The following is a 144179-nucleotide window of genomic DNA, read 5'->3' as shown; positions in this document are numbered from 1 at the left end:
AAGCAGAAAAATGGATAAAAAGCAAACAATTAAAAAGTAAATGCAGGGCGGGCCACGGTGGCTCAGAAGGCAAGAATGCTCACCTGCCATGCCAGAGGTCCTGAGTTCGATTCCCGGTGCCTGCCCATGAAAAAAAAAAAAAACAGATGCAAAGTGGACTCAAATAATTGTCAACAGAATGGTAAGAATGTAGAATGTTGGAAGAAAATGGAAATAACTGTGGTCTGTGAAGTTTACTTGAAAAATGAGAGCAAATATGAAGCATTCTTTGAAGTGGATAGATCAAATTGAGCATAGCTTGGGAAGAGTGGCATAGCATTCATTTACTCAGCATTCAATAAATATTTATTGACCACATTCTATTAGTTTTAAGCTGTCTTTGGCCCTTAAAATAGATCAGCTATCTAAACAGCAAAGCTTTCTATCCCTGGAGAACTTTGAGAAGGCAGACAGCGAGTAATATAAAACAAACAAACATAATGACTAAGCAAATTACATGACATTTCTAAAAGTTTTAGGTACTACATACAATGTATACTAGGGTAATAGTGATTAGAACCCTGGGCATGTATTGCATTTTTAAATAGTGTGATCAAGGTAGCTCATAGAGAAGATGAAATTCACCAAAAGGTTTCAAAGTGGAGAGGAAATTAGCCATCCCTAGAGCAAAGATCATAAACTGATAGTATCTCAAAGTGGTCGGGATACCTTGAACAAAGAGCAAATAGAAAATAGTAGGTGAGAAATTGCAGAGGCAATTGGAAAAAGGCAGATAATACATGGTGACATAAAATGTGGGAAATACTTTGGTATATTACTAAAAGTGAAACTGGGAAACTTTCCAGAGTTTTATTGCAGAGAAGAGACACAATGTTACTTAACATTTTTAAAGTATCCCGTAGGCTACTAGAGTTGAAAAGTGACTGAAGATTTGTGTTCTAGTTTGGCAGGGTGGTTGTAACAAATACTCCAACTTAAACAACAGGAATAGTATTGTCAGGGTTTCAGATAATAGATGTCCAAAGTCAAGGTACCAACAGATGAAACATTCTCCATAGTCTGTAGCATTCTAGTGGTGCCTAGTTGGCAGTCAAGCTCTGCCTCCATCATGTGATAAACTGTCTTTTAGGTTTCCTACTGTGGCTTCCACTTCCATGTCTCACTCTGATTCAGTTGGGTACTATCTCAATAGAATCTACTAAGATCCTTTATACAAATGTGATCACACCCACAGGGCTGGCGGCTAGAACTTTTATGTCTTATGGGGGCATGATGCAATCCTTAACAGGGTGTAAAGGTAGAAGCAAGGAGACTTTGTTTATTATGCATATATTGGCATAATCAAAGAAAGAGGTAATATTGACTTACATGATAGCAGTAAAGGTAGGAAAAACTGCCCAGATTTTAATATATTTTAAATATGACATTAACAGGATTTACTGACAGATTGGTTGTGGGGGTGTGGGAGAAGGGGCCATGTGATGATCTGGGCAATGAGCTGTGACATCAGTTTAGGCTCAAGCATTTCACTGCTGTCTTTCTAAATTACAACTGCGCCGTCAACCTTGGCTCCCAAGAAAGGAGAATCTAGCTAACCTGAGTTGGCTGTGTAGAATGGTGAGAAACGTGGGCGATTTTTAACTCCCTGAGGCTTAGGGGTTGGTTTTTCCTCTTGCATAAGCCAGCCAATTCTAACTGCTGGTGTTTTCAGAAAGATTAAAACCATAAAATGGCCAATGGGATTAGCAAAATAGAGGTTTTAGAAACGTTAACCAGAGTGGAGTGTTGTAGGCAAAAGTTGTTTTGGAATGAACTTAAGTGGAAATGGGGAGACAGGAGTTGTGAGCAGTGGCAAGTTTTCTGTGGAAACATGTTGCAAAGGGCAGCAAATAAATTGGACTGGAAATGGCAAGGGGAATGGGATCAAGGAAAGGTTTTGTTTTCAGATAGAAAAATAGCATGATGCACTAGATAAGGACATTTCAATAGAGAAGAAAAGAGTATATATAGGAGGGGAGGAAATTGTGGAATGGTGGCTTTGGTTGTCAAAACTGGTAGGACTAGATACACACTGAAAGAACTTTCTTTGGGCAGTGATAGGATCATCACTGACAGTGAGGATAAGCAAAGTGTTAGTAGATTGGGGCAGTAGGAAAATGCATTAAATACTTGTTTAATACTGTAAGAAACCATGAGTGCATCGGTTCAGGTTTATACCCAATCCAGAAACCTCCATTTTCCAGCACTGCTGAATAAGAGACCAAGGCGTTGCTAAAGAGCACCTCAGAATGAAATGAAGTAAACCTTCAGTTTAGATTCGAGCACAAACTATGATTCAATTGTATGTGCTAACAGCTAAGAAAAAATATTTAGAGAGTATTGTGAAAAGGTTTGATCTAGAAACCCAGAGAACATGCAGTTAAGCACAGTCTAAACACCAGCTACGCCTATGCCATGGGCCATTTCTACTATTAGGAAAATGTTCCCTCACCTTTAAAATGTAAAGGTTTCAACTAGATTGGTAGTTTTTATGTACTTTCTATAAACAAAATTTCTGGAATTAGATAAAACTAAATACCCATTACATTTTTAGTAATAACTCTGAAAACACATTAGTAATCAATGTTTTTATTAAGTTATATCTATATTCATGCTAAAGGTAAGAAGATTATATGCAATGATTAACTTTTTTTTCTTAATACCAGGGCATTCTATCTCTGATTTCTCTAATTCAGAGTGATTTGCAGATGATCAGCTATGTACTTTCGGATTTCTAAATAAATGTGATGATGCTAATCGGTTGTGGTAACTTCTTTAAATTTTACCCATTAACTTCCCAGAAGTTGCAGCTGAGCAATAAGTCCACAATTAAAGTTCATAATAGCATAGCAGATCACTGGAAACTTTTCTGGTTGAATGCAGAAAGAGCCATGTTACAATCATGACTTTGCTAGTAATTAATTTTGGAGTTTGGCAACATCTCATATCTTTTGTTTCATATCTTCATTTCCTAAAGAGTAAATAACCCTATTCTATTTGACACTCTCAGGATTTGACTAGATCAAAATGCATTTTTTCTACAATTTCCTCTGAGGAAGTTTGTGTAGCAAAATCAAATCAAAGCAAATCAAAACAAACAAACAAAACAAATAAAAGGCATTTGGTTGTTTATGCAATTGCTCTTAACTAGGGGTCCTTTTTACTTTGAGTTAAGGCATTATTTTAATTGAAATTAAAAGGAAATTTCAAGACACCAGGAAACAGAAATCTACCATAGGGTTTAACATTCACTTTAAGTTCTTATTAAAGAAATATTCATGATATGTTTAGCTATTATATAACTGAAGGATGAAAGTACCAAACCTCCAGTTGATCATTTCTGAACCCGGAAGGCATTGTTCATTCATATAAGTGGCCAACAAACAGACTGCGCTTCACAGACAATCAGTTCATCTACTTCAGCAAGCAGAGGATTCCCTCATTCTGTTAGATAACACTTCTGGGCTGAGGGCCGTACTGAGACACAATGAAGAAATTTACTCTCAGTTTACCCACACTGCCCAAAGCCCATTAAAGTTTCTTGAGCCAAATCCTAAACTGGACAATCCTTTCTGGTCTTAGTGAAGGACAACCTATTTAGGAAGCTTAAAGGAATTAAGGGATAGCCATTTGTTAGAGTTAGAAGATGGGATTTGCGTAGGATTCGCATTCTCGTGGAAAATATGTATGAATATAATAAGCAAAATGAGTCACCAAATCCTTGATCTTGAGTAAAATATTTTTAACAATAGTAACTCCGTAAGAGGGAGGAATTATCATTCTGTGGCAGGAGTTTGGACATTAACCTATCACAGATGAATGCTCTTAAAAGCATCAAATAGTATTGGCATGTTGACTTTCAGCAATTTTATTGATGGAAAAAATATATATGATGATTGAAATGTCTGTCAACAAACAGATGAACTGGGCATGGCCTCAAGAAGGGAGTGATCAAGAAGTTTGATTCAAAAAAAACTTTAGATTAATACAGCACAATTTCAATATTTATGTTTAAATAATATATGGTGATTTTCATAATATGAAATTTTCATATGATGGAATGTAACAATATTGTTAAAATTTACATCCAACTATAAATATAGGACATAGTTTTAGGTCTTTTGTGTATGAAAATGTGTGTGTCTGAATGTGTATATGAGAAAGTGAGAGCAAGAGAGAAGAGAGAAGAGAGAGAGAGAGAGAGAGAGGCAGGGACAGACAGAGACAGAAAGAGAGATTGATTTATCTTTGAAGGCAAAGTTTTTCAACTTTGAAAACAATGGAGAAAATCCTTAACAGATTCCCTTTGTTACATGGCAAATGGTTTTTACATTTCCTTGTTTATCTCAAGTGATAATCACTTAAGAATATCTTTCTTATAAAGACAAAAAGGAAAAGCTTGTCTTTTTGTGAACCACATCAAAAATAATTTGTAAGATACTTAGCACATATAACATTTTTGAAATGAATATAAATTTTGATTTGAAAAAAAATTTCACCAAATCCCTCAATTCTAAAGGCACAGGTTTCCAGAGATTACATAATTTAGGGAATTACCTCAATCAAAGCTAACAATGAGTGCTGATATTTCTTTAATTCAGCATAATTATTTTGAGATTTCCCTGTTTTGTGGTATGTACCGAGTGTTCATTCTTTTAATTGCTGAGTAGTATTCTATCATATGGATATACACAATTTCTTTACCTATTTACCAATTTATAAACAAGTGGGTTATCTTCAGGTTTGGTAAGTCCAAATGGAGCTGCTATAAACTTTCATTTACCATTTTATAATCTCTGTATGATCATATTCTTTAATTTTTCTTCAGTAAATACCTAGGAGTTGAATGACTGGGTGTGCTGATTTGAAAGGATTTATGTACCCTAGAAAGGTCATGTTTTAATCCTAATCAATCTCGTGACAGCAATGGTTTCTTGCAATCCCTACTCGTAGTATAATTTGGAAAGTTGATTAGGTTAACTCCACGGAGGTGTGTCTCAATTAATTTGGGGTATTAAACTTGATTAAATAAAGAGTTGTCTCCACCCATTCTATATGGATCTTGAATAGTTTACTGGAATCCTGTAAAAAAGAGACATTTCAGAGAGAGTTCCTTTTTTTGAGAATGAGGACAGAGTCATAGAACCATGACAGAAGCATGAAAGAACCAGAATCCACCAGCCAGTGGCCTTTGGAGATGAAGAAGGAAAATGCCTCCTGGGGAGCTTCAAGAAGCAAAAGGCTTGGAGAGAAAGTTAACAGATAACACCATGTTTGCTATGTGTCCTTCCAGCAGAGAGAGAAATGCCTTTGTGAATGAAAGTATCTTTCCCTGGATTCCTTAGATTGTACATTTCTATAGACTTGTTTAATTTGGACAATTTCACAGCCTTAAACCTGTAAACTAGCAACTTATTACATACCTGTTTTTAAAAGCCATTCCATTTCTGGTATATTGCATTCTGGCAACTAGCAAACTAGAACACTGGGTCATACAGTGCTCTAGTTGCCTATCTGGTAAAACAAATATGAAACAATGGCATAATGTTAGAAAGTTTAGGGCACATGGTTTCAGAGGCTGGAAGCCTTGCTTCTTTGCAGGGTAGGGAATTCTTCAGCTGTCGGGCCACCTTTGGGGTTCTCTGGCTTTTCTATCACATAGCAATACACATGACGGTCTCTTTCTCCTCTTGGTTGTGTTGACTTCAAGTCTCTGCCTGCTCCCTGAGTTTCCTCCCCTCATTTTTCACTCTGCTTATAAAGGCCCCCAATGATCTAGATTGAAGACCAGTATGAGTCATTTGGGTCATACCTTAACTGAGGGAACATCTTAAAGAGATCCTAATTGCAATGAGTCCACATTTACCAGAAAGCAGATCAAGTCCAAGAACATGTCCAAACTGGGCACAGAATTCTGTCAAATATACACAGTATGTGTACATTTAACATCATAATAAAAAGAACAGACACTTCCAAAATAGCTGTACAGTTTTACATTCCCATTTGCCATATCTGAGAGTTGCCATTACTCCACATTCACACCCATTCTTCAGTTAATTTGAAATTAAGTATAACTTTGTTTACTCTTTCCAAGAATTATAATCTTCTAATACAGGGGAAGTGTGGTTAAAGGTAGAATGTTAGCCCATTGAAAGACAGAAATATGCTACCTCTCTGGCATCATAAATTGCAAAACCCAACCAAGAGACCCGAGAAATGATAGCAGAAAGAAGAGAGAAAGTAAAAAAAAAAGGCAAACTAGTGGAGTGAACAGATTTGTGATTCTTCCATTAAGAATTGCATTACTATGATAAATGATAAGATGAGCTTACCTGGAACGAGAGCATTCATCCAAGGGAAACATGGGAGAAAATGCTGAATAAGTGGATTTTATAGAACCTGTTTTGGGAAAAGAAAGGTGGTGACCGGGAAAGTCAGGCTCTGAAGAGCAGCTGTAAGGAGTGGGAAAATCCTGGCTGGCCAAGGGACAGTCTACAAGCCCCGGTGACTGGGCAGAATGAGTCAAAAGAATCCAAGACACATTTTGCCTCTGAGGAAATGCAATGCTAAATTATTTGATTTCTCAGTAGAAGAAAAGTATCCTTTAAAAAGTCAGATTGCTTCTGAAGGTTAGACTCATGAGCCTAGGAGCTCTAATTTAGAATTTTGGCCTTTACTTGAAGCTGTGTCATTAAAATTGAGTCAGATAAGAAGGAAACTCACTGATTCTATATACAGAATACTCAGGGAAAACACTAGAAAAAAGTGTTACTCTTTCAACTTTTTATAAACTTAAAACATCCAAATCAGCCAAGCAAAAGAAAAAAAAACCTGCTTTGAATACCTAAATGGTGAAAAGAGCACCTAGAAGGTAATCAATGCTGAGCAAAAAATGGGCTCAGTGGGATTTTAACTGCTCTTTATGCTTTTATTCATTCATTTTTCCCACTACCAGACAGAAAGTGGAAACTCAATGACACTGCAACAAGAGGTCATTTTCTGCCTAGAGAACCTCCTCATTAAATTTCAATTATTTTGCCAGTTTTATAAAACAGCACAGTTTTCCTGTGTTTCTTACATTCTTAACACATGTAGGTGGTTAATGTCTCTTCGCATATGTTTCCCAGCAGGATCTGAACTATTAGAACACTTTTGGCTAAAAGTTCTTTAGCAGTAGAGCATGTAAATGTGACCCCTGATGGGTGGTGTTTCTTCAGACATGATAAGAATCACTGACTCAACTACTACACCAAGGAAGGAGAAGAGTAGAGGAAGACACACTTATTAAGTCTGCAGGCAATAGATAATAACAAATAGACCACACATAATGCTCCATGATATGACCTATAGTTACTTGAATAACATGCACATATAAAATTTGACAGTGAAATTTCCTTCTAGATGTTTACTACAGGGAAGCATTTATTGAATTGCCTGTGCCACTTTGAAAGGATTTATGTACCCTCGAAAAGCCATGTTTTCATTCTAAACAATCTTGTGGGAACAACCATTTCTTTTAATCCCTATTCAGTACTATACAGTGGAAACTTGATTAGATTATCTCCATGGAAATTTGACTCACCCAATTGTAGGTATTAACCTTGGATTAGAGGGAGATGTGACTCTACCCATTCCAGATGGGTCTGGACTAGTTTACTGGAATCTTTTAAAAGAGGAAGCATTTTGGAGAAAGATTCAGAATGACAGCATATCAGAGACATGATAGAGCCCACACAGAAAGAAATCCTTGGAGATAAATGCCCCTAAGGGAGAATCTTGAAACATGAAGCCTGGAGAGAAAGCTAGCAGATGTCACCATATTTGCCTTTCCAGTTGAGAGAGAAACTCTGAATTTCATCGGTTTTTCTTGAATGAAGGTAACCTCTGGTCGGTGCCTTTATCTGGATATTTTTATAGACTTGCTTTAATTGAGACATTTTCATGGCCGTAGTACTGTAAACTTGCAACTTATTAAATTTCCTTTTTAAAAAGCCATTCCGGCAGCTAGCAAAGTAGAACAGATTTTGGTACCAGAGAAGTGCTGAGGTTTACAAATCCAAACATGTTGGAATGACTTTTTGAATGGATAAGGGGAAGATTCTATAAGAGTTGTGAGGAGCTTGATAGAGAAGGCCTAGAAAGCTTTGAAGACGCTGTTGGTAGAAATATGGACTCTAAGGATGCCTCAGGCAAGGCACTAGACAGAGCCGAAACGTGTGTTACTGCAAACTGGAAGGAAGGTGATCCTTGTTTTAAAATAGCAAATAATCTGGCGAAATTGACTAGTGGCTTTGGCTGGAAGGCAGGTTGTAAAAGCCATGGATTTGGACATTTAGCAGAAGAGATTTCCAAATTAAATGTGGAAAATGCAGCCGGGTTTCTCCTTGCAGCTTGTAGCAAAATATGACAGGAAAGTGATAAGTTGAGAACTGAACTCTTGGGTACAAAGAAACCAGAAATTGATGTTCTGGAAAATTCTGGGCTTCCAGGAGGGGAGACCTCAGAGCGTGGTGCCCCATGTGAGGATTTTGCCAAAGGTGGAACCAGTTAGCCATTTCGGAGAAAGGCAGGAGTGGAGATGGAGTTATCCAGGAAGGATTTGTGGAAACTCCTGCTGTCTGGTGGGCATGATCTTTGCTTACTACATAGAAAGCCATCAAGAATGCTTTGGGGCTTGTATAAATGGAGCTGCTGCCAGGCTGGACTGGGTGCACTGTCTCAGAAGAGGGACAGTGTGAAGGTAAAATAACTTTAGAGGCAGAACTATGGAAGCTAAAGTCTAAAGTCAAGAAAACTTGGGCTAGGAGAGCAGACCCATCCAAGCATGCGGAAAGGGTGAGTTCCCCCGAAGGCAGAGGATGGACCTTCTACTTCATTGCAATGGAAGAGTTGTGTCGCCTCAGGCTTTGGAAAGGGTGCAGCACATTCCTTGAGGTTCAGGGAGAGCCTGGCTGCCACCACAAGGAGGGGGTGAGCATGTGCCCTGGAGGTGGCAGAGAGCCTGGGTGCAGCCCCAATGCTTGGAGTGGGTGGAGCCAAGAAAAAGGTGGTCTCCCCGATGTCCTCTAAGTTTGCATTCAGAAAGAGGCAGGCCTCTGCATAGCCCTTGAAAGAGTGAGACATTTTCTAAAGCTCCAAAGATAAATGATTTTCAGCCTTTGAAATCTAATGGCATTTTCCCTGCAGGTTTTCAAAACTACTTAGGTCCGATGACCCCCGTGTTCCCTCCAATTGCTCCCTATGGAAATGGGTATATATATCCTATGACAGTTCCTCCTTTGTATGTTGGCAGCAAATAACTTGTTCTGATTTTTACAGGTCCAGAACCAGAGGAGAATTTTGCCTTAGAATAGACTATGTCTGTAACTGACTTTGATAAGATTTTGTACTGATTTTAACCTTGTATTGTATTTACATTGTTAATAAAATGGTTTAAGGATTTCTGACATTGCGATGGAATAAATGTACTTTGTATATGGGGAAATATGTCCTTTTTAGGGTTCAGAGGGTAGAATGTGCTGCTTTGAAAGGATTTATGTGCCCTAGAAATGCCATGTTTTAATCCTGATCCAATCTTGTGGGAGCAACCATTTCTTTTAATCCCTATTCAGCACTATATGTTGGAAACTTGATCAAATTATCTCCATGGAGAAGTGATTCACCCAATTGTGGATATTAACCTTGGATTAGAGGGTGAGGTGACTCCACCCAGTCCAGGTGGCTCTTGATTAGTTTTCTGGAATCCTTTAAAAGAGGAGACATTCTGGAGAAAGCTTCAGAATGTCATGGCATCAGAGCCACGACAGAGCCTTTGCAGTCAGAGACCTCTGAAGATAAAGAAGGAAAACACCTTTAGGGGTGATTCATGAATCAAGAAGCCTGGAGAGAAAACTAGCAGATGTTGCCATGTTTGCCACATGCCTTTCCAGTTGGGCAAAATCCTAAACTTCATCAGACTTTCTTGAATGAATGTAATCTCTTCTTGGTCCCTTAATTTATACATTATAGATTTATTTTAATTGAGTCATTTTCATGGCCATAGAACTGTAAACGTGCTACTTAATAAATTCTTCTTCTTAAAAGCCATACCATTTCTGGTATATTGCATTCCAATAGCTAGCAAACTAGAACATGCCCTAAACAATATCTGGATGACTCCAGTAATATATTTACTCCTGGGAATTACCTGGTTTTGCCAAAATGCATTGTTGCAGAAATTGGATGTTTAGTGAAATTAACCATAGACAATTTTCTAGATTATTGTTTTCCCCTTTAACTGACAGACACTAACACTCATCCTAATTTTAATAGGAACAAAATTCCATATAGATAGACAAATATGATTTTGTAAAATTTATAAATTTCAATCTAATTAAGGCCCAATCATGTAAATTTGGGTATTCTCCAAATATTTGTTTATATTTATCTCATTTAATTCTCTCAAGAATGCTACTGAAGGTAAACAGAGCAGTTAATAAATTCCTATTTTGAAAGTAGGGAAACTGAGGCTTGAGTTAACAAAGAGAATACACTATCAAAGCACAGCTCAGCCTTGCGTGTTATCCACAGCAATACTAGATATAATGTTGTGCCATAAAGTTTGTTTTTGCTGCTGCATTCATAAGGATGCTGATCTGGATACTATCTTTTCTGACTCTTCTCTTTTAAAATGTCCTTCAAATACCCAGGCAAATTTTAATCTACCTAAGAACTCAAACACACATATATACTTCTTGCAAATAATTGTTTGGTAAAAAAGGAATATTTTGGGGACTGGGATTAAAGAGTGCATCAGTGAGTGCCCCTGTGGGAAATAATGACAAACTCAATACAGGATAAGTACAATTCCAAGATGGTTTATTTATAGGAGCTTATGAAGCTGTGAGGTTAGTAAAACAGGAGATGTGCAGGGACAAGTTTTTTGCTATCCTTATATGCAAAGGGTTCAGTGGAGGGAGTTATCAGAAGATAGGATCAGAAAAAGTAGGATAGTGACTTCTGAATTGAAAAGAAAAGTGACCTTTAGCAACCCAAGAAAATCTTGCATGAGGGATGTGAGGGATAAGCACCCTGAGTTCCATACCAGCTCCTTTGTGGTCTCCTTCCAGGACCACCCTATTGACTGAAAACTTGAAAGCACAAGAAATAATAATGTTGTTAAGACAGGATGACCTCTAGGTACAGAGAAAAACATAGACAAGTGTAGAGAGTGGATCTAGAAGGGCAAAGCAGTAACAAAATATTTCTATGTGAGCTTTATTAGGATGAACTAAGAATACTTCTACCTGATAGTACAAAATCTATCCCTTCTTTACCTCCTTCTACTTGGTGGCGTATTAATTCATTGAGTCTAAATTGGACCTGTTCACCTATGTATATCATTCATGTTCCAAGACTGTAAGAAGAAAGTACAAATTCCCAGGCAATACTCTACCTTACCTGCCATGCAAATAAGCATTATTATATGTGACTACATATGATGGACATTCTATTAGAGCTCCCAGGAATATACTAAAAATGTTAATGCCTCTAAAACACAGGCAAATACCAGAAATGAGTGTTGGATACCATGTTTGCTAAAACATTCATTTCTCCAGTGTTCTAAAATGTAAGCTTTTATCCTCTATCATTTGTTCAAATCTGATACTAATGTGACTGTAAGAAATAATTTTCTTCCTCCCTTCATTTTTTTTTTGTAAAAGAAGAAAACAAACAAACAAAACTTCAGAAATCAGCAATCAGGTAGTAAGTTAATTCATGCTCAAGGGAATTTGCAATGTTTCTTGGATTCATGCTTGCTCCTGAGATCACTGAGTCGTTGTTCCCTGGTCACGTGAGAGGAACCTCTCTGTTTGTGGGTCTCAGGAATGCAGCAGCTTTCTACAAGCAGGAAAAGCTGTTTTTTGCTGATCAAGTTACTCTGAGGAAGTGAGTAATGAACATTTTCTTTTGAGGGTGTAAAAAGATTACATCTTTGGCCACAAGTTGTGTACATCAGTTATCTATTGCCACAATAGTATTGCCTGGCATACCACCCAAAACTAAAAGCATGAAACAACAAACATTTGCCTGACAGATCTGACAGCTTTCCTTGAGCCAGACTGACTTTGGCTGTCACTGCTTGTTCCTTGGTGTGGCAGTTTGCTCTTTGATATGTCTACGGATTGGCTCTCCTTATTTTGACACGGCACACTCATGAGGGAGATGTTTGGCTGGTTACTGGCTCATCCAAGATGATCTCAACTCAGTTCTATTTCATACTTCTTATCCTTCAACCTCAATGGGCATGTTCCATGGGGAGGGGAGAAGCAAGAGCAAGGGAAGCTTCTCATGCAAGCACTTTTTTAAGTCTCTACTTGTGACATATTATCTAACATCCTATGCATTAAAGTAAGTCACATGTCTGAGCACAGTCAGATGGGGAATACACCAAAGACAGGGCAAAGGACATGGATAGAGAAAGAGGTGAAGAATTAGAGACATTTTAAAATGTTTAACATGGAATGAAAATCAGATATTTTCTGATTATTCCAAATGCCATGAAATCAAATTCAAATTCAAAGCCACTTTTATCTCACAGTAACAGCAAAATTCTTCATGTGTCTCCATGATCTGAATTCTATTAGTTTAGCTAGCAGTTTAATAACCACAAAGGATTTTCATTTCACTGTATCCTAAACCTAGGAAATCTGGACCTAGGAGGGGTTTTTCTAGAATTATCTACCCCAATACAATCTTCAAACCATTCTTCTGAAAATTTGAATTCTACATAACTTACCTTTAGAGAGAACACAACAGGAAATCATTGTTAATGTCTCATCTTCCAAATATTTTTATTCTCATTGAATAACAAAGTACTTCATTTTTGCTATTTATCCCTGTCTTGTGAGCTTTGTTATCAAAAGTGAGCGCTCCAAGTCGTAATTTTCGTGACAGAGATTCTCTGAACCTGCATGACTGAATGTAAACCTGAACCTCAGTCCATTCACTGTGGACACCCAGAGGGACTGAAATTAGTCTTCTCCGTGCCAGGTCTACCTTCTACCATGTTTCTACTCCACGTTTCTGCAAGACAAAATGTCTACAATGATGATATACCATTCCATATTAGTTTTATAGTTATGTCTTCTGTCTTCTAAGATTGTCCTTACATATAGGTAAGAGAACCATATATTTCATTATCCTAACTATGGAAATTTTGGAATGGAAAGAGAATGATAAAATTTATTAAAATAAGGTATGTTTTGACATATTTATGTATTGAGCAACAGCTATTAAATAGGGCTTATACAATGGATCTATTGAAAAACTATTTTCAAAAAAGAATCTTTGTAAAACGGATTAGCAAAATATATCCCTATACATTTTAAACAAAAACTATTTTATTTGTTCATTTGAATATTAAAACAATCATGAGCAGAATAAATAATTCTGGTACATATTTATCCTCTTTATTTCTTAGTGGAATCTGTCTCTAATACTTTATTCCTGGTATATTCCTTAAGAATTCATTTTAAAATTGTGGCCTTAATATTTATATTTTTTTATTTTCATAAATTTGCCTCCAGTCATTTTCAAAGTTGCATTGTATGGTTAAAAAATTGGAAAAATTTAACATCTTCAATTAATTCTTCTCTGTAAACCAAGATGTTTTCTTAATTAAGAAATCATTCTCTTGATATTTTTTTTTTTAGTTTCCAGCATCTTAGAGCAGTTAGAAATAAAAACCTAAAATTGTGGAATTGCAACCCATATTAAACTCTAAAATCTGTTCTGCAACTAATTGTTGCTATGTGCTTTGATAATAAGTTTTTTTTGTATATATGTTATTTTTCACAAAAAAGAAAAACAAGTCAGTTATGATGATAAATGCACAGCTATTTGATGATATTGTGAAATTGATTACATAGTTTGGATGATTACAGGGTATGTGAATATAAAACATATCAATAAAAATAAATAATTAAAAAAACTTAAACTAAATCACATTTGGCTATCTGCTGCATGAATGCATCTCCTCTACCATGATTTGCTCATGGGTCATGCTTTAGAAAACGATGTGCTAAAGAAAAATACTGAAAATGGTGCCTGGGACATGGTAATTAAACACTAAATGGTGGACTTGGAAAAAAAAAAATAAATTCTCTCTGTGATGGCACAGTACAGGATAAATGTAGGTTTTTTCAATTACAATGTTTTTTAATTCAAAATATTTTTTTTTCAGGTAACTTTTTTCAGTAAATATTTTTGTAAGACAAACCCAACAAATAGATTTTTTATTTATGATTTTAGAAGTTTTTCCAAGTTTAAATTTTACTAAACTTAACCTTCAAAATTTCTTTCCACTGTTGTACATGATATAGATCATTTTCATTAAAAATAGGAGCTCCATAAAAAGATAATTCCCACAAGTCAAAATATTCCATATTGCAATTATATAATACAAAATGAAATTTCATATGATGTAACATTAGAGCTTTCATTTCATAATTTTGAATTTGTGATTAGCTTTGCCACACAAATTTCATGAGTTATTTACTCTGAGTACATGTGAACACTTACAGTATTTGGTAGTTTTGACTACATTTCTATTCTATGTTTCTTACTTTAGTAACAGATAATTGGTTTTATCATGACATTTTCCTCCACAAAAATCTGAATTCTCATTAACACTCCAAACACAATTTTCTTTAACGTTTAATTCTTTCAATCTACAATAGCGAAATAATATCTGTTGTTTCACTTTTACAAAATGAGTTTTCAAATTCTTTACTTTTATTACGTGAATCAGATTTTAAAACATTGAAATTTGTTTAACTGATTTCTGTTTGACATAGCTGATAACCTTGACATTAAGCTGAATTTCTTAGCTCTTTGGAAAACTATTATATTAGCACATATGCTCCACTTTTTTTCTTTTCTTTTTTCTATTATTTAAATTAATGCATAATAAAATTGACTTTTTCTGTGTGTATATCCATAAATTTTAACATATGCATGGAATTATATTACCACCACTAAAATCAGGTCATGAAAACTTCTATCATGTCTTTCCCTGCAAAAATTTCCTCTGTGCTACCCCATTGTACAGTCACACACTCACCCCAGGCTCTTTCACCCTGCCAACAACTGATTTATTCTTGGTCACTAACACATTTATCACTTCAAGAATATAATATATATAAAATCACACAGTATTTAAGTTTTTGAGACTGACTTCTTTCACTCAGAATAATGCCTTTGGGACTCATCCAATCATTTCGTGTAGCAATAGTTCATTCCTCACTTCTTTTTTATTGCTGAACAGCAGTCCACTGTATGGTGATACTACAATTAGCTTATCCTTTCACCCACTGAAGGACATATTCATACAGGAATTTGAATATAAGTTTCATTTACCAACGTAAATACCTGAAAGTGGAATTACTGGCTATAAAATAAGTGCAGATTATAGATTTAACTTTACAATAAACTGCCAAAATGGCTATTTCACTTATCCCTACTAGCAATGAATGAGAGTTGCTGTTGCGCTACATTCTCACCATCACTTGAGCACTTGATGTTGCCAGTAATTTCTATTTTAGTCATTTTAATGTATTTGCAGTTAAGTCTCATGATGGCTTCAAGTTGCATTTCCTCAAAGCCTAATGTGATTGGCCATCTTTTTTGTGTGCTTATTTGCCATCCATTAACTTTGTTGAAGTGTTCAATCAGTCTTTTGGCAATCTTTTAATTGGGTTCTTTCATTACTATTTTATAACCTCTTTATGTTAAGAATTGCAATACTATTTTGTAAGCTCTTTAGAAGGTTACCATGGTGAATTATAGTGATTTATTTGAATATATTGAACTGCATTCACATTCCTGTATGAACTATGGTACATCGAATTAGATAACTGCCCCCCCATATATGTACTTAAACTTAATTCTCATACCTATAGGTATGCACTTATTGTAAATAGGACCTTTTGAAGATGTTACTTTCAGTTTAGTGTGGCCCAATTGAATCACAGTGAAGATTATCCATGTTACTGGAGGCCTTATAAAGAGAAGAAACTGAAAGTCTGGAGACAGAGAAAGTCGCATGGAAAAGCCAGAAGCTGCATGCAAGTCAGCAAAACTGGCAGAGCAGAAAGGAGGCAGATATACAAGCCAAGGAATTTCAAAGATTGTAGGAGCCAGTGCCAGAATGCTATTCTTCAGTGAGAAAGCATGATCTTGCCAATGCCTTGAGTTTGACTTCTTCTAGCCTCAAAACCATGAGCCAATAAATGCTCCTTGAGTAAACCAAATGAGTTTGTGGCATCTGTGATAGCAGCTCTGGCAATTAAGACAATAATGAAGTGTCTGTCATTCTTGTCATTTATTGTCATATTCAGTTTACTGTAATCTGGCTACAGATTTCTGCATCTATGTTCACAAGGAATATTTGCCTGTATGTTTCTTTCTTTGTACTGTATGTGGTTTGGGGGTTGGGGGAATGTGTGTCTTATCAAATGAGTTGGCAAGTGTTCCCTCTCTTCTATTTCTATAAAAGTTTGCATAAAGTTGGTGTTACTTCTTTTTTTAAAGGTTTCGTAGAATTCACAAGTGAAATAATCTGAGCCTGAAGATTTTGGGAGGGTTTTTGACTGTGAATTCAATGTTCTTTAAATATTTATGATTATTCAACTTATCTTATATCTTGGTTAAGGTTTAATACTCTGTGAATTGTGGAGGAATTGTTCTATTTTGTATAAAGTGTAGATTTTTCTCAATAGATTTTCCCATAGTATTCCTTTTGAATGTTTACAGTATTTTTCTCTCTTTCATGCTTGATATTGGTAATTTGTGTTTTCTCACTTTATTTCTTTGTCAGTCTAGCTAGAAATTCATTACTCATATTGATCTTTTCAAGAATGAGCTTTTGGTTTCATTTATTCTCTAGTGTTTTCTGTAGGCAAATTCATTGTTTTTTTGAATACATATATTTTTCCTTCTGCATGCTTTGTGCTTATTTTATCCTCTATTTGCCTAATTTGTTTAAAGTGAATGAGCATTGTTGAATTGAGGCCCTTCTTTTCTAATATAAGTATTTAATGCCAGAATTATCCCACCCAGGCACTGCTTAAGCTGCCATCCACAAATTTTAATGCATTTCATTTTTATTGTCACACATTTACAAAATATTTCTTAATTTCTCTTGAAATTTCTGTTTTTGACCCATGGATTATTTAAATATATATTTTACATTTCCAAATGTGTATAGATTCGGTTACTATCTTTGTTATGTATTTCAAACCTAGTTCCGTTATGGTCAGAAAGCATAGCTTGTATGATTTCAAATTTTCAAACTTTGTAATGTTTGTTTTATAACACAGGAGATGATTTAACTTCCTTCATTTTCCAAGTGCACTGAAAAGATGTTTATTCTACTGTTGTAGGATAGAATGCTATATAAAAGCTATGAAATTGACTTGGCTGATTATATTGTTTACTTCTATACCCTATTTGTTTTTTAGATAACAGTTCTATCGATTATTGAAGGATGTGTTGAAATCTTATACTATTATATATTTGTCTATTTTACTTTTCTCTTGTCAGCTTTTTTTTAACGTGTTTTGAGACTTTTATGTTTTGTGCATGCACTTTTAGCATTTTTACGTCTTTTTGTTCATCTTACAAAATGCAATGTCAGTCTTTAGCTCATTTTTTATGTCCTCTGAAGTCTTCGTATGTTATTAATATACTCACTCCAACCCTCTTTTGATTAGTGTTACATGGTATACACCCTTTTACTTTGAACCTACTCATATCATTATATTTGAATTTCTTATAGACAGCGTATAGGTTTTTTCTTTCTGTTTTGTTTGTTTTTTTTATTTTTTGAATCTTGACAATTTATGCCTTTGATGTGTTTAGATAGCCGTTTTTTAAATTTCACTTTTTAATTTTGTGTACTTTAACATAAATATAGACCCATAAGGAGTTGCAAAAATAGTTGAGGACTCTAACCTTCCTTACCATTCTTTATAAGAGTGCCACATGTCCTCTTACGTGTGTTCTTAATAAATATTTTATCTGCTTACTCTTTGAGCTGTGCCTTTAATTCCTTCTCATGGCATGGCCAAGGACCTAGGAAGCTGAAATCTGATAACATAGTTAGGCAAGCCAGCCAGAAGTGAGTTCTCTTCTCCAGTCATCCAGACTGGTAAGTCATGGCTATAGACCAGGAGGCTTGGCCATGTGCTGTCACTTTCCTTCTCATTTTCCTCTTCTAAGTCTTCATGCAACTCTGTGTCCTCCCCAAACGGTGGAATAATTTTCACTGTTCTCCCTAAGAATCTAGGGGCTCAAATGCAGCTCCCCCAGTACAGAAACTCAGTTTGCCCGTAGCCACTGGTTCCTTCCTCCAGTGGTAGCAGAAGTGGAGTCTCCATGTATTGTAGATCCAATGAGGTTTAGGATGGCAGGTGATACCGGCCTTTGGGAAACTGACTGAGGGCTTCTCTCCATGTCAAGTAGGAGCCCATTGGGAGCCAAATTGAATGACTTTGTCTCCTCTCCATCTCCCTCTCTCTTTCCTCCTCCTCAGCTCTGAGAGACTTCCCTACACTCTCTCTTTTCCTCTCCTCTGAGGATCCAAACCCTGCCTCCTGACAAATCTGTCCTTTTCACCTCCTCCACAGAGATCCTCTCTCCTGTTTCTAGAGAATCTTCTTTCTCTTCTGTCTGCCATTCAGTGCCTTCTGACACCTTCCATCTTTGTAACACAGGATTCAGGGCTAAGGATTTTTATACAAGCCATTGTCTTTGACATTCTAGGTTTAGGTCCATGGGAATTAGGTACTTTCCAATCAAAGTATCTCCCACTGAAAGCCAAAAGTGAGGTTTGCAAGGTAAGTGAAAGCCCTGGCTGTCCTAATTGGATTAAGCTGAGACTGTAATAGCCAATAAGATGCGCCCCCTCCCTGCCTCCACCCCCACCACTGTTCATCTCAAAATCTTGAAATGAACAAGCAGGCTTTCTTTCTCTCTGTCCACTTGTGGTGTCGCTCTGATGACCAGCTTCTCACTTTTCCTCTCTTGGTCTTTCCATCTCCTCATTTACTACTATGTCTTGAGTCCCAGTGTGTTCTGCTGCTGGACCTCTCGGTGGTGTCATCCATTGCAGGAAGAAACCATAAGCTGTGGGAAATAGGCTGTTGAATGTGTGCTTACTTTTTTGAAAAATATCTGCACTGGAAGGGATGGAAGGAGCCCCACTCCAACCCTGTACTACAGTGTGTCCATACCTAGACCCCTCTAATTGCCTGAAAAGCATACTAAACCACTTTCTTCCAAGGAGGCTGATTTCCTTGCTACATGTTCTTTCCCTCCAGCTTGATCTTGGTAATACCTGGATGCTATACAAGAGATTCCCTCACTAAGGTTTCTTTGTTTGGGGAAGATTCTTTCAACTTTCTTAGGCAGTATTCTAGGCAGTAAATTAAAAGTTCAGATACCCAGGAAGATGAGTGAGTTGGCTCAGCAGCTTTGGGATGGTACCAGCCGTCTCTCTCCTGAGTCTTTGAAGACACCGGGTGGGGATGCCTGGGTTAAGGAACCTTATGCAATGGCAGGCCAGCAATATGGGATGCTGGACACTGGTAGGGAAATCTACCCTTTCCTTAAAAATAGGTGGTGCTTTCCTACTGTGACACGGCGTGGTGTCAATATCACATGGAGGATGGCCAACATCAGCCCACAGTTAGGACAATCAGCTATAACCCTAGCTTTTAATTATATCTCTTTCATAACAGGGAGGGAAAGTGGTGAAAACAATTCCTTATGTACAGATTTATAGCCTTATATCAGGACAGACCTGTGAAGAGCTCTTGCAAATTATGTTATGCTCAGGAGAACTTTCAAGAACTTTTAAATCATGACTCTTCTTCCTAGAAGGATGCAAATATTTTAAATAATCCTCTTATTAAGTAGCACCCCCACCCCAAATCCTTCTCTTTTAAATTAATACTCTCTTATTAACCCTCAGGAAACTGAGAGGCCAGAAAAGGCAAAAAAAGAGAAATGCCAACCATCAATATAAGCTGAAAGGTAAGGAAGCATAACCCACCAGTGGTACTCTCATTACAATACCAACCTCCAACCTGTGAAAGGTGGGCGAAGTAGTCAGAAACTCCCTAAACCCAAATATTCATAGCTCTTTATCATGACTAGGACCTGAGAGGGACCTGTAGCTTGAATTATGCCTGTGCGTCAATTTCCTTAAAGGAAAAACACCTGTCTGTTAAAAGGCATAAAAAATGTAATACCAGGCTGGTTAATTGTAATAAACTAAGGGAAATCACTCAGGAGAAAGAAGAAAATCTGTCTCTGTTCCAGATGAGATTACTGGAAGCCTTAAAATTTACTGAGTAAACCCAGATTCCTGGGAAGATCAAATTTTGCTAGACACCCATTTCATCAGCCAGTCTGCCTCTGACATTTGGAGAAAGCTGCAAAAACTCTCCATGGGCCTAGAAACTCCCACCAATGACTTGTTAGAGATTGCCTTTTGATTTGAAGCAAATCTGGAGAAGAAGAGAAAGAGAGGTAAGTGCAAGACCAGATAGCAAGCTCAGTTCATTGCAGTCACTGTTCACCGTGCTCTCTTCTCTCAAGGTCACCCAAATTGTGGCTCCAGGCCTTAAGGGCCTTGCTTCACCTGTGGGTCAGAGGGCCACTGCAAAGTGGGTACCATAAACCTTGAGACAACCCTCAACCTTGGGACCCACCTGGGGCCTTGCCTCTGGTGACACCAACATGGGCATTGGGCACAGCAAATAAAGAAAACAGAGGGTGCCGAGGCTGCATAGGGCTCTGCTGGCTTCACATCTGAACAACTTAGAGGAGCCCCAGGTGACACTCGGCAGCACAGGTAAAATTATTGGTTCCTTAATTAATGCTGGAGCAACACTGTCCTGAACTGCCACTCTAGGCCTACCTCCATTCAGACTTACCTAGTTATGGGAGTTGACAGTAGAGCTAAAATCAGAATCTTCACTACACCTATCCTTTGTAGGCTCTAAGACCATCTAATGCCTCATCAATTTCTCATTGTCCCTGAATGCCCCTCTGGTAATGCCTCTCTTCATACCCTGGGGCCCCCTTAAGACTAGTAAACCTGGCTGATGTTTAGTCCTTGCTTGCCCTGAGGCCCCTACTAAATCCAAGGCCTCTTGCCATCCTAAAGAAAATCCTTAAACAAATAAGTTGTCTGCATTTGCTCACCCTGTGATAAAGGCTCATCCCAGGGTGAGCCTGCTGTGTAGCCCAGTCTACATTTAGTTTTCAGTCCTAGAATTTAAAACCTCATTTTTTATATCCCCTTTCACCCTAATTCTCAATACTAACTTGCTTTTAAATCCCACCCTGCTCACTTAGACAGTGCTGTCCTGAGGTTTACAAATTCCCCGTGTCTTAAGAACGCCTTAGCAGCAGATCTTGCTCACCTCCAGCTGCCTCAGATTACAGTTTAGTAAAGTGTTAATTTTGTCAACTAACATGTTTCTAATATGAAAGTATTTTTTTTTTTATTTTAGAAATTATTAACTACAAGCCCTGAATGAATATGGGAAGTTGTAGAAGGTTTGAGAAAGTAAATTTTGTAGTCAATGGCTGACCACAAGCACTGGATAGATGTGAAAAGTTGTGAAGAATTTAAAGAGCAAGTTTTAGTCAGTACTAACTACAAGAAATTGTAAAAAAATTATAAAAGGGAATCCTGCCTATCATAGTTAATGCTAACCAAATTTGATAAACCCGTTTACCAAAAACCTGTTTATCTTTAAAAAGCTGTTGCATGAAGCCATGTATGCATATAAAACTAGAATTGTTTTCTCTGTAAAATAATGCAAATTGTTAGTCTATTTTTAAGGAAAGGTTATAAAAAGTTTTTCTTAACCATCTGAGTATTCTGTCTAAAAGATAACAATTTTATATCATATCAGAATAATATCCTTGTTAATGTTTAGTTGACTTTATCATCCTTTATTTCAGAAGACAAATCTTCTCACACATAAAGGAAAACTGTTGTAAAGGATTTGTTCTTTCACCTCTCAAAAGTGAGATGCCAAAATAGTTTAACACATTACATAAAAAGGTGTTTAGGAAGTATTACAATAATCAGAAGAGATTTCATATCGTCTGTTAGCTAAACTTGCATGGGTAAAATGTTATTTAGAAATTTAAAATTCATATAAAATTCTGAAAGACTTGACAATGTTCTCACTGTCCATATTATATGTCCCAACACTAATTTGTATAATAATCAAATTTACTTCTCAGTTATACTACTTTACTCTGTTTCCTTTAAAAGTGCATAGTCAGCTATAAGTCAGAACTTCATCTTCAACAAAAAGGACTTTAAAAGAGAAACACAACAAGGATAAAAATTATGTTCTACCTGCTAATAAATAACCCAAAGTGAAACAAACATAATTTCTGCTGTCATTTGTTAAATATTTTAATTTCTAAAGGCCACTTCATTAACCACAAAACAAAGAAAGCACATTATGTGATAGTCAGCCACACTAGAGTGAAGCCAAAGCCTTGCTCCTAGGGGCTTTAGTTCAGAAAGAAAAACTAATTGCCCTCACCTAAGTTCTAGAACTAAAAAACAGGAAAAAGCTATGTCTTCCTAGTCCTACTACTCATGCAGCAGTGTACAAAGAGCACAAGTTTCTCTCTAACACCACCAAGAAATACTCAGTTTCTTCAATGCCATGCTCTTAACAACAGAAAAATAGTGGTAATTCATTGCCCTGACCCTCAAGGAAACAATGCTAACATCTTTTAAAGAAAGAACTGGGCCAACCCCTCTAAGCTTCATTCCTGCACCCCTTAATTTGGCACATGCACCCTCTTATTCCCCAGTTGAGCAAAAACAACTTGCCCAACTAAAATTCACTCTTAAACCTGAAAATGGTCATTTTCTTCCCTCTTTCCCAGCATCACTTGGCTAATGCCTGTCCTAGACCCAATCACTTCTATCCTCCTTTTGCTATTAATAGTCCTTTACGTTTTTGAACTTCTCACCAAGTTTATTTCTTCCAGACTAGAAGATTTTCAAACCAAACTAATGCTGATAGGATAATTTTCAGCTTACTACCCTTCTCAACTTAAATGAGATAGCCAGAAAGTTCTATGCCTGGTCAGGCAGGGCCTACATCTCCTGACAAGCAGGAAGTAGTTACAGAGAACAGATGCTCATCCTTCAGCAAGTCTTAAGATTAAGCAGCAAGAACTCTCTGAGGGGGAACTTGGAGTGGGCTAGAACTCGGAGAGAGGTGAGACTTAAAAAAAACTGTGAAGGAGACTGCTAGTTTGAAACTGTTGTGTACCCCAGAAAAGTCATGTTCTTTAATCCTGATTTAATAATATTGGGTGGGATATTTTTGATTAAGTTTTTTTCATGGAGATGTGACCCATCCAATTGCGAGTGGGACTTCTTGATTAGGTGGTTTCAACGGAGATGTGACTCCATCCATTTAAAGTGGGTCTTTGTTAATTTTTGTTTTTTTCAGTTTTTTATTTTCAAGGTGGGTCTTAATCCACTTGCTGGAGTGTCCTTTAAGAGGGAACCATTTTGGAAAAGCTTCAGAGCCCACACAGTCAGAGACCTTTGGAGATGCAAATGGAAAATGCCCCTGTGGAAGCTGTTTGAATGGAGAAACCAGGAGAGAAAGTTAGCATACATTGCCATGTGTCTTCCCAGCTGACAGAGAAACCCTGAAAATTATCAGCCCTTTCTTGAGTCAAGGTATTTTTCCTTGGTTGACTTAGTTTGGACATTTTTATGGCCTTCAAACTGTAAACTTGTAACTTAATAAATTTGCTTTATATAAGCCAACACATTGATGGTATAGTATATTCTGGCAGCTTAAACAAACCAAAAGAGTAGGATATTAAATAATTATAGTGCTATTGTCAAAAGCAGGAAGTTGCTTGACCTAACATTAATTTTATTACATCTTTCTTGAAAATCACAGGTTTGTGCATGAAATTATTTTTCATTTATCTTCAGAAATGATTCTATGATATGTCACTTATTTAGATTTATATAACCACCACCACAATCAAGTACATTTCTGATCGTCACTACAAAGAAACAGTATGATGATGCATCTTTATAATCACAATCTTCCACCCCTTCTCTAATCTCTGCAAACCACTTATCAGTTCACACTATAAGTTCACATTTATCACACTATAAATTTGTCATCTTGAGAAAGTCATATAAATGGAATTATATATGATGCAACCTTTAGAGGTGGGCTTTTATCATTTAGCAAAATAGTTTTATAAGCCATTCAAGTAATTGGGTGTATAATTAATTTGTTCCTTTTTATTGCTGAGATAGATCTACCACTGTTTACTTAACCACTCACTCTTCGAACAAAATATAGGCTGTTTTCAATTTGGGAACATTACAGATAAAACTGTTATGAACATTCATTGTAGATGTTTTTGTGGAAATAAGTTTTCAATACCTAGGATAAATGCCCAGGCATGTAACTGCTGGTTCATGTGGGAAGTGTATAATTTTTACAAGCCACCAGACTGATTTCCAGAATAGATGTACCATTTTATATTCTCACTAGTATGGTATGACAGATCCAATTTTTCCACATCTTTATTTTATGTGTTTATATTCCATTCATATATCTTCTTTGGTAAAGCAGCTGTTCACTTACTTTGCCTATTTTTAACAGGATTGTTTTTTCCTTTCCAAGTTTACAGTTCTTTATATATCCAGGATAGAACCCTTTTGTTAGATAGATGATTTAGAAATGTTTTCTCCCTCACAATGGCTTGTTTTTTTTTCAGCCTCTTAACAGAGATTTTTAAAGATTAGAAGTTTCTACTTTTAATGAAGTCTAATATATCAATGTTTTCTCTTTTTGTGGCTCAGGTTTTGGTGTAATCTCTAAGCACTCTTCACCTGGCACTGAGTCACAAATATTTTCTCCCATATCCTCTTTTGAAAGTTTAATAACTTTGCATTTTATTTAGATACACTTCATTTTAAGCAGGTACTTTTTTGATAAGGTATAAGCTTTTGGTTGAGGTTCATTTTAGACAATTTATGTCCAAGTGTTCCATTATAATTTATAGAAAAGAATACCCTCTCTCAATTGAATTGCTTTTGCAACTTTGTCAAAATCTGCTTGGGCAGTAAGTTTGTATGGGTTTGCGTGGGTTCTCATTTCTGTTCTATCGACCCCTGTGTCTTTTCTGCCAATGCCACCCTCTGTTGAATCTGTAGCTAAAAAGCAAAGTTAAAATTGGATGTGTGATTCCACCATGTTTATTCTTCTTTCCGAAAATTGTTTTAGCCACCATAATTTCTTTAACATCCATATAAACTTTAAGATTTTTTCTGTATCTATAAAACTTGTTGAGATTTTTATAGGAACAGTAATAGAGCTATAGTAGTTCAATGTAGGAAGAATTGAAATCTTTAGTGTATTGCGCACTGATTTCGTGAACACAGAATATATCTGAATTTATGGTTTTTTTTACAGAACATTTAATCCAAGTTTTTAGATTTCAGAAAATAGAATGTATTCATGCTTTCCTATAAATTTGCCTACATATTTATTTTTTTGGTGTGATTGTGAATATGTTTGTGCTTTAGACTTCAGTTTCTACATGATCATTGCGGTATACTTAAACTGATTGATTTTCGTTTATTGGCATTACATGCTATGGCTTTGCTAAATTTATTTAATAGGTCTGGAATATTTTTTTTTGTTCATTCCCTGGGGTTTTCTGTTTATGCACATGTCATATGTTTATAGGGACAGTTTCATCTCTTCCTTTCCAATCTGTATACTTTACTTTTCTTTTTTTGTCTTATGGTACTAGGTAGGTCTTCCATGTTATATAAAAGTGATGAATGGCCATCCTTGTCTGTGCCCAATTTAAAGGGAAAGGATTTAATGATGTACCATATTTCCTTTAGTTTTCATTGGATGCCTTTACCATTTTGAGGAAATTCCCTTTATCCCTCTTTTGTTCAAGGCTTATTTTTTTTTAATCAGGGATAAATGTTGGATTTAGTCTGATGCTTATTCTCCATAATTGCATCTAATTACATATTTTGCTTTATAAATTTTTAATGAGGTGGGTTGCGTTGATTCATTTTCAGTTTTGAACCAGAAATATAAGTGGTTCATTTTTATATTTTTGGAATAAACCACACTTGGCCATGGTATGTAATTTTTAAAATACATTTTGCTGGATATGATTCGCTAATAAATTGTTGAAGTTTTTGCATGTATGTTTAAGAAGGATGCTGGATCCTAGAATTCTTTTTATTTTTCTTTGTTTTTTCTATCAGCATAATGCTGGCATCATAAGTATTAGCATCTCAAACCTATATATTGAAATTTATGAATATAGTGATTTTTAAAAAATATTTCTTAAAGTACATGGTTTATACCTCTTTTTGTCTAGGGCATCTTTCTACCAGGGAGAGATTTAAAATTCTTACAAAAATAGCAAAGATTAAGAATGTGGCAATGTTCATCTTCTGATAGGACAAATGTATTACATGAACCAGGCAATATTCTTGATTCTTATAAAGGGTCTGAGATTTTGAACAACTTGCAATCTACTAAGTTAGATAGTTTCATTGTGCTGGCAGAAAACCCATGACTACTGTGAGGGACAAAGGACTCTTATTCACACATATAGCAGTTGCCAGAAAAATCAGCATTTTCTTATGCCAGTCCTTTTAAATCCAGATCCCTGGGGAACTTAAAGGTGAGCCAGATGACAACTGCATGTACAAAGCTTTGCATTACTAGAAAGGAAATCTGAGTTCAGAGAACCCGAATCTTTTATAATGGATATTAAGCATGCCTGCACGTTGCTCCAGAGAGATATAATATCTCTATCTTCTAAATCTGTTTATGACAGAAATTTCCTTGAGAACATCATCTAGATGAAAGGCAGTCAATACTTCTGCTTACAAAGCGTACAGAAATCCAAGAAAACAATGGTTAATAGTCTCCCAAATGAGGGTTTTCCAAGTTTCCTTATTCCCTGCCCCTCCTTTCCTTAAATATAAAGGGACAATTTTAGAAGACCTATCTCATAGAGTGCTACTGCACCATGAATATTTTGTACTGATCTATGACATATAGAGAAAGATGGTTAATAGTGGGTGGTAAAAATAGACTGTGAAAGTAGTAACATAAATCTTCCCTTTTCAGTCTTAGAATTTTGTGGAGAAAGGAAAGAAAGAGGTGAAAAATCTGATTGGCTTCAGTTTTGAGCTCTGAGTTCAGTAAGGCACTCAGAAACCCAGCAGCGAACAGATTAGCACTATAAGCAAGAGAACCCAGGTGGTAACTGAAAAGATCCCAAGTCTTTTCCTCTGTGTTTAGGTCTCAGACTATACATATCTTTCTCTGGGGGCACTAGGCTAGAAGCAGAGGCAGGGGAGATAGTTTCAAAGACTGTATGTTTCCTAGACCTGCTAAGCAGTATTTGTTTGTTTAGCTTTTCAATTGGAATGAGTCAAGTTTACTATATGATACTTTTAGTTTCTCTATTTTTCCTCTCAGAATGGCACCTGTGTAGGGAATAGGGGGAGTTACAGCTACAGTGAAACAACTGCCTCTCCTCTGCAGAACAAAGTAGTAAGGTTTAGTACCAGTGAGAATTAGTAACTTGCTAAGCTAGTTCATCAAATTATCATCCAATAATTCTTTCATTAAACATTTACTGAAGACCTAATATGTGCCGGGCAATAAGTTAGATTCTGGAGATTCAAGAACAGGGTGCAGGTGGGAGAGACCAGGAAGAAGAAACAGAGACCGTCAACCTTCTCTTAGGAAATTGGTTTTACAGTATGGTGCAATAGCAGTCAAAGGTATAAGGGGACTCGGGGAATTTTTGAACTTGATCATGAGAACTTAACTTCATTGGCAGACACTAGGACTATTGAATTTGAATTTATTTCTTGTCTATAAAAAAAGATGCCAATGGAATGGGGCATTTGAAAACGCAGGTGAATGAGAGGGCAGTTCCTCATTCTATGCTTGGAGGACAGAGAATTACGAGTAGCATGGGGCAGTTATCTCTAGTGAGCAGTGGAAATGTCCCTTGAAGAGTAGTGGAAAGGAGGTAGAGATGAAGATGGATATAGACCCAGCTTTGTTGTATGTGCGGCAGGAGGGGTAACTTTAAAATAGTAGGAGCAGGGTAACCTTATTATTTTTTTTTTTTTTGCTTTCTGATAAAAGAGTGAATGTTTTCACCTGTGAATAAGGAGAGCAGAGGACTACTCAGTAACTTGAAAGTGACACCACCCACGGAGATGACAAAGGGAATTTGCTAAGGTTATAGATCTTCCACCCTTTAGAATCTTAGCAGGTAGAGCAGGGGTGGCCCAACTAGTTTTGTAGGGACCTGAGAGTAAATATTTTAAGCTTTGCAATCTGTGTGGCCTCTATTGCAGCTACTCACCTTTGCTGCGGTAGGTCAAATACAGCCATATACAATACATGAAACAATGGGTGTGGCTGTGCTCCAGGAAAACCCAATTTACAGAAACAAGCAGCAAGCTGGCTGACAGCAGTTTGCAAATTCCTGATAGAGAGTAGGCTTGTAGAAGATTTCATTATCAAATTTTGAAATATGCTGGCTCTAATATTTTGCTTGGAGGTTCCAACCAGAGATAAACTGAAATATACTCTGTAAGTTAACTTGGATACAATTTTAAAACTTTAAAAGCATTTTGGGGAGGGGAAGTTGAGGGGGAAATGGGGAAAGGGAAAAGGAGATGAAAATATGTGAAAGCGAAGGAAGAATGAAACAAAGTCAGTGAAAGAGTTGGTGTGGAGAAAGAGGGAAAGCGATGTTAGTGACAGAAGCAAAGAAGAGCTTCGCTGCTGTGGTTACTTGATTCTATTCTTTCTGCTGCTCTTCACTCCAGGCTGACTCTTTTTTCATCTATTAAGGAATGTTCGAGAAATCATTTAGATAATTTACTTGAATGAAGAATATATTTATAACGGAAAATTGTAAGGAAAAAAAAAACTTCGTATTCACCTGCCAAAGGAAGAAAAAAAAAATGAGGTATTCAAAACTGCATTTATAAAAAAATTGAATCCCTAAATATGAAAATCATCATGAATGGACGATGCACTATGCAAAGAAAAAACATTTGAATAAGTCAATGCATTCTGATATATACTAACAACCTTATTTTGAAATTTTGTTATAGTTACATATGTTAATACATATATATATGGGAAAGAGGACAACAAAACCTACTATAGCTCTATGAAAAACACTTTTTGCTTTTATTTATTGAAATGTGAAAATAAATTGAAAGAAGTGAATGTATTTACAAAAATCACATAGTTGTTATACCTAAACCAAAATTATTATTATATTTATATCCAGGGATATTAGAATAATATTTGACATTTTTGCATAGTTTATCTGGAAAATAATGCACTTCTCTTATTGTTTGCACATTTCTTGTTTTCAAAACAGAAGGTAAAAATGTGGAGATTTTGATAATAGAAAAAAATGACATGTTAACATAAAATATCTAGTGATATGTTCACTAAAATTACAGTCATATTAATATGTCACTATTGTTATCCTTCTTCAGATTACCAAATATGCCTTCATGTTGATAAAGCACTTTATATGATCTCAGATGCATCAATCATCAAATACAAGCATTCTTCACACTTGTACAGAAGAATGCTGGAAAGTTCTCCCACCATAAAAACAGAGACCATAGCTTCTTTAGTTAATAATGCCTCTCTGGCTTAGGAAAAAAAAAAGTCAACATTTAATATAATCATAAACATCAGGTTTTGTTACTTTCATGCTATTTAGATAAAAGCAAATGCTCATTTGGTATTGTTTCAAGTAAGTCATAAAAGCGCAGGATAATACAATAGTCTGCCTTAATAGCCAGAGAAATTCTATCACATGATATCTCTCCCTCTACGATTACCATGTAAAAGTTTAATACTAATACTCTAGTCATCCATCTGTTGCAATTTCTGGGGTATTCTCTTATTCAGTCATTTTCAAATAGAAAAGAGCAGTATCCAATTATAGACCCTTTTAGTAATCAGTAGCTGGTTCTTTGAAATTCAATAGCTTTATGCTCTTATACAATTCCCTGTGTCCTGAATGAATTTTCCTTTACAGAGAGAGAGCGTGTGTGCGTGCGCATGTGTGTATGTAGGCAGTATTCAAGAGAAGAAGAAAATATGAGAATAATTTATTTGTTTCATCATTTCCACACCACCATGTATATGAATGAGAAGCAGAATTCTCCCCAAAACAATCAGCTTTGTATTGGCCAAAGGGCACTGAGTTTTCCGGTTTTTCTTTGTTTGTTTGTTCCTCAATAAAGCCCTCTAGTTGATGGGGTGTTTTCTGAATTACTTTAGGAAGTAGGGGAAGGGTATAATAGGCATTTGTAAAGCAACTGAAACAGCTCATTCAACTAGCTGTGAAAGGAAGAATATATTTGAGAGAAGAGAAAGGGATTTTTTTTTCCTTCTTGATCAAGAAAAGACTTTTGCATATGGGGTACTTTCCATCCATTTTAGAGGGATGATAAAATACCAGCCCACAAAGCCTTATAGCCGGGCTGAAGCAGCAGTTACACATTCTCAACATTTGTTTTAGAAAGAAACATTGGGCTTGTCAGACTTGATGGTCTGGGATTTATTTGACTGACTTCATGATCTGACTCTGGGGCATGACTGCTCTTCTGAATTCCCTTTGCTTTCCTAAATCCTGCCCCTTCTTTAATACTCAAGTTCATTTCCTACCTTCACTCACTCATGTTGTTTTTCCAGACAGCTCCAGTTTATTTTGATTTCCCATTTCTGAACTCTCAAGGTACGGTTTAAAACTTAAACCAAACAGTTTATTACTTCAACACCTACTATGTTTATTTCTGTATCTTTAGTACCTAGCTCAGTATTGAATTCATAAAAGGGGTTTGGAATATGCTCACTTAAACAAAAGAGGAATATAATAAAGTGTTTGTTTTGTACTTATTATTTTATGTATCAGATTTATTTCCAAAGAGTATTTGAAATATTTTCTAATGACCTAATAAAATAAAAAAAATCATTTAAAATGTTAAACAGGAAGGGAAAAGTTGTGCTAATATTGAAATTGGTTAATATTGACATACAACTGAATCTAGAGCATAGAAGTATACTAGCCAGTACACCTGGCATCAAGTAGTGCAGTCTGAGAAGGTTTTCTATCAAAGAGTATATGTATCATTTTTTGGCAACAATGAATGGAAAACTTCCACTGAATTTCCTTGAAATTGCAGTTTTCCACCTTCCAAACTTAGTCTTATAAGAGGTAAATAACCTTGAGAATAAGCCCATTAATACTCTGTTTAAAATATTTATATATCCTGAGAAATGAGAGATTATGACAGCTTTGACTAGATCATAAAAAATAGAAGGGTTTTTAAAAAAGAAGTGGCATAAACTTTGGGGGTTAAATACAAGGATTTCTTGTATAGAATTATAGCTAATAAGAACCCTTCCTGGGAGGATGGTGGGAGAAATGAAAAGTGGTGAAGTTGCCAGAGGAGACTGCTCTAAGCCTGGTGAATCAGAGCACAGATATAATCCTTTAGAAGATTTTTCTCTACTAAGGTTCTCTTAGGCAGTTAAGAGTCTTAAGGAAGAATTTAGGTGGTGGTGAATGTCAGAAGGATTCTGCAAGTGCATAAAGAATTTCTGATAAAGAAGGTTAAAGAGGAAGTTTCCAGTAACTAGAATAATCATGGAGTGAGGCCCATGGCTATTTGTTCTAGTTTACTAGCTGCCAAAGTGCAATATACCAGAAATGGAATGGCTTTTAAAAGAAAGAATTTAATGAGTTGCTAGTTTACAGTTCTAGGGCCAAGAAAATGTCCCAATTACAACAAGTCTATGGAAATGTCCAGTCACAAGCATCCAGGGAAAGATACCTTGGTTCAAGAAGGCCGATGAAGTTCAGGGTTTCTCTCTCAAGTGAGAAGGCACATGGCGAACACAGTCAGGGCTTCTCTCTTGGCTGGAAAGGCACATGGCAAACACGGCGTGATCTACTGGCTTTCTCTCCTGGCTTCTGGTTTCATGAAGCTCCCTGGGAGGCGTTTTCCTTCTTCATATCCAAACGTCGCTGGTTGGTGGACTCTCGGCTTTGTAGTGTTGCAGCATTCTCTGCTCTCTTTGAATCTCCCTCTCCAAAATGTTTCCTCTTTTATAGGACTTCAGAAACTAATCAAGACCCACCCAAATGGGTGGAGACATGTCATCCCCTAATCCAGTTTAAAAACCACTCTTGACTAAATCACATCAACCAGGGAGATGATCTCATTACAGTTTCAAATATACAGTATTGAATAGGGATTATTCTACCTTTATGAAATGTGATTTATATTAAAACATGGCTTTTCTTAGGGGGCATACTTCCTTTCAAACCAGCACACTATTGTCTTCCATACAGTGTCTCTAATAAAGGGAGAAAGTCAAAGAGATAACCCTGACTGCTTTCTAGCTTGCTTGTCAACTGTATGTGGATTCTTTGTGGATTCTTTGTGGGTGTGCTTGTTTGCACGCTAGTTTGCTTTTCACAATATCTTCTGGTAACAATGATGGAGAAGGACATCCCTTGCCTTTACCTTTAGGACATCATTTCTCAAAGCAGACAGACACATATAAATACATGTACCAGGCAGAGTTTTTCTTGTTTCGCACAGAGGTTAGCTGCCAAGTCTGATGCTAGTTAGAATGGTGATTAATAAATGTGTTTAGCTACTTCATCCCAGAATTCTATACAAATGAGAAGACTTCTTTCCCATGCCTTCAATAGTCCCATAGTGGACCCTCCCTACACTCTTAATGCTGAACTTATACCCTTGCCTTTACAACCCTTATCTGTGCTCTCCTTCCAAGTCTCATCATCCACTCCAAAAAGTCTTCTGATTTTACTTTCTCTATTGTGTCATGTTTATTACGTAGCAATTTTCTTCAGTGAAAGACTGTCTTACATGGTCTATCTCTGCTGCTAGATGGAAGAATGTGGTTGCACATTCAGTACATGAATAGATAAAGAATTATTTCAAAGGGGTCACACTTCTAGGAAACAATAAATAACAACCACAACAAAAAAGGTTTCGCTGAAATTCTTTATGTCTTCTGCACAGAACATTTATTTTGTCTTGATAATATAATGTAGACCTTATTATGATGTAAGTCTATTTAATTCTGTATTGGTTTTCTATTACTGTGTAACAAATTACCCAAACCCCAGGGGCTGAGAACACACATTTATCTCATCGCTTCTGGAATTCTGGCAAAGATTAACAGAGTTCCTTGCTTTAGGGTCTTTCACAAGGCTGCAATCAAGGTGTCAACCCAGTCTGTAGACTCATTAGGTTTGACTAGAAAATTATCCTATTTGGGCCTTCCTTGATTGTTTTATTGAAAATCTCAGTTCCTCGGTTGCTGTTGGCAGGAGGCCACCCACCATGCCTCGCCAGGTGTACCTGTTTTTCAGAGCAAGCACCCAAGAAGCATCAGAGAAAGAATGTCAACAAGAAGAAAGTTGTATGTTTTGTTTTACAGAATGACATGCCATTATTTTCTCCATAGTCTCTTCTGTAGAAGCAAGTCACATACAAGAGGGAGAGACTATATAAGGGCATGAATACCAAGAGACAAGATTTCTGGGAGCCATTTCAGGAAACTATCTACCACACCTTTTTCTGAACCCAGATTATAAAAACAAGCAAGCAAACAAACAAATAAAACTCATTAAGTTAATTAAAATGAAGAAAGAGAAATGCAAACTTTCTTCAAAAATTCCAAGATTTCCACCCAGAATGAAAGATATAAAGATAAACTTTGGTGAAATGGGAAGAGTTAATATTTCACATTTCTCAATTTTATATGGGACCAGTATTATAAGTCAAAATAAAACCAGCTATTTGTTCTTACATCATTTAAAATAAATTTTATTTGAGTGATAATGAGTGCAATGTCAGACTATGTAGAGTGAAATGTCAGATTAAGGACTACTGAAAATTCCTGTCCAGAAAAATAAGAAAACTGATAAAATTCTCCTGAATCAACTTTATCTTTAAGACCTCTTAAATTAACTAAATGCTTGCAACTCTCTGGGAAATGTTAGCACAAGAGAAAAAGACTGAATCACAGTAAAAACAGTGAACTTTGTGGCATTTTAACTTGTCCTTTTCCCAGTTTCACACCTACAGCTTTGTGGTAGCCAGTTCACAATCATAGTACATAGACTGGCATACCTTGGAAGGTAAAATATAGATTTGGGGCTTTTTCAAAGGCTAATTTCCAGAGAATTGTTATTATTTAATTTGTCTAATGGTTCTATGGAAGACTCCACTTGTAAGAATGTCTCTGTTTTACCTGACTATGGCAGTGCAGTGAAAAAAACTTTTATCAGGGGTATTACATGAAAAAAGTTGGAGGCAATTGTTTAATATTATAGCTTCTGATGCAATACATAACAGTAGTGGGAAACGATAGGCAAACCAGAATGATTAAAAGGAAAAACTAGGGGATGAAGTGTCCATAGAGGATTTGAAAAGCTCAGACATAAATCTTGGAACCTAAAACTCCAAGCACATGCATAGGGCTGTGTACATGTACAAGGCTATGTGCAGGTTCAAGAAAAACCTGAGGTGGCTCTAAACTCTCACCTATGTTTGACCTTAACACTCATAAGCAGGAAGTGAAGGCTAAAGTAGAGCTGTCAATTTACAGGGTAAAGGGAGATATATTGTTTCCAGGCTGTGATAGTTAGGTTCAGGTATCAACTTGGCCAGGTGAAGGTGCCTAGTTCTGTTGCTGTGGACATGAGCCAATGATACGTGAACCTCATCTGTTGCTCATTACATCTGCAGTCAGCTAGGAGATGTGCCTGCTGCAATGAATGATGTTTGATTTAATTGGCTGGTGCTTAAATGAGAGAGCTCAATGTAGCACAACCCAAGCAGCTCAGCATACCTCATCTCAGTACTCGCAGCTCAGCCCAGGCCTTTGGAGATGCAGAAAGGAATCACCCTGGGGAAAGTTTTTAGAGCCCAGAGGCCTGGAGAGAAGGCCAGCAGAGATCACCCTGTGCCTCCGCACAAAAGAAAGAACCTCAGTCGAAAGTTAGCTGCCTTTCCTCTGAAGAACTATACATTAATTAAATAAATCACCTTTTATTGAAAGCCAATCCATCTCTGGTGTGTTGCATTCTGGCAGCTAGCAAAGTAGAACACAGGCATATAAGGAAATCTTTGCCAAATCATTAATTGACCATAAAGATGACCAAGCAGTAATTCCCATAGCACACACCACAAAGAACACTACCTGTACGGTATTAGTTCACAGAATTCACTAAACAACCAGTGAAAGCAATAACAAGCAGCAACAAAAACAAACACAAGAAAAGAGAATCTGATGTCCAGAGTTGCTAAATTATATTATTTAAAATGTCCAGTTTTCAGCAAAAAGTATGAGACATGCAAAGAAACAAAAGAAAATGGCCCAAATGCACCAAAATAGCAATCAATAATGGCTTTCCCTGAAGAAACCCAGACATTGGACTTACTAGACAAAACTTTTCAAACAAATATCTTGTATATGTTCAAAGAAGTAATGGAAATGATGTGCAAAGAACTAAAAGAAAATATGAAAACAATGTATTTTCAACTAAAGAATATCAATAATTAGTTAGAAATTATAAAAAGAATCACCTTGAAAAGTATAATAACTGACATGAAAAATACACTACAGTGCTCAGCAGAAGATTTGAGTAAGTATAAGAAAGAATCAACAGACTTGAACATTAAGTCCTTTGAGATTTTCAGGTCTGGGGAAGGGAAGGAAAAAATAATGAAAGGAAAGAACTAAGCCTCAAAGACCTGTTGGATACTATCAAGTTTACCAAATTATGCATAATGGAATTGACAGAAGGAAAGGAAAGCGGCAGAAAGAATATTTGAAGGAATAATGGTCTAAAATTTCCCAAATGAGGAAAACCATTAACTACACATTGAAGAATCTCAACAAAATCCAAGAAATACTCAAAGTGTTGTATACCTGGACACATTGTAATCAGACTCTTCAAAGACAAAGACAAGAGTGAATCTTGAAGGCAGCAAGGACAAAGTAATTTATCATGTATGAGGGATACTCAGTAATATGAACAGTTGATTTCTCATAAAACAAGGCAGTGAAGTGATATTTTCAAAATACTAAAAAAAAAAAAAAAAAAAAAGACTGAACCAAGAGCTTTATATTCAGCAAAATTTCCTGTGGGAAAATGGTCGAAGGTCAGAATGTTTCCATAGCAGATAAAGGGGAGAACACTGTCCTGGCGAGCACATTGTTTGCAGAAGGAAACATTTGACCCTTGTATGGCATGCCTGAGATTAAGGTTGATGTGGCAGTTGGTACAAAAAACAACTTACTAACAACCTTTAAAGATACTTTCTGTTTTGAAGCTTCTCAATAAATATGATGAGGAACTCAGGGTCGAGGCTCCTGTCCTTTGAGACATGAGTCCCCTGCTCTCATCTTAAAAGACTATTCTGTGTGTTTTTTTATTTTTCAGATTTGTGGTGCCTTCCTTGGCCCCTCTTGCTGAGCTGGTCTCAGCAATTACCCTTCAAAAATGAAGAAGGCTGACTATTGGGTTATCAGGGCAGGCTGGGGCCTTTTTTTTTTTTTTTATTTCTGTGTCTTCAGCTTTGGAAATGTTTTGTGGTTTTCAGTGTACAGACCATGCACATCTATTTTTAAACGTATCCCTAATTAGTTGATAGTTTTGATTGTGTAAATAATCTTGATTATTGCTGATTGCCAATATGTAGAGATACAGTTGTTCTTTTTGTGTATTTATATCATGTCTCATGGCCTTACTAACTCAATTATTAGTTCTTGCAGCTTATTTTTTTGGGGAGAGGGGTAGATTCCATAAGATATTCTATGTAGATGATCATGCAACTTATAAGTAAAAGCAATTTCACTTTTTTCCCAATTCATATTCATTTTATTCCTTTTAAATTTATTGAGACATGTTTTTATCTTTTTTGCCCCAGAATTTCTGTACATGTTCCATGTGGTCTTGAAAATAATGTATAGATTTTTAAATAAAAATTATTTTTTTCAAATGACTTTATTTTCATTGTTCATTCATTTATTGAAAAAAAGTGGTATTGGAATCTCTAACTTTAATTGTGGATTTGTCTATTTCTCATTTCAGATTTATTCATTGTTTGTGTCACATATTCTGAAGCTCTCTTACTAAATTTATCAGGGTTTTAATAGTTCTGTTATTAGAATTATTATGGCCTTTTGACAAATCAACTGGTTTTATCATTATAGAATAAACTTCATTATCCTTCTTCATCCCTGGCAATATTTCTTGCTTTAAATTCTGCTTTGTCAGTCTTAATATAGCCACACAAGATATTTTTGTTAGTGTTAGCATGGTCTATATAGTTCCATCTTTTCAATTTTTACCTATATATATTTTAATATTTAAGGTAGATTTCTAACAAATTGTATATAGTTGGTTATAGTGGTTATAAAATATGACCACAAATTATTTGATAACTCTAGGAGTTATCATCCTCTAAAAGTCGGAAGGCTTATTTTCCCCTGTAGTATGGCTGGATTTAGTGACTCACTTTTCACAAATTGAATAAATGGGATGTGATACTGTGAGATTTCAGAAACTGTCATAAAAGGCACTGAAATTTCATCCTTGTTCTCTCTTTGGTAACTCATTGTGGGAGAAATAACCTGTTTTATCATGAGGACACACAGCCAGCTTTGGAAAGAGTCCCATGTAGGGAGGAACTTAGGTATCCTAGTAGCAAGTAGACTTTGTGATCCCAGTAAAGACTTTCCACTGATGGAAGCCTTGGTCAACACATTGACTGTAACCTCAAAGAGTCCATGAGTCAAAACCTCCTTTTAAGACACTCCAAGTATTCTGACCCTCACACACTATTTTAGATAGTATTTTGTTTTTATTATGAGATACTAACTTTTAGAGTAATGAAATAAGTAGCAGTATATAACTAAAACATTAGTTTTTTGTTCTTTTACCCAAACTGGTGGTCTTTACCTTTTCATTGGTGTGTTTAAACGATTACAATAAGGAAGTATATTAAGTTTTTTTTTTAACTAGATACACGCTTTATTCTTTTATGCCAACGATCTATGAAATGTATATAGTTTCTGCTCACTATCTCAATATTTACAGATCTGAAAAACCTTCTGCATTCATTTTCATTCGTCTAGGACATTAAACTGAAAGAACAGAGACTTTGCAAAAAAAGAGGCTCCTATGCATGTGACTGAGATGTCAGAGCTATTATTTTCTAGTCAATGCTTATTTTTCCTGAACACACAATGGGCTTTGATATATTTTCTTATGCATCTTTGGACGTCTTTTTGCATTGAGAACAATATTTTGGTACATATGAGAGTGGGTAGATGTTTGGAGGTAGATTTTTTGTTGTTGCTCTATTCTATATGTGAAATATATCACACATTTTTACATTTTTTGTGTTTAAATTAAATGGATAAAATGGAGTTAAAACAGTCTCAAATAGTTTTCTTTTGTAAAAGATATGCAATTTGTGGTGTTAAGTATTATACATTTTGGAATCATTTGAATAGTTCAGATATTTAACTTCCCACATGTATGAATATCTGATATAAGTAGAGCTCGTATTATCCAGTATTTAAAAAAATGAGGACATCATTCACATTTTGAATACAATCTAAGTAGTATACAAAGAAACTAGTTTCAGAGGAGTCATTTTGGGTGCCTAAATTTAAGGGACTATATTTCCACATTACAGATAGGTATTTTTAGCTGTTTTTAAAAATAATTGTTTATTTCGAAAGTTACAAGCTTATGAAAAATGCTATATTATTTTAAACGTCTTTTCTACCCTCCATTGTGCTTCATATACAGCTAGTTATTGAGAGTATTTAGAAAGCTGTTAGAAATGATTAGATCAAAGGATGGGATTTGGTCATCCAGTTGCACTATTTCTTTTGTTCTTCTTTAACATTTAGAGATGTTTCTTCTTTATTTTCCACAAATAATCAAGGAAAATTCAAAGATATAGGCCAAATATACAGATATGTGAAATAATTAATCTTTGATTCACAAATAAGAGACTTTTGTTTAGTGCCTCCAATGTACCAAGTTGTATGCTAAGTATAAAGCATTTAAAGATGAATTGTCTCTGCCTCAAGGCATCACAATGTTGGCTTGATTTGATAAATCATGCTAATGAGGATTATAGGACATTTTAATCTTCTTAAATTGGCTCCTTTTTTCCCTTTCTGAATTTGTACAAAAAGCTGATTAGGTTCAGAACCCACTATCTTAAGACATAAAGCATGACTCAAACTGGGAAATTATGACTGCTGTTTAAAATCAATATAATGAAAAATACCCCATCTTTTATTTTAAGACTTAAGAGTTGCTTAAAAGTTTAGTGATCATTAAAATTCAAAACCTTGTAGCCATAAAATAAAATTATTGCTTTCTCTCCATGTAAATTGGTGCATATATTATTTAAACTACTGCTAATTTGTGCGCCACATTGAAATAATTGCTCTGGAGTCCATAATATCATTTGTTGAGGAATTAAGATACCATTGCTTGATTAGGTTTAAATTTAATCTTAGAAATGAACACGGAAATTTCTCCATTTGATTACTCATATTTCTAAATGATAACTAGTAAATGCAAATACCATTTCCATGTATTTACAAATAGACTAGAATTCAAAATTATTACATCATTAGCTATCAGCTTTTTAGAGTATATTGCTTTTCACCTACTTCTTATCACCAAATCTATTATAAGCATAAAACAACAAGTTTAAATAAAACATAAGAGTAGAACATAAGAGAAGTAGTGTACTTAAAATATTATTTAAAAGAAAAAACAATAATAAACTCATTAAATTTATAATCAAAAAGTATTATATCCAGGTAAATATCATAGAACAAATTTTTATGAAAAATTCCTGTTTCTTGAATGAATAGCTAAGCATAAGACAGTGAATTTTAAAAAAGATAATGAATTAAAGAAGATGATGAATTCATGATCATGTGTTAATATCACAAATAAAAAATAAATAACTGACAGTCTTATATTAAGATAGTTGGGAACTTCTGCACCACATAATAAAAACAAATGAAAATGTAAATAAAAATGACATGCAATCTCACCAAACTTTGGCTATATATGCCTATGTGATACGATTCATGTGTGCAAAATATGTATTTTTTGATTAGTTAATAGATAAATGGTTTTATAAAAATCATGATTGATACATTCTACTCTTTGCATATGTCACACATAGCTTCATCACGGTAAAACTGTCTGAAAATATATTATTTTTCATGTGCTATAGTGCTTTCTATATTGCTAAGCATAGAGGAAGACTCAGTACTTATTTAGAGGATATTTGGGCACCATTAGCTCAAGAGAGGGAGCCGATGTCCTAACTTAAAAACGGATATTAATAATAGCAGTTTACTATCAACTCATAAATTTTCTAAACTCTTTGCTATGTTAACTTGTTTAATATGAGGTAAATATACATTTTGCAAATGAAAAATAGAGATGAAGTTTGTTTTGACCACATATCTCAGTCACACTTCTCTTGACCTTCTCTCACAATGATTAGCATGAGTTTATTGTATATCCTTCTAGTTGGCATTTACATTTTACCATGCCTATCTCTAAACAATAGAAAATGGTCTGATAAGTGTTTTAAAGGCATTTAAAGATATCAGACTGTGCTGTTCTGCACATTTTTAGTTTATGATTTATACATGTTTATATAAAAGTGTTTTATTCAATTTTTCTAATTAATAAATTTGAGCCCAACTGTTCTAGTTTGCTAGCTGGTGGAATGCAATATGCCAGAAATGGAATGGCTTTTAAAAAAGGGGAATTTAATAAGTGGCTAGTTTATAATTCTAAGGCCATGAAAATGTCCCAGTTAAAACAAGTCTATAGAAATGTCCAATCTAAGGCAGGGAAAGACACCTTGATTCAAGAAGGCCAATGAATCAAGCATTCTCTCTCAAGTAGAAAGGCACATGGCGAACATGGTCAGGGTTCTCTCTCATATGGAAAGGCACATGGTGAACACAGCAGCATCTGCTGACTTTCTCTCCAGGCCTCTTGTTTCATGAAACTCCCTGGGAAGCATTTTCCTTCTTCATCTCCAAAGGTCGCTGACTGGTCAGCTCTCTACTTCGTGGTTCTGAAGCATTCTCTACTCTCTCAGAATCTCATGGCTTTCTCCCTTGTTGTTTTTTAGCTTTTTCCAAACTGCTACTTCTTTTAAAGGATTCCAGTAAAAACAGTCAAGACCCACCTGGATTGGGTGGAGAAGCATCTCCACCTAATCACGTTTAATACCAACACTTGATTGAGTCACATTTCCATGGAGATAACCTAATGAAAGTTTCCAACATACAATACTGAAAAGGGATTAGAAGAAACCATTGCTCCCACAAGGTTGATTAGGATTGAAACATGGCTTTTCTAGAGTACATAAGCTTTTTTAAATCAGCACACCCACCATCTCACTTTACAACTACAGAAATGAAAGCTGAGATAATGTATTATCATTTAATAAAACTGATTTAGTAAATTAATATCCAGTTCCCATTCCTGTCTGTAAAAGGCTTAGAGCTATGTACTCCAGAAAAAAACAGGTCCTTAAATTGAATCTAACTCTGCAGGTGTGGACCCATTCTAAATAAGATCTCGTCTAAATGTTACTTCAGTTAAAATGTGGCCCAAATGAGGTTGGGCTTTAATCTGGATTACTGGACCTTTATCAGGAGTATGAGTCAGACAAAGAAAATAAAACCAAGGGGAGCAGCCATAAACTGAAAGTCAACAGAAGCTAGAAGAGAATGGAGGTGCTAGGAGAGGCCATCATGTTTATTTCAGGAGTACAAGTCAGACAGAGAAAATAAAGTCAAAGGGAGCAGCCATAAACTGAAAGTCAACAGAAGCTAGAAGAGAATGGAGGTGCTAGGAAAGGCCATCATGTTTATTGGTATCTGAAAGAAGAGCCAAAGACCAAGGATAACAGGCAGCCAGTCCCAGAACTGCTGCCTTGCTTTGGATTTATCCTATCTTAAAAACCTTGAAACAAAAATTTCAATTATTTAAGCCAGCCCATTGCAAGGTATTTGCTTTAGCACTGTCAAAACATTTCCTCTTCCATAACATGGCAGCTACTACCACTTGGATCCTGTGTAGATCTTATACAATTCACTGTACTGGATTTCAGCATGCTTATTAGCAGACTCGAGGAGAAGAGGACATAGCTGAAATTAGATGGTCTAATTTTCAAAAGTCTAAGGGTGACAATTTTATTATCTTTCTTTTTCGTGGGGCTATTTTTCATTTTCATATGAATTTATTAGCTTCCTGAAATTACTTTTTGTATGTCCTTCTGAAACCTCCCATGGTTCTGGGCACATAAATACTTATGAAATAGTCAAGGCTTGTGAAACTGATCTGGCAGAGTTTCTTCCATATAGTAATCTGCCTAATTTGTCCTCTGAGTAGCCTTCCCAAGAGAGTGCCTCTTTTGTGTATTTCGCTTATTCTTTTTATTTCCTCTTAGGGTAAAACCTAGCTATATCAAAAGAAATAGTATGGCTTGAATCCTTTAAATCATCTTTACTTTCTTCATAGCTATTAAAATTGTTCTTTGCACTTAAACTTTTTTTTGTTTGTGCAATTTCTTGAGCTTTAAAACACATTCAAAAAGAAACCCATTAAATGATGGCTTTCTGTAATCTGTTTATTATAAATGAACAAAGACTCTCACCTCTATTTTGACTCCAAATACATACTTTCAAATCATTTTGTGTAATGTGAAAAAGTCCTTGAGTTTAACAACTACTAGAATGTTTCTTTATTCTCTGAGTATAATATTTCTAGTACCCAATGTACTTATAGCCTCTAGACCCTGGTAAATATACAGAGGATTAATGTTTTAGAGAAAGCTAGCTTGTTGCCTTCAAAAGGAAACCTCTTCAAATCAAAGTCTCTTAAGTGCCCTGACCATAAAGTGAATTTTAAATAAGTACTGTGCAGAGAAACAGAAATTGGTTTCCCCTCAATCATTTGTCTGTTTGCATTCACGGTATGTGTGGCATTTAAAAAACATACATATATATATATCCATATGTGTTGCTTGCAGAGATTTTTATGCATGTAGGCATTCTTATACAGAAATCCTCTTTTAAATAAAAACAATACCAAATGGATTAAGTTTGTTGAATTGTGTACCTCGGGTAAGAAAACAAAAACATTTTCTTAAACTTAATTTATTCCTTTGTGTGTGAACCTCACATCATTTGAAGGTGTCGTTTTTAGTTAAGGTGTGACTAACTGGACAAGCTTGGTCCTTAATCTTATTACTGGAGGCTTTATAAAGAGACAGTCATTGGGAGAAGTCAGAAGCTGGAAGTTAATGGGAACTGGGAAGAGAAAGGAGAGGACATCCCATGTGATGGGACAGACAAGGGACCCTAGGATTGCTGGGTAGCCAGAATGCTACTAGAGAGAAGAAAGCCTTCTAGTCTCTGAAGCCATAAAATTCCTGTCATCAAGCCAAGCCATCGTATGGTATTTGTCATAGTAGCTTGGAAGCTAAGACACCAACAAAAGTAAGGAATGTGTAATGCTTTCTTTATGTAATTTAAGAATCTCTTTACTTACTCATTTAGGTTTTTCCTATACCTTCAGGTTATGGCAGTCCAAAAGCATACTGTGAAAATAATGTCAAGAAACTGCTCCCTGATTCTAGAAAAAGTTGACAAGTTTTACTGTCATTGTTTAATTATTCTGGTACAGTAAATTAGTATACCCCAAAACAGTTTTAAAACTCACATACCCTGTAAACTTAAGTAATCTAAATAACAAACAAGCATGGCAAAATGGTTTCATATCAACAATGTACTGGACTCATGTGAAAGGATGCCTCCCAGACTATTATTACTTATTTTGGTCTTTTCCTCCAATGGCTCTTTTGGATTTGTTATCTCCCTGCCATGGTCCAACGAGGAAAACAAAATTATAGAGCAAATGAATGCTGGAAGGAGGGGTTTCTGGGAGAAAAAATAGACCAAAATATTTTCAGAAAATGATCCCGATCCTATCAGAATTCAACCTGATTTACCAGGGGAAGAGTGTGGTGATTTTGTAAACTTGTAGCTTCAACTGTTTACCATTTATTGTATAATTCTGAGACCCCTTGGTTTCCTCTTTTTCTAAGCCTGGGTGTAGTTAGTAGTGATTCAGTGTCCCTTAGCTAAGAAAGTTTACTGGCTTATAAATCGTGAGTTTACTGTATAGATTCAATAACTTAGAGACTGTTGCATTCATCTTCACAAAATCATCCTACATAATTTAAGCATTATTTAATAACAGGTCTGACAAACTAAATTTTTTAATACTGATTCATTGCAGTTTGACTACTTCATAATAATGTCCCAGGTGGTACTTTGAATGTTTCCAAATCCATTTTAGGCAAGATTCTTCTGAAAAGTTTTCCTGCTGTTACCTAATCTCATCCCTAGTGATTTAATTATTGTTTAACAAAAAAATATTTTTTTCTGAGATTTGCCTGTTTCACCTTTTTTCTCAAATTCTAGTGCCAATCCTTATGGTATTACTACTGGGAGGTATAAATTACTCTGTAGCATGAACTGAAATGCAACATAGGATGTTTTGGCATGTTTTGCTTTATAATAAATGATTAGAGCATAATTTATGGTACAGATAAAGACTGTTTAATGCCATATTACTACTTCTTTTATATATCTGATTTAACTGCTTCACATTACATAGAGCTAAATTTGGTTAGTCTATGACTGATGAAAGTATTATTTCCATATGTATTTATAGTCTCATTATATTTTCAAGAACACTTCCCACACAAATAAAATGTTATAATTTTAGCTTCATGACTTCAAAAAGTATTTTGTGTATGGATAATGATATTGTATACTAAAAATGTGTTTGACTTGCAACATGAATTGGGCAGCTCATAAAAACTATCTCAATAATCAGTTCCACAAAATTTTATAAGAAGGATACAGTATATGATAAGATGCTATCATAACAGATACCCCTTCCCAACTTTCATATTATATATATATATATGTGTGTTATTTCCTTATTTTGACCTATGAGCTATAATTCTGGCATTTCCCAAGGGAAAGAAGGGTTATAGAATTGAACCACAAGACCCAATTAATTACTTATGTTTGAAAAAATAAGTATGCTCTCATCCAAAATAGAGCTAGCTAAAACAAAACAAAATACAAATGAAATATGTAGAAGACAAGGTCAGGCAGAACCCATAGTCCACCCCTTAGTTCCCACCACTACCATTTTTCTTTAAATAAAATATTTGAAAAGAATGAAGAAGATTGTTTGATGCTTTTGAACCAGACACATATCCTTCTCTGTTCTCTGATCAAATCTCAAGTTACACTAAAGGATCTCCAAATAAGTTTAAGATTATAAGCAAAAAAGACATGCACTCACTCTTTGCCTGAATTCTGGAAGTTGACAATTTTGAAATATTTGTTTCACCCCAATAGTGTGGAACCAATAAGGAAGAGATAGCTGCATGGAATACAGATTGGGCTTGATAATAATCTCAAGTATGCAAATAAAGCATCAGAGTGCCAAAGCAGTCTAAGAAAGGTAGCTGCAACTGCAGGATAGCCTGTGACCAGAAGGACTTTTCCTGGTGTAGTGAAAGTGTCTGGCTGTGGCTTAAGCACGCTAAGTGAAACATTGAAAAACTCCATAGCTGAGGGAAAAGATGCCGATAACAAAAGCCCCCAACTCTTATATAAAAAGAAGGAAGGGAAAAATTCAATATTATTGAGATTAAGCCTGAAATTATTTAAATTTCATTGAAAATGTTAAGTGTATCTAGAAGTGACTATTCCTCTGATATCAGATGAAATATTACTTGCTGCAGTATTGCTTAAGTTTTGCTCAGTGAGGTGAATATTAATCTGTAATTAAAGCAAATATATCAATGCTCCATCTCACAAAAATTAATTCTGATAAAGACTTTATAAAATATATAACATCAAAACACACGAAATTCCTAGACACATGAAGTTTCCATATATCTAATGTATAAAATCATCATTGAAAATGCCCATTTTAAAGTATGTGTTATTAAATTATAGTTAGATAAAATTATCCAAAAATATTGTGCCAATTTTAAGAAAAATGGGAAGTTTGAATACTTACTAATGATTTTACTTAGCTATGAACAGAATCTCTATACATAGGGAATAAGCAATTTGATATTAAAAGGCGTGATTACTTTCTTTTTCATGTTTGCATGCCAGTGATTACATCTGCATACCAGTGGTTACTTTTCCAAACATGACAGATAAAAATTAATCTTCAATTGAATTTATTCAAATACTTTAGACATCTTAATAGTTTTTACTGCCAAATATCTTGAATCCTAAACCTTAATAGTGTTTAACTTTATGGGCTATTATTTGACTGTACCATAAATCAAGCTATGCAGGGACAATAGCAGCAAGTAGTCTACTTGATTTGAAGGATACAGGTACAGAAAACATTTGCCTGTACATGCAAGAAATTTTCAGCACCTAGAGGAACCTACATGTGTCTATGAACTCTGAGTGGTCAAAGAGGTGGATGCTCAGTCCTGCAAAGCCACTCTTCATCCCTCAAAGTCTTGCAGGTGTAGGCGTTGTTTGTCAAGTGTACAAGCTCCATCTGAATAAATGAAATTTATGCTCATGGACTTTATGGAATACAAATAGCAGATACAATTTAACATACCTGACTTTCCTAATGTCTGCAATGGACACCATTCAAGACTGTTGGTGGGTGATTATTTTCAAGGAGCATTGGAGGAGGAGTTCATTTTTTCTTTACATTGCTTCGTATAATTATTTCTTAAAACGTGAATTCTATGATCAAAATGGAAACATAAAATGAAAGTATATTTCTTTCAGCTGTCTCTGTTGTATTTTTTGAAGCTAGGAAGGAAAATTTGATTTATACCTGTTTATACAGAAATTAATCATTTCAACAAATTAAGTGTAATATTAATGTTCAAGCTAAAAGTTAGGAGATCTCTTAGCCAAACTAATGAAGAGGCAGTTTGCTGTTAAACAGACCAAACTTCTGTTATGTATACTCTTCCTAATACCTCCAAACTTTACTTAGGATTACTCAATAATGTGTACAGTTATTACCTCTAGTACCTCTAAGGATACTCTATTTGCTTTTTTTCAAAGTTTATCAAATTTTAATTTCAATACAGTAAAATTCACCATTTCTTGGTGTACACATTGATGTGTTTTAACAAATATATAGAGCTGTGTAACAAACACATCGATTGAGATCAACAATATTTTCATGACCAACAATGTTCCCTTGTAGTCACTTTGAAATCAATCCTCTCTACCCAAAGCCAGGCTCTGGCAGCATCAGCTGAATTCCAGTCCCTATACGTATTTTTCTCTTCTAGAAAGCCATGTAAAAGAATGATATATTGAACAGAGAAGTACAGATTTAACAAACAAGTAGGATGACTGAAACAGTATAATGATATTTCTTTTTTAGTCTCCATTGTTTTTGAGCAACTAGATGGAAAAATTGAAATTTTCTTCAATTGAAAAAAATTGAAAAATTGAAATTGTTGAACTGTAACCTGTGCTTAACTTGGACATCTGTTCTATAACTACTTGTTAAAATGTACTTTGAAATTTGTTGCTTTTTGTATATATATTTCACAATGAAAAGAATGTTTTAAAAAAAGAATGATATAGTGTATAGATGTTTATGCCTAGCTTGTTTCTTTTAATATAGTGCTTTTATGATTTATCCCTGTTATTACATCTGCCAGTAATTCTTTATTTTTTATTTCTGAGTTATAATAAGAGTGTACGGACCATGATGTTTTTTAATACACTATCCAAGTGATAGATATCTGTATAGTTTTCAATTTAGAGCTAATGTGACTAAAATGGTATAAACATTCCACACGAGCTTTGTGTGAACATATATTTTCATTTTTCTTGGGTAAATAAGTAAAAATAGGATTGCTTGGTTATATGGTGTTTCAGTTTGATAGAGTTGCTGGAATGCAATATGCCAGAAATGTGTCAGCTTTTTCAATGGCAATTTACTAGATTAGAATTTACAGTTCTAAGTCCATGAAAATGTTCAAATTAAGGCATCAAGAGGAACACACCTTCCTTGAAGAAAGGCTGCTACTTTCTGGGGTTCCTCTGTCACACGAGAAGGCACATGGCAATATCTGCTGGTCTTTTCCTCCTGGTTTCTGATTTCAGTGGCTCTCTCCCTCAGCTCCTGTGGGTCCTTGCTTGTTTCTCCTGGGCATTTGTCTCTCCCTGCATCCTTCACATGGTTTCATCTCTCTGTTCCTGCATTTGTCGCTCTGTGTTTTCTGCCTTTATTCTCTTCATCGAGGACTCCACTAAAAGGATTAAGACCTGTTTGAATTGGGTGGGTCACATCTCCATGGAAACGACCTCGTCAGAAGGTCCCACCCACAAGAATGGATGTAAAGAGCATGGCTTTTCTGGAGTACATAACTTCAAATGAGGACATATGACATGTGTAAGTTGATAAGATACTGCTAAACCCTTTCCCATAATGGATGCAAGTACAATATCAGCAATGTATGATATTTCTAGCTGTTCTGAATCCTTGTCATCACCTTAAACTTTCCATTATTTACATATTAGCAATTAAAATAGGTTTCTCATAATGTAGTGGTTTTAATAGTCCTTTCCCAAATGAGTAATGATGCCCACTACCTAATTTTTTAATTTGGTTGTAATTAAATTGCAAATGCTCTTCATATATCCTGGAAAAAAGTCATTCATCAAAAATATGTTTTGCTATTATTTTCTCCTACTCTATGACTTGCATTTTCATTTTCTTAATGCCTTTTTTGAAAAACAAAAGTATTAAATTTTGATGAAGTCCAATTTATTAGGTTATTTTCATATATTTTTTCCAGCTTTTGATTTCATTGAAGAAATAATTTCCTTATCTAAAGTCACAAAGATTTTATTTTACATTTTCTTTAAAGAGACTTTATAGTTTGGATTCTATATTCAGCCTTAATATCCACTTACAATAAATTTTACATATGGTGTGAGATATGGACCAAGGTTCATTTTTTCTGTGAATGTTTAATTGAGTCAGCACCATGGTAGAAAAAACTATCTTTTTATGCTGACTTACCTTAACATTCTTCACTTTGTAAAAATCATTTAAACATCTGTGTGTGGATTAATTCCTGGACTCTCTATTTTGCTTCATTGATCCATGTGTCCATGTCTTTGCCAATTTGGTACTGACTTCATTATTGTAGGTTTATAATAAGTCAACTTTAAAGTCATTTTGGATAATATAGGTCCTCTACTTTTCTCTGTGTAATTTCAAATCTCTGTCCGACATTGATATCAAGCTCATGTCAGTGTCATAAAATGAATCTGGAAGTGTTCTCTTCCAGGTTCTGGAAGAGGTTGTCTAGAATTCATGTAATTTTTTTCCTCAAATGTTTATCAGAAATCACCATTTAAAGCATTTGATCCTGGAGTTTTCTTTGTGTGAAGGCATTTAAAAAAATCAATTTATTGAATGCATAAATGATTGTTCATTCAAAGTTCTTGAATGAACTTTGCTATTTTAGATTATTCATAGAATTTACCCATTATGTAAAATTTGGTGAATTTATTGGGGTTAAATAAATAATAATTTTCACTTCAATTTCTGTAGGATCTGCAGTGAAGTCCTCTCTTTCATTCCTGGCATGTGTCATTCGTGTATGTTTATCTGTGTGTGTATGTGTGTGTGTGTGTGTGTGTGTGTGTGTAAATCTTTATCTTTACACTATGTTTTTCCATATGACTCTTTTTATAATTTTCATCTCTCTGTTCAAGTTCCCCATTATGTTTTTTCATGTTCACAATTTCCACTATATCTTTAACACTTTTTGATAATTGTAACATCTTTGGCAAGCCTAAACTGATTTTTTTCATTGTTTTCTTTTTTTGGCTTCTGATTCATGGTTAATTTGTGTGGTAAGCTGAATTTTGCACCCTCAAAAACATATGTTTGGTGTAATGTGATGGTGGCTCAGTGGCAGAATTCTCACCTGACATGCCAGAGACCCAGGTTCAATTCCTGGTGCCTGCCCATGCAAAAACAAAAACAAAATGCATGTTCTTCTGCATTCCTATTATGTGACCACATTATAAATAAGATGTCATGAAGGTGTTATTTTTAGTGGATGATGAGGCCAACTGAATAAGGGAGGGTCTTAATTGGGGTCCTTTAAAAACAGAAGAAATTCAGACATAGTAAGAAAAAGCCACAGGGAGGAGCCTGGAACCAGAAGTCTGTGGGAACTGGGAAGAGAAAGTAAAGGACCTGACCATGTGAGGTGAGGAGGGAATCAAACAAAGAACCCCATGGATCACTGGCAGCCAGCAACCAAATGGTGGAAAGGAAAGCACTGCCTCACTGACAACTCGAATTTGGACTTCTTTAGTTTCAAAACCATAAGCCAATAAATTCCCATTTTTAAAAGCCAATCCATCGGGTAGCATTTGTCATAGCAGCTCAGGTAAACTAAGACAGGAGTCAGACTTGTTTTCTGACACCTGCAATGATAGTGATGCCTGTTATGTAACAGGAAATACAGCAATTAGTTACTCTATATGACATAAGCAGTAAGCAGTGAGGAAGCAGGAGAGATACATTTCATGCTTTGCATCTATACAGAGAAGCAATTATTTTATTTGTGACTTAGAAATTGATGTGGCTTTATTAACCTAAGAAACAATTTTCTTCACTTTTCCAGGGTTAATTTAGGATGAAACTGACAGACCGTGGCAGTTTTGACTTAAAAAATTGTAGATAAAAAACAGTCAGTAATTTCAATGACTTCATGAAACAACTTTGTAGGAGTTAACATATAATCTTATTTGCAAAACTGCTGAAAATAAACATTTTGATTCACAAAAATCAAGATTATATTAAAGCCAGAGTTCTAAACTTAGTGGGAGGAAGAATAATTATTATTTAAACATAGTGTAAGTGCATTAAATTGGAGACATATGGCCAGAAAAAGCTTTGTCCAAAAAAGCACAGCAAAGTTCAGTTTCTTTGAACTGCAAATGACCAATTGCAATGATCACCCACTGTGCCGGAGAAAAATTAAATCGAATTTAGTTTTGCTTCAATTTATTTGCAACGAAGGGAGACAAACTCTGTGCACACCCATCACATTCTATCTTTGAACCAATAACTAAAAAGTTGTTAAGGCATCTTGTAAAAGTTGAAAGGTCAGTGGAGGGTTTGATCCTGAATAACACAGCACTCCTTCAATCTTTTAGTTCAAAACAAACATAGAAGACACAGTAAGCTCAACTGATAGAAAAGCTGTTTTATTTCTCTAGTGTAGATAATTCACATGACCTGTTTGGTTCACCTCTCGCTTTTTATATAAATAGCCGACGCCCTTCACCTTCACATGTTTCTGTGCAGATGGTCTAAAAGATTGTCTTTTTTTTGTTGCTAGCCCATCACATCACTTATGGTTCTGGGAGTGGTTATTTTTTTTACTGGAATTCTCAATAATTTCTCTAATATTTCTATTCTGTTCTTGTGCTTGCAGAGGACTGAAAAAGTCACTCTATCGATGTGTCATAGAAGAATCCATAAGCATAATTCATTAATTCAAAATAAATGTCTTTTGAGAACCAATCACATGACAGTCAGTAATTTAGGCACTAAGTATACAGTGAGTTCCAAAACAAATAATAAGGAATACCCTGCAGCTGTGATTTATGAAGCCACATATGAAATCATATGAGAATATTTTACTAAAAATAAAAACAAATTAAAAAAAAGAAAAGTAGAGATTAAATAAAGTTTATATATTCTCTAGCCAGAAATTACAGGCAAACTCTCTTTCTGTCTCTCTCTCTCTCTCTCTCACACACACACACACACACACACACACACACAAACACACACACACACCTACCTCATGGGAGGAGGAGGAGGGAGCATCTAACAACTCTAAGGCCAGTAATGATATCAAGTTCTTAGTATATTCCAACAAAATTTATTCATTGCACATTGTGTTTAGTCCTTAAATTAAGTATGTGTTAGTGTGTATGTGTGTGTAACAGGCCCTTTGTGAGTTAAATAACATTATAAATACTACATTTTTTTACTACATAACACTAGAAATTATATCATGTATTCATTTTTTTTAGCTCCAAATGCCATTCAAATTGAACTATAGTAAAGGTACCATACTCCATTATACACATTACTACATTTCATGTGCCCCACATGATTATTTTTAAGGCATATATACTCCTTCAGCTTTATAATTTATAATTAATTTTCGGTCCCCTTAGGATTCAAAGATGATATGGTTTCTGATCATGCTAGAAGCTAAATGTGGGGATGTCTCTGGGATAAAATGTAATTGTAAATCCAAAAGCCTAGTAATGGCTCAAGCAATTATTACCTGAATATAAGACAAAGCAAGTTATTTTGAAAGTTTTAACCTAACATTATGGAGCCACTTAATGGTGGGAACTAGATAAAGATTTCTCCCAGTTCAAATGAAGAAAATATTTTTGAGAGATACACAAGCAATAATTGTACATTGGATGTTTTTATTTTTGTGAACATGACGTTTTCTATGGAACAAAATAACTCATATACTTTGCTTAAATTCTTAAATAATCTGAGACATTTTTATAGTACAATATCATTACATATTTTAAAATCTGGCTTAAAATGTACTATTTTACATTATAATTAAAATTGTTAATCAAAACTAAAGTTTTCTACTTTCAAAAATGCATTAAATATGCTAATATTGTGTAAAAATGCTGACTGCAGTATACTGACATGTTACCATACTACTAATAACACTAAAATATTATGTAGTTAATATTAATTGCTTAGAATATATGGTTCTCATTTGTTCTCACTGGTTTGAGAAACATTATTCCTGATATTAAATAATCCCAGTGATTATAAATGATAATAAAATTTATAAGGTAATGAGTATTAGAGTACATTAAGCTCTTTTTCCAAAATACCTAACATTTTAATCAACTTAAGAAATCAGCATAATCTTCAACTAGCCTCAAAATATTTTATTTTAAATTACTATACAATTCTAAAAGATTTTTAACCAAAATGCAATTGGGATTTAATTCAATATTGTTGGCATCCACTAAGTTTACACTTATTTTGGTTCACTGTTAACAGGCCATGTAAGGCCATGACCTATTTTGACTTAATTTGAACTCCTACTAAAGACTATCAGTCTTTCAATTAACCTTACTCCAAGGTTCAGGCTACTTTGAAACATAATATTTGTTAAAAATGGTTTGAAATAGTCAGATATTTTGTACTTTTAATTAATTTTAGTGACATTTCCTAAAAGATTAGAGTCTAATCTGGTGGTATTAAGTCAAATACCATCAGATTAAATAATAGTGATTAAATCATTATTATTGTAATTGGTAAGTCATAATCTATTTTAAAATTTTGATTAACACATGTACATGATTTAGAAAGTAAAAGTTTAAAACGGAAGTCCCTTGCCCATTCCACTAGTACAGACACATTTCCACACAGCTGTTTTTAAGTCATTTTTCTCTTTTGATGATTGTTTCTATATCTCTAACTAATATACCATGATTTTTTTCATGATTGACAATTTAAACATGATTTGTTGTCTTCATAATGTGGAAGAAAAGGATCATGAAGATGTTATTTGTAGTGGAAGATGTGATATGTTTTAATTACATATTTGAAGTCCTCTTTTTACTTACATATTGGTCTATTTAGTTCCACAAATTAAAATTTTCTAACTTGAAATAATAAAATTAAACTTTTACTTCCTTTTTTATCAGTCTCTTGACTCTTCTTATTATAAAATAAGTACATTTATTGTTATTGCTTCTTAAGATCTTTTTCTTTCTTATCTCCCAACCTTTTTCAAATAAACATTGACTTCCTCATCATGCATACCCTTTATATTCTGTTCTTTAAGCATAATTAAATACTTTTGTATATTATATATGGACTGATTCTAAATTTTGAAAACTAAAGACATTTATTGTTTTCATTATTATGATGTTAAAGTTTCACAGCAGAGCCAAGTAACTCACAATGATTAGTTTTTCTTTCATTTTCTAATAGCTTAAGCTTATACTGATAAAAATATTTTCTCATATTTGTTAACAAAATCATAAAATACATAAATTTCATTTCTGAATTTATAGTTTCCATTTGATATTATTGTTTAAATAAAATAATCTGCATATGGAATGAATATAGTAAAACTCTTTTGCCTTGGATAAATATCTTCCACTCTATTCTCTGCCACTTTTCCCTAAAAATTAGTTAAACAGGAAGAAAGTTTAATAATATCCATAATGATGACAATATTTTTAAAAATTAACTTTGAATTATTTTAAAATTTATTTTCTACTTTCTTAGTTTTCTTGTAAGCTGCTGATATTAGAATTTTTAAATCAACTTCCTTTTCATTGAGCTGAATACACTGTATAGCATATTTCTGCATTGTATTAATATTCTTCTACTTAGAATATTTAGAGATTGTTTTCATTTTCTATATTTGATTTTCATCAAAGCTGATTCATGCAGCTTACAGTTTTGAAATTAACTCCTCAAAGTTCCTTGCTGTGTAAACAAGGATAAGGTAAACATCTATCATCAAATGCCCCTTTTAAGCTGTGCCATATTTGACTTTGCAAATCAATGTACCCTTGTGATGAAGTGATTAAGCTATTTACTGCTCTGGTACAGGAAATCATTAAATAGATCATAAACACCACATTATAGGGTGGGTGTCAGGACCTCCAAATTCTACTCACCAGTTAGTTGTGTGTCCTTGAACAAGTCACTTAATCTTTTTGACCTTAATGTCCTCATATAAATGGCAAGGAGAGCAATTATCTCTATGGGCCTCTTGCTTATAAATCTCTATAATTTTATTCTACAATTATCTTTGGAATGGATTTAGCATAAGGGAGGAAAGCTTCATTGCAACAGTTATGCAAATAATCTCATCTGAATTGCGGAGTTAATTTAATAAGCCTCTTATCTTAAAAAAAAATTCAGAAAAAAGTAAATATTCATTTAAGAAGTGTACTTTAGATTACTTTTAGCAGAAAACTTTTAAAAGATTTCCTCCTCTAACTGAATATTTCTGGCAGCCACTTATCAATCATGTGTTTCAAAGACTTTGTAAATGTGACTCACAGAATTCCATCCAACTGTGTACTAATAGCTGAGAAAAATTTAACCATAGAATCTATAACATTATATTTACAAACTTGCTTTACTTTCTCAATTTCTCTTGATACAATTTATTGATCCTAATAAATAATCACCTATAGAGATTAGATATTTTTGTAGAAAAAGTATAGTTTTGATACAGCATAGGAAAGAAGAGAATCATAATCCCTTAGGTTTTGCCTATATTTGGCTCCTCTTGACTTGCTGGCTGGCCCTGAGGCAAACTGATCAAGTTACTGTTTTGTAAAACTTGCCAAATATTGTCAGGGCTTTGAAAAAGGAAATGAATTCCTAAGTGTAAAATGTTCTATGAATAGATGGGTCAAAGACCAGCTCATGTGAAACATATTTCCATTCTTAATGAGCAATTGTATACTTAGAAGGGAATGACAAAAGAGCTCCCTTCCAGCACACTCCTCAGTTTGGAAGGATTCTTTGGGAAGTGGCAATAAGAATTGGGTAAAGGTATCACTTCATTATTTGAAGCATCCATATTAACAAGAAAAACATAGCAATAATTATATTCAGGATAATATTCTTGAGAAGAGCTGGTAATAAATGTTATTAACAATTTATTAGAAAGAGCAGAGACAGAAGATTTAGAGATAGGTTCAAATTGCAAAGTTACTACTCACTGGCTCTGTAAATCAAGGTTTTGTGCCCTTCTTACCCATTTGACAGTGTGGTGGAGATATTTTAAAATAATTTTCTAAGAAGAAACATGGTCTTACCAGCAGCTCAGTTCAGGGCAGACTGAGAAGGAGTTCTCTTCAAGCACAAGTCATCATTAGCTTCTGAACCTCCGCCAAAGGATCTTCACTCTTCTCCTACTGGGATTGTAGAGGAGTTATTTATACATATATGTGAGTCTCTTCTCAACTGCAATGTGTCACATTGGCAAATGAGGCATATGACAGAGAGTAAAATTTCATGTTTAGTATAGTTCAACAGTTATCTAAAATCTAGTTGAATGGATTTCATATACTCTAAAGAATTCTTCTGGATCAATACGCTGCATTCTACTACACATCTTTTTGTTTTCTTTATTGTGAAAAATAACATACATACAAAAAAACAATACATTTCAATGCACACTGCAACAATTAGCTATAGAACAGATAACAGAGTTTGGTAGGGTTACAGTTCCACAATTTTAGGTTTTTCCCTCTGGCTCCTCCAAGACACTGGAGACTAAAAGAAATATGAATATGGTGATTCAGGAGTCATACTCTTTTGTTAAATCCTATCTTCTCTGTTATAACTCCATCTTCTCCTTTGGTCTTTTTAAAAATTATTTATTTTTTATTTAAATATATTAATATATTCACATGCCATGTAATCATCCAAAGTGCACAATCAATGGTTCACAATATCATCATATAGCTGTGCATTTGTCATCATAATTTACTTTTTCATGAAAAATAATATATATGCATTTTTATTTCTTCCTCAACCCTACCCCCAAAGTTTTTTGTATTTGAATACGAATAACACTTTTATGTGAATTACACATTTATGTTGATGCTGTTGTTATAAAAAACAAAGCACCCACACAAAAATGCTGAAACTCTTATAAACCAGAAATCCTAGTAAACATATTTATATTATTATTTGTTGAATGTCATATAAGATTTTAATGAAAATATTGACCTCTAGTCCCAATGACAACTGAATTCTTTCAAGCAATTTACTTTCCATTTAGGCACAACAAATGGCAATAGGTAAAGTTTCCTCTTTGTTCTATTTTTAGACAAATTTGTGATGCCCTAAGTATACATAGGTGAAGGTCATTATGAAAGCATGTTTTCTTAATGCCAACTCATATCACATTTTCCTCACTTTAGTTTGTATTTCTTCTTTCATACAACTGTCCATGTTGTCATTTAGTCATTTTTATGGTCCCTTTTTAAGTGAGTAATTTCACTATCTTCTTGGAGAAAAAGGAGACTACAGATTAATTAATTACATGATATGGAGGGAGTTAAGATCTTTTGAAATGGTCCTACATAATGCCAAAATAGGTAGAACTAAGTCCATAAAACCCATACGAATAAGGAAAGAAGGCTATGGCCCCTGAGAGTGCTACAGATTTCTTTCTTAACTCTGACCAGCATTTGTAAAAGCAAACTAAAAACAAAGGACAGGGGAACTCAGTGGTGAAGTCCATACAGGCCAATATTAGGGGCAGAGAGAGAGAAGAAGAGACGTTTGAAGGGTCTATCTAGAAAATCAAACAGAACATACCTGGGGCAGAGGTAGTTTTGGGAAAAAAGGGATTTTATTATTCATTCTTCCTTTTTAAAGAAGGGATTTAACATTTATATAATATCACAATACCTTTTGGAGGATGCTGTCAGAATATATTGGCATTACTTACAATCTTATTTTAGTTGTATGCTGTATATTGAGGGATATGGGATTCAGTGAACAAATATTTCAACTGGAGATCAGTATATTAATCATCTACCTTTTACCAAATAGTGAATGATGAACTTTACTGTATTAACATAACCTGGTCACTTCTCGAACACAAACAGAATTGGAACACAGTCATTGTTCTCAAATGTCATTGTCTAATGGAAGAGGAATATAAGCCAGTAATGACAAAACAATATCACATTATAACTTATCTATTTAGTTGTTGGTCTCTCCAAATTGACTATAAGCTCTTCAATATCAGAAGGTATTGAATTTGAAAAATGTCAAGATGCTACTCATATGCAAATCACATGAGCATAAGTCAAAGTTATAGTAAGGATATTACTAAGAGGAGAGGCAAGTGATGAAGCTGGTTCAGGGAGGATCTAGAGAGAGTGAGTACATGAAAGCTCTGAAAGAAAAAATACTGTTCTGCGATTTCTACATCAGATAAAAAAGTGGTTAAAGTCCTACAGGGCAATAATAATGTAAAATTCACAATTATCTTTTCTAGGAAACTAATTATTTTATCTCTACAAAAAAATCTAAGAGTTAATATAAAACTTCAGAAACTCAGTTCTTTTCAAGTGTAGTCAAAGAAAGGTACTTTCTGATGGGGTATTAAAATATTCTTGAGTGAATCTATTAAACAACGTTACAATATGCCACTGAAGGGATAGCCAGTCATACTTTTGTCTAATTTCCAAGTATTAGATAATTGTTCTTTCATTTATGTTTGACATAAGTTTTTCTGTAGGTTAAAATATGTAGGGGTGAGTATGAGTGCCAGCGTTTGTGAATATCAATAGTATGCCGAAAAATTTACTCGTTCATGACTATTAAGTAAATGTAAAATAGTAGTTATGGATTAGCTTAAATGTGCATGTGTGTGTGTGTATATATATATTCTAACATATATATTCTACTGTATTTTACATATATATATGTGTGTCTGTGTGTATATATATATATATATACATATATATATTTCTAATGACCTAACACATAGGATCAGGTAGTCAAATAATTCTTATCAAACTTACTGATGATCTCAAAACTATGGTGATTAAAAAGCAAAGACAATGAAGATAATGGTCTGGAATACCTCAACAGTCACTCAAAATTAAGTTGCCAGACATAGTAGTGAAGCCAGTTAAATTTGAGTTGAAAAGAAAAGGGAATATTTATTTTAGTAGAAGTATGTCTGACATATTGCATGGGACATACCTGCAAGCAATGAAAAAAAAAGTCATTGTTTCTCAGCAATTCAAATCTAACTGGGTATCCTGAACTTTTATTTGCTAAATCTGGAACAATCCCAGATTCTTCCTCCCCTTCACACAGAAGGAAACATTTAAATTACATAACATCTCTATTTTATACTCACATTTTTTTTTTTTATTGGCAAAGTCTCTTGAAGGATAGAAGAAAAAATATGGAAGCATTAAACTTTATACTCACATTTTTGAATGTCTATCTTATATTCTCTAAGGAACAATGTATCATAAATCTGATGATTGCAGTTTTATTTACTGCAAGTGAACCTTTAACGGGAGACATCCTACTAAGGGGTTCTACAGGAAAGTTCTCCTCTTCCTAGTGAATGCGATCAGTATAATTGGCCCAAAAGATGTCCACAGAGAAACTGGACCTGGTTACCTGCTCTATTTTTCTTCCTCCCCAGGGTTGCTCTCTAGTAAAGGAATGAATGGATCTCAGAGAAGATATTTTAACTCCTTCTCCTCAGATACATTCATATCTTTAATATTCAAGGGAAAATATACTTCCTGATATACCATAAATATAATCCAAGCCAAAGAAAAGTATCTAAATCCCCCCATCAGAATTAGTATCTTTCAACTTGGGAAAAGCTTTTTTTAAAAAAAATTACAAACACTAAAATTTGGATATATTTCATATATACCTAAAGCTTTGAGTACTGAGGGAACACGTTAGAAGAGCTATTTGTGAGAAAATATTTAGTAGCAATCTGTTTGTTCTAACAAATCCATCTTCCACTTCTCCAAATTGTGTTTAATCAAATACATGACATTTAGTAAGTATCTCAGAAGGACTACCTATGATAGAACGAAAGAACAATTTGATGACTAATAGGTCATGGAGACCAAGGTATTATCCTCAAGTCAGTGAATATAGATGAACTAGATTCTAAAAATATTAAGACAGAATAAAAATCCAAGATTTAACTTGGAATGTGTAATTTTTGTATACAAGAATAAAATTAAAGATTCTGTCATATGTAAAAGTGGCAATGTGGTGATTCAATCAGCGATTTAATTTTTTTTAAAATATATACATTTGCATAACTTTCTTTAGAAGACCCAAGTCTCCTTTCAAAGAAGTTCTTAATTTCCATTTTTCAATTCGGTGAGCAGGGAAAAGAGTGTTGACGGTGGAGTGTCTGAAGGGAACGTACTGTAGGGAGTATCCCTACTAAGGAGGAATCCTGCCAGTTCTAGAGAGAGGAAAATGAGGTGGCAGGATGATAACAAGAGGCACAGAAGACATGGTACTAACACCTAACATATTGTCTTTACAAGTATGAAAAATGCATGCATAGGGCTGTGCGACGGTGGCTCAGTGGCAGAGTTCTCACCCGCCATGCTGGAGACCGGGTTCAATTCCCAAGGCCTGACCATGCAAAAAAAAAAAAAAAAAAAAAATATATATATATATATATATATATATATATATATATATATAAAAATATATATATACCCCATATTTTTCAAAATTATCAAATGATAATATTTTATAACTAAGTAGAGAAAAATGGTGGCATTTTAAAAAAAGCAGTGGAGAAATAACAATGTTTCCTGCTTCCTCATAGATATAATAGAGAATATTTTAAAACAGTTCAGAAATATGAAACCTCCTTTCTCCCTTCATTTCCTAACCAGTGCATTGCATCCTAGTTTAAAGGGGAACAAATAATAATCTGAAACTGGAGGAAAAAACAGTCGTTTATAGTTTGTTTGAAAATGTCTTGTTAAAATTTGAAATCAAATTTAGAAATCACAATATTTGAATATTCCTGTTAATTTCTGGACCAATTTGAAAAGCCCATGGTTTCACAGATGGCTGAAAGGATGAAATCCAGAGCTAGAAAATAGTGAATTGAATAAAAATTGTCAGGCACACACGTGTCCAAGGCTAGAGATTTTTGTCAACGTTTATTATGCTAGACCTTACCAAAAGAGTCACTCTTATCAAAAGAATTATATATCATTTGCTACAAAATGTTTTGTGACTTAGGTACTTTAAAGAGCTGTAAAGCCATTTCAAGAATTAGTCAAAACTTTAAACTTTTGTTGTTGCATGTAAAGTGCTTGGAAGTCATCACTGCCAACAACAAGAAAAGAGCGAAAAAACAAAACAAAACAAAAAACTTGAACAAAACAGCAAATTTTCCTTGATTTATTGAAGAAGTGAGGTCACAGGATGAACAATGAACAATTGCTCTAAGAATCAGAAAGAAAGGTGGATATAGAGAATTGTAACATACACACAGAATCACAACCTATGTGGAGCAGTAGCCCAGGTGAGGAAGTGCATGCTCACACACACACACACACACACACATGTAATAGTAATAATAATAATAATAAAATGCTTAGTGATTAATTTAACCAAAAACTACAAGACATGTGCAAGGAAAGCTACGTAACTCTGATGAAGGAAATTGAAGCATAGCACAGTAAATATTCCACACTCATAGACAGGAAGACACAAAATTATTAAGATGTGAATTCTAACATACTTGATAAATAGAGTCAAGCTAAACCCAACAAAAAAATCCCAGCACATTATTTTCTGATATCAATAAAATGATTCTGAAGTATATAGGGAAAGACCAAAATCCCAGAAAAACCAATGCAATATTGAAAACAGAATAAAGTAAAAGAACTCACACTGCCTAACTTCAAGACTTACTATAAAGCTACAGTGATCAAGACAATGTGTTAATTGGCAAAGAATAGATAAACAGATTGATGAAACAAAAGAGATCATCCAGCAAAAAGTCCATTGAACAACTGATCATTGATGAAGGAGATAAAGCAATTCAATTGAGAAAAGGACGTTTTTAACAAATGCTAAAAACTTGTAGAGGTCCAGAACAACTGGACCTCTACAAACAAGAGAAAAAAGAATGAATCTAGAAACAACCCTGACACGTCTCACCAAAAGTGACTCTAAATTGATCACAAACTTAAATGTCAAATGTAAAGCTGTAACATTTCTAGAAGATAACTTGTAGAAATTAAACACACAGGTGATGTTGGGTTTGGCAATGACCTTTATACTCAACATCAAAGCAAGGGATCAATAAAAGAAAAAAATTGGTAATTGAACCTCATTATAATTAAAAACTGCTGCTATGCAAAAAACATCATTAAGAGAGTGAAAAGGCAAGCCAAAAGCTGGGAGAAAATATTTCTAAAACACAAATTTGATAAAGGACTTGTATCTAAAATGTACAAGTAACTCTCAAAACTGAACAATAAGAAAACAGCCCAATTAAAAGATGAACAAAGATCTGAATAGACACTTTCACCACTAAGATGTACAGATGTCAGATTAGCATACGAGAAGATGCACATCATGTATCATTAGAGAATTACCAATTAAAACAAAAGTGGCTAAAATACAAATCACTGAGAACATCAAATGCTGGTGAGGATGTAGTAACAGGAACTCTACTCATTGATGGTGGGAATGCAAAAATATAGCCATTTTGGAAGACAGTTTGGCAGTTTCTTACAAAATTAAATATAGGCTCACCATATGATCCAACAATAACACCCTTAGGTATTTACCAAAATGAATTGAAAACAGGTGTCCACACAAAAACTTGCATGTGAATGTTTGTAGAATTTTGACTCATAATAGTCAAAATTTGGAAGCAATCAAGATGTCTTTCACATGGGCGGGCCACAGTGGCTCAGCAGGTAAGAGTGCTTGCCTGCCATGCCCGCCATGCCCGAGGACCTGGGTTCAATTCCCGGTGCCTGCCCATGTTAAAAAAAAACAAAAAAACAAAACAAAACAAAAAAGATGTCTTTCACAGGCAAAATAAATAAATAAACAAATAAGCAAACTGTGGTACATCCATATAATGGAAAATTATTCAATGTTAAAAAGAGATGAACTATCAAGCCACATAAACAAAAAAACAAAAAATATTCAAGAGCCTTAAATGCTTAAATGCATGTGGCTAAGTTAAAGAAGTAGTCTAGAAAGACTACACACAGCATGATTTCAGTTATATGAGATCCAAGAAAAAGTTAACAGGAATTAAAAGATGGAGCACAGAACATGTTTATGGAATGAAACTAGTCTGTTTTTACTTTAATTGTGGATACATGACATTATGCAGTTTTAAAAACTCATGCAATAAGACAACAGAAAGAGTAAACTTTAATGTAAACTATCAACTTTAGTTATTAATAATACATCGATATTGGTTTCTTGACTGCAACAAATATACTACATTAATGCATGACGTTAAAAATAGGAAAAATTGTGGGCTTTTGGAGAAAGGAGAATATATGGGAACTCAGCCATTTCTGCACAATTCTGCTGTGTATCTACAGCTGCTGTAAAAAAAGCTATTAAAATTAATTAAGAAATGATTTATCATTTTTCATAAAGCATACTTTGAGGCTCGAAAATTGTTAGCTTGAATATCAAGATAATTAGAACCCTCTATATTCTAGTGGAAAAGTGGAAAAAACACAATTCATTACACTTTCTAACTACTCTGCATCTCTAACATTTGATATGTAAAAGATTACAGCAGCTCAGGCAGCATTTTGACTAACAGGTAGGAATTCCACAAACACGGAAGATTAAAATGAACTGATGGCGCTGCCCCTTATTCTTAGAGAAGCTTTACATTTTTCTGTATTAAAATGAAATAATGAATTCTATTTTTAAGAAATCTTAAGTAAGCATATTGCACTGCATATTATGGTTTCTTTGGGGGCATTATTAATTATATCAAATGCTTTTATTTGCCTTTTTTTTGCAGCATAAACTGGAGGAAAAATGGCTCGGTGACTACACATTGCCTTATACTGATTCCATTCATTCCTTAGAGTCTATATGTATATATAGTCTCTATTGATATTGAAAGTGTGTTCCCATAGTAATACATATTTTCATCTTAAAAGTTTTTATGCAGATGCTGAATATTTTATCATTCTATGGATGAAAAAACTGAGGAGAGAAACATTTTTATCTGTCCATGAGAGCCCCCTAATAAGCAGAATTATACATAACATATGTGTGTGGACCTAGCTACATTGTTCAGTGTTCTTTCAACCATATAAAACTACATCTTCAACAGCCAATGAGAGTACTTTCTCTTCTCTAATCAACTTATCATGAAAACAAAAGATATCAACTGAAGTAATTCATTCACTTGACCCAATATACCTCTCAATTCTTTTATTTGTACCCTTTCATGGGATAAAAGTGTCTTATTTTGGATGTTCTAACCTCAAAAGCTACAAGACTATCTTACTAGGTGAGAAGTAGTTATTCTATCTGTCCAAGGAAGGAAACTGATTTTAATCTAAGAAGGGAGAGGAGATCAGTTTTTGATCATGGGAAAGTTAAGGTAAATAAAATACAATTATTTGTCAACAAAACCTTCACATTGCAGCATGAAGATGGTGATAATCTACTTTTACATCAATAAGAAAAATAAATATTCAAAATCTTCCACCAACTACTTCCTTGAATCTGAGATGAAATGGAGTGAAATTTTCAAATTGTGGTCATTTAATCACTTACTTTGGGAAGGGGGGAAAAACAGATTTCAGATGAAATTCTGTTCCTGGTAATTATTTCATCTAGTTGAAGGGGAGGAAGATATAGAGAGGTTAGAAAAGAAATACGGCATATTAATTGTCTGAACTCTAATATCAAATTTAATGAGTCCAGTATCCTGTCTCTACTTCTTAAAGACTATATGACAACTCAGCAAACTGTTCTTGCCTCAGCTTCCTTATTGAACAGAGGAAGAAATGAAAAGTAATGAAATATTATTGATACACCTCACAGGACTTTTGCTAGCATGGAATGAGTCCATAGGTATGACATACTCAGAATAATATCTAGCATTATAAATATTCAAAAATGATAACTACAATTTCAATAATGGAAATGCAAAAGTGTGGGTTGAGCTGATAAAGATGGGTCACTTTCCAATTCCCAGAATATAGAAATACTGAGGAGAGATATAAAAAAGATTTCAAAAGATAAAAAAGAAAGAAAAACCTCTCAGGTTCCAGAAATGAAGAAATAATTTAAATGAGAGAGGTAAATGAAAACTATTGTCAAACTGAAAAAGACATAGAATTCAGGGACTGGAGACTGAAATGCTCTTATTCTCATTAGTAAATTGAATTTGACTTTAGATATTTCTAATAATGGAAGGTAACATTATTACCCTATGCAAATTCATCCCTTGGTACATAAAAAGTGGAGTTAAAAATACAAAAAAAAATGATACCTCTAAAGTATGAAAAACGACCTAACCATAAAGGGAAAATGATAATTTGAAATACATTAGAATTACGAGGTTTTTTAATTAAAAGAATTAAATGAAAAACATCCCATATGAGTGTATATGATCAATACATATTTTCAAGAGGACTCATATCTAGAATATATGAACAACAAATGCAAATTAATAAATGGAAGACTGAAAGTCTGATACAAATCTTGGCAAAGCACCTTGACCTTTCAAAAATGGATGTCAAATGTGCCACAAAAATATAGAAAGTATTCAGCATCATTATTCTTTATCTGTTTCAACTGTGAATCTATCCACCTACATATTCTTACAGATATTTGATTACTTTGTACATTTCACCTGAAATTGATTTTTTAATAGAATGAGGTAGATATCAAAACTATTTTCCTCAAATATAGTTATTTAATTAAACAAGCAGTATTGATTGGAAACACCAGACATTTTCCAGTGCAATGCAATGTTATCATTGCCATATAATCAGTGAATATATTTATTTCTAAACCGTACTCTGTCTCATTGGTATATTTTTCTAACTTAGAATCAAAACTGCATTGTACTAATTGCCATAGTTTTATATCACATTGATATCTGATGGCCCAAGACATCCAGATTTGTCGTTTTCAAGTTTGTCTTAGTTATTATTGGCCCTTGGTATTTTCCTGTAGTTTTGGAATCAGATTTTCATGACATACATACATACACACAGATAAATTGCTGAATTTTGATAAGAGTTTCTTTGAAATTATAGACTACTTTGGGGATCTGGGTTGAGAGAAACTCGAGCAGAGTCACGGGTGTCAAAAATAGCCAGTTAAGACAGTAAGCCAAAATGAAAATAGCAGTCAAGCCTTTAATTATTATTGTGACAGTAAAAGGAAGAAGTCAACTGCGAGGAAAAATGCTGGCTCCTCCTGTTCCATTTTATTCTACTAAACAGTGTCACTAATAGAAGGTCGGATGGGGTCACATAGATATGGGGTTGTCTTGCTGCCATGGGAACCCCCAAATAAGTTTTTTGTCCTTTTATGAACTTGGGACCTAGGTATTAAATGGCAGTGGTGGGTTATGTGTGAAAAAGTACTGAATACTGGATCAAAGTGGAGAAAATGTCATCATTTCCCTCTCCCTATGTATCTAAGAAGGAATCAGCAGAGGTCTGAGGAAGCCCCTAGCTCAGGAATGCAAATATAGGTAAGGCACACCAAAGCCAAGGGCCCTGAATTCCTGACTGCACTTCCCTTCAAACTTTGCAATACACTTGCTGGGCCTTGGCTGTGGCGTGGGGAAAGCAGCTTTCCCTGTGAGGCCCCCCAGTTAAAGCCATTGGAACTGCTTATGGTTGGGACTGGAAAAGCAATATAGGTCTTTGTTTAGGAATCAAAATCCTCAGCCATGCCTTTTCCATGCTGATCGTCTATTCCTTTTACACAGTATAAATTTCTATTAAGATATTATTTAATTTCTTTCAATAGCATTTTATAGTTGTCACTATGGAGATCTTGTGCATATTTCTTTAGATTCATCCCCAGGATACTGATGTTTTGATGTCTTTAAGGATAATTTTACAATTTTATTTCCTAATCGTTTGCTTCTGGCATAGAAAAATAAGTGACTTGGTTTTTGTTTGTTTACTGATCATGTATATAAAAACTATGAGTTACTTATTGATTATGTATTATTATGCCTTCATGTCATTTGCGTGTGGCTATTATATTTCTGTCCTCAAAAACCTGCTTTAATTATATATATTTTAATTATCCATTGCAATTATGCTATCATCACAATATTAAGTGGAATGTTACCAATAATGCTTTCGTCTTATTAGTTTCAAGAAATATTTTAGGTGGAATTTTTTTTAAATCTTCACCATTAAGAATGGTGTTTGCTGTAAGATGATGTAGATAGTATTTACACATTAAAGGAAGATCTCTTCTGTGCTAGATTTTTAAGTGTTTTTCTCATGCATAGATGGTAAATTATCTATAATGCAATTTCTGCATGTTGAGATAATGGTTAAATTCTTCTTTCTCTTTTTTTTATTTCTTGTTGTGATTAAATATGTAGACAAGTTGTCAAAAATGAAGCATTCATGCAGTTCCTGAGAAGTAGATTGGCAAATGATGGGGTAAGCATATGATCGAGTACTGTGCTGCTGCAGAAAGGACCGAAACGTGAGGCATGCAACGATGTGAAGGAAACTATGGGACATTTGGTGAGGCAAAATAAGCCAGAAACAAAAGAGCAAATATTGTATGATCTCATTTAGAAAACACTTATAAGAAAACTGGGGCCTAGATTGTAAGCTCTTAGAGCATGCACATTTAGTTTGGAGTGGTAATTGTTATTTCTGGATTTTGAGGGGTTGTTTTATATATGTATAACCTGGTATTGAGAGATAAGAATGAAGCCAGCCAGGTTGGGATTGAGGTAATTCAGAATGCAGAAGTAAAGACGATATTGTCTATATTTTAGAACTTCACCTACTCTTTGAGACGAAAGGAAGAAAGATTTATTTTGTCCAGAACCTAAATTTTCTGTACCATGTAATCTAACTCAACCTTTCAGAATAGATCATTTAAACAATTCAAACATATGGAACACAGAATAAGAACAAAAGCCTTTAATCCTATGTAGCTTAATGTAATACCTGGATGTACCCCAGAGTATATTAAACAGAAAATTAAAAAAATATATTGGCAAAGTCCCTGAGGGATGGGAGAAAAAAAATGGAACTAATAACCTTTACCACTGGGGAAACCCCGGATACTGTGTGAAACATGAGGGACACCCAAATCAATAGGCCAAGCCCTTGACCTTGAGGTTTGCTCGTGTGAAGCTTATTTATGTAGCAGAGAAGCTTAGCCTACCTATAGGTAAGCCTAAGAGTCCCTTCCAGAGGATTTCTTTTGTTACTCATATGTGTCCTTTCTGCAAGTGAAATCATTGCCCTGTCCACTACATAGGATATGCTATCTAGGAGATAACTCTTAGATATGAGCCTGGCCCTGGCACTGTGGGATCAAAAATGCTATCCTGACCAAACTGGGGAAAAGAAATATAACAAATAAGTTTATCAGTGGCTGAGAGAGTTCAAATAGGGTCAAGAGGCTCCTCTGGAGGTCACTTTCACACAAGCTTCCATTAGACATACCTATTATAACTTGCCAAATCCCAACCAAAACCATCCCTGCTAATCCTAAAGAATACCTAGGGCATTGTATAAGAATTTATGAAGGTTCCATGCGCCAGGATAAACTTCCCGAAACCTACAACCTCCAGATGGGTCCCTGGACCAGATAAGTCCTAAAATGCAGAGGGACCAGATTTTCCAGACATTAACTAATTCCATCCCCCATCCCATTTTATTGACAGTCCCTCCAACATGACAAAGTTAGCTTGGGCACAGTCCAACTACCCCTGAAGAGTGGGAGAAAGATCAAAGATGATAGTGGAGTTATACAGAGAAGGTAGGGATTAACAAATCTGTATGATACCCATACCTTAGAGCAACTAGAAGTAAAAGCTTGAAATTGTGGAATTATAACCCATACCAAACTCTGAAATCTGTTCTACAACTAATTGTTGCAATGTATTTTGTAATTTACTGTTTTTTTGCTATTATTGCTATTTTGTCATTTTGCACAAAAAAAGAGAGAAGGAATATAATAGAGAAAATAGGATTTAACAAATGAGTATGACTACTGCTGAATCATAATATTGTTATTTCTTTTGGACTCCAGTGTCTTGGAGCAGCTAGAAGAAAAAAACAAAAATTCATGAAACTGTAACCCATACCAAACTTTAAAGTTTTTTCTATATCTACTTGTTAAAATGTACTTGGAAATTTATTCTTTTTTGTATATATATTTCACAATAAAAAATGTTAAAAAATTTCACTACTAAGAGTAGTGTTTGCTGTAAGATTATGTAGATATCATTTATGTTTTAAAGGAAGATCTCTTTTGTACTAGATTTTAAAGTTCTTATCATGCATAGGTGTTAAATTATCTAAAATGTAATTTCTACATTTTGAGATGATGATTAAATTTGTCTTTCTATTTTTTTCATGCTTCTGTGATTAAATACATAGACAAATTGTCAAATATAAAACATACTTGCACTTCCAGAATAATCACAATTTGCCCATAATGTATTACTCTGCTAATATGTCACTGGACACAATTCGATAATTTTTTGTACCTATGAATATAACAGAAATTGAGCTGTAATTTTCCTTCTTTGTGATGTCTTTTGCTGATATCGTATCTGGGTTATAACTAACTAAAAAGGCAAGTTGGAAAATGTGCCATTTAAGTATAAATTTATTTAATATTGGTGTTATTTTTATTGCATATTAAGAAGGCTTCACCAGCAGAGCCATTTGCATCTGTAATTTTCCTTATAGATGGTTTTGCATTTTATTTTAGCAATAAATGCATTTGCTTTAATAGATTTAGGAATGTTCCATTTTCAATTTCTTCTTTTAACGGTTTCAGTTTATTGAATTTTAAAGAAATATGTCAATTTTATATAAAATCTATTTTAAACAGAATGATGGTAAGTAAATAAATAAATATAGGTGCGCATTATTGTGTGTGCCTATATATGTTTGCCTGTATTTACTAACACTGTTCACTTACAGGTAATAGAAGCACTGTCACCAAAAGAGACACAAGATTACCCAGCACTTAGACATTCTCTTCTTTCGCATGGGCAGAATTCTGCCACTGAGTACTGAGCCACCATCATGCTGCCCTAGACATCCTTTTTTTTTTTTGCTTGGGCAGGCACTGGGAATGGATTCTAGGTCTCCAGCATGGCAGGTGAGAACTCTGCCTGCTGAGCCACCATGGCCCGCCCTAGACATTCATTTTTAAATATAATTTTTCACCCAAAGAAACCAAGTCTCCTTTCATAAATAATTTTTTGTGAGTGTGAGCAAGGTAAGCACAAAAAAGACTTAAAGGTATTTTTGAGACAGAAATTAAGGAAATGCTAAAAAAGTATGGGACATAGCAAGGGACGCATGAGCCACCTTGATAAGATATTCCACTGACAAATATGGGAAATTCTGAGAATGAAGGCAAATAGCAATAGCAAGGAATTATAGATAGCCATTAGACTAAAATAAGAATCCACGAATCCTTGCTGATAGAAACAAATCAACGTACACATAACATAAAAGAGAAAGTTTGTTCTTGTTATGTAAGTCCAACTACTAAATGTGAAAATGATAAAATTAGACAGTCACCATTACTGCATGACTGTAGTAATAGGCAAGGATCCTCTGTGGATCTTAAAACTCATGGATGAAAGTCTAATAAGAAAAAGGAATCTCACTATCTCTCCCCACAATATAGTTTTAACTACAAAGGAACACCATTAATTTTGCATTGGCTCTCTTTAACTGGGTAATCCGAGTTAACATCACTGGTAATGGGCCAAGAAGACATCATCTAACTACTGATGTGGTGCACTGAGAGACATTACTTCTATGATAGCTCTGCAAAAAATGCATAATTGATTCTAATCACAAGGTAATATAGGGAAAACACAATTTGAAGGATACTCTATGAAATAACTGGACAATACTCTTTAAAAATATTAATTTGAGGGAAGACAAAAACAGAGTGAAGAACTCTTTGAACTTAAAGAAAAGCAAATAAGATGTGAAAACTCAATGCACCATACAACACTGGACCAAAACCCTATTTTGGGGGTTTGGTTTGGCCTAAAGGACATTTTTGATGTGAGAGGATTTTTAAATTAAAGTTTATAGATTAGATAATAGCATTGTTCAAATGTCAATATCCTCATTTTGATAATTGTACTGAGTTGAATATGAAAATATCTCATTTTTAGCAAATATCCATTGAATTATTTGGAGGTAAATGAGATTATTTCACCAATTTACTCTCAAAAGTTTCAGAAAATACATATATTGAGGGCAATGATGATATAGCAAATATCATTTGCTTATATGAATGTGGAGTGAATTGCTAGAAGGTGTATGGTGGGGCCACAGGCACAGGCACCAAAGAGATTCTCAACAAATGCCCACTTTATTGCTTTACACAATACAAAGCAACCAAACAAGAGGAGAAGAGCTCCCATAGTGACTGCCCAGGGAAGCCACAGTAGTCAGGGTCAGTGGACGGCGGCTCCACATGGCCCACTTCATATTGACTAGGAGGAACCTTATATTGTCCTAGGGATGTGTATTTATCCACATAAAGCATAAAGCATGTATCAAGCAAACTCTGCACAGAGTTCCTACAGTGGCAATAAGTTAGGTCTACTTATTTTCGGTTTCTGGTTCCAGGTGCAGTCAGCCCTCTCCACTAGGCCTAATTTCTCCCCCAAGCTGTGAAATGGAAGGATATCAAAACATCTGAATGCAAACAAGCAAGTGTGGAAAAGGAGGGTAAGTAGGCAAGGGCTGAGAGATGGTAAAATTCCATTTGGGTAAGGAGTTTAATGAGAATTATTTGGATTATTTTTGTAATTTTTGAAATTATATGAAGTAGTTTAAAGAGCCTTACCACAACATGCCATATTCTCTATTTCTTGTAAGCTCTTAGAATTCTAGCCTCTTTCTCTGCCACTATAACAGAAAATAAGGTATGAGAAGATCTGAAGCTAATTTTCTGAAATGGGCATTTAAATCAGCAAGCATTTCAAAAATAGAATGGACATTCCATGCTTGCATTGTTTACATAAATTCCCTGCAGGAATTGGTAATACACAATTTCTGGACTGGCAAAGACCTTTTTGGGAAGAAGATTTTAAAAAGCCTAAAAGCAAGACAGAACTTAAAATAAAGCTGTCTATTTTTTAATTTAGCATTTGGAGTATTTTAGCCTGGAAAGTAAAACGAGCAAAGAAGCTTGAACTAACAAAATGAAAAGACTTAAGGAGTCAGAGAAATGATTGGAACCCTTCTATGAAGATTAGAGATTAAAATGTTCAGTTGAGGTAATGAAATACAGTGTGTATTCTTTCATGTGTGTAGAGAAAGTACTGTGTCCAGGTAAGTTTAAAGAAGCTATAAATTGTAAAAATTAGTCAGAATGCCTACAGAAGGGCAGGCCGTGGTGGCTCAGCAGGCAGAATTCTCACCTGCCTTGCTGAAGACCCGGGTTCATTTCCCGGTGCCTGCCCATGCAAAAAAAAATGCCTTACAGAACACGGGAAATAGCTATCAATTGAGGCCAGCTTAGTACAGCTATTATTTAAAATGGAGCTACATCTAGAAAATGCCCAAAAAACTATTCAATTTAGTCAAAAGGAAAAAAAAATCAATCCAGTAAAAAAAAAGATGTCTTATATTCCCATCTAGACAATTTTAATTGAGTGATGAGTAATGCAAAGCTATGCAGTCAAAAATCACTCACCAAGCTGTTACTGATGCATGCTACCTGATGCTGAATTAAAACCAAAATAAACACGCTACAATCTTTACCCTCTCACTTCTTTAATTGAGAAGGCAGATATAGTGAAAGATTGTTGCTGTATAATGTGAAAACTGAAAAGAAAGTTATATTACAGGGTAGTGGTAGTGCTTACCAGCACTGCTTGGAAGTAAAAGTAAAGTCCTCAGTCAGACGAGAGCTTTGAGTAGGTTTCACTCATTCAAGGAACTAATTAGAGATAAAAAAGAATCTCAAATTCTAATAAAGGGAGATATGGGCCCTGGGTGGAGGCTCACCCACTTCTGCTCCCTTTTGCTGGCCCTTCTTTCTGAAGCTTCAGTGTTGACAGCACCAAGACATCCAGTTTCCCAGGCTCAGTTTACTGGAATTGAATAATATGAACCTGATTTCAGTGTTTCGGCCACAAGGCAGGGAGAAAGGTATTTTCACCACCAATAAGAACCAGAAGTTTCATGCACTATGGACCTCTGAAAGGCAGATAGCTCAGGAAATCAAACTTTACTTATGAAATTGCACTGGAAAAGCTTTCCTGTTCATTCCTGGGGACCCAGATGCCACCTCCACAGGGAAAAAAGTCCTGCATTCTCATCTGACACATTAGGGAGCTGCATGCAGCTTTGGGACTGCTTGTGTCATGTCCACGGAAGACAACATTGAATTATCATTTCAGTAAAGAAGATGACCACTATAAAACTTTGAGACATGAGCAGTGCTGCCTTCCTGGAGAGCCTACCTCAGAATGTAGTTGGTCCCTCACTGTCTCCTACAGTTTCAAGCCTGGGCTCGGGCAGTGTGTGAGTGAAAAATCACAAGAAGATATTTGGCATCAGAACTATTAACAATGCAACCACTGGAGTCAGTAACCCTCAATGATGTGGCTAGAGACTTTACCCAGGGAGCTCTGTTTTGCTGACCAGAACCCAGAGAAAGCTGTTCAGAGATGTCATGCTGGGGAATATCTGTCACCTGGTATCCATGGATTTCTTACACTGAGTAATGTCCCTTTGAAAGTAATGACTTAGGAGATTTTATTCACAGCTCCACACTGACTCAATATGTGCTGACTGACATGGGAGAGAAACAATTTGTGAGCAATTTCCAAAAGCCCCTTCAGTTGACATAAGCAAATTCATACTCGAAGTAAATCATATGACTGCCATCTACATGGAAAATTCTTCACTAGTGATGTTGTCTTCAGACAACATAAGAAAACACATCAGAAAGAAGGCATATGGCTGCCATGTATGTGGGAAGGACTTCAGTCAACCTTCCAACCTTATACAACATGGGAACTCACACTAGAGAGAAACCATATAGTCGCCATCTGTGTGGGAGAGACTTCAGTAGTAGGGCTAATTTAAGATAACATTAGAGAATTCACACTGAAGAGAAAACATATGGCTGCCATCTCTGTGGAAAAGCCTTCAGTCAATATTCCAAACTTAGAAAATATGAGAGAACTCACACTGGAGAGAAACCATATAGATGCCAGGGAAAGACTTCAGTAATAATGCTCACTTTAGACAACATGAGTAAATTCAAACTGGAGAAAAACAGTACGAATGTCATCTTTGTGGGAAAGCCTTTAAATAGCATTCTGCCTTTAGATGATAGGAGAGAACTCACACTAAATATGCTGTGAATTTGGAAGCGCCTTCAGCAACAGCCCTAACATTTAACAAGAGTGTAATTATCAGTCAGTGTAATCCATGGAAATATCTTTATTTACAATCTATCCTCACACAACATGATTATTACAACACGTTTGTAAATAAAGGAACCCTATGCCTGTAGTTATCCATGGTTGATTTCACCTGAACTCCAACCTTAGTGTGCAAAAGAATAGTTTGGCATAGGAATAACTCCTAAACCAGGAAATCAGACAGAAAAGTCATTAGTAGGATGAGGAACTCTAGAGGAAAAACAGATAAATTTTGCTGGAATATTTATTCAATGAAAACATGTAAAAAGAAATTCTTTACTTACAGAGCAACACATAAAATATGTGAGGTTTCATATTGTATAAAACACTGTTTTTTAGAATAAAGGGAAGTTTTCAGTAGTTTTGAATTCCTTAATCATGGTTAATTAGAAAATGTCCAACCCTCCTATTAAAGTGAAAAGCCTTCAGCTGGAGCTCACATTAGGTATATCAAACTGGAAAACTTCTAGTAAGACTACATTACCACACAATTCAACCATGAATTTATAATTTGTCTAATGACCTATGATCTATGACTGTTAAATGCAACATTTTGTAATGAGTCGTAGGCAAGTATATTAAAATTCCATACATTAGTGTTTGCAAATACTTATGAAGAAAAAGCTGTTGCTAAAGATTCTACCATGTTGGGCAAATTCTATTTCTTATATAACTTTAAATGTAATTATGATGACAGGGTTGAATCAGAAAATAACCGTGAATGTTATCTGAAACACGTGCAACCCAAGATGCAGTGTCATAATTTTTATATACTGTTAACATATACGTAAATAGCAAGAATGAATGGAATATACATAAACAGAGGATTTAGGAGTAATTTCTGTTGGTGCCTTCATTTTTCATTTAAAATGTCATTATTGGTCTCATAACTTAAAATGGAATTTAAATCATCAGTGAAAAACAATATGGTCAGTTCTGGAGTCTTGGGGGGACCTGGGGATGAAAAACCCCACAATCCTGACTTAGACAATGGGTCATTCCCTCATTACAAATGTCCTGCGAACTTCCATCTCCTGGAGGGCACTGAAATGGCACTGGTGGCCTCAGGCTTGGATGGATGCAGAAAAGTTGGTGATAGAGGGAAGTGGTCGTGGCTAGGAGGAGGTAGAGCATGTGGTACCTGAATGGAGTGGCTGCCATCAGAGCAGACCCTATGCCTGCTCAGTTTCCCACACTGCTCATGACAGAAGCATCTCCTGTGCTTGGAGATCTGCAGGTGAAAAAAAAAAAAGCTGCTGCCCAACAACTGCACAAACTCAGTGAGCAAATCCACTCACAGGACATCTGTGTGCTGCTCAACAGCATGCTCCTCATGCATAATTAAGAAGATTTCCTGCTGTGTGACCACCTGGCTTCAGACCTGATGCCACCAGAGACCGGCCCCAGCCTCTGGGTATACTACCATTGGTCTGTGACTGTGTGAGCTGCTCCAGGCTGACTTTCAAGAGAGAAGGGTGCCAGAGAGTTTTGCTACCACTATAAGCAGACATGGCACCCAAAACAGTCCCGTGATATCACCAGACAGCAGAGGGCAGACTTTGCAATTCAGACTGAGTGCTCCTCAGGTCTGTTAGGGGCAAGAATCTGGACCACATGACCTCAAGCCATGCCCACAGTGCTGTGATTACAACAGCAAGATGAAGGAAGGTAGCTATGATGACCTATGCATAATGCGGCGGAGGATTTTGTTGGCTTTATCTGAAAGAAATCTCAGACTTGAGATTGCACATTTTGGGGCAAGAAGCTGGGGAGCCAGAAAAAGAAAATTATTTAGCTGCTTGGCACAATGACTGGTGCTCCTGCCATTTTTCCCTCATGGCTAGCATGCATTCCTGCCACGCCCACTGGCATTCCTGTTAGTGTTAGCAGGAAGATCCTCAGCTGGTGTGAGGAAAGGAGAATCTCCCAGCACTTTGTTGGGCATTGCATGCTGAGTTATTGCTGCAGTTAGTGTTTGTCATGGTGTCTGCATTATTGTGGCATTTGTCTATGGGGTTGGGCTCATTCTTCTCAGCCCTGGAGGAGGCTGTGGAGTTAGTACAGTCAAGGGAAAAAGATGAAAGTTGAGCTTGATGAAGATGATGGTCCAATCACAATGGCAGATGCCTGGCAAGCCCACAAGAATCCTGGCATGGAAGAAGGCAGCATTGAAAGTGTAAGTAGTGTTTTGAGCACCAGCAGATGGGCTCATTGTCATGCGGGGCCCTTACAGCAGCCAGCTTTGCGGTCCTCTCAAGGAGGGGGGCGGTGACAATGAGTGGGGCAAGGGAAAGTAGCAGGTTAGAAATCCAAGCTGATGTGCAGAAGGAGATTTTCCCCAATGACATAGCCAGTCTTGGTGCAGTTAGTGGCAATGACAGCATGTGCAATGGCCATTTCCAAACCAATACCAAAAACCCACCAGACTGAGTGTGCAACAATAGAGAAATCCAATGGTCATTGAAACCAAGCCAAGCCAAGCCACTATCAGCTGGCGAATGGAAGCAGCAAATAGGACTTGCCCCTTGTTCATGCTGAGATGGTGGTTTTTGAAGAAGGTAATGGTGGTAGTGGTAGCAGTGAGGAAAGATCCCCTCTGGAAACACCAAAGAGGTAAACAGAAAGACTGCTTGGCCAGCAAACTTTGGGACATCAGCCTGGCCCAGCTGAGAGCATTGTAGTGACCTGGAGAACTTCGACATGCAGTTACACATTGTGTCAGACCTCTCCTTAGATGGGCGTGGCTTCCTCTCTTCCCACCCAGCAGTCTGCCCTTCTACCCTAGAGCCCAGATGCCAGTGTGAATTTCTCTGCCTCAGCTGAGAGGAAGATTGTCTTGAAACCAGAAGATTCAGAAGCCAAAGTATGGAGTGGAATCAATCTTCCTTTTCCGAGATGCATACTTCTAACGGCATTATTTGGAAACATTTTTTGAGGTGGTAGGGGTAGGATGGTGTTACATATTTTATTCCAAAAAGTCTCTGGTCGTAGGTTTCCCCAGGGAAATTCTGAGAAATTTGCCATTTCTTACCAGATAAAACACGGAAATTTTGCCCTTAGTCTCACCCCTGTTAGTCCCCTCCCTATTTTAGTTTTAAATGACTGATTAAACTGACTGTGGTGACCCATGACATGTGTGAGAATGTATGCAGAAATGTGTGTACATTGTACGTATGCTATTGTATTATTGAAGGATACATTTTAATAAATATTTCTGTCATAATTAAAAAAAATCACGGCAAAATACTACATACCTAGTAGGATGTTATTATAAAAAAAGAAAGAAAGAAAGAAAGAAAAAATAGAAAATAATAAGGGTTGATGTGGTAGAAGAGAAATTGGCACACTAGCGCATTGTTGGTGGGATTGTCATATGGTGCACATGTTGTGGAAATATGTTTGGTGGTTACTCAGAAATCTGACATGGAATTTTCATATGATCTGGTATTTGATAGTTGAATTAATTAAAAATGTAACATATATACCCAATGGAATATTATTCAGCTATAAAAAAGGAATGAACTCAACGTGGATGAACCTTGAAGAAATCATGCTGTTTGAAATAAGACAGACAAAAGACAAATATTGTATGATTATGTTTATAAGAATTACCTAGAATAAACTAATTAATAGAGATAGACAGTAATTACAGGTTACTGGGGATCTGAGGGTGAGAAGAATAGGGAGCTATTGCTTAATGGGTGCAGAGTTTTTGTTTGAGGTGTTGACCAAGTTTGGGTAATAGATGCTTACAAAACTGCGAACGTAATTCATATCACTGAACTGTACCCTTGAAAGTGGTTAAAATGGGAAAATTGGATTCGTATAAATGTTACTACAATAAAAATTAAAAAAAAAAATTTAAAGGAGTCTCTATGTCTCTTTTCCTCAGCATTACGGCTAGGTTTTGAAGGTTACTCACCATGTTGACTGTTGAAGCTGCAGGTGTCTCCAAGAACTGCTTCATGGGGCAAGAGAAATACAGATTACAAAGATCTGAAATTCCCTAGTGCCTAGGGATGAGGGATGATAATCTCAAAAGGTTCTACATTTTAGATACATCAAGCAGTGCTACTTCAATTTATTTGGTTCTTCAATTATCAGTAATATGCTCACTTTCTTTGGCTGATTAAAATATTATCAATGTTAAACTCTAATTTGTTAAATCGTCCTAAAATCCTTCTAATGAACAGTTATCCCATAATTCTCAATAAACATTGTAATGAATAGTCCAAGAAAAAGTGGTAAGGGTCTCTACTAAGCAGTGTTTATGTGAAAACAAAGCAGGGGGAAGTGTTTCTATTTAAGAAAAAGATTTTTAAAAATTGGCCAGATTTGATGACTTAACAACATATTGGGGGATAGAGAGACAGGATATGGCTGATAAGAATTTAAGGCTTGTAGCTTGTAAAACTGAATAGAGAGCATCAAATTTACACAGATAGGGACAATAGAAAAAGAATATCTTGCTTTGGGGAGGAGGTTCAAGCTTTTTCAGTGCTTAGAAAAAGCAATTTACATCCTCATGACAAACCTAATACCCTAATTCACTCTTGAAACATGAGAAATGAGACTCAGAATCCATGATCCCTTAATAAGTTACTGGGATTCAAAGCTAGACAGACTACAGGGGCTCTGCTCTTAACTGTTGCTCTCTTCAGCTGATTCATCCATAAAATGGAAATTAAGTCATGGTTTCAAACCAATATGTGATCCCAGCATCTTCTGCATTAATTTTCATAATACTTTTGAAAAACTGATAAGATCTTATTAGAAAAATTTTGAAGATTGCTTAGTGCACTATAATACCAAAGACCCTCTTTCAGTTTATTAAACACATTCATCTCCTATTCACCACATGAAGAATATTTTCCACATGCCTCAGCCTTAAATACCCAGCACTAAGAATAATGGTTGGTATATAGTAAGTGCTAAGTTAAGTTTTGTTGAACAAATGATGAATAGATGAATGGATAAAAAGTAACATAAAAGGAGTACATTGGAGTGATTCAATAAAGATAAATACTTTATCTTATGTTTCAGTTTTCCCCTTGGATATGAGAATGATAATTATTACAGATGTATGTTATAAGAATTGAATAAAATGTTTATATATGATGAAAGATCTGATACATAATATATGGTTTATTATTATTATTATTTCAATAACTGGGGTAAAGTTAGTGAAATGCTTTTTGTACGGATAGTAAAGTACAAGCTAAAAGATATAAAAATACATTGGATTAAGAATGACCAGTTTCCTTGTGACATGGTTTTTCCTTTTTTGTTTTCATCATCAGTTATAACACAGCTCTGAATCAGAATATGATGCAATTATTATATGCTAATTTTAGCCAGAACACTTGTGGCTGCGTGATTGTGAATTTGCATTAATGCAAGATTTTACAATGAATTACTTTTGCATCCTGCAGAATCCCAAAAGAAAATTCTAGATACCAATTAATATAGTAAAAATAAGGTTTTGCATTTTGATTTTCAGGGAAGAATGTATAACAAAAATCACATTAATTTCTTATCAAATAGTATATGAAGTAGTATTTTAAATCAAATAGTAGAGACATGGTATGGTCTCCAAAGATTGAAGAATTGAACAAAAACACGGGAGAATAATAAGAAAATAGAACAAAATCCAGAGTAATTTGGAAGTTAAATTGTTGCACAATGATGAATTTAATGTCCTATGAATTAAGGCAGACCTCAGGGAGATGGAGTGTTTTGGGATCTGCTGCCTTCCCTAACTATTCTTTTGAAACCTGAAACATCAACAAAATGCCACTTAATGATAATGGGTATGAGAGGGAGAGGCTTCATATATAATCAGTTTTAATAGATTGAGGTTTTTCTGAGTGGGTGTAGTTAAGAGTTTAGTAAGAAGAGAAATATGCTTATCTTAAAAGAATAGGTGTTTTGTTTTACATATCAAATGCAAAATTGTCATTTGCCTTAAATATTGGAGGCCTTAAAGGACAATAATTTTAGCTTTTTTCCCCTTACTTCAATTGGTGAATACTAAATCTACCCAATATTCATATTCTAAAAATTATTCATACTGATTTTTAAAATGTATGTAAGTTTTCAAATTAAACTCTTTATATTCCTCTTAAAGTTAGCAGTGGAAGTTGAAAATTCAACTATTTTACATCTCCAGGGAGTAGATTATTTTTATGCTCATGCCCGCAGAAGTCTAATGAGTCATTTTCCCCATTTTTATAGGCACAGCCTCTGTAACTATATGGTAAATGATGGCATCTGAGCTCTCACCTTAGGGAAGTACATTTGCATCACTCATGGGAGATGCAGCTGTCACACCATGTCTGCTACATTTGAGCCTTTCTTCCAATTCCTTAGACTATGATGGACTTTCATGAAAAGAAGAAATAATGGAGACTTTTGAACAGGAATTCTTGCTTGATTTGCAGCGTATTATAAAACCCACACTCAAATTGGAATGTTATAATTTAGGCCAAAGTTCACATACTTTTTGAACAAACTTACCTCAGGTAACATTGAAACCTAGACAATTTTCAAAACTCCTTTGTGGTTAGATGTGAAAAAGCAACTGAATTTTATGGTTTCAGTTGGACTCACAATAAGACCAAATTATTGCCAAAAGATTGATATTTGAATTTCATTTGACTTCAGATGTAAAGAAAATTTTTGCATAGATGTCAAAAAGGATATAAAGATACAAAATTTATCTTCTAGAATTGCACTATTATGTATAATATTATGACTAAATTGCTTCAATCCTGTTTATGTGTTACTCCCTCATGTACTGAAAATCTGGACATCTATTTTTGATATGTCCAGATATATCATTACCTATTTCCTCTACTTCTTAACTCTAATCAGTTGGAAATATGATTGTTATCATAGTTCATCAATTCTTCATCACATATAGGTGCTAAATTGTCCCTCTTCTGCTTTATTTTTTTTTGCACTAATTTTAATTGTAACACCTTCTTGTAAATTTAAGGATGTCTTCCTCTCTTGGATTCCAAGGGATATACTACTTTCTCATATTATAAAATGAGTTTATTATTTTTCGTCTCATCTGCATTCTGATATCAACAAACATACCTGATATCAAATATAAATTTAAGAAAATTTTAAGTTATAACTTTCTACAACTTCCAAATTCTTACACATTTACTTTATCCTTATCGCCCTCCAAATAACTAGTTTTCAAATGCCTGAAATAGGAATTATAATCACAATTTTTGCTAGACCATATCCTTCTTCAAAACACTATCCAAAGTCTATCCTACATTTTAAAATTATTTAAAATCAATTCTGCTCAGTTCAGTATAATCATTCATAATTTGCTATTTTTCTAGTTATTTTTGCATGTCAGCATATAAATAATACTGATTACAAAATGCATGGAAACCATTGATTAGTATTCTGAATAAATTCATGACAGTGGTGGCTGCCACTGAATGACTGAATTTCAGGGACTGCAGTGTTCTATATAATAGTTATAATATGCAAAATGAAGTACAAAAGTAGTACGATTTGAGCATAAAGAGCATTGTTTTAAATTAGTATTATGAACAAATGAATTTGCTAGTTTTTTCATTATGTACCTAAGTCTGGGATTAGCGTAAGCCATACATAGTCAAGTATCTACAAGTAAATATATATAATTCATATTTCTCACGAGTTGGTGAGCACTTTAAAGCTTAGCTTTTTAAAGTTTGATTGTCAATTTCATCTATAACTGCATTATTAAATGTTATTGATGCCATACAATAAAGATCTATGAATTCATTGAAGAATAGCTTAGGTTGTAGATGGCAAAAGAATTAGTTTAGCAGAAGTTAAAGGCCCCAAACCATGCTACAAACAGGTGGCAATATGATTCTCCCTTAAATTAATATTTATTTCATAATGCTTATAGTGCTAACATGCATTATGATAATCCACCACGATGCTATAATATGCAGCGTCCTAAACTTGCTTGATTCCATAAACAATTTTTTCACTGCAAAAGCTATCAAAACTTGGGACAGTATGTAGTTCAATACAAAATAGGAAATACATTTATAGCATGCAAGTGAAGGAGCAATCACTAACATTAAGTGGGCAAACTTTGATAAAAATGAGATGTCAAATGAGTCTTGATAGGCTAACAGCATTTGGATAGGTGCAGATACCTTAAAAATTTAGAAGATACCTCTTGTAAACTCATTTTCATTTTCCTTATTTTGTTTGTTAACATTTCTGCAAATTGTTGAACAAATTATCATGAAAATGAACATGTACGCCACTATAGTTGTTATTCTATTATTATACTTCTGAGTCACGAGGGAGATCGACCACCTTGCACTGCAATACCACTTTTCACAGTGTATCACATACACCCCCTAATAGGATAGCGATCATAATGTTGTTTATTTAGGGAGGGACAGACCAACAATAACAGTAAAAAAAACAGAGACACCTAAAGAGAAACAAAATTCAAATGTTACTTGATGTTTCAGCATAATATGTTTTTTAAAATATCCAATCTAGAGTAAAAAGCATTTATAGCTGAATAGATTTTTGCAGTTGATAAAATACCTATGTAGTGACTATTGATCTGATGTGCCAAATTTGGAGTATATAAAATGACTTTAAAGTAATACACAACTTTCTTCTTATTGGTTGTTTTAAGTATTTTTTTTTAATGATTACAAAAACAATATTTCTTTGTTAGTAAAAGTTTGGAAAGAAGGAAAAACTATAAAGAAGAAGAAAATTAAAAACCTCCATATTTCTTCCTCTTTTTTATAAAGACTTTTATCTTTTAAGTGTGTTTCTTATTTTTTTCTTCCACATATTGTTCTTTGATATGGAAATGTTATTTAAGAATTAGTATGTAAATAGTTTCCAATAATGCAAAAAGTATTTTCTTGCTTCATAATTTCTTTAGAATATAGTGTGAGAAACTTTGTGACATTTCTCTTTTGTTTGCACATTTTACTTAAAATGTTATTTTAATAAATAGGGTAGATGCACCATATTGAAAAATAATAACAATCCAAATGAATCTCTTCATTACTATTTTAAAGTATTTATGTTAGGATATTTTCAGTTAAATATAAATTGCATTCACCAATGAGATTTTTTTACATATCACCATATAATTACAGTAACCGCTTGGCAAATCAGCAATACAATATTCCATGTGTGGAATATGAAGAGATAAACATATCAGTATACTTTATACTATATCAATATTGCAGACACAATCATCAACTTGTAGTAGATCTTAATATTTTTATATAGAAAATGTCAGCTAAATTTAATGATAGATAAGATATTTCTGATTATTATTTAACTATAGTTTCTTTCGCAGTGCAGAAACTAAAACAGTGCTAAAAAATTACATTTGTCAAGAGTCACTGTGGTTTTAAAACCCTATTATTATAATGTTGGACAATTTTCAACTGCTTACTTGCAGTATAATATAATATCATCTCCAATTTTTAGTATGAGTGTCTAGATAAGCCTCTTTGCAGGAGGATTGGAATGGCTAGTTGAGTGTGAAAGAACTTAGGTAATAGCAAATAATCTTATGCTAAATTTAGTGGCTGGGGAAAGACATAGAAAAGAATAAATAAACTCTGACAATGTGTCCTGGTCTGTGTATTTTCTTACAGATCTGACAACAGAGCTGCTAGCTCATTATGGCAGCTGGAATTCAATTCCTTGAGTTAAAAGGTAGTACCCCCAGGAAAAGGACTCGATGTAGATACCAACAATTTGCTTACATACTCCCCAACAAATTTTGAAATGCTATATATTCTATATCACATTTCAAGTTAAAATCTAGAAAATAATATATTTAATGAGCTTTAGATAATATATTTTGCAAATATTGACATTTCAAAATAAAACTATTGTATCAACCTTGAAAAATGTGTGTGGTTTATGATGTTAAGAAAATACTCATCTGAAATTAAAAAACACAAGTAGGATGAAAGTGAAAAGATGGGAAAAATATGTATCATGTGAATAGTAACCAAAGAGAACTGGGTTAGCTATACTGATTTAAAAAAAATAGATATGGGAATGAGTAGGCCCCTCAAAATAGGTATACAGGGGTCAATTCAACAAGAAGATAAAGCGGTTTTAAATATATATGTGTGTGTGATATATATATGCATGTGTGTGTAGATATATATATGTACATACACCTAATGGCAAAGCAGCAAAATGTATGAAGCAATTATTGACAGATTGGAAGGGAGAAATATATGGTTTTGCATTAATAGTAGGATAATACAATGGACCACTTTCAGTAATGGATAAAACGCTTAGACAGAAAACCTATAAGGAAAGAGAAGACTTGAGAAATGCCAACCAAATAGACCTAACATACATACATGGAACACTTCAGCCAACAGCAGCAAAATGCACATTCTTCTCCAGTGCACATTGACCATTCTCCAGTACAGACCGTATTTTATGTCACAAAAACAGTCTCAATAAATTCAAAAAAATTGAACTTATACAACACTTCCTTTTTGACCACAATGGAAAGAAGCTAGTAATATAAATAAAAAGAGAAATAGAAAATTGAAAAATCAGTGGAACTTAAACAATTATGTAGTTGAAGTGAATGAAAACAAAAATACAACATGAAAGGTTGTAGGATTCTACAACGGCAGTGCTCAGATGTATATTTATAGCTCTAAATGTTTGCACTAAAAATGAAGAAAGCTTTCAGATCAGAGACATAACCTCATAAATAGAGGACCTAGAAAATGAAGGGCAAACTGAACCCAAACTGAGCAGAAGGAAGGAAATAAGATGAGAGCAGAGATAAATGAAAAAGAAAATACAAAAAAGGAATAAAGAAAATCAACAAAACCAAAAATTGGTCTTTTGAAAAGATCGATACAATTGGCAATAACTGAACACCAACAAATTAGATAATCTAGAGGAAATAGACAAATTCTTAGAGCTGTAAAAACTATCCATGTTAACTCAAGAACTAGATTATTTCAAAAAACCATTTATAAGTAAAGAGATTGAATCAGTGACAAGAACCTCCCAACAAAGAAAAGCCCAAGTAAATAAATTCAGTAAAGTTGTGAGGTACAAGATCAACACACAAAAATCAACACACTAGTAATGAACAAAAATCAACAAACTAGTAAAGAACAATTTAAAGGGGAAATCAAGACAAAAAAATCCATTTAAAATAGCAAGCAAAATAATAAAACATCTAAGAATAAATTTAACAAAGGATGCAAAGGATTTATATGAGGAAAAATGCAAAATATTGTTAAAAGATATCAAAGACAATCTAAATAAATAGAAGCATGTTCCATTTTCATGGGGTCTAAGGGTAAATGTTTTTAAGATGTCAATTCTATCCAAAGTAATTTACAGATTCAACGTAATCACAATAAAAATGCCAACAGGGGAATCCAAGATGGCATCTTAGTAAGGTACATGCGTCTTAGTTCCTCCGACTCCAAATCAACTAATAGGTGAACAGAAACAGTACAGAACAGCTCCCGGGGCTACAGCAGGGAATGGACACACAGCGTAACCCAGTCTGGGCTGGTTAGTCTGACTGCGAAACTCGGCGGCGGTGAGTGAGATCCCCGAGCAGCAGGCGATTTCCCCGCAAGGAATGAACAAAAAGAAGAAATAGAAAGTCTGAAAAAGCAAATCACAGAACTTAAGGGAATGAGAGATACAGTAGAAGAGATGAAAAAAACAATGGAAACCTACAATGGCAGATTTCAAGGGACGGAGGTTAGGATTAGTGAACTGAAGGATGGAACATCTGAAATCTGACAAGAAAAAGAAAATACAGGGAAAAGAATGGAAAAATATGAGCAGGGACTCAGGGAATTGAATGATAATATGAAGTGCACAAACATACATGTTGTGGGTGCCCCAGAAGGAGAAAAGAATGGAAAAGGAGGGGAAAAACTAATGGAAGAAATTATCACTGAAAATTTCCCAACTCTCATGAAAGACCTAAAATTACAGATCCAAGAAGTTCAGCGCACCCCAAAGAGAACAGATCCAAATAGACGTTCTCCAAGACACTTACTAGTCAGAATGTCAGAGGTCAAAGAGAAAGAGAGGATCTTGAAAGCAGCAAGAGAAAAGCAATCCATCACATACAAGGGAAACCCAATAAGACTATGTGTAGATTTCTCAGCAGAAACCATGGAGGCGAGAAGACAGTGGGATGATATATTTAAATTACTAAAAGAGAAAAACTGCCAACCAAGACTCCTATATCCAGCAAAATTGTTCTTAAAAAATGAGGGAGAAATTAAGACATTTTCAGACAAAAAGTCACTGAGAGAATTTGTGACCAAGAGACCATCTCTGCCAGAAATACTAAAGGGAGCACTAGAGACAGATGCGAAAAGACAGAAGTGAGAGGTATGGAGAAGAGTGTAGAAAGAAGGAAAATTTAGATATGACATATGAAATACAAATGGCAAAATGGTAGAGGAAAGTACTACCCAAACAGTAATAACACTAAATGTTAATGGACTGAACTCCCCAATCAAAACTCATAGACTGGCAGAATGGATTAAAAAACAGGATCCTTCTATATGCTGTCTACAGGAAACACATCTTAGACCCAAAGATAAACATAGGTTGAAAGTGAAAGGTTGGGAAAAGATATTTTATGCAAATAACAACCAGAAAAGACAGGATTAGCTATACTAACATCCAACAAATTAGACTTCAAATGCAAATGAGTTAAAAGAGACAAAGAAGGATACTATCTACTAATAAAAGGAACAATTAAACAAGAAGACATAACAATCATAAATATTTATGCACCGAACCAGAATGCCCCAAAATACATGAGGCAAACACTGCAAACACTGAAAAGGGAAATAGTCACATCTACCATAATAGTTAGAGGCTTCAATTCCCCACTCTCATAAATGGACAGAACATCTAGACAGAGGATCAATAAAGAAACAGAAAATTTGAATATTACACTAAGTGAGCTAGACTTAACAGACATTTATAAGACATTACACCCCACAACAGGAGGATACACCTTTTTCTCAAGTGCTCATGGATCATTCTCAAAGATAGACCATATGCTGGGTCACAAAGCAAGTCTCAACAAATTTAAAAAGATTGAAATCATACACAACACTTTCTCAGATCATAAAGGAATGAAGTTGGAAATCAATAATAGACAGAGTGTCAGAAAACTCACAAATACATGGAAGATCAACAACACACTCTTAAACAACGAGTGGGTCAAGGAAGAAATTTCAAGAGAAATTAGTAAATATCTCGAGGCGAATGAAAATGAAAACACAATATATCAAAATCTATGGGATGTAGCAAAGGCAGTGCTAAGAGGGAAATTTATTGCCCTAAATGCCTATATCAAAAAAGAAGAAAGGGCAAAAACTCGGGAGTTAACTGTCCACTTGGAAGAACTGGAGAAAGAACAGCAAACTAACCCCAAAGTAAGCAAAAGGAAAGAAATAACAAAGATTAGAGCAGAAATAAATGAAATTGAGAACATGAAAACAATAGAGAAAATCAATAAAACCAGAAGTTGCTTCTATGAGAAAATCAATAAGATTGATGGGCCCTTAGCAAAATTGACACAAAGAAGAAGAGAGGGCACAAATAAATAAGATCAGACATGGAAGAGGAGACATAACTACTGACCTCACAGAAATAAAGGAGGAAATAACAGGATACTAAGAACAACTTTATGCTAATATATACAACAATGTAGATGAAATGGACAAGTTCCTAGAAAGGCATGAACAACCAACTTTGACTCAAGAAGAAATAGATGACCTCAACAAATCAATCACAAGCAAAGAAATTGAATCAGTCATTAAAAAGCTTCCCAAAAAGAAAAGTCCAGGACCAGACATCTTCACATGTGAATTCTACCAAACATTCCAGAAAGAATTAGTACCAACCCTTTTCAAACTCTTCAAATAAATTGAAGTGGAGGGAAAGCTACCTAATTCATTCTATGAAGCCAACATCATCCTCATACCAAAACCAGGTAAAGATATTACAAAGAAAGAAAACTATAGACCAATCTCTCTAATGAATATAGATGCAAAAATCCTCAACAAAATTCTAGCAATTCGAATCCAGCAACATGTTAAAAGAATTAAACATTATGACCAAGTAGGATTCATCCCAGGAATGCAAGGATGGTTCAACATAAGAAAATCAATTAATGTAATACACCATATCAACAAATCAAAGCAGAAAAACCATATGATCATTTCAATTGATGCAGAGAAGGAATTTGACACGATTTAACATCCTTTCTTGTTGAAAACACTTCAAAGGATAGGAATACAAGGGAACTTCCTTAAGATGATAAAGGGAATATATGAAAAACCCACAACTAATATCATCCTCAATGGAGAAAAATTGAAAACTTTCCCCCTAAGATCAGGAACAAGACAAGGATGTCCACTATCACCACTGTTATTCAACATCATGCTGGAAATTCTAGCCAGAGCAATTAGACAAGAAAAAGAAATATAAGGCATCAAATACAGAAAGAAAGAAGTAAAAATATCACTGTTTACAGATGATATGATACTATATGTCGAAAACCCTGAAAAATGCACAGCAAAACTACTAGAGCTAATAAATGAATACAGCAAAGTGGCAAGTTACAAGATCAACATTCAAAAATCGGTAGTGTTTCTATACACTAGCAATGAACAAGCTGAGGGGGAAATCAAGAAACGAATTCCATTTACAATTGCAACTAAAAGAATGAAAAATTTAGGAATAAATTTAACTAAAGAGACAAAAGACCTATACAAAGAAAACTACAAGAAACTGTTAAGAGAAATCACAGAAGACCTAAATAGATGGAAGGGCATACCATGTTCATGGATTGGAAGACTAAATATAGTTAAGATGTCAATCCTACCTAAATTAATTTACAGATTCAACGCAATACCAATCAAAACTCCAACAACTTACTTTTCAGAAATAGAAAAACCAATAAGCAAATTTATCTGGAAGGGCAGGGTGCCCCGAATTGCTAAAAGTATCTTGAGGAAAAATAATGAAGCTGGAGGTCTCACGCTGCCTGACTTTAAGGCATATTATGAAGCCACTGTGGTCAAAACAGCATGGCACTGGCATAAATATAGATATATTGGCCAATGCAATCGAATAGAGTGCTCAGATATAGACCCTCTCATCTATGGACATTTGATCTTTGATAAGGCAGTCAAGGCATCTCATTTGGGGCAGAACAGTCTCTTCAATAAATGGTGCCTAGAGAACTGGATATCCATATGCAAAAGAATGAAAGAGGACCTATATCTCACACCTTATACTAAAGTTAACTCAAAATGGATCAAAGATCTAAATGTTAAGTCTAAGACCATAAAACAGTTAGAGGAAAATGCAGGGAGATATCTTACGAAGCTTAAAATTTTATAAGCCTCTAGCTTATAAAAACTGGAGGCGGTTTTATGGACCTTACACCTAAAGCAAGAGCACTGAATAAATAAATAAATAAATGGGAGCTCCTCAAAATTAAACACTTTTGTGCATCAAAGAACTTCATCAAGAAAGTAAAAAAGATAGCCTACACAATGGGAGACAATATGTGGAAAGGACATATCAGATAAAGGTCTAGTATCCAGAATTTGTAAAGAGATTGCCCAACTCAACAACAAAAAGACAGCCAATCCAATTACAAAATGGGAAAAAGACTTGAACAGTCACTTCTCAGAAGAAGAAATACAAATGGCCGAAAGGCACATGAACAGATGCTCAATGTCCCTGGCCATTAGAGAAATGCAAATCAAAACCACAATGAGATATCATCTCACACTGACCAGAATGGCCATTATCAACAAAACATAAAATGACAAGTGATGGAGAGGATGTGGAGAAAGAGGCACACTTATTCACTGTTGGTGGGAGTGTCAAATGGTGCAACCACTGTGTAAGGCTGTTTGGCGGTTCTTCAAAAAGCTGAATATAAAATTGCCATTTGACACAGCAATACCATTGCTAGGTATCTACTCAGAGTTCTTAAGGGCAAAGACACAAATGAGCACTTGCACACCAATATTTATAGCAGCATTATTTACAATTGCAAACAGATGGAAACAGCCAAAATGTCCATCAACAGACAAGTGGCTAAACAAACTGTGGTATATACATACGATGGAATACTATGCAGCTTTAAGACAGAATAAACTTTTGAAGTATGTAACAACATGGATGGACCTTTAGAACATTATGTTGAGTGAGACTAGCCAAAAACTAAAGGACAAATACTGTGTGGCCTCACTGATATGAACTGACATTACTGAATAAACTGGGAATATTTCGTTTGTAACAGAGACCATCAGGAGATAGAAATAGGGTAAGATATTGGGTAATTGGAGCTGAAGGGATACAGACTGTGCAACAGGACTGGATACAAAAACTCAGAAATGGACAGCACAATACTGCCTAACTGTAATGCAATTATTTTAAAACACTGAATGAAGCTGCATGTGAGAATGATGGAGGAGGGCTGGAACATAAAATGAAATCAGAAAGAAAGATAGATGTTAAAGATCGAGATGGTATAATCTAGGAATGACTAGAGTGTGTAATAATAGTGAAATGCACAATGCACAAATTTTAAAAATGTTTGCATGAGGAAGAACAAAGGAATGTCATTATTGCAGGGTGCTGAAAATAGATGATAATTAATACCTTAAAATGTCACCTTATGTGTGAGACTAAAGCAAAAAATGTTTATTTGTTACAAAATTTATATTTTGACTAGAGCATTTCCTAATATAACTCATGTAGATAGTTTGATTGAATGTCATAAGTACTTGGAATCTCTGGTAGGACTTGAGATTTTGTTGGTTTGTCCAGAGTGATGCCCCGATGAATCCCAGAGTGATTTGTTCAGTGACTGGAAAAGTATTTGCAAGCCAACTTTGGGGAATGGTGACAGCGGGGAGAAATTCAACTTCCCCAAGTTGAATTCTTGATATTCTCACAAGCAGTGTGGACAACCAAAGCTATAGGCTGAGTCCCCAGTCTTGGGGTTTGTTCATATGAAACTTAACCCCACAAACGATAGGTCAAGTCTACTTAAAATTTAGGCCTAAGAGTCACCCCCAAGAGAGCCTCTTTTTTTGCTCAGATGTGGCCTCTCTCTCCAGCCAATATGATGAGCAGTCTCACCACCCTCCCCCTCTCTGTGTGGAACATGTCTCCCAGGGGTGTGGACCTTCCTGGCAACGTGGGACAAGGATCCTGGAATGAGCTGAGACTTAGCATCAAAAGACTGAGAAAAACCCTAGAATGAGCTGAGAATTAACATCAAGGGATTGAAAGAAACTTCTCGACCAAAAGGGGGAAGAGTAAAATGAGACAAAGTGTCAATGTCTGAGAGATTCCAAACAGAGTCGAGAGGTTATCCTTGAGGTTATTCTTATGCATTAAGTAGATATCACCTTGTTGTTCAAGATGTAGTGGAGAGGCTGTAGGGAATTGCCTGAAAATGTAGTGCTGTGCTGCAGTAGCCATGCTTCTTGAGGATGATTGAACAATGATATACCTTTCACAATGAGACTTTGTGAATGTGAAAACCTTATGTCTGATGCTCCTTTTAGCTACTATATCAACAGAAGAGTAGAACATATGGAATAAAAATAAATAATAGGGGGAACAAATGTTAAAATAAATTCAGTTTGAAATAGTGGTAAATGAAAGCGAGGGGTAAGGGGTATGGTACATATAGTTTTTTTTTCTCTATTATTTTATTTCTTCTTCTGTTGTCTTTTTATTTCTTTTTTTAAATCGATACCAATGTACTAAGAAATGATGAATATGCAACTATGTGATGATATTAAGAATTACTGATTGTATATGTAGAATGGAATGATATTTAAATATTTTGTTTGTTAATTTTATTTTTTTAATTAATAAAAAACGTTTAAAAAAATGAATTACCATCTATTTTCAACACGCTGAAATACTGACATATCTTTGTTCTTCCTCATGCAAAAACATTGTTAATTTGTACATATAGTCATTATCATTGTATTCTCTAGGCATTCCTAGATTATACCATCTCAGTCTTTATCGTCTCTCTTTCCTTCTGGTTTCATTTGTACCCCCCAGCCCTCCTCCCTCCGTGTAAGGGTTTTTGAATGGATAAATCCATCCTGGAAAAGAACAAAGTTAGAAGACATGCTTTCCAATTTTAAAATGTTTTACAATTAGAAAATATGGAACTGGTACAAGGACAAACAAGTAGAGCAATAGAAACAAATTAAGAGTTCAGAAATAAACAGTCATTTATATGGTTAGTTAATTATGCCAAAATTGCTGAATTCAGTCAATAAAGGACAATATAAGCTGTTCTACAAATGGTGTTGGGAAAACTGGATGTTCATATGCACATCTCAGTCTCTAGCACCACCCCAGGCAAGGGCAGAATTAAGTTGTCTGAGAGACAAAGTAACTAGTCAGGTGAAAGGAGTTAAATCACTAAAGGCCGTCTTATGTCTTTCGTAAAAGATGTGAAATTTTCAGTGATTATTTCCTCCATTACTCCTTCTCCTCCTTTATCTTATCTTCTCCTTCTGAAACACCCACAACATGTATATTCATGCACTTCACATTGTCATGAAAGAGTGTAGAAATGAATACTTATCAGTAAAGGTAGAAGGGGGGGTGGGGAGAGTACATATGACATATAAAATACCAAAGACAAAATGACAGAAGAAAGTACTACCTTTACAGTAATAACACTAAATATTAATGGATTAATCCCCCTAATCAAAAGACATAGGCTGGCACAATGGATTAAAAATAAGACCCATCTATATGCTGTCTACAAGAGACTCATTTTAGATCCAAGGACAAAAATAGGCTGAAAGTGAAAAGTTGGGGAAATACATTTCGTGCAAACAACAATCAGAAAGAGCAGAAATAGCTAAACTAATATGCAACAAATTAGACTTCAAATGTAAGACAGTTAAAAGAGACAAAGAAAGACACTATGTATTAATAAAAAGAACAACTCAACAAGAAGACATAACAATAATAAATATTTATGCCCTGAGACAGAGTGCTCCAAAATACATGAGGAAAACACTGAAGGGTGAAATAGACACATCTTCCATAATAGTTGGAGAATTCAGTGCCCTGCTGTCATCAATGGATACGGTATCTAAACAGAGAATCAATAAAGAAAGATATAATTTAGACAATGCAATAAATGAACCAGACTTAACAGACATTTACAGAACACTACACCCCGCAACAGCAGGATACACTTTTTTCTCAAGTGCTCATGGATCATTCTCAAGGATAGGCCATATACTGGGTCACAAAGCAAGTCTCAATAAATTTTAAAAGATTGAAATCATAGAAAACACTTTCTCAGATCATAAAGAAATGAAGCTGGAAATCAGTAACAGGCAGAGGGCCAGAAATATTCACAGATACATGGAGGCGGAACAACACTTTTAAAAAACCAGTGGGTCAAGGAAGAAATTACAAAAGAAATCAGTAAATATCTCAAGGCAAATGAAAATGGAAACACAACATATCAAAATGTATGGGATGCAGCAAAGGCAGTGCTAAGAGGGAAATTTATTGTCTTAAATGCCTATGTTAAAAAAGAAAGCAAAAATCAAGGAATTAACTGTTCACCTGGAAGAACTAGAGAAAGAGCAGCAAACTAACCCAATGCAAACAAAAGGAAAGAAATAATGAAGATTAGAGCAGAAATAAACAAAATCAAGAGCATGAAAACAATTGAGAAAATCAGCTGAAGTTGGTTATTTGAGACAATTAATAAAACTGATGGGCCCTTCGCTAGGTTGACAAAAGGACAAGAGAGAAGATGCAAATAAATAAAACCAGAAATGGAAGAAGAGACATAATCACTGACCCCACAGAAATAAAGCAGGCAATGAGAGGATACTATAAGCAACTACATGCTAACAAATGAGACAGTGTAGATGAAATGGACAACTTCCTAGAAAGGTATGAACAACCAATATTGACTTGAGAAGGAATAGGTGACCTCAACAAATCAATCACAGGTAAAGAGATTGAATTGGTCATCAAGAAGCTCCTCCCCCAAAAACGTTCAGGAGCAGATGGCTTCACATGTGAATTCTACTAAGCATTCAAGAAAGAATTTGTACCAATCCTGTTCAAATACTTCAAAAAAATTAAAGAGGAGTGAAGTCTACCTAACTCATTCTATGAAGACAATATTACTGTTATAACAAAACCACACAAAGATACTAGAAGAAAAGAAAATTACAGATCAATTGCTCTAAAGAATATAAATACAAATCACATCCGGTAACATATTAAAAGAATTATACGGCATGACCAAGTGAGATTTATCCCAGGTATGCAAGGATATTTCAACATAAGAAAATCAATTAATGTAATACACCATATCAACAAATCAAAGCAGAAAAACCACATGATCATCTCAATTGATGCAGAAAAACCACTTGACGAAATTCAACATCCTTTCTCGATGAAAACACTTCAAAGAATAGGAATAGAAAGGAACTGCCTTAACATGATAAAGGGAATAAATGTAAAACCCACAGCTAGCATCATCTTCAATGGGAAAAGAGTAAATGCTTTCCCCTTAAGAGCAGGAACAAGATAAGGATATCCACTGTCACTATTGTTATTCAACATTGTGCTGAAATTTCTCGCCAGAGCAATTAGACAAGAAAAAGAAATAAACAGCATCCAAACTGGGAAGGAAGAAGTAAAGCTCTCACTCTTTGTAGATTATATGATAGAATATTTGAAGCCCCCCCTTCCAAATCTAGAGCAAAACTACTAGAACTAATAAATGAGTACAGCAAAGTGGCAGGGTGAATGATCAATAGCCAAAATTTATTAGTGTTTCTGTACATTAGTAATGAGCAATCTGAGGAGGAAATCAAGAAAAAAAATTCCATTTACAATAGCAGCACAAATAATAAAATATTTAGGAACAAATTTAACCAAGGATACAAAAGACCTATAAGCAAGAAATTGCTAAAAGAAATCAGGTAAGACCTAAATAAATAGAAAAGCATATCGTGTTCATGAATCGGAAGGCTAAATGTAGTGAAGGTGTCAATTCTACCCAAATTGATTTATAGATTCAATGCAATACCAATTAAAATCCCCGAATCTTACCTTACAGAAGTAGAAAAACCAATAACCAAATTTACTTGGAAGGGCACAGTGCCCTGAATTGCTAAAGGTATCTTGGGAAAGAAAAATGAAATGTGAGTTCTCACACTACCTGACTTTGAAGCATACTACGAAGCTACAGTGGTCAAAACAGCATGGTACTGGCATAAACATAGATATACAGAACAATGGAATTCAATAGAGTATTTGGATTAATCTCTCTCTTCTATGGACAATTGATCTTTGAAAAGGAAGTCAAGCCAACTCACTTGGGGCAGAGCAGCCTCTTCATTAAATGATGTTTGGAGAAATGGATATCCATACGCAAAGAATGAAAAAGGATTCATATCTTGCCCCTTATACAAAAATTAACTCAAAATGAATCAAAGACCTATATGTTAGAGCTAAGACCATAGAACTTTTAAAATAAAATGTAGAGAAAAATCTTATAAAACTTGTAATAGGAGGTAGTTTCCTAGATCTTACACCCAAGGTACACAGCATTGAGGAAATAGATAAATGCAAATTCCTCAAAATTAAACACTTTTGTGCATCAAAGAACTTTGTCAAGAAAGTAAAAAGGCAGCCTATGCAATGGGAGACAATATTTGGAAACCACATATCAGATAAGGACTTAGTATCCAGAACACATTAAGAGATAGTTCAATTTAACAACAAAAAGACAAACAACATAATTAAATAATGGGTGAAAGACATAAACAGACACTTCTCAGAAGGGAAAATACAAGTGGCTAAAAGGCACATGTAAAGTTGCTCAACTTCACTGACTATTAGGGAAATGCAAATCAAAACCGCAATGAGATATTATCTGACACCCACTAGAATTGCCACTATCAAAAAAAAAAAATAAATAAGAAAACAAGTGTTGGAAAGGATGGGGAGAAAGAGGCACACTTATCTAATGCTAGTGGGAATATAAAATGATACAACTGCTGTGGAAGGCAGTTTGGCAGTTCCTCAGGAAGCTATGTATAGAATTGCCATATGATCCAGCTATACCATTGCTATTCAGAGGACATGAAAGCAAGGACACAAATGGACATATGCACAAAAATGTTTGTAGCAGCATTATTTACAGTTGCTGAGGGATGAATACACCCCAAATGTCCATCAACAGATGAGTGATTTGGCCAGTGAATAAAGAAGTATTTGCAGAGTCCCCTTAAGGGAATGGGGAGAAAGGAGGAGATATTAAACTTTCCCATTTGGAGAATTTCTGATACTTTTGCAAGAAATGGGGACAACCAAAGCAATAGGCTGAGCACTCGATCTTGGGGTTCGCCCCTATGAAACTTATTCCTGAAAAGGATAGGCTAAGACTACTTAAAATTAGGCCTAAGAGTCACCCCAGAGAACCTCTGTTTTGCTCACATGTCCTCTCTCTCTAAGCCGACATGGCAAGTGAACCCACTGCCCACCCCCCTCCCAATGTGGGACATGACTCACAGGAATGTAGATCTCCCTGTCAATATGGGACAGAAATCCCAGGGAGAACTGGGACCTAACATGCAGGGATTGAGAAAACCTTCTTGACCAAACAGGGGAAGAGAGAAATGAGAAAAGATAAAGTTTCAGTGGTTGAGAAATTTCAAACAGTCGAGAAGTTATCCTGGAGGTTATTCTTATGCATTATACAGATATCCCTTTTCAGTTTATGGTGTGTTTAAGTGGTTAAGGGGAAGTACCTGAAACTGTAGAACTGTGTTCCAGCAGCCTTGTTTCTTGAATGTGATCATATGAAGATATAACCCTTAAAATGTGACAGTGTGATTGTGAAAACCTTGTGTCTGATACTCCCTTTATCTAGAGTATGGACAGTTTAGTAAAAATTATGGATCAAAAATAAACAAATAATAAGGGGAACAAAGGTTAAAATATATTGGGCAGATGGAAATAATAGTGGTCAATGAGAGGGAAGGCTAAGGGTTATGGTATCTATGAGTTTTGTCTTTTTATTTCTTTTTTCTGGAGTAATGTAAATGTTCTAAAGAATGATCATGGTGATGAATATACAACTATGAGAGATGCTATTATGAGCTGTTGACTGTACACCATGTACGGAATGTTTTTATGTTAAGCATGTCTGTGTTTGTATGTTGTTTTATCAACAAAATATTTTTTAAAAAAACAATTAAAATATCAGCAAAAGACTTGAATAGATATTTCTCTAAAGAAAATATGTAAAAGAACAATAAGAGCATGAAAAGATGTTTGGCATCATTAGCCATTAGGGAAATACAAATCAAAAGCATGCATTTACCAATTCCCACCGACTAGACTGGCTACTATTAAAAAAAAAAAAAAACAGAAAATAAGATTGGAGAGAATTTGGAGAAATAGGAACACTCCTATATTGTTAGTGTGAATATAAAATGATGCTGCTGCTGTAGAAAACATTTTGGTGGCTCCTCAGAAATGTAAATATGAAATTATGTGAACTGGAAATTTCACCTCTGTGAAATTCAATTGACTTGAAAGTAGGACTTGAACAAATATTTATTTACACATCTATGTTTGTGGCAGTATTATTCACTATTGTCAAAAGATGTAAGCAACTGAAATGTCCATCAACAGATGAATGTGTAAATAAAATGTGGTATATGCATATACCAGAACAATATGTGAACTATTATTCAGTCATAAAACGGAATGAGCTCTGATACAGGCAACTACAAGGATGAATCTTGATGTTATCATGTTGAGCTAAATACATCATGCACAAATGGAAAAATAGTGTATGACCTGAGTAATATTAAATAATTGGAGTAAGAAAATTTATAGCATTAGAGACTAGAATGGAGGTTACCAGGGGCTAGGGTGGGAGTGGGGAATGGGGAGATAATGCTTATTGGGGCAAACTTTCTGGTTGGGGTGATGGAAATGTTTCAATAAATGGGTTGGGGTGATGGCGACAGAACATAGTGAATATAATTAACACCAAGGAATTGTTTATATGAATGTGGTGCAAAGGGGAATTTTATGTTTACATGCTAGTCGATTTTATACATAATGCTATATATATATATATATATATATATATATATAGCAGTACAACGTAAACAGTGAACCCTAATGTAAACTCAAAAGTACCACACTAGTGCAAAGTGTTAATAATAGGTAAAACTGTATTTGAGGAAGGGAATATGGGAACTATATATTTTCTGCATGATTTTTCTGTAAACCCATGACTTAACTAATTAAAATAAAATAAAATACTCAAAGCACCCATTCAATTTCATGTGCCATTATTGCTAGGTAACCAAAAAATCTTGCTAAAAATTACTACTAAGGGTCACTAACAGACTGCTTAACTCTAAAAAAATGATCTCAGATGTAAGGATTTATGCACAAGAATACTTATCAGAACAGTATTTATATGAATCAAAACTCAGAAATAAACAAAATATATGAATATAAGATATATATAAATAAATCGTGGCATGAGGGATTATGTTGTCTTTATATTTTGTTCTTAAGAATATTTGGAAATTATTAAAATTTTCCTTTTAAACAAATTAAAAATTGGAAACAAAAACCCTACTTATGAAGTGATGACTAAATAAAGTATAACTGATAGTATATTTATATATTCAAAGAAATTCTGAGAGAAAATATATGTGTCATACTTTATATTTTTCTATCTACAATATGTATGTTCCTATTTTTGACTTTATTCATTTTGTAAAATAGAAAAATAGCAATACAAATTAAATACTACAAAAGAAATTTAAAAGAAAATTGAAATGAAAATAAGATGCTTATTAAGAATGTATTTGGTTATAGCAACTTTTTCTCTATAATTAATTTGCATGCACTAATGCCTTTAATGTAAGTTATAGACCTATTCAAATGAAAACAAAGTACCTTAGCTCATATTTATAAATAAATTCATATGTGCTATGGATTTTCAATATTAAAAGATGCCAGGAGAAAGGGGAAAAAAGAATAACAATCTTAAGGCAGGGTTAACAATAATGTCTAGTAGAACATATTGGAAGCATAAAATATATTAAGATACTCTCTGTATAGCAATAATTGTCTTTAGATATGTGAAATATTTTTCTCACTAGAAAGCCTGGTTTTATAAAATTCTTTTTTACAGAGAATGAAAACTGTGCATATAGGTTTAGATTACTTAATTTGAGATTTATTTCAGAACATGGCCACCATATAAACAGATGTTTGAAATACAGTATTTGAAGTCAGATTTGGTTTTATAGTGAGCAGGTTAAGTTACTATCTAATGAAACCTTCATAATACAGTCATTTAATGTTTAAGTTCAGGTTTCTCTCTCAAGTGAGAAGGCACATGGCTAACACAGTCAGGGATTCTCTCTCATCTGGAAGGGCACCTGGTGAACAGAGCATCATCTGCTAGCTTTCTCTCCTGGCTTCCTGTTTCATGAAGCTCCCCGAGAAGAATTTTCCTTCTTCACCTTCAGAAGTCACTGGCTGGTGGACTCTCCGCTTCTTACAGCTACATCGTTCTGCTCTCTCAGAATGTCCTGGCTTTCTCTCTTGTAGTTCTCATTTATAGGAATTCAGTAAAGTAATCAAGACCCACCTGGAATGGGTGAGATGTTGCCACCTAATCAGGTTTAATAGTCACACTGACTGAGTCACATCTCCATAGAGATAAACTAATAAAAGTTTCCAACATACAGTACTGAATATGGATTAGAAGAAATGGTTGCCTTTACAAAATGGGATTAGGATTCAACATGGCTTTTCTAGGGTACATACATTCTTTCAAATCAGCCTACAGTTCTTTCAGATTTTATGCAGTTATTTTATTGTAGGTCTCTTGGTTTGGCAGTTAAGACTGTGGAGTGAGTTGCTGTACAGTGTGTTGTGGGAACACAGTCTCAGACACAACAGATATTCTTACCAGATGTGTACTTCATTATTTACACAGCACAAAGCTCCAAAAGAGATTAGAAGGCAATGCAACGGTGGCTCAGTGGCAAGAATTCTTGTCTGCTGAGCTGGAGACACAGGTTTGATTCCCAGAGCCTGACCATGCCAAAAAAGAGAGGATAGAAAGAGATCCTATTGCAGATAGTCCCCTGGGGAGGACAACTACTTGGGTCAGGGTTGGTGAACAGCAGCTCCACTTGCCCTCTTTGCACTGAAGATGAGAGGCCACCTATGCTGTTGGGAGAGTTCCCTGGGAACTGCCCCAGGGGGTGGGATCCCTGTCATTGAGCAAAAGCATGTATCAAGTAACCTTGTACTGAGTTCCTACCTTGATAAGCAGCTGGGACTGCTTGTTCTTGGCTTTGAGTTCAAGGTATGGCCAGGCCATCTCATCCCATTTGATGTCTTTCTTGGGTTACAAAATGGAAACATATTGAAAAATCTGCATACAAGAAGAAGAAGGAAGTGGATAAGCAAATACTGGGAAATGGTGACTTAATATGTCCTTGATTTCTTCAGAAAAGGTGCAGGGGTGGGGCTGCTCAAAACATCCAATTAAGTCTCAATCTTTTGGAGGGCCTATGTTTGTCTTGGAGCAGTGGCCTTGACAACTGTTTCTTTCCCTCTTATGGTGAGATAGATTTTCTTTTCCCTCTGCTACCTAGGATGCAACATTTCTAATCTATTTTATTTTCTATGGCTATATTATCACCCTGCCCCTTCATGAGTGATCAGAGAAGGCTCTAAGAGGTTGGAGTGAGGAGGAATTCCCTTCCCCAGTTGAGATAATGTTTCAGAATCATGCTCTGATGAAGTCCTATACCCTGAAGAGAAGCTGGACATATCTTAGACATAATTCTGCTTTCCCTTCCTCTGCTAATGTCATGAGGGTAATTTTTGGATCTCATCATGAGAACCTGGTGAGGTTCTTGGAGTAAAGCCTATGAAGGTTTTGGGGCTCTCCTAAAACTGCAGACTCTAGGAAGTTTGCACTACCACGCTAGTCCAGGTTCAGCCTCCAAAAACCTGAGAAAATTACAATTTAAATGTTCCTATCATTTATGGCTCTAGCAGCTTCTGTTCCAGATAAACAAATCTGGGTTTCTTTATTTCTCTGGGTACGCCTGTATCTCCACATTTCAGCATGAGAGTTTGCTCTGCAATCCCAGTTCGCTGATGGGCCCAAGAAAAGTCACTGATTTTTAGTTTGACCTAGCTTTTTCTTGTTGTAAGGAGAATAGTGAGAACTCCTCAGGTCATTACACACCAGATCTGAAACTGAATGCTCAGCCTGTACTGCTAACCTTTAAATTATCAACATTTCCCAAAGGAAATCCAATCTCTTAATCTCATTTTGTAGCATATTCATTTCAATCTTGAGATCTGGAGGTCAGATAATGTAATCACTGAATAGTTCTTTCTCTTTATTGGTTTTTGATACAAATGAGTTTTCTCTTGGAGACAGTATCAATCATAATTTCCTAATAAAATCTCTTTAATATGGAACATTCTGGAACATGTACTTTGTTCAAAATATCTTGTGCTTGGTTTATTTTTAAAAATTTTTTTAGTGAAATTCCTGCTTCACCATCTAGTTCGTATCTATTGATGGAAGGGGAATACATATTTTTTACTTCTTTTGTATTTATTGGTACTCATGTAAATAAAAGGTGAACAGACAAATGAATTTTAAATAGAATGTATGTATGTGTGTTTACATGTATAAGCATACATGCATGTTCCATTTAATGTTAATGGTGCAGATTTCTTAGCCCACCTAGTCCAAAAAGTGTAGCTGGCACAAAGAAACCTACTCAATGTTTATCTATAAGGTGTTGAAGCAGGTGCACCCCTACATCGGCATCTCTTCCAAGGCCATGAGCATCATGAACTCCTTTGTGAATGATGTGTTTGAGCGGCCGGCTGTAGAGGCTGCCCGGCTGGCCCAGTACTACGGCCGAACCACACTGACTTCCCGGGAAGTCCAGACAGCTGTGCGTCTGCCGCTACCTGGGGAACTGGCTAAGCATGCTGTGTCCGTCGGGACCAAGGCTGTTACCAAGTACACCAGCTCCACATGACCTAGGCCTTAACATAAATAAAGGGTGAACTACTCCTGTACACTGAAAAAAAAAAAATTTTCTTAGCCTACCTATACGGATCAGCTGGCTCAACAACAATCAAACCATAATTTTTGTCGCTACCAAGAGTGATCTGCTATTCATTTTCTTCTAATGATGCATTTGTCAGAAGCAGGTATTATTTACGCTATTAATTCTTCATATTCTTACAGCCAGAGCTAGCAAGAGATCAAAAAGGGCAACACAAGTTACATAAGTCAATGAATAAGGAAGACTTTCAGAGACCCACTGTATATAGAAGAATAAAACCCTGGATACAGATTATTTCTTTCTGCTTTGTACTTTCTGAAGGACAAGAGTTTGGAGGGTTGAGGGGAAAGAATTTCGATGGGAGTTTTCTCACCCTCAGGACCTATGGCAATGTAAGAAAAGGCTCATGGAATTTGTTGCTGTTCTACAAATAAAAGTCCTTTAAATTTAATAGTTTGACAGAATCCTAAAATCTACCACCTAGTTTCTTTAATCTGCATTCTATTCACTTATAATATTTTATAGAGCCATTTCCATCAGAAGTATGATCCATAAAATTTCATCCGTAAATTTCTTCTATACTTTTGACATATGCTCAAACTCATCATTTCATGAGTGCCAAGGTCTGAATCTCTGAGCACGATTTGGAGTTTTCATGTCCTGGCCGGACATGGGGGTTTTGTAGAGACAAACTGACAATTGCAGAATATGTTTACAGTTTTAATATATCAAAAAGAAAACGTTGAGGAGAAAATGGAAATCAAACTACAGGTTAAAGTGTACTTATTGTATAATTTCATTTATATTAAATTCCAAAACTGATTTATCAGTTTTAAATTGATATTTGTGGTTATAAATTTGAGAGGAAAAGACTTAAGAATACAAAGGGTAGTCTGGCATGGTGGCATAAGAGTAGATTACAAGGATATTTATACTTTGTAAAAGTTTACTGAGCAGGACAATCATGATTCATGCACTATTTGCATGAATGTTATACCTTAATTAAAAATGAAAAAAAAACCTAAGACACTGAAAAAATATTTAACTGTACATGTGTTTTTATTGATTTTTATTTGCAAACATTTTCTATACACCAAGTAAAAAGTGAGTGCATTTTAAAACACTGTTAATGACTGTAAATGATATTAAATATGTAAATTTATTGACTTGACTGTTAATTGCAAGAGGATGCTTATTTTTATGACAATACATTAAGCTGTATACTTACGATTTGGGCCTTTTTCTGTATATGTGTTATGCTTCAATTACATATTAAAAAAAATTCCTATTTCCAGCCAAAATGGTGTTATAATATTAGATTCTCCCTATAGCCACATATACCTTCAACAACTAAAAAATTGGTGACCAAAAACAAAAACAAAAATCTCTATTCAGACCTTGGACAATATGCAGGGCAGAGCTGTCGTCTCTGTCGTCTTTCCTTCTAGAAGGAAACAAGAAGCTTGAGCCTTATAATCATGCTAACTTACTGATAGAAACTTCTTGGACTCTGTTTCCATGCCTGAGTCCTGAGAGGAATCCAAATAGAGCATGGGGATCTTTTCTGTGCTAAGGGATCAGAGGATAGAATTCAGAGAGATCAAAGCAGCAGTGCACCAGACAGGAGGCCGATGCACAGACAGATTGCTGAGTCTTGGGCTGCATGCTGAAGAGTACATGCAAGAAAAAATCCTTCCCAAGGCTGGAGAAATAATGACCAAAAAGACATAAGGAGGAAAAATTTAAGCACATCCCTAGGGTTAGGGATAATTTGTTCTCCCACCTATGAAAGTAAAAGCACCTTGAAATTAATGGTGCTTTAAAGACATCTAAAGAAGGGTATTGTAGCTTAAATTAGCTACATAATAAAGACGGCTGACCATGAAGTGAGTAAAGAGGTGAAAGATATAAAACAAAACACAAATGGGGCTTCTAGAGATGAAAATCTGTTTAAAAATGTACAAGAATGGAATTGGCAGCAGATTAGACACTGATAAAAAGTAGGTCACTGTATTTAAGAAATTGCAAAATAAATTAATCCAAAGTAAAGCTTATACGAAAAAAAGACTAAAAAATTTATTAACAGAAAATTAGGAATCTGTGGGAAAACATGTGATATGGGATACATGTAATTATATTTCAGAAAACAGAATAAAGGGGCACTGGAAAATAGTTGAGGAATAATGGCTAAAAACTTTCTATAATGATGAAAAGTCCACAAATTTAAGAGGTTCAGCAAAGCCCATGAAGAATAACATAAAACCATATCAAGGCATATCATAACCAAGCTGCTGTTAAACAGAGGTAAGGAAAATAAACAAAAAGCAGTCCGAGGGGACAGAAAAGCACATCACATAGAAATTAGCAAATTAAAAATCACAGCAGACTTCTTCTCAAAAAGTTTTGGAGGCCAAAAGATGATGGGCAGACATCTTTATAAGACCGAATGGCAAAGAAAAAGTCAAACTGGAATTCTTTACCCTGCCTCCCCCCAACCAAAATCACTCAGATGTGAAAGTAAATAAAACCTCTTTCAAATATACAAGTAGAGAGAATTTGTTGTCGGCAGATCTTCATTACAAGAAAGGAAGTTCTTCAGACAGATTGGCAGAAGGAAAAATGGTAGCAGATTGAAAGTTAAATCTACAAAAGAATAAATATCACCATAAATCATAAATATGTGGGTAAATATAATATATATGTATATATATATATAAATAAGTTTTCCAGAGTACTTGTGCAGAGAAGCAGTTGTCACTGCAAAGCAGAGTTGTCTTCTGCTCAGGAAGTGCCTAACTCTTTCATGAAAAATACCCAAAATAATATTTTCTATGGTATAATCATATAATTATTTTTCCAAGAAAATATTTTATAATATTTTTGGAAGTTTACTACATATTAAAGTAAAATTTATGATTACAAAAGCAGGGAGAAAGAGAGAGGGGAATCTAAATATTCTGTTGAAAAATATAATATATATGTTCTATAAATTCACCATTTATAGAATGGTGTTGAATAATATTATTTGAAGCTACCTGTGTTAAGTAAATGTTGTTACTCAATGCAGCCAAATTAAAAAAAAAATACATACCTAATTAGCCAACAGGGAGAAAAAAAAATGAGTCATAAACAAAACAAATAATCTGAAGGAAGGAGGGTGAAAGCAAAAAAGAAAAAGGCAAGGAAAAAAAGGAACAAAAAGCATATGAGGAGCATATGAGGATAATAGAAATTTAAGCCCAAGCATACTGGCTGCTGTGCAGGTTTGAAATTGTTATTTGACATGGAAAAGCTATATTTTCTTTCCTAATCCAATTTTATGGGGTCAGACCTATTGTTTAGGGTGAAAACCTTTGAATAGATTGTTTCCAGGGAGATTGGCCCATTCAATAGTGGGTGTGGCCTTTGGATTAAATGTGACTCCACTCATGCAAGATAGTCTTGATTATTTTACTAGAGTCTTGTAAAAAGGAAAACATTTTGGAGAAACTTTAGATGCAGAAGTAGATAAAGACAAATGAGAAACCCCAGAAGATACAGTTGCATCAGAACTGACCGAGACATTTGAAGAACAGTTGCTTCAAAGCCAACTCAGATAGAGACATTTGGAAATGCAAAAAGAAAATGCTCCTGGGGAAGATGTTTGAAACCTAAAGCCAAAGAACCTGCAGATGCCAGTCACATGTCTTCTTAGCTGTCAGAAGAACTCTGGACCCATCAGCCTTTCTTGAATCAAGGTATCTTTCCCCAGTGCCCTAGTTTGGACATTTTTATGGCCTAAGAAATGTAAACTTAAAAATTAAAAATTCCCTTTTTAAAGGCCATTCTATCTCTGTAATATTGCACGTTGGCAGCTTTAACAAACCGAAACACTGGTATATTGATAATTTCATTTACTTTAAAAAATGAAACATGTTATCTAAAAGTCAAAGATTCACAGAATTGATACAAGAGTAGTAACAAAATATATGCTGTCTAAACCCACTCTAAATATAAAGGCGCAGATAGGTTAAATGTAAAGAATGGACTATATGTCACACAAACATTAATCCAAAGAATACCGGAGTGACTTAATTCATATAAGATAATGTAAAAGTAAGAAAAAAAAATATTTTCATGATAAAGAGGGACATTTTTTGATGAATGGTTCAATTCACCAAGAGGACAAAACAATCTTAAATATTTGGGAAAGATTAAAAGGTTTTCAAAATACATGCAACAATGACAAAACTCTCGTGTGGAAAATTAATGAAATGTGATCCCACTATAGAGCATACAAAAAAAAATGTATGTAGCAAAATGTGAGAGAAATGAAAGCAAGATAGAGAAATCTACAATCACACTTGAAATTTATAGCAGTACACTCTCCATCACTCTTAGAACAACTAGAAAATTAGTAAGGATATAAAAGACTTGAAGAACATAATCAACTAACTTGTACTAATTATAAAACACTTTATACCAAAAAAGCAAAAGACACATATTTTTTCCAATGGAACATAGATAATCCTCCAAGACAGAGAGCATTTTAGACTATTAAGCAGCATCAAAGAACTGGAATAATACCACTGGTATCCAAATGCCATAATGGAATTAAACCTAATATAAGTAGCAGGAAGATACCTGAAAATTGTCCACATAGTTAGAAATTCAGCTAAATTTTTCAGATAATCCATAAGTCACGGAAAGAATCCCCCCAAATTGAACTAAAAAAGAAAAGTACAACATGTCAATATTTAGGGAAAGCCATCAAAGCCATTCTTAGACTGAAATTGTAACAGAAAGTGCTTATGTAAGAATAGAATGAATGTCTCAAATCAATCCTCTAACTTTCCACTTAACTAGAAAAAGAAGAGAAAATTAAATAAAGTAAAATGAAGGAAATATTAGAGCAAAATCAGGAAAAAGGAAAGCAGAATAAAAATAGCGCAAAACTAAAATTCGTTAAAAGAAATAAAACAAAATAGAGTTTCTATGGATAAAATATTTTAAGAGCAGGTCATGGTGACTCAGAAGGCAGATTTCTTGCCTGCCATGCCAGAGACATGGGTTCAATTTCCGGTGCCTGCCCATGCAAAAAAAAAAAAAAAAAAAGGGTTTTAAATGACTCATGAGGTCATCCTGGAGGTTACTCTTTGCCAGGTCCCAGCCAGAAATCACTAAGCAACACAGTATGCAATGCCTCAAGCCACGATGTTCCTGAAAACCCAAAGAACAGGATACCATAAACAAACCACAAGATAAAGAATTCAGTTATCTTACCTGAAGGACAATTGGAGTACCCCAAATATTCACAAACCACAAACAACTTACATAATCTTCTTTTCCTTTAAAAAGTCTTGCCTGGAAATGTCAAGATGGGAAAGGATTTGTGTTGCTACCTGAATCTATGCACCCTGAATCGCAATTTTAAGACCCCAAATAAATATTTTTGTTGCTTTCCAGCTTAGTTTGTTAATTGACAAACCAAAACTAGGTTCTTTGCAAAGAAAGATTTAAATACATTGTAAAAACTGACCATGAAAAATTTATCAATGTCAGAAAAGAATAATGGGAATGGATTCTAGAGATGTTAGAATGATAATAAGGCAACAGTGTGAAAACTGTTTGCCTTTATATTTGACATGTTAGAAGAAAGTCACAAACTGCCAAAACTTATTCAAGGAAAAATAAAAAAACAAAATAGACTTACACTATTAAAGAAATTGTAGTTTTTCCCAAAAAATGCCCAACAAATTTTCAAAAACTCTATGTCAACCTGCCTTCACTGGAGAAGTTCATCAAGTATTAAAAAAGAAAGAATGCCAATTTTCATGGTGGCCCAGGGCCCAAGCCCCTCTGAAAGGGGAATAAGATTGTGGACAGGTAACAGCTTCTTTAATCAGGATAAAGGCAGAGAAAGTAAACATATCCCAGGAGGGAGAAGAATGTAATCGCACATCTAAAATGGCATTGTTTGCATCTTACTCTTAACCATTTTAGTAAAACACCAAGTCCTAAACCCCTTCAGTAATTATATGAGAGGGCCAGTGTTCTCATACTGTAGGGAATGTCTTTGTTCCAAAAATCATACACATATTGCCCCTGTACCCCTATCCCTTGGGGATGCTATCCCTCCAGGCCAACGCTATCAGAGAATCTCTCCTGTCTGTCGGTCCTGATAAATCTATGTCAACTTCTGTGTCTGTTGTGTTTTTGGTGCCACAGCAATACCAGCCCATGCTTTGCATGAACTCAGTCTGAGGTCATGCTAATTCTTTGCACATTTGTTCACAGATAAAAGAGGAAAGAACACTTACAATAATAATAATAATTTGTTGATTCCAGCATTATCTTTACAACAAAACTTTTGAAAGGCATTACAGATACATATAACTATAGACAAATAACCTTCATAGACATAGATGCACATATATTTACCAACACTTTAGCAAATACAATTCGGCAATACATTAAATGATAATGCCTCATGATAAAGTGGGGTTCATCCCAGGAATGAAAGTTATTCTCACATTTGTAAAACAATCAGTGTATTCAGCATATGAAGAGACAAAACAAGGAAATCCATATGATCATTTTTAACAGATGCAGATAGAAAAGCATTCGATACCATTGATGAAAAAATTATCTCTATAAACCAGAAGAAAACATCATCAACCTGTGTAAAACCTTCATCTAAGCTTACACTTAACAGTGAAGTACTGAATGGAATCTTACCACTTCTATTCACCGCTGCAATGGAAGTACTAGCCAATGAACTAAGACAAGAAAGAACAATAAGACACCTACAGATTGAAATTAAGGGATAAATAAATATTATCTTTATTTACCAATGGCATTATTTATGCTAAAAGCTCCAAAGAACCCATAAGGATCCATGATAACTTGTGAGTTTAGCAAGGTTATAAGATATGTGGTCAATATACAATCCTTAGTCCAATCATTATTCCTGCAAAATGAATGCTAGAACACTGAAATTTTAAGAAAGAATATTTATAGTAGCATTAAAAATACAAAGTATTTAAGGATAAATCTAACAAAATATGAGCAAGTCCTCTACACTAAGGACTATAGTATATAGCTAAGAGAACTTACAGAGAACCTAAACAATAGGGGAAAATAACATGCTCGTGGATCAGAAGACTCAATAATATCAATAGTTCAAACATTAATGTAGGGCAGTGGGACATTGGCTCGGTGGCAGAGTTCTTGCCTGCTATGCTGGAGACCCAGGTTCGATTCCTGGTGCTAACCCATGCAAAATAAATAAAGTTAATGTATATATTTAATACCATCAATTAAAATCTCAGCAAGGTGTTTTTGTTTTCCCTATGAAACAAATAAACTGCTTCTAAAATATTTATGAAAATGCAAGGGACCTCAGAAAGCCCAACTTTGAGAAAGAACAAAGATACATAATTCTTCTAACTGGTTTCAAGACTTGCAATAAAGCTACAATAATCTAGTTTGTATGGTATTAAGTAAGGATAGACAAACATATAATTGGGAGGGATTAGAGTCCAGAAATAGACCAACACATATACGGTCAATTGATTTTTGATAAAAAAGTACCAAGGTAATCCAATGGGTAAAAGAAAATCTTTTCAACAAATTTTGTTGGAATTACCAGATACCAATATACAAAACATGGTGACCCTTACCCTTATTTTCATCACAAAATTTAAATTGGAGTTGATCGTATGTCTAAATGTAAGAACTAAAATTATAGAACTTCTGAAACAAAAACAGGAGAAATCCTTTGTGATCTTGCATTAGGCAAAGATTTATTAAATAGCTCACTATAAGAGTGATCTAGAAAAGGAAAATGATAAATTAGACCTTATCAAAAATTTTAAATGCTTTTTTGAAAGACACCATGAGAAAAATTAACAAACAAGCCACTGGCAAAAAAATAAAAATAAATAAATAAAATCCAACATATATATCTGATAACGGACTTGTATCCAGAATATATAAATAACTGAAAACTCAGTAATAATAATAACTAGAGCTACCAAATAAGGACTAAAGAAATATGTGTGGTAAATAAACTCATCCTAAGTGTCCAATCTTATTAGGCATTAGGAGAGCATAGGCTAGAGGCAGCTCTGCTCCCTCTGGGACATAGCTGCGGGCACTTTTTGTTGAATATTGTCGGTCTCCACTTTAAGAAGAAAAAGAATTGCTACAAGAAAGTGAGTCAGTTTGGTATTTACTGTCCTTTAGTAAACACCTGAGACTTAATAAACAATTGAAAAGAGAAATAGAGTAAATTTCTTAAAATCCAATTGATGATAAAGTGTTTCTCAATTGCATCCCTATACTTTATCTAATAATATATTAAAACGTTTGGAAAGGAAAAAAAAAACTAAGAATTCCATGGCTCTGCAACTATCATTCTGGTTTCTAGATTGTTCAGCCTGAAGAAAGTGCTAAGAATAAGAACTACCATACCACTTATAAATAAAGAAAGCTTTGGTTTCATTTATGAGATTATTGTGCAAAGTTGCTATTTAGATGAAAAGGTGTATAAACATGTAGTTTGTTAGTAAATATCCGTTTTCATTTAATAAGCAAATGCAGATTCCAAATTACCTACTATGTGCTCTTTTGGAAGCAAAGCAGAAAAACACAGGTGTAGTTCATATTCTGAGAAACCCTCTCAGCATGATGAAAAATACAACTGGTTTGCCTCATCACATCTGATTGACACCTACAGCATTGTCATTGCTTCATATTTTACCAATAGCCTATGAAGGAAATATTCTGCATCTATTCACCTTATTTCATAGCTTACATACTATTTTAGAGTGTCTATAATATAAACTGCTTATGCAAATTCTTATTTTTCATAAGGAACTATAATTATTTGATTTGTTAATAATCAACACCTTTTGTCTTTTTGGGGGGGAGCTGGGTGGGAGTACAGTTTTTTTTTCCACGAGAGCTATGGTGATATGAAAAACTTAAGATAAATTGTTTACCTGGAGTTAAGCTTACTATTTTTCTGGAGAAGCAGAACACAAAGAAAAACAGGGGCTCATTTAAATCTGCAAAGTTTTATGCACTTGTACCAAAGTTCCTAAAATTTCTATTTTCATAGTTTGGCTTCAGAAGGGAATTTTTTATATAATGCCTAAAGTGGGCTTCTTGAAAATCTCTTTTTGTCAATTGGACTACTAATCATACTCAATATCACTTTAACTGGATTGCTTGGATAGGGAGAACTGTATCAGGTAAGCAGATTCCTAAACTCTAAAGGGCATATAACATTATATAGCCTAGTTATTCTAAAGAAAAAATAATGTCTAATGTTTTGAAAAGAAAATGTTTTATTGGACTCATGTACCTAACCTACACATACAGCATACAACAGCATTCTCTTTTAGGCAACTTTAAAAAAAATACTAATGAAAGTATATAAAGATAAACTGCTCCATGCAATGTTTTGTACAGAATAGTATTATTAGAGCATTTCTTAGGACATTTGTTTTTAAATAAAAAGATAGTAAGTAACCAGAAAGGTCTTTACTCTGAGCCCATTTCAATTATATAGGGGAGCTGCTTAGAGTTTGGTGCTAATGAGGTCAAGGCTAAGGGCTTAATTCCCACATGGGCCAATTAGCATTGTGTCCTGCTGCCAGACTTCGGACAATGAATCTTACAAAAGTGCCCCACTTACAAAAGGGACACCACATGATAAACTGGTCGTGGATTGGTAAAATCCCGAAACACTCAGTTTGCTGATACTCAAAAGCAAGTCACCGTCTCTATGCAGCACATTATGTTCAAGTTAAACTGGTCACACTCTTGGTTCCAAAATCATGTGATGTAATTTCCAGCCTCTGTGCTTTTTCTTTTTTTCTTTAACCCATTGTATTGCTCATATTGTAAGAAATATAATGCTACTGATTCTTTAAATCCTAGGATAATTCCCACTTCTCCCATAACACCATTGTCACTTTCTTTCCTGGAATTATATAGAATCTTATTTATAACCATCATGTGGTATCAGCCTTATATTTCATATAAGCCTTATATTTTGTATATTCATATGTGGCACATCCTATAAGAAAATAAACCGTGAAATAGATACACTGTGGTTTTATCTATCTTTATATCTCATTATTTCTCAAACATTATCTGGTCGTATTAATTTTTTCTGAAAAAATGAATAAATTAAAAATACAGTGAATAGATGAAAGTCTGAAAGAAATTTCTGATTAGCAATTAATTATCTGGGCACTAATCCAGAGCATGTACTACAATTCATAGCATAAGTTTTTACCACCAAAGAAGAACAATCCCTATAGTCAATTAATCTGTATCTCTAAACATTTAAAACTAAAGTTCAATTCCAAGCCATGGTTCGTTTTTTCACTTTTCTCTACAATGATTATTATGCATTGATTAGGAGTACTGCAGTTTCCATAACAGAATCTTTGTCTTTCTCCCCCCAAAAAAAAATAATAATAATGTTTGGAAGTATATTGGGCCCAGAGAAGCAACAGGAAGGAAAAACAAAAAACAGATTTGGAAAATAGTCTTTAAATAAGGCAGCTTCAGAGGAGTAAAAAGCTGAAAGCCTCCAATTAATTTATTTGGAACAATCTGGCCAGAATTCTAGCACAATCTGAAGTAAAACCACCACTGCCTTAATAAAACTCAATAGCTGCCTGCCATGCGGAGACCAGGGTTCAATTTCCAGAACATGCACAAAAAAAAAAACAAAAAAAAAAAAAACAAAAAAAGGGTGGGCCACAGTAGCCCAGCAGGCAGAGTTCTCACTTGTCATGCCAGAGACCTGGGTTTGATTCCCCATGCCTGCCCATGCAAAAAAACAACAAAAAAAAGAGCCTCAATGGCTTATTTCCTCTGTGCCCCTATTCAGGATTCAATGTCCTGAGTACCAAGGTCCTACTGAAGGCCCACAGGACTGGAGAGAAGGAAGATCTAGACCCGTTCTTCCAATTTGGTGGCTCTTAATGCCACAGGGATCTACTGAGCCTTCAGAATGTGTCTGATCTGAGCTAAGATGTGGTGTAAGTGTAAAACACATCAAGGTTTGAAGATACTAAAAAATAAAATAATACAAACTATTTCAATATTTTAAAATTATTTAGATCTTGAAATGATAATATTTGACTGTATTGATTAAATAAAATATATTAGTAAAATTATTGTCCCTCACTCTTTACTTTTCCATTGTAGCTACTAGAAAATTTAAATTACATGCATGGTTCGCTCAATTATGTTTCCAGCTTCTATGGGAGAGTGAAGATCTGATGATCTTTATCTTTGGGCATGTTTTTTAGGCATGCTTAGTCAGGGATGAGATAATGTCTACTGTCTCCACCCCCCACCACACCCAGCAAGCACACAGTGGGATGTGGGGGGCAAGCATATAAGGTAGAGTTGTATAAATTAACAAGGGGCAGCAGCAAATGACCCTCATGGCTTGTGAGAAATTTTGGGAAGATTGCCAATGTAATAATGAAGCTTTATCTACTTGATTAATCACAGGGAGAGGGCACCACACATTCAAAGAGGGCTTTAGATTTTGACTTTTTGACTTTTGGTCCAAGGGAGGTCATATAACAAAAGAATGCTATGCTCTTAAAGCCAAAACACGAAAATATCCATTATATAAACTTTAATATTCATCTCATAACACAGATTTTAGTACTTTTGAAAATCTTCTGACTTTGGAAATTATATTGCAATGTAGTATATATGTGCATGTTACCGTGTTTAGTTGCTCAATCTATATATTTAATTTGTTCTAAATATGTACTTAAAGTATAATGCATACATGCTCATTTCTGTGAAGTCCTACTGTAACAATTAGGGTTCATGTGGAAAAAAAATCCATACCATGAAAGTGCAACATTTCATATTAAACTTGGATAAATTAAAGCCCACTCTATGTACCTATCTTCTCCTTTATTTCCTTCAGTATTAGTATTTTAAATAATTATTTAATTGCTTCTTTACAGTATGCCACATGATAATAACATGAATATAAATATTTTCCTGCAGGTACTTCAGGAGCTGTTTGCAGTCAATAGCAAAATTGTATACGGTAATTCTATCTTCTATGATTTCTGAATACATACAATATTCTCAATTAACGTGTACTAAATTGGATTGCCACCAAAAAGAAAAAGTTTCAAACCACTAGTTAATAAAAACAAAGATTAGTAATTTAATTTCAAACCACTTGTAGACTAATCCTAGGAATGGGGGATGGAGAGAAAGTGTTCTACTTATTCCATTTTTATAATCAACCTATAAATTTATATTACTTCATCAAGTAAAATTTATTTGTGGGACTTGCACAAATGCTAATGTGTTACTTGATTTATGGAGTGTTTGTTATTAAATTTCAAATATACTGGAACTTCTTTGTAAAGCTAATGTTTAGGAATAAGATTAACACATATTTCAGGTTGAATATATGAGAGCAGAAGATTTCTATATGTCATTTTACTTTGGAATATACAGAATATTTTGGAATTTTTTTAGTTTGCAATTTGACCAGATATATTCCAATCTCTATTAGTTACTTTTATGCCATTATAGAAAACTTATGCAATTTAATTTATATAAATATTAATCATATTAACCAATGTGTAATATATACACATAAATGTAAAGTATATTTGTTATATATATATTACACAGTATTATATTGCAAGACATATAAAAAATTATATAGTATTTCTGTCACACACTACAATCCCATACCCTGATATAACTGATGTCATCATTTGAGATACATATTTCAACAATGTCCTTTATGTTTTTACAAAATAAACAGTGACTTTATATGCACCTATTGTGGTCAATTGAATTATGTCTCCTTCAAAGACATGTTCAAGTGCTAAGTCCTGGTTCTGTAGGTGTGTACACCTTATGCAAATATGGAAATCCTATCTGGATGAGAACAAATTGAAAAACAGGTCGGGACTTAATTCAATATGGCTGAAGTCTCATAAGCAGAGGAAATTCGAAGACAGTCACTCCAGAGAAGCCTGAGAAGAGATTGCTGTGTGATAGAAGCAAAGGTGCATGTATAAGCCAAGACATGCGAAGGATTGCCAATGGAGCATTACAGGCTTTGAAAGAAGAAAGAGTCCAGGTGATACCACTGATTATGTATTTATAGCCTCCAAAACTGAAATAATAAATTCTAGTTGGTTTAAATCAACCAACTTGTTATATTCATCATGGTAGTCCTGGAAATATATATATCATACATAATAACAAATTTACTGAAATAGTTTATACATTTGCACTTATTTTATTTACATTCTGTTAGATTTTTAAAACTGTGTATAAGTAGGGGGTGAGAGAGTAGTTCAGTGGTAGAATTCTCATCTGCCATGAGAAGAGACCTGGGTTTGATTCCTGATCCATGCACTTTTCAAACAAACAAAGAAAACAACAAAACAAAACAAACAAAGAAAAATCAACAAATGGGGCTGCAATAATGAGATACTCACATGGAAAAAAAATGAAATGTGACCCTGCCATATAGCATACAAAAAAGATATTTAAAAAGTATGTAGAAGTAAACCTTATTAACAACTAAGCATATTACACAGAACTTATATATTATTCAATTATATTATTTACATATATTCAGGTTTTGTTTTCTTGTCACTACGACTCTTCTACATTATATTTTCATTACTATAGCCAAGTATCTCTTACTCAAAACGTACGACTATTTTTCAGTTTTAATATACTTAAGAAAAATTTTTCCTCAAGATGTTTTACAAATTCAAACTCACATTTCAATGAGAGAATGTTTCTTTCTTTTAATTCCTAGAAGCTGGAATTTATTTTTTATTTCTTTAACTTTTAAGGAACTATTAAGTCAAAAACAAGCCCCCTTATTCTTTCAAGTTGCAGTTTCGTAGTACAGCATTTTTAAAAAAAAATGAATAGTAAACATTCCTTTATTTAGTTGACACTTAAATACCAATTATATTAATAACTCAAATGTAGTGTTTGCCTAAGCTTAAAATCATAGACAGCTTCTCCTCCAAGTAATTAATAAAACAGTGTAAAACAACACATTAAAATGTTAAATTTTACATTGCATTACCATATTTTAGTTTTCGAGCAAAGCTTATTTCATAAGTGAGATAAAGATTATATATTAATTCTACCTTCAGGAATGTAAAATTTGAATTATTTCAGATTTTACTATATTAATTTAAAAATGATCTTATCTATAGAAGTAAGGGTTTTATTTTTCCCTTTTCACATCCATAATCTACTAAGAATTAGAAGATACAAAATTCTGTTTAATATTTAGCATCTTTTTTCTTTCAGTATTTAGGAATATTATGCATAATCAGAGTATTACAACTACTAACTTAAATTTATAAATTACAATTAGTTTATTTGCAATTTATATTTCTCCTCAGTATAACATTTATTAAAATTTAAACATCCAAACTTTCAAGAAAGCAACTTTCAGATCTTCATGACAATTACGGTCTGATCATGAATAAGAATATTTTGTCACATATTTTTCACTCTCTCAGCATCAAAAACATAGATAAATTTTACAAATGATGGTAAACTACAGTAATGGAAAACAGACAGCAGGTTTTTGAGATTATATTTTATGGGAATTTTAATATTATTTTCAAAAATCTTGAATAATTAATTGGCAAAAACATATATTTCTCATATAAGTTATTGCCTTCCTGTAATGAACCAGTGTCAATACTTATAAATCAATTTACATGATATTCAAGTGACTCTTACTTGCCTGGCTATGGTGGTCAAATGAATAATTGCTCAGCTGACATTTGAAGAAAGATATCACTGTGAATTATATACAGAGGAAATTAGATCTTAAAGCTCTTGGTCTGGTCCCATTCCTCCCTTCCTAAGCTTACAATGTAGGAAGGCTGTAGTGCTTGAGGTTTTAATGTGCTGAGAGTAATTGGTTGGTGGATACTTGGTGGTCAAGATGGGATTCTCCGCATACCTAGAAGGATGGTGATGTTACTTTAGACAGTATGTTTGAAGAATTTGGTACATTCAACCTCTCCTAACAAATGGAGTAGTTCTAAATATCCAGTGGGGCAATAAGTCTTATGCGGTCAACCTTTTAGGGATGCTGCTCTGTTCGAAAAGTTTTGTGGTCTGGTCTGGGTGCATGGGTTGGCAAATGCATCTAAATGTGTCTTTCTGTCTAACTGATCAGCATCTCTGGGACACTTTGGTGAGTGGAATAAGTCAGCCCATTGGTCATTCTGCCAGACCCCATCAGACTCTGAACTCACCTTTGTGTTTAGTCTACCCTCATCCTACCTTGGGTGAAATCCTGTTCCTCATATAAGAAAAGTTGCTCGAATACTGCTTTGATGATTTTAAAATAAATCTACAATATTCTTTTGTACTCTTCCTTTCAAGAGGAGGAGTCTAATTCTCCTACCCTTGAGTATGGGAAGGACTTAGTGACTCACTTTTAACAAACAGAATCAAATGGAAGTGATAATGTGAGACTTCATAGACTAGATCACGAAAGTCACTGTGACTTTTTCCTTGCTCTTGCTCTTGGATTAAGTACAGGGGAAGCCATGAACAGTTCACAAGGATGCTCTGGCAGTCTATGGGAAGATCCAGGTGGTGAAGAACCTTGGCATTTTGTCAATAGCCAGGAGAACAGAGACACATATATTTGGAGCCCAGCAGATGTCACCATGAGATGTTAAGCAAGCATGAACCTCGAGAGAGCCAAGGGAAGCCAAGAGATGAAAGCCAGCCCCAGGGAAGCAAAGTCAGGGACCCCCGTAGAAACAGAGACTAAAAGCAGCAGAGCCCAGGAGCAAGGGACCAGTAGATGTCAGCTAGGTGACTGCCCAGCTGATACAGGTGTTCCAGATGCATCGTTCTTTCTTGAATTAATGTATCTTTCCCAGGATTCCTTAGTTTAGACATTTCCATAGGCTTAGAACCGCAAACTGTAATTTATCAAATTCCCTTTATAAAAGCCACTCCAGTTCTGGTTTATTGCACTCTGGCAGCTTGCAAACTAACACAACTTCTTAAAAATAGAGTGTAATTTCCTAATATAGTTGATAATATATTATTTTTAGAAATATTAAGTTTTCTTCAAAAATGAAATTGACTTGCAGATTTTGGGGAGGGGTTAAAATTTTCAAGTTTTTCATCAGGACCATTGAAATTTAAAAAATGGGCTGAGGACGTTTTCTTCTCTTTAATGTGCTAGAGATTAAATAATAAAGGAAATAATCATTGTTGAATAGAGCTAGATAGAGAACATGGTACTGGTCACAGGGTTTCTGATTCACAATCTTTTTGTTGACTCCTCTGTGGGAAATCTATAGCTTTTAATTTTTTATTGTTTTGTACCTCCCCTGAGGGAGCTGGCTTCTAGAAACGTGTTTCCCCACCAGCCAGAGATGGGCAGGTGTAGACAATAATCTGTAGCAACAGCAGAAATCTACCAAACTCATCAGGGATTCAGAAGTCAGGATTTAGTCAAAGACAATTTGGAAGCATCACTAAGGTGAGAGCTATCCAGTGGTAGTCAGGGCAGAGATTCTAATGCCCAGGGCATTATAGATCAACGCACGGCCCGGTCTGCACCTGTTAATTCCCAACAGAGCAATTTAAACCACTTACCAACTACGTGATTGTGGACAATTTACTAAATTCTTTGTACCTACATTTTAGTTTCCTCAAAATGGCAACAGTAGCTATAGACCCTTCAGAGAATAATTTTGAAGATTAAGTGGGCTAACGTTTGTAAAGTGCTTATAGCATTTTCTAGGACATAATAAATACTAAAAATAATTTTTAAGTAACCATATTAATAAATATACAATAGATAGATATATAGGTAATACACATTTAGGTTCCAGAAGCCTACCTGCATTCTAGGAGCGCTGGCAGCAAAGAATTAGGGGCACTGGAGTCTAGAAAGCTTCTTCGAATCTATGCATGATAGCTTTGATGACACACTTTAGACACTTTTGAAGACGTACAAGGAGTGGAGAGAGCTAAGTCTCAATACCATAAACAGACACCACTGATTAAGAGCACACACTAGCACAATGCTAATCTGACCTCCTTTCTAGGGCCAATAAATCAATAAACTAAAGACATTAATATGGCATAAATATACAGAAAAGAAAGCACGTGCAAAACATATAAGAAATAAATTCTATTCAGATTTTATTGAAACAATATTTCAACTTGATAATAAGAAAACAAGAAGGCAAACAGCTTCATGAAAATTTGCAATATATTTGAACAGATGCTCTATCAATGAAAATGTATAGATGGAAAAATACCCTTCTGCACATGAAAAGATGATCAACATTATTAACCATTAGAGAAATGCAAATTAAAACCACAATAAGGTGTCATTATACATCCACATAAATAGCTAGAATTAAAAAAGTTGGCAATACTAAGTGTTGGCTAAGACTTATGTATTGCTGGTGAATATGCAAATTGGATCAGGCAATATGGCAAACAGTTTGGCAGTTTTTCATCAATCTTAAATGTATACTTTCCGTATGCTCAATCATTTATAATCCTAGATATTTACTTAAGATAAATGAAACGTGTTCATTCAAAGAATTTTACATTGATTTCATAGCAGCTTATATCTATTTATAGTGCTATCAGAAAGTTATTGAAGGAACTGAAGTATAATGAATATTTAAAGAGAGACAGAGAGAGAGTGAAAGAGATGGGTGCTTTAATAATGAAAATATTACATGCAAGAATAGTTTAACCATTACACTAAAAATGTAAAATCGTACTTCTTTATATGGATATGCTTGGAGACATATGCTTTTTATAATTAATTTACTGTTTGAAATTAAATTATTTCAGAGTTGAGGGAAGTTGGTATTCCAGTTTTCATATATCACCCTTTTAAAATACACTTAAACTTAAATAAAAGTAAATTTGACTTAAGGCGTAGAGAAATTTGAAAACAACATTAGTGAAGAACATGTGGAATGGTACTAACTCAGTAGATTATGCTAAATTTTTGCTTTAGTCCAAGAAATTAAACCATAATTCACAAAATCGTGTCCCCTAACTTTAGGGGTACATAATTACAACTCAATTGTGGAGCAGAACAGGGAGTATTAAAGAATCATGTCAATGCATTCATAGACTTTAAGGAACGTTACTATGTTATACATGCCATATGTACTTTATTCCTGACTATATTTATTTAAATCAAGCATTTGAAGAAGGAAATTAAAGAATGCATGACTTTCCAAACACATCAGCATTGAGACAGTTCTCCTTTGCTTCTTTATTTTCTGTAAAATCATTCATCCTCTGGATAAATGTATGAGTATATTTCATTTACTAGTTAATTAAACTTACTGGATTTGCGGGTCCTCTATTCAAATTCTTAAAATAAAATACACTATAGTTTGTGTTCAATGAACCATTTAATTTTCTTATTTTTTGTACCTTCCACTGTGATTTCATTTTGCCAACTTTTTGAATTGTAGGCAAACTGAAGCAATATTAAGATTTGTTTATTTTAACCATTTTGTTTTGGCTTTGAGAGTGAGAATGAAATATTTAGTAGGCAAACAAACAAATACATGAAGAGAAAGTTATTTACATAAGCTATATGAAGTCCAGAAGTTTTAGAGAAGGAAAAAAACAGTAGTTGTAAATTCCGCTTCCTGCAATCCAAACAATTTCTAATATGATATTGAGCCAGGTATTTTATGTTATTGTCCCTATCAATTAAACTCCTTACCAGATACTGTTTTTGAAAAATACATCAGTTGCAAATATAATATATGTGTAAATATATTTGTATACATATATGCAGAAATTCACGATTTCTGCTCAAAAGTCAGAGAAGATCAGAGGATCTATCAGAAAATCCACAGGGATGATAATCGCCTGAAGTAAATTTGGAACAAACAATGGAGGGAAACATCATCCTAAATTGAAAATGAACCAATCAAAAGACACTAAGAAAAGATTTTGGTCCTGATTGTGCTTTAACAAAAAGAATTTTGATGCTGTTTGCAACAAATGCAAATGCCTTCAGTAATCGGAGGTAAAATGATGTCCATTAGGGAAATAAATCTATATTAGTTTGTGTGGAATTGAATGCGAACATTTTTATGTAACAGTAAAGGTGCAATTCATAAAAACACAGCAACCAACCTAATCACTTTCAGAGGAAAATATCATCTATCCAGAAATGAAAATAAGCTTTTGTTTAGCTATCTGTATATTCTTGCTTGATTGTGAAGCTGGTGCCCTAGCTTGCATGTGTACTCCCACAGCTGACCATTGCCAAAGAAGACAATCAGGGTCTAATTCTAAAATTTATTTGTGAATCTATGAAGAAATCTCTCTCCCAATTTACCTATATTACAAATAATTAAAGGAAGAATTTGAAGCTTGAGAGACTTAGCTTGAATTAATATAACAGAAATATAACATTTGAATAAAAATAAATATTAGAACCAGAGATAATTTAAAAATAGGACATGCATGCAAAAAGTAAAATTGTCAAAACATAGCTACATAGATGATAAATAGTGTAGACTTAGAATTTATGAACTTAAAATGTGGCTCTGAGTTTCTTAAAAGTTGGAAGAAATTAAGTTATGAAATTGATAAAGAAAACTTACTGGAGATAGAGCTACATTTTCACAACTATCCTTATCACCCTGGAAAATTCTCCTATGTTAAAACCAGTGAAAACTTAAATCTGTTATTATGGCAATGTATCAGAAGCAGATGAACATGGACACATTTTTTTTTTTATGTCGTGCATCTGCTAGTTAAGTCCAAGTCAACCAAAGACAGTATTCCAGAAAGAACTGTCTTAGTTAAGGTGTCCCCGTGTCCGAAGTTAGTGATGTCAATGTGGACACTCCTGCTATCTAATAAAGAGCACTGGGCGAGCTGAACACACTGGAAGTTTGTTGGATTGAGCCACGAGCCATCTCCATGCTGTACAAAATCAAAAGCAAATTCAAACTATGTTTACTGCTGATGAGACACCTTTTATGACCCTTGATCCCTCCTTCCAGTCCACCCGAACTTACTCTTTAGGAGTGTACTTATTAGAGGTGCAGCTGAGTTCTCCATATCTTCAAAGGGAACCTGAAACTGATACATGCCCACGTAACTATACCGGGCAACTTCGGAGAAGAGAGGGACTCAAACTCTAATAGCTCTGTTGGATACAGTCACCCAAGTCACCCCCTTACGTGTTCCTGTTGCGAAGGGGGAACTCAAAACAACTGACAGATTTGGGGCAAGGTAACTAAATTCACCTTGTGTGTAAGTCCTTCCTGTTGATTCCATGTAACCATGGCTTCTATTACTGAATGTTCGTTATTGATGTTTCACATGCTTTCTAAATGAATTTTCATGAAGTTCAGGAGACACCCTCTTGATTGGAAAGAGATACAGAGAAATGTTAGTAGGACAGTAAATCAATCACTCTCTCCAAAACCATCTTCCTGTCCTCTTTCTGACAGTCCAAAAAAGCACTGTACAGTCCAAGGGTGAGAAAGAGAAAATACAGCTTTGATTAAGAGATTAAAGGAAGCAGAAGTATTAGGAGATATTTCAATACAAGAGCCATATATGCAAAAGGCTCATGGCCGCAAAGGACTACAGTGGATCTTGTAGCCATGTTTTGGCTGTAGCAATAGAACTCTACAAATTTGGAAAAAAAGAAAGTCAAATTAGTTTGCAATTATTCACAAATGCCGCATAAATATTGATTCTAGAGCTAGACATAATAACGGAACACGTAGACTGTTTTTTTCTCTATCCTTAACAATATTTCATTGTTGCTCTCATAGCCTTAATTGTTAGAGACATTGCAATGTAACTGAATCCATTTTGCACACTGTTAGCACTGCCTATGCTGTCTTAGACATTGCTAACAAATTCTTTGATATCCTACTGGCACCTGAAAAACAGACCAATTCCATTCATGTGGCAGGACCTCCAATATATGTTTGCAGCAGTTTTCCAGGGATGCATCAACTTCCCAGCATTTTTCCATCAGCAGATGGATAAGGATTTAATACAAGTGCCTCTATTCTCTCTGACCCAAAGCTTTATTTGTATGGATAATGTGCTGTGGGCTTGCTGGTCAGAAGTCTCAGATCAATGGGCCTTAGTGCAATCTTATTATACCTCTGCTAATGACTAAACATTTATTCAGGGGTCTGCTTGCCAAGAAATTTTGTTCTTGTATTATGGGCAGATTCAGAGTGCTCAATCCTTCCAACAGTTAAAAATAAATCTTTAATCTTGTCTCTTCAACCTCTCATCACCTAAAAAATCCCAGGAGCTTATTCAATCCTTTGATCATTGGAGATGGAATGTGCCTCACTTGGTCATTATAATTAAACCATTATATCAGCTAACCCATGGATCAGTATCCTTTGAATGGGGTCCAAACCAAAAGGCTGTGTTGGAAGCTCTCTAGAAAGCAGTGGCAGGCTCTCTACCTTCCAGGCAAATAATGAAATGAACCTTTGAGCTACAAGTCTCTGTGACTGATGATTTTGCTTATCAGAGCCTCTGGCAAAGGGAAGCACCACTTGGTGTTTTGGACTTGTCATGTTCCTGGCATGGAGATATATCCATTTTGAAAAAGAGCTATTAATTTGCTTTTGAGTTCTCGACAAAACTGAAATGCCTATGCCATAGAAGCCTAGTGATTCTCAAGCCTGATTTTGCCATTCCAAAGTGAAGCAATTTGAATACAATGATTAATAAGGTGGTAAAGATCTAATAACTTTTGCTTGTCAAATGGAAAGGATATATTCAAGAATACAGCTGGCCTGACTCCAGCATCTTCTCAACTATCCCTCTTGGCAAAGCTTTCTCCCATACTCTGCCACCTAAATCAAAGCTTCTGGCTCAAATGGGCCCTTGATTAACATGTTTAAGAAATATCTATCAATGTAATCATGTAGCCCTCAGACCATTGAGAGAGCCCTCAAAAATGAGGTTACCCTTGCTTATTTGGTGAGCTTCCTGCCTGAATAACTGGCTCGTTATTTATGTACAACATGTGGAAAGTTATTCCCTACAACTAGAAAATGCAATTAAAAAAGAACATATACAATTTGTTACAGAATTTAACTGAAGTAATCAATAATACCACCTTAGCCCTGGAAGGCATTCAGGTCCTCTTCAACTCACTAGCTAGGGTTGTTACAAATAATAGAATTTCCCCAAATTTCCTCCTTGAGAGTGCATATATAATCTGTGAAATCACTAATACAACTTGCTGTGCCTTGATTAAAACCTTGGACCAAGTAGAATAATCATTAGGGAGGTCTTAAGGATAAATCCATCTGGTTTTTCAAAGTATACCCTGGCGTTTTATGGAATTCTTCAGCTGGTTGATTCCAGGACCCTGACAGGTATGATTGAAGTCAGTACTGAAGATTGGCTTCTAATGGTGCTTAGACTCTTGTTCATAGTGGTCTTAATAAAATACTGGATGAGACATATTGAATGAATTTGATTCTAGCCTCTGTCAGTCATAAATCAGAGTATTCAATAGAATGGCATAATATGGGAACATTTTCCAGAAAGCAAGAAAATACAGAAATGAAGGGTAAACATCGTTGGTAGATAATTCTTCTTAGGTTACTCCTGTTTCTGCATGTATTATGACAGAAACACTGACTGACTTTGCTCTGGACTGCCTTTTCAATGATTTTTTTTTTCTCGGCAGAGAACAGATTTAGAAGAAAGATAATGTTTCCATGTGGAACAAAATTTACGTTTGCTTACAGATTTGAAAGAATTCAACACAAATCTTAATATTGCTTCAATGTACCTACAATTCAAAAAGTCAGGTCAGTGGATGGTAGTGGCACACACCTGCTTCACATTAGAGATGAGGGTCATCTGTGCTCCCCGAGTGTTGGATTTTTATACACCTCAGGGGGAGGGGATTCAGCAAAAAGCATGCATTAAGGAAACTTTGTTCAGAGTTTGTGTCCTGGCAAGCATATGGTGCTGCCTGTCCCCAATTTCAGGTTTAAGGTAAAGTTAGGCCATTCCATTTCAGGGTAGCTTGATTTTTCATGGTTGAGATCTAATATTTCCCCTGGGTGATTACTTATTTCTTGTGAAATGGAAACAAACCTAACTCCTACATACAATCAAATACAAGGGGAAGGGGGCATGCTAATGAGGGCTAGGAGATGGTTGCTAAGTGTGCCCATGACTTCCTTAGCAAAATATACATGCATTTATATATATATATATATATATGATCTTAATTTCCAGGCTCCTAAAACAAATACCACAAAGTGAGTTGGCTTAACAATGGAAAATTATTGGCTCCTGGTTTCAGAGGCTAGGAGGCTTGCTTCCTCTTCGGGTTGGTAACATTCTGGCTTATTGGCAGTCCTTGAGTTTTCTGGCTTTCCAGTCATATGGCAACCTCCTCTCCTTTCTTTTCTGGATTTCATTGACTTCTTGTTTTTAGTTCCTTCCTGTGGCTTTTTTTTATCTTGTCCAATTTCTTTTGCTTTTAAAGATTTCAGCCATGCTAGATTCACCCTAATTGATTTTTCAAGCACCTTATTTAATAATGAGGTTTTATTTACAATTGGGTTCACACCCACAGAACCATGAGTTAGAACTTTAACTTGCCTTTTTCAGGGGTCTTGATTTAATCAGAAATGTCTGCCCTCAGGTATCCAAAAAACCGTGTTCTTCCTATGCGCAAAATACATTCATTCCATCACAACATCCTCAAACTCTTAAGCCATTTTAGAACAACTCTAAATCCAAAGTTTCATCAAAATCAGTTATGAGTGCGATCTGTCCTTGAGCAAAATTCTTCTCTATCAGTTAGACCTGTGAAATCTAGAAAACAAATTATATGCTACCAGTATACAATTGTGGGACTAGCATAAGATAAACATTCCCATTCCAGAAAGAACACAGGGGTTACACGGTCCACATAAATTCAAAACCCAGTAGAGCAAATCCACTTAAACTTCTAGATCTGAGACTCATCTTTGAAATGATGCTTTGTCTTCTAGACCTTCTGGAATGACAGCTTCATACTTTCCAAGCACTTGCACAGAAGCCATGCTCTCCCTAAATGTTGGGATTTATGCCCCAAACTTTCTAAGCATTGGAATTGAGCCTGAATTCTTACTGAACATTGGGGCAGCATCCCCACATCCTCCAAGCATCTTGGAAGATGGCCTGCACCTTTCACATGCAAGGGGCAGAACAACCACACAAATGGGTGGGTCACTTCTCTCAGCCAGGGAAGATCTTTTCAGCCCAGAACTTTACTTCCATGGCTCTGCTCTTGAAGCCATTCTTCCTTCCATTCATTTATTTTCTGTCTCTTTCTTTATAGGTTGGCAGTGCTTCTGTTCATACAAAAGTTGCAAAAAAAAAAAATCATTGAGCTTTGTGTGCAGTTCAAAGGCATCTAAATCATTGGACAAAAGGACTTTAAATAGATCCTTCCTGGATAAATACATTTCCAATCCTGACTCCCTGGGAAATGGCTTACTGGATCAATATTCAACCCCACTTTTTTAAATCTAAGGGTTGTTTAGCCACATCTTTGTATGAGCCCCATTCTCTGGAGATTCACTTTCCAGTATCTCAGGGATAGAGTTGCTTCTGGCCCTAAAGTCAAAGCATGCTATCTAGGAACATTGAGAAATTTTCAAATCATAAATTGCTGATCCTTTGCGCTTAAGAATTCAGTTCTCAATTTATTCCTTTTCTGTCACACTTTACTAAAATTGTAAGTAGAAATCAGTCTATACCTTTTACAGTTAGCTTGGAAATCTCAGCAAAATATCCAAGTTCCTCTCATATCAGAATACAATTCACCAAGTTCTCTACTACTTTATAATAAGGATCACCTTCTTCCAGTATCCAGTAACACAGTCAACATTTTCTTCTAAGACCTCATTGGAGGTCCCTTTAATGTTCATATTTCTACCAACAGTATCTTCAATGCAATTTAAGTTTTTTTTATCAACTTTATTACATTTCTTCCAGCCTCTATGCATTACCCAATTTCAAAGCTTTTTCCACATTTTTAGGTATTTGTAATACCAGCACCCCACTTTCTGATCTGTTGCCAAAATGCGTATTAGTCAGGATTCTTCAGGGAAACAGAAATAGCAATATATACCGGTATCTATCAATCAATCAATTTATCTATCTATCTATAATGTATGTGTGTACATACATGTATATAGATCTATAAACTTATTCATATATGTATATATGTAAATAGTAAGATTTATTATAAGGCATGGCTCATATGACCATGAGGATTGACAAGTTTGAACTCCACAGATAGCCATGGATTAGAAACCCAATAAATGTGATGTTGAATTCCCTAGGAGAAGCCACAAGTTGGAAACTCTGCTGCAAGAGAGGATGAATTATTCAGGAGAAGCTGGCTATCTAAGTAAACATAGAAATTGTTGTATCTGAGTGCCCAAATCCTCAGTTCTCTCTTTAAGACCTCCAACTGAATGGATGAAGACACTCTTATTCTTGTTGAAGGCAATCTCCTCTGTTGATGGTACATAAATGAGTCATAGATGCAATCAACTGATTCATGATTTAAATCTAGTAGTACCCTCATAGTAGCAATTAGGTCAGTGCTTGCTTGACCAAACAATTGTACACCATAACTTAATCAATATCAATATATGTATCATTTAAAAAATACCTAGTTGAATTTTTCAAAGAAATGCAAGCTTGAATACACATTGGAAATTAAATCAACATAATGAAACACATTTATGGATTTTAAAAGGACCAATGCTCACTTTAGTACTTAGAGAATAACTCTGAGATAAAATTCCATATCTTTTATTATAAATGTTTTAATAAACTAACATTAAAAGATAATTTCTGGGATTGTGGGAAGATAGTGGCATAGGAAACCCCGTGAATAAGTCCTTTCACCAAAACAACTATTGAACTGGCAGGAATTGACTGGATCAACTACTTTGAAATTCCAGAGCAGAGAGCAGGGGCAAGCTGGTAAATAGTTATAAATATTGGTTAGTTTTACCCTCCTTGCAGTGGCTGTCATCCCACTCCCCCAGCCTCATGGTAGGAAGCACTAGAGACTCCAGGGGTATGTCATCTTACCTCAGAGCTCTACCTGTGACCAGCTACTTCTGATTGCTGGGTGCTAGGTCTGGAGATGGGCATTATACCAACATTCCTCAGGCAAATGCAGCAGAGGAATCTTAAAGATGGTAACTTCCGCAAAACTGCAGAAAACAGTTAATAGGGCTGCATTAACTTGGAAATTGCTGAATCAAGAAAACACAGCTTTAAAAGCCATAGATGTAGCTCCTGGAAACCTTGCTGGCCCCTCTTCCACCCCCTTCACACTACAGGGTGGAGCCAGCTTGTGGGACCCGGGACTGTTCCAAAGTGAGCAGAGTGGACCCTGTGTGCATGCAAGGACCCATACATGTCAATGCCAATCTAACTTTGGGTGGATATCTGAGAGACGGAGCTGGGGAATGTGTCTTCAGCTTGCCCTCCTAGAGTTTGTCCTGAAGGCAGAGAAGCAGCTTGCAGATATCTGGACGGTGGGAGAAACAATTAATTTTAAGTGGCTTAGGGCAAAAGATAACCTGCATTAAGTCACTGAAGACAGCATCAGGAGGGAGCGAATGTATACTTCTAAGGGAGTACAGGGGCATTCACTAGAACTCCTGTAAACTATAAATGGAGAATTCCAAAGACCTCTAGCAAGCACAAGCCCTAGAAAAGAAGTGGGGTCATGGCTCCAGCTCCACACAAGCTCAGGTAAAACAGAAAAGACCCTGAACTTATCATTTGAAATTATCATTATTTGCAGATGATATGATATTGTCTATAATATAATCCTATATCATTACTAAGATGATATTCATTTTAGCAGAAAATATAGCAAAACAAAAAAGTATAAAGACAGACAATAGAGAATAATTTTAGCTTATCCAAAAGAACCATGATTAAAGTCAGGAAAGTAAGTTCCATACTTAAGAGAATAGCTTGGAAACACTTAAAATCAACAAAGAATTGGTATGTATATTAAAAGGGCATATAAAAAGGACATCTAAAAAGCATAAGTACAAAAATAAAGTTAAAAGAGGAAAGGTGGGATGTGGGTAAAACATGAAAATGCAATTAGCAAAAGAGGACAAACAAATGGTTGATAAACATTAAAGAGGCTTAGAGTCACTATTAGGGAAATATGAGCTAAAGATATGATTACTTATACTTCAGACTTGCATAAATTAAAAACTTAAGAACATAACAAATATTAGCAACACTCATTCAACTGAGAACACTATTTTGTGAAAAAAAATCAGCACAATATGTATATGGACCCAAGACTTTCTCAGCAGTTACTCTCCTATTTTCACAGCCTTATAACAGGTTTGATACCTGTATACAATCCAGCATGAGGAAGACTGTTTAAAGTAGTTTTGCTTGCAAGAGGAAAATAAAAGACAATGAAATACATATTAATAAAGAAGAGACAAATGGGGTCAGATACAGCAATGAAAATGAGTGAACATGAGCCGTAGTCATCAACATAGATAAATCTCAGACGCAAAATAATTGAGGAGAAAAGAAAGTTTCAGAAGGATATATGTGATGTGAAATAGCTTTAGTATATCTTAAAATGCAAAATAATACCTTACATCAGTTAATAATGGAGGTTTATATAGTAAAACTATGAAAAAATAAAATTGAATGGAAATCAGCAAATTACCAGTGGAAGGAGTGGAGAATAAGGTTAGGAAAAAGTTCATACATTCTTAAACTGTAGTGATATTTTGTTTTTCAATGGGAGTGGTAAGATACAGGTATTTGTTGTATCACACATTACATGTTTTTTTTTTAATCTCCAAAATATTTTAAAATAATTTTCAAACAGAAAAACGAGAATAGATGAATGCTAAAGTGAGGTTAATCATGTTAGAATTAAAATGAGGATTTCTTTTTGGCAGATTATTAGCACTTGAAATGAGAATAGGTTCTCAATTTGTCATGCACTGCATTTTAATGTTATTATAATGTAACGGCTTGAATCACCGTGAGAATTGTTATTCATCCCATATTTTGGGAAAACAGAAATACAGATACCAGACTTAGAAGACCTGGTTCATCGTCCCAATTCTCCTATTGACTAAAAGCATGTTTAAGCAAATCCCTCTCGTGTGTTGCCTCATTTTTTCTAATTAAAAAAATGACCTCGAATATGCCCTTCATTCTCTATAATAATGGGGGTTTCTGATTTTCAATTTGAGCCATTTTCAGCCTCCAGAAATGACCCTTTCAGAAAGATCCTTTTAATGACTGGCAATGTGCAGATATGGTCTTGGTCCTGGATTTCCCACTCTTTGTTCCCACTGGCAGGAACAGGGATGTACACTGTGGCAAAGCCATTAGAGTGTAAGCTCTAGAATCAGTAAAGTTGTACTTGAATCCTGAATATCAATACTCCTAATTGCATGTCTTTATGCAAAGCTACATCTTCTCACTCAATCTAAGTAGATTCTAATACCTAGTACATAAAGTTGTTCTGAAGACTAAATGAGATACTATAAAACACTAAATTGAAGAAGCATATAGGGTCCTAGTGGGAAGTATATATATATTGGGGCCCCCAAAGGGATGGACTTCGACCACTTGTTTACTTCTAGGGTCATCTACTGCATTTCTTGTTGGCAGAAGTCATAAAGTTGATATTGACATTGCTTTTAGTCATATTAATATTTTTAACAGGGACATGCGAGGTGAAACAAACTACCAAGATTAGGCAGAAAAGAAGTTCTGTGGGGCAAGATAAATTTTGAAAAAAAAATAGTCTTTTAAATTTATATAGAAAACAAGAAGAAACAACAAAAAGGGGTGAGGTGGATAGGGGGATTGGCCTTGTACTTAAGATTAATATTATAATGATGTTAAATGACATAAATTAGAGTAAGGCAATTTAATTTACATTATGTGTTGGTTATTTTGGGTTGTGCTACTGTTGTCTATACAATAAATTGTAGTGCTAATATTGGAAAGAGAAGATTGGCATTCAAGATAGTTGAGATTTTAAGAAAGCACATTGTACTTCTCTAAGGTTCCATATTTCATATATATTATGTTGCTTGTAGAAAGTTAAAATAAGTCAGCTGTAAAATAGGATAATATCAGTTTGTGTGTTTCTTTTAAGATTTAAATGAGATAATATATGTATAGTCTTTAGAAGAGTTTCCCTGTTGTGATAATGGGAGAAGGAGTGAGGGAGGGGGAGGGGGAGAAGAAAGGGTGGAGAGGAGCGGGGGAGGGTAGGAGGGGGGATGGGGAGAGAAGAAGGAGAGGGAGAGAAACTTATTAGACACAGACATCAACTTGGATAAATCTCAGACACATACTCTCAGATGTGATTATGGGAATTTCTTCAGGCAGACTTCAGATTGGAAACTCTGATGAAAGTAAAGTTGAGTTCTCCAAGAGAAGCTGGCTGGCTGAACCAGAGGCAGACATTATTCTTTGGATGGCTAAAATCCTCATTTCTGGCTTTTAAGACCTCCATGTGATTGGATGAGGAGGCTTTTGTCATTGTTAAGGGCAATATCATTTGTTGACTGTAGAGCTATCAACTAGGACGCCATCCACTGTTTCTAGACTCAAATCTATCCATGAAATATCTCCTCAGTAGCAAGCTGGCCAGTGCTTGCTTAACGGGAACTGGACAACCTAATCTTGCTAATTTGGCACGTGAAATTACCCATCATACCCAGTTTTTTACATGTGCGCCTGTGAGAAATCACAAGTAATTCACCTGTAAAAATAAGAATGACAATAGTGTCCACTTTGAGGAATATTAGTGAGGACAAATGCTATATGTATTCAAAATTACATACCTCATAGTATATAAGAAAGCACTTGGTGTTATTTACTGATACCTTCAACGATGATTTGTGAATTGTCATGAATCATTGTCCATAATATCTGAGAAATCACGAAGAATAAGTGAGGCATTATTAAGAGAAAAAGATAAGTTTGTAAATACAAACCAATAAATCGGATGCTGATATCCACATCAAATTATAGAAATGTTTGTATCAATGCTGATTTGCAGACTCTTCGTGTAATTGATATATTCGTCATTATAAATTCTCATATTTTAGACTTCGCTTATACTGTAGAATGTGGGACACATCTGTTCTTTTCACTGCAGAATGGTGGTGCAAGTGTGGCCTCTAAAATCAGACTGTGTTGATTCAATCATTGTTCTGCTGCTTTCTAACAAGACCTGTGCAAATGATGAAATCGTCAATACCTCAGTTTCATCATCTTTACTGCCAACATAATAAAAGTACCTACCACATTTGTTGTGCAATTTAGAACAGTGTCTGCAAACAAGTCCCCAGTAGGTATTGGCTTTTATTATTTTCAGATTTGTTATAAAATATTTTGATAATACTCTTCTAGATTTCTATGAATAGATTGGTATATTACTCACCCTTTTATTTAGCAATGTTAACTCTACTATTTTGGTCCTAATTAATTACACTTTACTCAAAGGTAGATCGCTGGTGTTCCTTCACATCTTCCTTCCTATTTCTTAGTCCTTTTTAAATATGCATGTGTTCAACTCTTCAAAGCCGCATTCTGAACAGGGGTAGGCCAGGTAATAATTGATAGATTTGATGCTGAAGTTAAATTTTATTTCTTTTACTTCCCACATAAATTAAAATTGGATAAAAATTTAATATTTTAGTAGAATCACAAAACTTCAGGCGCCTACACAGGATTCAGAGGGTTGTGTTTAGGAAATCCAAAATTGTATATTACTAAATAGGATGTAGTTCACCCCGGTATATCACAGAAATAGTTATCTTTGAGTAAAGTGACAAAAACCCAGTCCCAGTGTGTTGAAACTGCTGCCGGGCTAGGGCAAAGGAAAGTTTCTAATCTGTAGGATGATTATATAAGTTATCAACCAAATGGATACTTTTGAACCTGTGAAATTTATGCTAGGACAGCCGAGGTAAATCAGAGACATATCAGGACAGTTAGAATGCACATGAATCCTATTGATGTGTATTAAACAATACAAATGAGAACTAGTCATTTATGATGTAATTGTTTAAGAAGTGCAGAGACAGCTTCTACTTTCAGTTCTATCAATATAATTAAGATAACCTCCCAAATAGAATACTTTTATATGTTTTCCCACTTTTATATTTACCTATTGGCAGCCTGCTGGGTATCTAAATCAAAAACCTTCTCTCAGAAGCAAATCAAAATGCTACGTTTGAATTTTTAATTTTCCACTTCCAGAGTTTAGAAGAACCAATAAGAATGCAATCAATTTTAATTTAAATTGAAACCCACTGCTGTATTTACTGTAGATGGCTTTTCAAGGAACTGAATCTAATATAATTTCTTCACTTATCTAATTATATTGAAGGGATGTGTTTGGCCAATCTGTTACAAGAAGAATATATAATGAAATAGGAAGAGATGATGTTATGTTTTATGCTGGTTCATATTGTTCCGTGGTTCCTCGATTGTGAGAAGTAGTGAGTCATTTAGATTAAACATGTCAGAATATATAATGACGGCTAGTAATCTTACAAGAAGTAAAACTGAAATCAAGGCTATGAATGGAGTCACAGAGTACTTCAGGCAGGACTATTATATAGTCCCCCACATTTAGTGCACTGACCCACTCCAGGGAACATCTTCACCAAAATTATCACATGAATGTGTTCCCTGGGGCTGTCTGATTCGGTGCTCCTAAGTCCAGGGCTTAACAAAGTGTTTCAATGGGAAACTGGAAAGAAATAAAATTATATTACACTCATTTAAGTTTGCCTTAGTGTCAGGAATAAATTGTGACACCTGGGGACACACAAAAAGAGATTGATTCCTAAACTTCAAAACTTTGAAGCTTTTCTAATGGAATGCATATTGTTTACAGAAATGGTAGGTAGGCAGGTAGGTAGGTAGATAGATAGACAGACAGACAGACAGACAGACAGACAGACAGACAGATAGATAGATAGATAGATAGATAGATATACAGACTTAAAATAAAGGATGGTAGTTCTCATTCTGATTCAGTCCTCATAAGAATTTTACTAGGATTGAAGCTCAATGAGCTAAATATAAAAGCACAGACTCATAATTCCTCTTCCCTCTTTGATTTGCTATGTAATTACCCACAAGTCACTTACTCTTGAAATTTTATCATTTTCTCATTGGGACTACCATTGACAAATATATATATTTTTTAATTATGCCACATTCATAAAATTTTTCAAATATTTATTTGAACATATATTTTAGCTATGTGCTTTTTCACTTTCCTTTTCTACAAGGGAATTTTTTCTGTGTAAATATTTAATTCCTCTGAAAAATCAAACTTCCTTTAATTTTAAAATAGGGAAATTGGACTTCAATTTGGAACTTGCAGAATTCTTTAGTTATATACTGATCTAAACATTGAGCTAATTTCTTCAAATCTCTTTAAATAAGTTGGTCTACTGAACAAGCCTGAGAGCCAACACAGGGTCTCTACTCCATCTCCAAAATGGATTCATAAAATGTCTGGTATTTTCACTTAACTCCGCCACAGTTTTAATATTCTTTATCATAGCTCTGAGCAAAAACTTAAAGAAATCCAATGTAGAGAAAATAAGTTTTGGGGGGTGCAGCAGAGAACTGATCTAATGGAGGGCACTCAGGAATAACAGGATTTAGGAATGGAAAGAAAGTCAGAGAGTCTGGGGTGAATAAGGAAATTGTTTGTGCTTTGGATAGTTTTCCCATAAGTATATTGTTCTGTGGGTGCATTTTATTTTATGCGGGTAACTCCTAAACTTCCTGCCCTCCATTTACCTGGATTCATGTAACCACACCCATCAGTGAATATTTCTAGGTTGGGTGTGCTGGCAGCACATCTGTTAGCACTGGTCTGCTTGACTAGACTGCCTAAAAGCTGAACACAGTCATGTTTTTGGCAAGTCAATTCAGGGACATTTTGTTTTGTTCTTGATATATTCCTCAAAATATTTTACTTTCTGACAAGGCTTATTTTCAGGAGAAACATTTCTGGGAAATCCCAATCATTCTGTTCCCTTTTCAAATTCCTTTTGAAAACTCAAGTTCTAGGTTGGGGTTCAGAGAGTAGAGAAGTAGAAGTTGGGTAGTATTTATCTTTTCCCAGAAACGGTGTGAGCTGAGAGAAAACAGAAGCTGTATGTCAGTATCTGCTTTATTACTTTCTTTGATACTCATGAAAGACGGCTTTATAGCAGACAAGCTCTACTTCAGCCGTGTACAGGCCTTATGCTTCCATTTATATAGCATTCTAGGAAAAACAATCTAACAGATAATGAGGGAAAACAGATCCATAGTTGTCTGGGGACAGGAAGGAGAAGTGGAGAGGGATGAGAGGAAGGGATTACAAAGGGGTAGACTTTGGGAGATGATAGGAATTTTTATTACCTTGACCATTGTGCCAATTCCAAAAGCATATATATATATATATATACATACATATATATCAAAACTAATCAAATTATGAATTTAAAATATATGCAGTTTATTGCATACCGATTTTATGTCAACCCTTTTAAAAATAATAGCTGTTAGATAAGAAAGCATGGAAAGCATTTGAAATGATGACTAGAAGTAGTTGTAACAAGGGCTTTGCATGTCTGACTTTTGAGATATATAACAACACAAACCAGAAAAAAAGTACATGTTCTCTTATTCAAATATTTTTTCAAGACCCTTTCAGTCCATTTCCAAATACCTCTAAGTTTTGCTCCTGATATTGTCATTAAAATACAGGTTACTTAAGTCCAAACTAATATTTAAAATAATGTTACATATACGGTGGTCATAACTCTGCTTTTAAAAATGTCTAGAATTCTTCTGAACGTTTTAATGACTGGTTTTAACCAGTTTGAATTTCTTTGTTATGGTGCTTAATTGTGAATCCATTGTTATCCTGGGACTATGCCTTTACTTTTCTAATGCTGTAGCCTCCAAAGATAGAAGTATATTTATCTTGCCCTTGTGACTTAGAAATATTTTTACTGACTTTCCCTAATTAGGTCTGAAAAGCATTTAAGTTGGATTATTAGAGAAATTTTGGTAACTCAAAAAAAAATCATACCAAAATACCTTTTTGAGCAGAATATCAAATTTTGCTCAATGTCTTTTCAAATTAATTTAACATCCCTTTAATTATTTGTGCATTTACTTTCTTTAGGTTTGGTTTTGAAGTAATGCTTTGGAGATATTATAAACTTCCTTCATTTCAATCTATGTTAAATCAAAAATAAATTTTAAGCCAAGCCAACAATTCACCCAAATAAATATATTTTTCATAGAAGAGGAATATATATATAATATACATATATACTTAAAATTTTGACTTTTGATTTTTGAATTTCAGTAAAGTTGACTTGTATTGTCCTCCCTATCACTGTCATCATGCTTAAAGAGACATTCAAACAAAATTTGAAAATTATGGGAGGTGTTGGCTTGGAAATTTAGGCACTGTTAACTTCAAATACTTCATTGCTTAGAGCAGTGTGGTTCCCTGACAAGCAGCATCAGTATTATCAGGAGATTTCTTAGAAATACAAATTCTCAGGCCCCATGCTAGATTCTTTATCATAGCTCTGAGCAAAAACTTAAAGAAATCCAATGTAGAGGAAATAAGTTTTGGGGGGTGAAGCAGAGGACTGATCTATGGAGGGCACTCAGGAATAACAGGATTTAGGAAGGGAAAGAAAGTCAGAGAATTCTGGGGTGAATAAGGAAATTGTTTGTGCTTTGGATAGTTTTCCCATAAGTATATTTTATTTCACTTTTTATCTTGTGCATTTTATTTTGTTTTTGTGAGGATAATTCCTGAACATCCTGCCTTCCATTTACCTGGATCCATGTAACCACACCCATCAGTGAATATTTCTAGGTTGGGTGTGCTGGCGTCACATATGTCAGGACTGGTCTGCTTGACTAGACTGTCTAAAAGCTGAACACAGTCATGTTCTGGGCAATTCAATCCAGGGGCATTTTGTTCTGCTGTGCTTTAACCTGCTGTCAGAGTGATTCTGATATGGTACAGTTCGGGAATCATTACCCTGGATCACTTCACTGTCAACAGAATATTTTTGGGAAAAAAAATTAGAAATTGGCAGCAGTTCATGACACTAATTAAAGAGCCTGATCCTCTCAGATCTTGGTGAGTAGTGGACACGTGTGCACACACTCAGGTCTTCAAAATTATTAATTAAAAAGTCAGCATCTTTTCATGTTAGTTCACATAAGCAGGGCCAATTGGTTTTTCATTCAGGATATGAACTTAAACTTGTTTGCTTTTTTACCTTTGACATTTATATTGATTAAATCTGAATCAGAATCCCTAGGCAGCAATTCCAAGAGCTCAGCCTAAAATCAGAATTCACCTAACTGGGATGATACCTGTGCCCTACAAAGTTTGTCTCAGGTGAAATACACAAAAAATAAAATTCTACCTCCTCACACTTTGATAGTTGCTTTTCAGCAAAGCATGGTAAAAATGCAGAACACGAAGGTGAAACAATTGGAACTCCTATCAGAGTAGACCAGCATGTTGCAAAGACGGAGAAACTGCTACAAGCTCCCAGCTGGGAAAACTTGTAATTGCAACCAGCCAGAACATTGATACAGAGATAGCAAAATTACTAACAAGGGAAAAAGAAAATTTAGGAGACAAATAGAGGAAATGTTTTCCTATGTATGACAAGAATCCTAGTAAACATGACAGAGTGTTCGTCAAGAGCAGACTGTTGAACTGGGCGTGAAGAAAATATAAAATTGATTACTACAATGACAAGCCACATCAAATGCCATAATAATAGCATAGGAACTTATTTCAAAGAAAAGTGAAATGAAAGCAGTCTTTCAAATTAAGAGGGAAAATGTGAACAAAACTTAATTTCTTCTTTGGGTAATTCTGCAACCAGAAACTTTCATCGAAAGTGATCAAGCCTAACGGTAGCATTATCAAAACAAAAATGTACATATGGGGCGGGCCGCGGTGGCTCAGCGGGCAGAGTGCTTGCCTGCTATGCCGGAGGACCTCGGTTCGATTCCCGGCCCCAACCCATGTAACAAAAACGGAGAAACAGAATACAATAAAACAAGAAAATTTTTAAAAATGTTTCCCTTTCTTCCTTCCTTCCTTCCTTCTATCCTTCCTTCCTTCTCTCTGTCTTTCCTTTAAAAAAAAAAAAAAAAAAAAAAAAAAAAATGTACATATGTCTCTAAGGATTTCTTCAATATATTCAATATATACACCTATAGCCTTAGCTCATGTAACACCAGGAAATCAGCAATCTAGGATCTAATACCCCATTCCAGTACAGTATAACAAAGCTATACCATATATTCATTTCTAAACCAAGGAGAATTTCTTCCTTGATTCACGCATACCAAAATACAGAGAAACAGAAATGTACTTCAGTTCACCAATTCAGGATTGTAACAATATACATATTGATGTCAACTCAAAAATTTATCATTGCAGCTGCTTATAATTAATGAGGTCTTGTTCTAAAGTCACAGAAGTAAGGGGATCAGGAAGACTCTAGAACTCATTTGCAGTGGTTATCCCTGCAAACTTGTTACTCTGAAAAAAAATGGCAATCACTGTATAAGTAACTGCTAACTAAATATTTGTTGAGTGTGGAAACTCATGCTGTCCTGAGAGCTTCTTACTGTATGTAACCAGTCAGATTCTATTGGACAAGAAAATGTCCCCGTGTTAGATGGATATCATGGCACAGTTTTTCAAAGAATGAATATACACAGCACGTTCAAAGTTGCTCCTCATCTGTATCAGGTGGTATAGACTTGGTTGTTGTAGGAGTGCCTGAGGTCCAGGATCCAGGAGAACGTCCCAAATTTGTCAAACATGAGCAGGGCTCACTTCAGAATATTTCTTAAACAACGTGGGCACCAGTTACCCATCCATACAGGTAATAATATCAATTTGTGAGAATTAGAGATATTTTATTTCATACAGAGAACAAAGGGAAGCACATTATGTTCAAATACCCATGTGATATAACACAATCCCATAGTGTATTAAAGATCAATGATATCTTAGTATCTAGAAAGACACACTAAAAATAGAGAATATCTGATCACAATGCCACTATGTTAAATATGAATATAAAGGCATAAACAAAACAAGGGAAAATGTTTAAAACACCTCATTTAATTGCATAGGTCAAACAAGAAATGAAGGGGTAGCTAAAACTGTTTGGAAAATAAAGAAAATAAGAATATTAAATATAAAAATAGTAAATTGAAAATCCATAGATTAGTAAAATAAATTCATTAAAAATAGTAAAATAAAAATTAATGAAAATAGAAATTAGCAATATTTGTAATTTTACTGGACAAACTTAAAACTAAGGCACTTCCATGAACAAATCAAAAAGATAAAGTGATCCATTGAACTAAAGCTAGAAATAACAATGATAAAACAAATCTAAAATGAATAAAATTAAGGAAATACTTTGGATGAACTTCAGAATTACTACATCAGAAGCAAAAAAAAAAAAAAAAAGAGTGTGTTTATAAATGACAGTGGCAATTTGCAGAATAGTCTAAGTTCCTAAAAAACTCACTAAAAGTTTCAGACTTTAAAATTCTAACTTCTGGGAGCACAACATCCTCTCCCAAGGCCCTGCCGTACAGTAAGTTTGGAGAAGTCCTGCAGTTAGCATAGGCTAGGTATACTGAAACAGAAATCTCATTTGAGTCAAGTGTACTTCATCAACCGCAGAGGAGAAAACACAAAATAAGACTTCAAGGGACAACCCATTCAGGGTTGAACAATGTTTCCATCCACTGTGGAAATCAAAGCCTGCTCCAAGAACATTCCTGAGGTTACCTCTTTGAAACCAAAACAACAAATAGCTTCTGACATATCTCCAGCAAGATACCAACAGGCCTGCCAGCAAGCTATAGAGTTTATCCCACAAAATATATAGTTTATGCAATGAAAAAATATTGAAAAAGTATTTTCCATATTCAGATAAGAAGAGAGAAGATACAGATATATAAGAACAGGACAACATAGGTCCAAAAACACAGAGGAACTATTTATGGTCAAACTATGTTTGACAGTTACTGAAAGAATACTGAAATGAAGTAATAAATTTAAATGCGATATAGAACAAAAAAAATCAATGCATATGCACCTCTTCATCTTCTCCTAACCACATCCTTTTCTAAATCTAAGAATTTATTTTGATGAAATAATTAGGAAAGTGAGCAAAAATAAATCAAAAGAAGCATAGGACCCTATACACTAGAAATAATGTGAAAACACATTAGTCACGCATCACTCAATTGATGGAAAATATTAATGGGCACAGGGCAAAGATACATTTCTTTTTTAAATACGTAAGAAAATAATATCTAAATAGAACTTCTGAGTAAGATAGTATAGTAGGGAGCTCCAAGACTCAGTCTTCCCACCAAAACGTCTGAACAGGCAGAAGCCTCTGAAACAAGTATTTTGAAATTCCAGAGGCTGAAAGAACACTGTGCAGTATCCAGGGAAGAGTGGAGGAAGAGGTTGATAAATCATGGTAAAGAACAGTAAATTGCCATCTCCTCTTGCAGCTACGGGCCCCCATTCCTCGCTTTCACAGCAGGCTGCAATGGGGTCCAGCCTCTGGCTAACTGCCACTTACAGAAAGGGATTTTTTCTTCCCCAAGAAAAGGGGAAAAGAGGAGTGCACAGCTAATCACTGATAATGGCTTTTTGATTAGTGAATTCTTTGGGTACTGGGTCTGAGAGCATCTATTATTTCAATGCTCTCTGGATAAAAGCAGCAGTAATCATTAATTCAACCTCACCCCAGACAAAGGTAGTGGCAGCCATTGTTTTGCCCCTGCCCTGGACTGGGTGAAAGAGTGGAGATTTAAGGATGCAGGGTTTTCTCAGGGCTTTGAAATTACCTGAATCGCTGCATTTGCTGAGCAGACCAGGAAAAGCTCAGCTTTGGGAAGACATGAGGTAAGTTTTGGACACATGTTTTGACACTTTTCATCAGACACTTTGCCCACTGTTCCCCGTTGTGGGTCCTGGCCATGTTTTGGCTGGGAAAATCCAAATTGGGAATGTCCTATCCAAAGGGACCCTCCTTCCAGAATTTACCCTCCAGGGAAAAGCAGCTTGAGATGACAAAAAGAATGTAAAAAAATACAGAGGCAGGAATCAGGAACAAAGTCCTGCCAGCTTCAAACACCTGGGAGAGGCAGGGTTTGTCACCTGATGAATATAAGGGGAAGCTAAACTGTAGACAGGGAACTCCAAAACAACTAACAAGCTAAAGCCAAGGACAAAACAGAGGCTCATAAGAGAAGGGAAGCATTGTACTGTGCATTTGCCTTGGGCACACCTTCCTGATAGGAGGACAGAAGCTCGAGAAAAATCTCTGTCCTATCACCAGCTGTTTACAAAACCATGAAACAGACATCCCAGGGAGTAAATCCCAGAGTGCATATTTTAAAATATTAAAATGCACAGTGTGCAACAAAAGCACAAAACAAACAAAGAACGGAAAATGATGGCCCATCCAAAGGAAGAGAATAAAAATACAGAAAACACCGATGAAGAAGAAAAGAATATAGATGTATTGAATAAAGCGCTTTAAAAATTGATCTTAAAAACACTCAAGGAGGTGAAGGAAAGTATAAAGAAATGACTATAGGATTCAGGAAAATGATGAATAAAAATTGTGAGAGCCTAAAGCAAAGAGATAAAAATTTAAAAAGGAATCGACAGTACTACCGTAGTTGAGGACTATAATAACTGAAATGAAAAATGTCCAGGAAAGTTTCAAAAGCATATTGGAACTGGCAGAAGAAAGAATCAGTGAACTTGAAGACAAGACATTGAAGTGAGTCAGGCTGAGGAACAGAAAGAAAAGGAAATGTTAAAAGTAAAAATAGCCTAAATCAGCTATGAGACTACATCAAGTTCACCGTTTTACCCATTGTGGGAGTACCAGAAAGAGAAGAAAGAGAGAAAGGGACAGAAGGAATAGTCAAAGAAATAATTACAGTGAACTTCCCAAATTTAGCAAAAAGGGAGTGGGGGTATGCACATCCAAAAAGCTCAGAGAACATGAAACAGGATAAATATGAAGAAAAATACACCCCATCATATATTGATTATACTATCAAGTACAAAAGACAAGGAGAGAATTCTGAAAGCTGCAAGAGAAAAGCAGCATGTTATATAAAAAGGAATTCCAATAAGATTGAGTGCCATTTTTGCATTAGAAACCAATGAGTTAAAAAGGCAGTGTGATGATGGAAAACAGCTTCCAGCCAAGAATTTTATAACCAGTGGGACTGTCTTTCCAAAAAATGATGGAAAAATTAAGGCATTCTCAAATAAGTAGAAGCTGATGGAGTCCATCACCACTAGACGTGCCCTACAAGCAATGAAAAATAGACTTCCTTCAACTGAAACAAAAGGACTCTTTGGTTCAAAGCAGCCTAAACAAATAAAGAAAAGTGGCAAAGGTAACCATTTGGGTAATTATAAATGCCAATATTACTGAATTGTCTTGTATTGTACAGTATGTAACTCCACTTCTTATTTCCTACAGGTGCTAAAATGCAAATACGTAAAATGTAATGATAAATCTTGGGTTTTGGACATGCAATGTAAAATGATATAAGTAGCAAATGTGTAGCAAATGAGTAAAAGTAGTGGGTGGGGCAGAAGGGTATAGGAAAAGCGTATGCGCATACTACTGATGTTAAGTTGATATAAAATCAAATATAACTGTTATATATTTAAGGTGTTAAATCTTTTTTTGATAGTAACAAGAAGGAAAACAGATACAAACATATCCAGATAGAAATGAAAAGGTGCTGAATATGTTAAAATACAAGAAGGAAAATAAATATGAAAGTAGCCTTTAATGAAAGTGAGGAACAATAAGCTATAAGACTTACAAAGATGACAAAACAAATGACAGAAGAAAGTTCTGAATTATCTGTAGTGACTTCAAATGTAAACGGATTACACTTTCCAGTCAAAAGGCAGAAATTAACTGAATGGATACAAAAGCATGATT

General features: G+C 34.9%; 2 long non-coding RNA genes and 1 pseudogene across 2 annotated transcripts; 2 read left to right on the top strand and 1 right to left on the bottom strand.

Moving 5' to 3' along the window:
* Positions 1–43880: 43880 nt before the first annotated feature.
* On the bottom strand, positions 43881–58086 carry LOC143665311 (uncharacterized). Its single transcript, XR_013166867.1, has 4 exons — positions 57962–58086; positions 56316–56414; positions 47020–47150; positions 43881–43974 (listed from the first exon to the last, which is right to left on the bottom strand). It is a non-coding gene; the product is annotated as an uncharacterized LOC143665311 (long non-coding RNA).
* An 82-nt stretch (positions 58087–58168) lies between these two features.
* On the top strand, positions 58169–70503 carry LOC143665310 (uncharacterized). The gene is made up of 4 exons (XR_013166866.1): positions 58169–58267; positions 67631–67778; positions 68939–69033; positions 70209–70503. It is a non-coding gene; the product is annotated as an uncharacterized LOC143665310 (long non-coding RNA).
* A 3198-nt stretch (positions 70504–73701) lies between these two features.
* LOC143665171 (E3 ubiquitin-protein ligase RNF19B pseudogene) lies at positions 73702–102921 on the top strand (annotated as a pseudogene).
* Positions 102922–144179: the final 41258 nt, after the last annotated feature.

The sequence above is a fragment of the Tamandua tetradactyla genome, chromosome 21, assembly GCF_023851605.1.
Source record: "Tamandua tetradactyla isolate mTamTet1 chromosome 21, mTamTet1.pri, whole genome shotgun sequence".
Classification (NCBI taxonomy): domain Eukaryota; kingdom Metazoa; phylum Chordata; class Mammalia; order Pilosa; family Myrmecophagidae; genus Tamandua; species Tamandua tetradactyla.
Note: the sequence above shows the minus strand (reverse complement) of the source record. Positions and strands in the feature narration are given on the sequence as shown.